The sequence below is a fragment of the Phocoena sinus genome, chromosome 9 (assembly GCF_008692025.1).
Source record: "Phocoena sinus isolate mPhoSin1 chromosome 9, mPhoSin1.pri, whole genome shotgun sequence".
NCBI lineage: Eukaryota > Metazoa > Chordata > Mammalia > Artiodactyla > Phocoenidae > Phocoena > Phocoena sinus.
This window is the reverse complement of record NC_045771.1, coordinates 22,265,825-22,369,796: the sequence shown is the minus strand read 5'-3', so window position 1 is coordinate 22,369,796 and position 103,972 is coordinate 22,265,825. Positions and strand designations below refer to the sequence as shown.

Sequence of the window (103,972 nt, the reverse complement as noted above, 5' to 3'; positions counted from 1 at the left end):
GGCTGTAAATACAGGTGAAGCTTCGCTCGCTCGCCTGCTGCTCACCTCCTGATGTGCGGCCCGGTTTCTAACAGGCCACAGACCAGTACTGGTCCGTGGCCCAGGGGTTGGGGCCACCTGTTCTAAAGTACCCACACCACATGTGAGGTAGTGTTGTTTGAAGGCAGACATAGATTAGTTAAAAGTGTACATTGCAAATTCTAGGGCAACTACTAAAATAATTTTTAAAAGAAGCATACTTGATATGCCAAGGGAGAAGATAAAGTGGAATTCTTTGAAATGTTCAATTAAAACCAGAGAAAGCAGGTAAAGCGGAACAAAAGAAACAAAAACAAGTATAATAAATAGAAAACAGTTACAAACATGGTAGATATTACTCCAACTTTATCAGTAATAAATTTAAATGTGAATGGTCTAATACACCAATTAAAAGACCGAGATTATCAGTCTGGATAAAGAAGACCCAACTATTAAGTCGTCTACAAGAAACCCGCTTTAAATATAAAGGTTCAGATATATTAAAAGTGAAGTGATGGAGAAAGCTATTCCACGCTAACACTAATCAAAAGAAAGTTGTAGTAGCTGTCTTAATTTCAGACAAAGCCGACTTCAGAAAAAGGAAACTTATCAGGGATAAAGAGGGGCATTATATAACAATAAAGGATTTAATTTTCCAAGAATATGTAACAGTTCTTAGCATGTTTGCACCTAACAACAGAAAGTGTTAAAATTCATGAGGCAGGGCTTCCCTGGTGGCGCAGTGGTTGAGAGTCTGCCTGCCGATGCAGGGGACATGGGTTCATGCCCTGGTCCAGGAAGATCCCACATGCCGCGGAGCGGCTGGGCCCGTGAGCCATGGCCGCTGAGCCTGCGCGTCCGGAGACCGTGCTCCGCAACGGGAGAGGCCACAACAGTGAGAGGTCCGCGTACCGCAAAACAAAAAAAAATTCATGAGGCAAAAACTGATAGAACTGCAAGGAGAAATACACAAATCTGCTATCTGGTTGGAAATTTCAGCACCCTTTTTTCAGTAATTTTTAGGTCAACCAGGCAGAAAATCAGAAAGAATATAGTTGACCTGAACAGCACCATCAATTGACTTGATCTAATTGACATTTATGGAACACTCCATCCAACAGCAGTGGCATACACATTCTTCCCAAGCGCTCACGGACTTTCACTAAGATAGACCACATTCTGGGCCATAAAAAATAATCTTGTGAATTCCGTTTCAGTCCAGTGGTTAGGACTCCGCACTCTCACTGCTAAGGGTGTGGGATCGATCCCTGGTTGGAGAACTAAGATCCCGCAAGCCGCGGCATGGCAAAAAAAAAAAAAAAAAAAAAACTTAACAAATTTAAAAGAATAGAAATCATAGATTTAAGGTTCCCTACACTCAGGATTCCTCTCCTATAATTCAACCTACTGCCTGGGCAGGTGTCACCTGACCCTCTTTGTGGAAAATGGAACTCAGAGAACTGGCACAAATGCTGATATTGCCATGAGTAATAAAGTTCTTTGCCTGTGACCCAGGGTTTTGTGTCTTCTGCTGGCATCCAGGAAACGGCGGCCAGCCAACTCATTAACTTGAAGTCAGGGTAAAAATTTTGACCTTTCAGAGTTCTTGACAACATCTTTTATAGTTTTAATCTTTCTTTTCCTGTCCAAATCAATACCTAGTTACCTAGGTTACTCCAGTGAATGTCCGAGTGAGGCTATTTGTTTCCAGAATGTTTATTTTCCATCTTTATCTCAGTTGCATCAAGTTTATCTCAGCGGTTTAAAAATTGGCACTAAAAATTTCAGTTTTCCATTTTCCACTGATTTTTACAAAATCTGGGCAAAATGTGCAAACAACTCTGTTTAGATGAAATCAAGTAAGGTGAGGAGCTAAATTGGCAGGCAGCACCCCATCCCCCCAGTTGCTGTCTTCTGTTGCACAAAAGTCTGCTATTGTACAGAGGCTGAGTTCAGCACATACAAGAAGTGTTACTATGTAATTAAGTCAAGGAGAGCCTGAAGTAAACATGGACCCAGCAGTAGTCTTAAAATTCTTGATCCCAAAGGCGTGTTATGGGGGAAGACTGTTCTGACACCACATGACAAAAAGGAGCAGCAAGGATTCAAAATCTCAATCAGACATCAGATTCTAAAGGCATAACCTTGCTCATAGCAGTGCTCAAATAGTAATCCCCCCATAATACATTGATTTCAAAGATAGGGAAATCCTCCAGTATCTGTCAACGTTGATTTAAATAAGTTTTAATTTTAAAAAATCAGATTTTGCCACCCAATGCTATGTAAGAGAAGAGGTACTTACAGAAACAAAGTCGTGACAGTATGAGACTTTTCAAAATTGGTGCCAGATCATTAGGCCAGCATTCTTCAGATTTTTTTCATCCTGCCCTCCTACAATTAAAAAGTTTTTAGCATGTCATACCCAACATATGTAATTATGTATTTATAAATTCTGTATAAATACCATTGTACTTATATCATGTATTTAGTAAAACACAAACAAAATTGAAATAAAAAAGGATGAGATAAAAATATACACTAGAGGGACTTCCCTGGTGGCACAGTGGTTAAGAATATGCCTGCCAGTGCAGGGGACACGGGTTCGAGCCCTGGTATAGGAAGATCCCACATGCCGCGGAGCAGCTAAGCCCGTGCGCCACAACTACTGAAGCCCACGTGCCTAGAGCCCGTGCTCCGCAACAAGAGAAGCCTCCGCAATGAGAAGCCCGTGCACCGCAATGAAGAGTAGTCCCCTCTCGCTACAACTAGAGAAAGCCTGCACGCAGCAATGAAGACCCAACACAGCCAAAAATAAATAGATTAATTAATTAATTAATTAAAAATATATATACACTAGAAGTCTTATTAATTTCTTCCTTTCTACCCGGTAAGAGCAAATGCCTCACTTTGGAGATCAATGGCTTTGATTGAAGAATGCTTCTAACTCTGGTCTCTGATTTCCCTTGAGCTTTCTAATAGTTTCCAATAGTCTCATAAGTGAATGCCTGCCTCTTCAACTAGGCAGGGGTGGGCAAACTACAGCCTGCAGGCTAAATCTAGATCCACTTATTTTTGTATAGCCCAAAAGCTCTTTATATTTTTAAATATAAGAAAGACTATACAGTGAGAATACTTGCTGTATATTGCCTCATGGGCCCCCCAAAGCCTAAAATATTTTCTATTTAGTCCTTTCCAGAAAGAGTTTGCTGACCCACAGACAGGAAAACTGTCTGGTCACCTTTGCGTTTCCTCCACACAGTAGAGACTTCACCAGCGCCTCATAGGGCTGTATGCATGGCTCCCCAGCACCAGGGGCTGGCCCCTGGCTGCAGCTGCACCCCTTGGCCTGCAGGTGCCCTTCCTCCAAAAAAGTAGGAAGTGGCTTCTTGGTTGGTGGCTGCCAACCCTCTGCCTCACTGGGAGCAGGCTCTTGGCCTGTGGTCTGGGGCACCTGATCGTCATTGGCTGGGTGGTCCTGGTATGGCCAGCCCCTCAGCCACAGTGGGGTGAGAGCTGTGGGCTGAGGGCCAGGGAATGTCACTGGGCAAACCCTCTCCCCTTTAGGGACTGGGTGGAGGTGGACTGGAGCTGGGGTCTCCCGGGTAGGTGGCTGGACCAGTGAGGAAGAGGGTGGGTGTGCTGCAATAGAGAGGAGGCCAGCTGGGTGTCCAAGCAAAGGCATCCATGTGGCAGAGGGTGGCCCAAGAGTCTGTCATCAACTGCTGGGCCTAGGTTTGGGTGTGGATGCCAGTTCTGGGGGAGGGGAAGGAAAGACCCTGGTATTGGAGGGTTGTATTTAAGTATGATACCATGTGAGGTCTCTGACTGTGGGTGGTGAGAAAGGGGTCCAGTAACTAAAAGTGGGAAGCAGGACAGAGCAAAGATTTAGGAGCTCTGAGCTGGTGGATGCAGAGCTGGTGGAACAGGCAAGGGCAAAGGCCTAGGAAGCAAGGTTTGTTCCCCTAGGCTTTGGGCAGTTAGCAGGATGAGTGGATCAACAGATCATCAATAAGTAGGTCCTGGGCAGTGCCTGGGCTGTATGCAGGGTTTCTTGGGTCACACAGATGAATGTGACACAGCCCCAGCCCAGGATGAGCTTGTTTCGTGTTAGACTGATGCTTGTGAAGAATTAGAATTTATATGGTGTGTGATGATAGGGGGAAGCATGAGATGTGATGGAGATATGGTCAGTCAGCTACAGCTTCCCTTGCTGGAATGACCTCAGTGTGGGACTTTTCAATGATAAAGTTGATTTAGAAACTAGTCTAGAGCAGCATTAACCCACCTTTTGGTGCATCATTGTTTTCTTGGATTTTCAGTTCTCAATTTCCTTGAAGGCACCTGTTTGGCATATTTCTGGAAGGTGGGATAAGCCTGTTTTGTGTTAATTGAATCACATTTTGAGTGTCCCCGGGGGAGGAATGTTAAGAAACTGTAGTAAATCCTCTTGTCAGTCAAAGCATCCTTTTGCAGTGTGAATGATGATACTCCTGTTTTTCTGTTTTTTAAGATTACATTTGATATATTCATTTCCATTAAGCACCCAAAGGGGACTTCTGGAAATTAAACATAATTTAGTTTGGGAGTTTTATTTGCAAATATTGGAGCACCTCATGTGATCTCTGGAGACCGTTAGGGAGGTTTCCAACCAGAAGTGGGAATTAATACCTTTAATGAAGAAAGGATTCAGGGCAAGAATCAGACTTCCTGGAACCTCTTCACCCTGCCTCAGATGGTTAACTCCTTCATACTTTCCCTGACTTAGCTCAAATTCCACTCTCTTTTTTTTGAGCTTTAATTTTTTGTGTGTGGTAAAATATACATAACATAAAATTTACCACTTTAGTAATTTTTAAGTGTACAGTTTAGTAGCATTGAGGAAATACACATTGTTGTGCACCCATCAGCACCATCCATTTCCATATCTTTTCGTCTTCCCCAACTGAAACTCTGTACCCATTAAACACTAACCCTTCATGACCCCGTTCCCTCACTAGCCCCCAGAAACCACCACTCTACCTTCTGTCTCCATGCATTTGACTATACTAGGTATCAGACGCCACTTTTTAAACTTCACTTTTATTTAAATTAATTATATAGCACATCGTTTAATGAGTCCAACAGGTCTACAAGACTTGTTATAAAAAGCAGCCGAGTCCTGCTCTCCATTCCTTCTTTCCATGTCTTGCTCTCCAGCAACAACCAAACTGAATTCTTTTAGCCTTGACATTCACATCCATAAACCTAGATACAGTGTTTATATTGCTACCTCTTGCTTTGTTCAGTTTTAGGCATTTTCTATTGATTTCTCACTATGAAAAATAAGAATTTAGCTTTCCCATATTTCCTTTAAAATATATTTTATTGTGAAGTATATCATATGTACAAGAGCCTGTGTAAAGCTTTCATAGCTTGACCCACCATTCAGCTTAACAAGAGCAAACACACCTTAGAAGCCTGCAGGTGCTCCTCATTGCACTCCCTTCCCTTCCCCAGATGAAACCACAAATCCACGCTAAGTTCCTTCCTTTTCCTTGTAATTATCAGCTGTGCACATATTCCTAGACAATATATTGTTCAGTCTTACCTGTTTGTGAATGTATATAAATAGAAACATACAGTGCGTGTTCCAATTTGGCTTCTTTCACGCAACATCATGGTTCTGAGGTTCGTCTGCTGGATGCATGTAGTTGTAGTCGGTTCGTTTCCTCTGCTCTGTTGTATTACAACTGCATCTCCATTTTAGAAACCCAATCTTGGACATATATCTTGCTGCACATGCACATGAGTTTCCTCAGGGCATATAGCTGGGAGTGCAGTTGTTAGGGTGTAGGATGTGCAACTTCACTAGGTAACAAGTGTTTTTTGAAGTGATTTCACCAATTTAAAGCTCTACCAGGAGTGGATGAGAGGTGCTGTTGCCCCCATCCTTGCCAACTCTTGGTATTGACTGACATTTAACTCTTGACATTGGTAGTATGATATGGTAATTTCACTGTGGTTTAATTTTCTTTTCCCTGACTAATTATAATTTTCACATGTTTATGGATCATTTGTGAGTCCTCTTGTGAAATGGACTTTTGTGTTCTTTGTCCATTAAAAAAGTGATTCACAGATGTTCTTTATATATCATGGATATTTTTTTTCCAGTTTTATGTGTTACAAATATGTCCTCTCCAGTTGAGGCTTACTTTCTACTCTCTAGTGAGAAGTTCTTAATTATAATGTAGTTGATTTTATCCATTCTTCCCTTTATGGGAAACTTTATAGCTATTTTTTTTGCTTTTCACATCTTATTTAGAAAAATTATTACCTATCCCAATGTCATAAAATATTCTCTATGTTGTCTTCTGAGGGTGTTATAATTTTGCCTTTTACATTTAAGTATTTTAATCTACCTGGAATTGATTTTTGTATATGGTATGATTGAGATTTAATTCCATTTTCCCCATGTAGATCTACAGTTGTCTCAGCAACGTTTATTGAATAGTCTTTCTGTTCCACAATGATGTGCTGTGCCAAGTCTGCAAAAAATTAAGTTTCCAAATATGTGTGGGTTTATTTCTGTGTTATGTTCTGTTTATCTGTGCCAATACTGTACCATCTCAATTACTATAGTTTTATAATATGTTTCAATGTCTGATACGGAAAGTTCTCCTACTTTATTCTTCAAGATTGTCTTGACTCTTCTTAGGACCTTTATTTTTTCATATACATTTATATAAACATGAAGTTGTGTGCTGTTGGGTTTTTGATTGGCATTATATTGAATCTCTAAATCTATTTGGGGAGAATGGGTAATTCTATGACATTGAATTTTCTTGTCCTAGAATAAAGTATATCTTCAGGTTTATTTAGAATTTTAGCATTTCTCAATAAAGTTTTATAGTTGTCTCCAGGAAGGATTGCACATTATTTGTTAGAATTATTCCTGAATATTTTTATATGTTAAGAATTCTTGGGAAATTGAAAGTAGTATTATTATGTAGTGACCCTCTTATTTCTTATAATGCCTTTTGCCTTGAAGTTTATTTTATCTTATATTAATAAAGCTACAGATATTTTCTTTTGGTTAACATTTACCTAGCATATCTTTCTTCTACCTTTGACTTTTAGTTTCTCTTTGTTCTTATGTTTTAAGCATAACTCTTGTGAATACATATAGCTAGGTTAAAAAAGAATCTATTCTGATAATTTTTGTCTTGTACTGGAGAGTTAAAACTACTTTTAGTATGACTGAAATATATTTAGGTAAGTTTCTTCTTTTTATGTTCTTTCCATTTGTCCTACTTTTAACACCCCCTTTTTTTCCCGCCTTCCTTTCTGTCTTCTTTTGATTTGTTTTTCCCCTGTTTTTCATTTCATCTTTACCCTTTCTACCCGTTTGGAAGTTATTACTCTAGCAATCTGAATATGCATACTTAACCTAAGTCTAGAAAAGTATCACTGTCTAACCTTTGTTACAGCAGAGGACCTTAAAACACTAACTCTGATTACCTGCTTGCAAATAATCTGCTGTTATTGTGCAGGATTTAAAATCCTGATGTTAAGTGATCCAGAGAAAAATATCTCCTGAGACTTCATAACCATAATAAGTAAGCCCCTACATGAGTCTGTGGTCTAAATTTATGCTAACTATGTAGTCCAAAATAATTCAAGCAAATTAATTTAATTTAGAGTGGTCTCAGGTTGGACGTGCCCCCCGGGCAACTCATAAAAGTTAATGCAAATCCTCTCTGGAGGAACTCAACTTCAATCTAGGCCTCAAAGCAATTCCACAGGTAAAGGTCCAAAAAAAATGACTGGCTCACAGATAAATAGCACAGGAAAAAAATGCACCATGAATGAAAACCAGCAGAAATAGTATGCAGTAGAAATAGACTTGCAAAGTCTTCAGATACTGCAGTTATCTGACACAGAATATAAGATTATTAAGTTCTATAAGTTTAAAGATTTAATTTTTTAAAATTTATTTATTTTTGGCTTTGTTGGGTCTTCGTTGCTGCGCACGGGCTTTCTCTAGTTGTGGCGAGCGGGGGCTACTTTTCACTGACGTGCGCAGGCTTCTCCTTGTGGTGGCTTCTCGTGTTGCGGAGCATGGGCTGTAGGTGTGTGGGCTTTTAGTAGTTGCGGTTCATGGCCTCAGTAGTTGTGGATCACAGGCTTAGTTGCTCCACAGCGTGTGGGATCTTCCTGGACCAGGGATCAAACACGTGTCCCCTGCATTGGCAGGCGGATTCTTACCTGCTGTGGCCCCAGGGAAGTCCAAGTTTTATAAGTTAAAAAAAAAAACAAACAAGAAGTTCTAAAATAGGTAAGAAATTCAAGTCATTTGGGCTCAAAAAGAATAAAATAGAACTTCCAAAAAATGAAAAAGGAATACCATACTGTGTTGACTATAAAGTAAGATTGATCATAAGATGAGCCATAATTTTATGTGTCGTCAAAAATACTGACAATTATCATTCAAGATGCCACCAATTATAAGATGCTCCTGGATTTCAGGGCTGTTAAAATCTGGAAAAAAGTTGTTTTAGAATCGATGAACTGTGTAAGTTGAACGTTAAAGCTTAGGAGATTGATTAAAATACATATTAAGCTCAGCTGATGAGAGAATCAGTTAACTGGGCTAAAGAAACAATATTCAATACAAGTAAATTATCCAGATTGTAGCCCAGAGATACAACGAAATAGAAATATAACAGAATGACTAAGAGTCTTGGAGGATAGAATGAGAGCACCTAGCATATACTACATCAAAATTCCAGAAGGTAATAAAGAGACTGGGAAAAAGCCAACATTTAAAAGTATAATGGGGGGCTTCCCTGGTGGCACAGTGGTTGAGAGTCCGCCTGCCGATGCAGGGGACGCGAGTTCCTGTCCCAGTCCGGGAAGATCCCACATGCCACAGAGCAGCTGGGCCTGTGAGCCATGGCCGCTGAGCCTGAGCGTCCGGAGCCTGTGCTCTGCAACGGGAGAGGCCACAACAGTGAGAGGCCTAAGTACCACAGGAAAAAAAAAAAAAAAAACAGTATAATGGGGGCTTCCCTGGTGGCACAGTGGTTAAGAATCCACCTGCCAATGCAGGGGACATGGGTTCAAGCCCTGGTCTGGGAAGATCCCACATGCCACGGAGCAACTAAGCCCTTGTGCCACAACTACTGAGCCTGTGCTCTAGAGCCCATGAGTCACAACTACTGAGCCCGCGTGCCACAACTACTGAAGCCTGCGTGCCTAGAGCCCGTGCTCCGCAACAAGAGAAGCCACCACAAGGAGAAGCCCGTACACGGCAATGAAAAGTAGCCGCCGCTCGCCACAACTGGAGAAAGCCCGCGCGCAGCAACAAAGACCCAACGCAGCCAAAAAAAAAAAAAAAAAAGTATAATGACTGAGAAATTTGTGACAATAGTGGAGAGAGAGCTGTCCCCAGGTACAGTAATCCAATCTTAAGCAGGATAAACCAAAAGAAATTTATACTTAGACACATTATACATGTGTCTAAATGATTACCTTTTAACAGCAAAAGTGATAATGTTTTCGATGTGCTGAGAGAAAAACAATAATCAACCTAGAATTTATAACCAGTGAGACTCTTTCAAGAATGAAAGCAAATAGGGACTTCCCTGATGGTTCAGTGGTTAAGACTCTGTGCTCCCAATGCAGGGGGCCCAGGTTCAATCCCTGGTCAGGGAACTAGATCCCGCAGCTGCAACTAAAATAAAAAGGAAGATCCTGCGTGCTGCAACTAAGACCTGGCGCAGCCAAATAAATAAATAAATATTTAAAAAAAGGAAGCAAATAAAGAATTTTCAAACAAATAAAAACAGAGAGCTTCACTAAAGAAAATTTAAATATATACTTCAAGCAGGAGGAAAATGATCCTAGTTACAAGGTATTTTCTTTTAGGAGGAAGATCAAGAACTCTAGGGTTGAGAGACCTCTATCTACTCTTCAGGGGACATGTTTGCTTACCTCTCAGGTAAGTTTGCTTTTACTTGTTTTACTTCTTTTTGGAATCTGTAGATTCTTACTTTCATGCCAGCCCAGTGAGGTGTTAAGAAAAGTTGTTATTAAAAATATTTTATCTAGCATTTTAGTTATTTCATTTGGGCAGGATTGCCCACTCACCTGTAGGAGATGAAAGTCCTTCTAACAACTTCTTTAGGTTAACTCTCCCTGCCTCTTCAGTCTACATGGAGTCCATGTTACCCATCCTCCTGGCATGTTGTACCTTCCCCTTGTAGCACATACATCAGCTATATTTTCACACTTATTTTTATGCTCTTTAACTTAATTGTCTGCTTACCCCATTAGAAATCTAAGGGCTAGGTCTGTATTGCTCTGTTTTATTCCCACACCTTAACAAGTGCTTGGCCCATAGTAGGTATTCAGTAAACATTTATTGAGTAAATAATGTCTACTTAATTAGATATTTTAATGTCTAAAAGTAAAATTAATTAATGAGTAATTAATTTTGAGTGAGAAGCCAATATTAGGTATTAGATCAAACACAGCTGTGTGTCTCTGCTTCAGATCCAGCCTTGGAGCCGGTACTCAGGGCTGGTGAATTCCCATAGAACTATGCTGTCTAATATGGCAGTCATTAGCCACATGTGGCCATTTAAATTATTAAAATTAATTAAAATTAATTAAATTTTAAAATTCCTCACTCACACTCGCCACTGGTGGCTATCCTATTGGATACTGTAGACATAGAACATTTCCATTATCATAGAAAGTTCTGCTGGAAGTGCTGCCTTAGAATTCTCAAGAATTCTTAACTGCTCCTCTGTCTCTCTTTTGCTCTTGCTCTCAGTCTTTCTCTCTCTCCCCACCTCTAAACCAAGTACAGGGATTGTCTTATTATTAGTGACTTATAATGGTGCTTTTGAACAAGAAGATGCTGGGTACTTTGGGTGACTAGCACCATCTCACTTTTCTTTCTTTTAAATTCCTGAGCTATTGTTTACTAATACATTCTTTTATTCCTATTTCTAACTGAAGCTGAATGTTACTTGGGTAGAAAGCCTAATTGCTTTCTTTTCTAGGTCCTTAAACCCTTTGCTAATGTTTCAGTCTGAGAGTTCCCAAAGCCAGGGTTCTAGGAGAGTTTGGCATGTCTGAACAGCTGAACTACGAGATAATGGAGTAGGTCCAGCGGGGTGTGGGAGCAGGGCATTCTCTCAATAAAAGAGCTCCCCTCTCTGTACACATGGCCGGTTAATTGGCCATTCTGGGAAAGCATGGATGGGGAGGGGGGGCTTCTGAGAATCGCCAGTGACAGTTAAGTGGCCTTTTGTTGATGTCCTCTGCTGAACAACTTTGTTGGATTTAGTCTCTGCCTTTCCTCCACCTCCTGCAGATTTTCTGTTAGATTCATCGTTTACCATTCAGGCATCATCTTTCACTTTCTCCTTCTAATATGACTGCTTTGTGTGCTGGCCTCTGCTTTATTCCTACTGTTCCCACACTGTAAAGGGGGCTGTGTGGGGCTTCAGCAGCACTGAGAAATTGACTCTGCTCTCTGTTGAGAACTATAATAATGACTGCAGTGACCTTCATGTATAGCAGAAAATGCACTACCTATCCTGGCATAATGGTGACCACCTGAAGATAGAGAAAAGGGACTCTTCACTGAATTCCTCCTCATAGAATAGACATTTCCTTTGTTCCCCTCTCCATTTTCTTCTCTCCCCTTCTCTCCACTGCAACTGGAGTCCTGAGCTAAGATGCAGCTGTGACTAAGAGCTAATGCTTTGAGATAATGACATTATATTTTGCAGGCTTTGTCAAGCCAATTCACCCAAGTTGTCTCATCTAATGCCCCCCCAAAATCCTGTGAAGCAGGGAGGAGAGATTTTATTAACCCCGTTTGATTGACTGATGAGTAAACTGAGACTTAGAGAGATTAGGTCAATTGCCCCAGACCTTTTAGACAGGAAATGAGCACCGGCTCTGTGTCTAAACACGGCATTGTTTCAGTGGTGTCCACATCCTTATGGGCAAGGAGGATATGTGTGAGTGGATGGGGAGGGAGAAGGAGCACAGAGAAAGATTATGAAGAGGGAGGAAAGGAGTGGTTTCCTTTGGCCTCTGGCTTCTCTCATCTTTCTCTGGAGATGGAGGATTCGATGTTCACGAGAGGCTGGCCCAGCAAACCTCTGGGGAGGAAAACAGCTAAAGGCCTTGTCTTCCTCTTTTTCCTCTTTCCCTCCCCTCCTCCCCTTCTCAGGAGAAGACTCACCTAGGAGTGGGGAGGGGCGCCCGAGCTCTCCAAGACCTGGCGTGTGGGAATCCCACGCAGGGTCTCCCCAGAGAGAGCCTAACGCACATTCTCGGGTCTGGCCTGTCGGCCTGTAGGTGCTCTGCTGTCCTGAGGCCTGGCCGTGCCCGTGCACGAGGAGAACCCCTGAAGTTCGCCTGGAGGAAGAAGCATGCAGGGCTTCCCCAGAGGAAGTGTGGGCCGAGGGCTGTCCCCTGTGGACAGGCAGACGCTCCTGGTCTGCAGCTTTGTCCTGGCAGCAGCTTTGGGCCAAATGAATTTCACAGGGTGAGTGGCTGCTCCTTAGTGGGAGGGAGGATTGCTGGGAGCCAGGTGACCGGGTGGCCCAGCGGGACCTGATCAAGGTGAAGGGATTCAGGATTTGAGTTCCCATCCTGAACCCACTTCCAACTCCGTCACCTCTCAATTTCATGTGAGAGGGCAGGACACGCAGCTGTATTATTGTCCCTCCTGCAACCTAGAGTTCTTAGTCTGGACTCCAAGGGTAAGCTTTCAGGGCTCCAAGAACCCCCTGAAATCATATGTAAAATTTTTTGTGTATCTACTTTTTTTCTGGAGGAAGTGTTTGTAACTTTTCTCTGATTCTTAAAAAGGTTATAACCCCCCAAAGACTATGTACTCCTAACGTATGGGTGTGGTATTGTCTTCCTTTGAGTAAAAATAAGTATGAGTATTATATACTCTCTACGGACATGATTTCTCAGCTTCCCAAAGATCCCGCAAGGTAACCACTCCATAGTATTTCCATAGTAGAGAAGAGGAGACACAAGCTTAGAGAGGGGGTTCATCATCCAGGGTGTCAGAGCTGGTCAGGGAGGGAGCCATCGCCATCCCAGGCTCAGACCCCAGAGGTCACACTGCAGGCTGCTCAGTTACATGACCTCCCCACCCCTCTGGAGGGACAGGAAGGAGCTCAGCTTCCCCCTGTGGGGTAGTGTGAGATTGATCTCTTCCATGTCCTGCGGCTCTTGGGAGAAGGCAGGAGAGGGCACGGGGCTGGGGGCAGACATGGCCTTGGGCCCTTGTATGAAGAGCACATGGGGCCACCATTGGTGCCCCCGACTCCCTGTGTCTGTTCCTTTCTCTCCTTTATTCCTTTTGTTCTCCCTCCCTCCTCCATCCCCCACATTCCTTTCCCATCCTGTTTCCCCTGTCTTAGCATTGGGTTCATCAGCGGCACTGACAGGCTTTTTTATATTTAGTCCCCTGGGTGGTCTGTCCTTGGGGCTGGAGAGACCACTGGTCCTGGGCTAAAGGGCTTTCCTGCTTCCCAGGGCTACAAGTCCTTCTGCTCAGGGGTCCTCTAGCCTCCCGGCTGTCCTGCCAGGTCCCCACAGTCTGGCCTCTTTTCCACTCTGCCTCTCCCAAGCAGCACAGTCTTCCAGGAATCCCTCTGAACAGCTCCCTCCACCCTCTCTGTGTCTTTCCAGTGACCAGGTTCTTCGAGACCTGGCTAAAAATGAGAAGCAACTTTCACTTCTTAGAGATCTGGAGGGCCTGAAGCCTCAGAAGGTGAGGACTCCACAGGGCTTGGGGACGAGTTCTCTCCTCCCTCACAGCAGCCTGCACCTTTGGCTCCGTGTCCTGCTTCCCCCACCCCAAACCTGCCCTCTGGGTGTGTCTGCCAAAGATCACAACACTGTGGAAAAATCAAATGTGCCTCCTCTTCAAAAGAGGTTGGGAACACTCACCTGGAAGGTTGGGTGGCCCTTCTTGGCTTTCCCCTCTGTCCTGTAGGGGGGCTGCTCTGAAAATGGCTGGAATGTCCTGAAGCCACACGAGAGGTACATGTATCTCTGGGTGGTATGCGATGCAGCATGCAGACTGGACACATCTGTTTCCCAATTGCAATGGCTTAGCTTGGCAAACCTGTGTTTTATTTGGGTTCGTCCCTGTCAGCCTGAGCATTGGTTTCTGAGAACATTTGTCCTCAGCAAGTATTCCACAAAGGAAAACATTTTCTTCAATAATAGAAGGGTTTTGTTTGAGGGCTGTTGAAACAACCGGATATTTCTGGATGTGGCCCAAAGCCCACGTTCCTATTTGTTTGAGTGCCCCTATCAACCGGGACTCAGAAAACTTTATAATAAGTCTCTCCATTTTACAAACTGAAAAATAGACATGGCAGTCGGATGGCACAGGGATCCAGATCAGGCCTCTCCTACCCCTTTGGGGTTTAGGGGCAGTGATGTCTCCCTCTTCTCACCAGGGTTCTTGTCCATGTTAATGTTCCAGATGATGAGCCGTCTCATCTTTAGAAATTATTTTGGGCTCTTTGCATCCAGGTGAAGTTACATTTTGTGAGTGAGGCTGGGAGATGAGGTGCTTAACATCAGGGAAGGAAACTCAGTGACTTAGGGATTTTGTTTGTCCCTGTCTTTCTGCTCGGCCTTAGGGGTTTCATTTTGGAACTGGGGCCCTTTCAACTGTATAAGAGAAGAACATCTGGCCCTCCCGGGTGCCTACAGGATTGTGTGATAAACATGCCCATTTTTTTCTCCTTTGTGATCAAGGTGGACTTCTGGCGTGGCCCAGCCAGGCCCAGCCTTCCTGTGGATATGAGGGTTCCTTTCTCTGAACTGAAGGACATCAAAGCTTACCTGGAGTCTCATGGCCTTGCTTACAGCATCATGATAAAGGACATCCAGGTGAGGTCCTGCCCCAGCGCTGTGGCTGGGGTCTCACCTTCATATCCTGTTTTGGTTTGGGCCCAACATGGAGAAAGAACATCCAGGGCTAAAATGGACGTTTTCTTTCTGGAGTTTCATCTGCATTTTTGTGAACCTACCGTGGAAAGAATGAAACCTCACACTTCTCAAGGAAAATTTAAATCTAAGACAGACTTCATAAGTCATAGTATGGTAATGGCAGGGTAGCTTGTGGAGTCCTCTTTTTTTTTTTTAATTAAACTTTTTAAAAAATTTATACAATTTTAAAGGTTACTTTCCATTTACAGTTATAACAAAATATTGGCTATATTCCCCGTGTTGTACAATACATCCTTGAGCCTGTCTTACACCCAACAATTTGTACCTCCCACTCCCCAACCCCTATACTGCCCCTCCTCCCCCCACTGGTGACCACTAGTTTGTTCTCTATACCTTTGAGTCTGCTTCTCTTTTGTTATATTCACTAGTTTGTTGTGTTTTTAAGATTACTTGTGGTTTCCTCTTATGGAGGAATTTGTAGTTCATGACAAAGGAGGAGACGGGAGAGAAGGGAGACAGGAAGAAATAGCTCAGGTCTTCTCTAGGCACCATGGGGAGGGAGGCACCTCTTCTGGATGGCTCCTTTTGCTTTTCTGACTGCTCCCTCCTGTCCCTGTTGTGCCTCAGCCATTTGATAGCAGGGGATTCCTTCACTCCAGAGAGGCAGGAAGAGGTGAGAGAAGCCAAGTGTGAGCCCTGCTGCGGTTTCCCTCCCCCAACCTCCACTGCGGGGCTCTTAGTACTGGGGGCCTCTCCCAGGCAGGATTCTGCCAGAGGAACAGCTTTGGGAGAAGCAGCTGCAGGCCTGCCCTTGGGGAGGGCGAAGGGAGACTTCATCCCAGGCACCTGCCCTCACTTGTTGCTGCACCTTACAGCGTCTTTTCTGAATGTCGTGAAATTCTATTTTAATTGTCCTGTCTTCAAGGATATCCCAAGGAGTCTCTTTCCTAAATCGATTCTTTCGGGCATCACTGGGTCAGACCCCTCTGGCCGCACCCCTCCGCAGACGCCGTCGTGTACCTGTAGATTTGTATCCACGGAGATTCCTGCGCAGCCACGTTGTGCTGCAGCTAATCTCCTCTAAGGGCTCTGCGTGTGGGAGTACACAGTGCCCAGAGCGCACACACTTGACATCACATACCAGTAGGTGCCTTCCTTCCCCTGTAAGCACGGGCCTGGGGCACTGCGGTCCAAAGACCTTTCTTCCTCCTCAGGCACATCTGTTTCCCGCTTGACATTTCCCTAATTAAACCCCCCACAAACAAAAATGGGGAAACTCCCACAGACAAGAGAGGCTACCACATCAAAAGACTTAGTGCTCAATTCTCATTTTTCACCCGTGCCTGCATTTTGAAGTTTGCATTTCCCTGATTCTGTCCTGCCCTGGAGACCCTGCAGCATTTGGCAAAGAGATAGGAAGAGGTCTCTGACATTTTTCTGTTGATTTCTGCATATCAGGAATGGACCCGGAGGCACCTGTGAGTCTCCCCCGCTTCACCGGCTCCTCTGGAACTGTCCTCTCCTGTCATCCCCGGCCCCTGGATTCCCTTCGCTGGTGGGAAGCGGGGAGCTTTTCATGCCCTCTCAGTAAAATGCCCTCGACTCCGGGCCTTAACCCAGTCTGGCAGGATTTTCACCAACAACTTGCTCTGTCGGCAACGCATCAAGCTCTGATTGTTATACTTGAGATCACATTTTGGCTCCCAGGGAGCTGGGGCCGGGAGGAGGCTGCTGTGTTGAGTTGATTTGTGGTGATGATGGGGGAAGGTGTCTAGGAGGAGGGAAGCTCAGAGGTGCTAACAGGAGGGAAGGGCTTTGCACCACTCAGGTTGTTGGCCTCCAGTCTCATGTTTTAGTTATTGACGCACAGACCTGGTTGCCTTCTGTCTTCTGGATCACCTCACCCCAGTGTCTGGCATAGTGTCTCCTGCATGGTGGACCCTCAACCACTGTGTGCTGAATGAATCGCTCTGTTGGCAGGTCCAGGAGGAGCATGCCCGAAGGGAGACCTGGCTAATATGCTGGTCTTTGTCTCCAGAGCCCCCTCCCCTGAGCCCCTCAAGGTACAGAATCATTTGCCTTATCTATCTTTATATTCCCAGCACCTACCATAGGGCCTGCCACTTAGGCGGGGCTTAGTAAATGTTAGTTGACTTAATGGACATGAGAAGGAGAGGGAAGAGGAGAGAGTAGGCTTGCTTGTTAGTACCAGGCTGAGAGAAAGTGTGAAAAACCTTGGTGCCAGCTTTTACTTTGGCCAGAGGTGCTGGAGATTTTTGAGGAAGGGAAGTGCCCCCTGCCACTCCTGCCTTGTGATCAGAGGGATGCTTGAGATCTGCTTATTCATTCCACCCACAGATGCAGAGATACCTACTGTGTGCCGGGTATTGGGCAAGGCACTGGAAAAACAAAGATAAAAAAATCTAGTCACTGGATCCAGGGGCGCTTGAGTGCTGTGGGGATGGGAGAGTTGAGGGGAGTAAATCAGCGATTACAATGGAGTGGATGATGCGCTGATGGAGTGGAGCAGGTTGCTATGGGAGCGAGTATAAGAGGCACTGCATGTCGCTCCGAGAAGGCGGTAATTACGGTGTGGCTGAAGAGCGGGAGGGGGGGGTGGGGAGGGGAAGGGGCCTATGATTGGCACTGAGGCCAGACCAGAGCACAAAGGGCATCCTCCACCAGGTGAACAAGTCAAGATAAAATCCCGAAAAGCGTGGGGGAGCCATCGGAGGGCTCTGACATGATCAGATTTGCATTTTAAGAAAAATCGCTCTGACAATGTTGACAATGTTGAGGTGGGGACAGGAACAGGGAGAGACTGACAGACAGGAGGGTGGTGAGGAAATTGCAGTGGGCCAGGGAAGAAATTATCTGATTCTGAGTGAGCTGTATTTGCATTTAATTTTTCTTCACCTCCTCATTCTTTTCAGCCCTTTGGTTTTGTTTTTTTTTTTTTTTCCCTGGGATGAGTCACCATGGAAAAGCTTCACTTGAGCAATCAGCTCTGTGGATTTTAATGGCTTTTTTCTGATTACAAAATTAATAAATATTCATGGCAGATAATTTGGAAAATAGGGGAAAGCACAAAGGAGAAAATAAAAATCACCCATTCTCCGAGCACGCTCTAGAGCAAAATACAATTTAGTGTAAATACTGCTTCTCCAATTTTCCCCTTTCTCCTGGATCATTCCCATTAGCATACAAATATAGGGTTATTTCTCTCATCTTAAAAAGGTCCTCTCTTGATCCTTTCCCCCACCTCCAGCTATCACCCCATTTCTCCTCTTCCTCATAGAGCAAAACTCCTGGAAATATTGACTGTACTTACCATCTCCATCCCTCTCCTTGGGTGGACTGTCCACCGCCTTCTTCACCTCAACTGCCCTTGACAATGTCACACACAGCTCCTAGGTCCAACGCAGCAGTCAGCTCTGAGTGCAGTGTCCTGTTCTTTCATCTTTCAGCCTGACTGGTCACTCTCTCCTCTCTGGAACACGTCTCTCCTTCTGGCTTCCACGACACTACACTCTCCTGGTTGTCCCATCTTACTGGCTGCTCCTTTGCATGTTGTTTCCCTGTTTCCCAGCTCAGTCCTTTGACCTCTCCTCTATCCCCTCATCCAGGATCATGGCATTGAATACCTTCAACCTCCTGAATACTCCCATATTTATAGCTCCAGCCAGACTTATATATCCGACCTGAACTCCAGATTGACGTATCTGACCATCTACTTGGCATTTCCACCTAGGTGTCTAATGGGCATAGCAAACTTCACAGGTACAAACCTAGCTCCCCTGGCCACTCCCTGGCCTGCTCCTCCATAGCCTTCCCCAACTCAGGAAATGGCAGTGCCATCCTCCTGTCACTCAGACAAGAAACCTGGAGTCATCCTTGACTCTTTTCTCACATCCCACAGACAGTCCATTAGCAAATCCTACCAGCTCTCCCTTCAAAATATATCTTACCACATCCTGTTCTATCACCACGGGTCGACACCCCATCAGCCTTCACCTGGATTATTCTGGTAGTTTCCTAACGGTTCTCCCCTGATTCCACCCTTGCCTCCTTATTGCCTAGCCTCAAAACAGCAGAGGTGACCTTTAAAAATATGCAAGTCCTATTATGTCACTCCTCTGCTTAAAACCCTCAGTGTCTCCCCACATCATTCAGAGTAAAACCCAAAGTCCTTAAGACTGCTGTAAGGCTCTACACGATGCAAGCCCCACCCCACGTCACTGGCCATTCTCCCCTTGCTCACTCTGCTCCAGGCACTGGAACCTGCTTCATGTTCCTCCAGCTTGCCTGACCTATTCCTGCTTCAGTGCCCTTGACTAGGATCATACCTCAGGGCCTTTGCACTTGCTGGTCCTTGTAGCTGGAATGCTGCTTCTACAGATACCGGCATGGCTTATTCCCGCACTACTTTCAACACTTGATTCACGTATCAACTTTTCACCCTATTTTAAGTTGTACCCTTCTCCTCCCACACTCCCCCAGTTCCCGCCCTCACTTTTCTCCTTGGCAGGTACAGCGTTCTAATATCCTATATGATTTACTTATTTGTCTTGTTTGTTGTCTGTCTCCCCTACTAGACTGTAAGCTCCATGAGGGCAGGCAATTTTGTTTTGTTGGCTGCCATATCTTTAGTGCCCGGTGTGTGCTTCACAAACACTGGTCTGCTGAGTAGAAGAGACTAAAAAGTGGGAAAGGTGTTGGCTGGGTGGCAGCTCTAAAGAGGAGAGGAAGACAGGAATAGGCAAGGAAAGGAAGGAATCATGGGTAAGGCCCTGAGGGAGAGCCAGAGTCTGGCTGCATGGGGATAGGGGGCTGAGGAGGGTTGGGGGTAGGGGTTGGGAGACAGGGTCAGCAGAAGGACTAGGCCCCTCTCTTGGTCCCAGGGAGGGGCAGGGGCTGCCTGACTCACCCAAGTGACCACTAATGGGGGTCACCTGCTGTCCAAGTCCTGCAGACACCACTTCTCCCTGGAGGAACCCAGATTTCCTGGTCATGCCCTGTAATGATTATTCCACCAGAGTCCTGGCGTCACCCAAGAGTCACTGTTGTTGTCCTGTCGTTGTCATCATCATCATAGCTGGCATTTACTGCATGCTAGGCAGCGTTCTAAGCATTTTACATGTATTCACCCTTCTAATCCTCACAAGAACACTTCAAGTATGTGTGAAAGTACATGGTAACATGACCCCCATTTTATGAATGTGCAGAGAATTTCCTAATTTAGGAGACTGAGGCACAGAGAACTTTGCAATTTGCCCAAGTTAGTAACAACGTCAGGATTTAATCTGAGACAGCCTGACTCCAGGCCCTGGACCCTTTACTCTTATGCCGTCTGCCTTCTCAAGCGGTGTCGTTGTTCGTATGGCGTTTTAGCTTTGCCTTTTGGGCAGGGAAGCCCCGGTTTGGTCTTGAATTCTGAGGGATCCATTCCAACAGCCCCAGATCTGTACCCCCTCACCCACCATCCAAACGTAGGCATGGACTGTAACTGCCACCGGCCATGCAGCTGCGACTGCAAATGTTAGGCCTGGAAGAGGAGGCATGGGATGCATGAGAAGAGGTGACTGCCCTCCTCACAGAGCGGACATTAGAACCCATCTCCTGCCCGCCACCACTGTTTCTGTGAACTTCGTCCATTTTACGTCTGTGGTTGGAGTGAGCTGTGAATGCAGATTCCCCTCAGGCGTCATCTTCACCGTTATGATCAGCTTCCCCCAGCCCCCCATCTTGGAGGTGCTGTTCTTAATGTCTCCATCCTTCCTTGCTCCTGTCATAAATTAATTTACACCGAGGTATTACTTTCCCTGTCAGCTTACGGCTTCCAGGGAGGCAAATGGCTTACTTCTGAGTCTTTTTTTTTTTCTCTGAGAAGCCTGACAGGGCTGTAATTAGGCAAGCCTGCGGCAAGTCTGCATTCTTAGTTCTCCCATCCCCTTCCCTCAGCCCTGTGAAGGGAGCAAACATCTGCATATTTTTCAGGCCAGGGTAGATTAATGTTCCTGGAATCAAGGGCCCAGCTGTGAGGGCTGAGCATTCCCAATTTGTAAGCGGGTGTCATATCCATTCACAAGGCTGTGAGCGTGTTTGGAAAGTTATTTGCAGTTTAGTGCCGACTTCCCATTTGCCTCCAAGCTGTTGTGTGGAACAAAGGACAGCCTTACGGGAACTCTCTTCCTGTGGGTGTCCCTGAGCTGTGGGGAAAGAACTGGGTCCTCAGGTCCTATCTTCCCAATTTTTCTTCCCTCTCCTCCACCTTCACTCACCACCTCCATCCCTAGGAAGTTAGATGTATGGGCCCTTTAACTTTACGGCGTTGGGGCCCTGACTCCCTGTGCGTTGGCCTGACCTGCTCTGTGCTCTGCAGCTGCTCACTGCAGCTGGTCATGCCCGGCCCACAGTGAGGGACACACATTGGTCATGGAGGCTGCTGAGATTTCCGTTGATTTTCTGGGAAGAAGACAAATTTCCTTTGTTAGAGCTTCCCAGGCTGGTGCTTGTGCCAGTGAGGATCAGGGCTCCTTCAGCCATCTCTAACTAAACCAGCAATCCCAGCATTGCCCAAGTGGGAACGTCCCCAGCCCAGCGAGTTCAGCTAGAGAACATTGCAATTACAAATGCCTAGCGTGTAGTTGGTGCTCAAAAAGAGAATGAAATGAGCCCCAAACATTGACTTCCACTCCCATTTAAAAATCTGTGAACTTGAGGGTTGTGAGCAAGCTGACAGGGGCGATGGGGTGAGTGTGTCATCTGATAGTGGCCTCGGCTGCAGCGGGGCAGGGCGGGAGTGTTTCTTCTAGCCCTGGGACTGAAGGTGCCATGGCTGCTGCTTTATTTTTAGCCATTTGGGTGTTTTGTCTTTGTTTTAGTATTATTTATTCATTTAGAAGATTTTCCTTATTGAAGTAGTGTGAGCACGTTGCCAAAATGCAAAAATAGAGAAAAGGAAAAATTGCTTGAAATCATAATCTTTCTCTCCTAACAGGCATTTTGGGGTTTTTTTTGACATTTTACTGTGTTGTTTTCCTATGCTTGGGGTATTGCCTTTTCATTATTTTAAAGCATTTTTAAATTACAAGAATAGTATGATGGACTTTTCACCTGTTGTTCATATTTTATATGTGTGCTTACTCTTTCTCTCTCTATGTACACACACACACACACACACACACACACACACACACACATCGACATATGTGTGTGTGTGTGAGAGAGAGAGAGAGAGAGATTCTTATTAGCTTTTAGTTTTGATAGCTAGCTGGCCTTAAGGAACATAATGTTAGAAACTAGGATATCTGGGTTTTTATCTCACCTCTGCCCCTAGTTAGCTTTGCTATTAAGTCTCTTTACCTCTCTAATTTGCTTTTTCTCTAAAACATGAATAGTTAATTCTTGCCCTGTCATCAGGTCATCTGACCAGATCAACCGAGATGATGAGTATACAGATGCTTGGTTAAACTAAAAGACTCTGGCCTGAAGCAAGGCATTATCAGGATTTACTTGTGACCCAGAGCTGCAAACCAGAGTAGACTCTGGGTTGACGGCCTCTGCTTTCCCAGCACCCCTGTGGCAAAGGGGCCCAGGTACCTCCCATGCTGCACAGGCAGGGCTGAGTCCTGGGGTGCTTCGGTCCCTGGGTGACAATGTAAGGGTATGAGCTTAGGGTGAAGGGCACCTGCCCACCTCACTGAGTCCCGAGCTGAGAAAAATGCCCCAGGATGATGTGGGAGGTCAATTCAACCCAGGCACTATACTGCCCTCTCTGTGGGAAGTACCACATGAGGACTGTGTGCCAACTCCAAATTGCCACTCAAGGAAGGACATTACTTTGGCTCATCTGTACTTGTGTTTAAGAGGCAGTTAAGATGGTGAGTGACAGACTGTTGGCACATTAAGTATAATGATTTGGACTGGCTTTTCGAATGGCTTGGACATCAGCTGTCTGGGCTACTTCCTGGGGCAGAGTGCATGCTGTGGGTCAGGGGAGCCCTCTGCTCCCCCAGGGGTCAGTGTACATAGTTCAGCTTGGGCTTTGGCTCAGCAGCGTGTTCACAGAGGACAAAAGCAATGTTGGCAGTAGCTCATGAGCATCTCTTCCAAGACACTTTTATATCTTTTATTACATTTTATCCTTTTGAGATGGGCAAGGCAAGTCCCAATTTTAGAGCTGAGGAAACCAAGATCAAGGTTCCACAGCAAGTTAGTGGCAATGGCACACTTAGAACCAAGTTCTCCAGACTCCTTGTCCTGTGCTCATCTGGGAAATGGCAGCATGAATGCCAGCTTGCCAAGCGGAAGAATCACCCAGCAACCTGGCATCTCCTCCTTTTGTGCAGTTCACACTCACAGCGGCTCATTCTCACGTGTCGATGCTGTGTTTGTGCAGCCAGCTGAGGCAGGGCCTCAGAAGAGACATGCCTGGCCCAGCCTCCTCCTCCCTTCCTAGGTGCTGCTGGACGAGGAGAGAGAAGCCATGGCGAAATCCCGCCGGCTGGAGCGTAGCACCAGTGGCTTCAGTTACTTCTCGTATCACACCCTGGAGGAGGTGGGTCTGCCAGGTCAGACTCTGGGCTCTGTTGTCCTCTTGAGCCCTCAGGATCTCCAGCCTCAGGACTCTGGGGTCTACAGGAGACTGTGAGCTGACGCTTGGGGAGTGCAGAGCACACACTGGGCGACAGGAGGTAGACAGCTCAAGGAGGTCCAGAAGCCAGGATTCAGATAGAGGCGACTGTGGCCTGGTCCAGAGCAGGCGTGGGAGGTGGAACACTAGAGCAGGGATCCAGCACCGGCTAGAACAGAGCAGGTAGAGGCACCTTCCTATCTGACATTCTGGCTAGGGATCCAGGGGTTTTAACCTCTGAACGACCATTCCTATGTTAAGTGACCCCAGCTGTGAGTGCTAGAGCATAGAGGGACAGGAAGCTAGGCATGTTAGAGAGCCATTTTGTAGAATTAAAGAGTTGCGTTCAGCTGGAGAAAATTTATGATTATAGTTACAGCCATCGAGGGCAGGCATGACTGATTGTGACTTGTTTATAAAGGTAGAATATGCAAGAAAAGCATAGAGATGCCCAGTCGAGAAAGAAACTCTAGGCACACATCCTATTTCCATGTGAAGGATGACATTATTGATATTGTCCATCTATTATTATCATTATCACTCTCCCCGTTTCACGAAGTCCGTTAATAGAGGATCCCTTTTCTTTTGTATATTTGTTAATTTAATTACATATTGGAAGAATAAGAGAATGAATTCGTATATTCCATCAGTATTTACTGATGTCAGAGATAAATAATCCTGCCTTCAAGAGGCTTAGAATCTAAAAGGGTCAGGATGACTAAGAACAACACTGCAAGAACTGAGATCTGTCACATGGATTGAATGGGCCAATAATATGGAAGCAAGAGAAACTTCCAACCAGAGAGAGCCGTGCAGGCCGACCCTGGGGACTGAGTAGGTGCAGCACATGCTGCTCTTCCAGGCAAGGCTTAGGAAGAGCCTGGGAATCCAGGCTAGCCACAGCTCCTGCCTTAGACCCAAGGTAGTCTTTGATTTTTGTGATACTTTTAGATCCTCAAGGGAGGTGGGAAAGCATTAAAGAGGGTGGGATGGGACAAGGAGAATACTCAGAGAGATCCTGGGATTTGCCCCCTCCCTGCTTAACTGCCCATCTGAGAAACTTCATTCCTTTCAGATATATACCTGGATCGACAACTTTGTAACTGATCATTCAGATATTCTCTCAAAAATTCAGATTGGCCACAGCTTTGAAAATCGGTCCATTCTTGTTCTGAAGGTAAAAGCTAGCAGTGTTGACCACTAGACTGTACAGTGAGTGCCTCTGGCATAAGTTGAGCTCATATGGGGTTGTGGCTAGGTGGGAGTTTTAGGGAGAGAGATGTGTACACTCTTGTCCCGAGGTGACCCACAAGCTTTGGGATGGTGGTGTTCGGGGACCCACCCTTGTAGGTGTGGACAGGTGGTAGTGCAGTGACCTGGCATGTCTGGGTCAGGAATCTGGTGGGAGGGTTGCTAAGGAGATGGAACTGCAGAGTGGCAGTCATCACCTTGGACTTGGGATGTGAGTGTGAGTGAGTCAGCATTCTTCCTGTTACCTCAGTTGCTTCATCTGTTCAATGGGAAGAGCGGTACCCAGAGGCTTCATTTACAACAACTGAAGTCATCTGGCTCAGGCAGCCCCACAGGCCTGAGTCTATGAGGACACCTTTCAGCCCTTCACAGGGGCCACTGGAAACAGAGCTCTAGCAAACTTGGCAGCAGCAGTGCCCTTGGCCATGAAGGAGGCAGGATGGGTGAGAGTGTGGAGCCTACGGGAAAATGATTCTTTGTGTGTGCCCTAAAGGGCACTCAGGAGCGTGGACCACGCAGGGCATTTGACATCCAGCTCTCAGAGAAGACAGGCACTGCAGTCCTCAACAATGCCCTGGGGGACTCTTCTGAAGGGTCAAGTGGTCTCATCTAGCTCGGGATTTGACTTCTTCGCCTGTGCCTGCTTTGATTTCCCTTAAGGGCTGTCTGTGTTCCCCCTTTAATGCTAAGACCTTGCTACTCAGTCCTTGGACCAGGAGCAGCAGCATTCCTGGGAGCTTGTTAGACGCTCCCAGCCACACACCCCTTTCCAGGTCTACTGAATCAGAATCTGCATTTTACTGAGCCCCCCGGAGGATTCACGTGCCCCTCAAAGTTTGAGAAGCACTAGTCTAAAAGACTTTCAAACTTGGGAAATTCTGTGCCTCTGGCTGGATCACTTTGCTCTCCAAGAGCATCACTATGTCTCCAGGGCACCCCCACACGTGTGCACTTTCTATGGGCTCATGCACAGGTACCTCCACCTACAGCCCCCCTCTCAGGAACATGGGGCCGCTCCAGGCAGTGAGGATACGTCTGGGGCCTCCTTCCAGGCAGTCTAGGGACAGCCCTGTAGCTGTTTTGGTTCAAACTTGTATGGGGTCCGGTGCTTTTCCCCAGTTCAGCACTGGAGGTTCGCAGCGCCCAGCCATCTGGATCAACACTGGAATCCACTCCCGGGAGTGGATCACCCATGCCACCAGCATCTGGACTGCTAGGAAGGTCAGCACAGACCATGGGGGCTGGGCTGGGGGAATGGGGGCTGCTGAACTATTTAAGGGCACCTCCAGTTGAAAACTTAATTCGTGGTTCTCCTAACCCGGGGGGCTGTCTACGCTCCTGCCCTATGGAACAGCTGCCATGTGCTCTGGCCTTTTGCAGCACAGAGCCCCCAGCTGTCCTCTGCCTTCTAGTTGTTTAAAATCCAAGCCTTTGGTTCTGCACAAGGCTGAACCTGATGACTGATGCCACCCCTGCCTGCAGCCACTGGCTGTACAGATGTCCTGCTCTGCTTCGAAGGAGAGCCCAGCAGGGCCTCCTGTCCCTCACCCTGTCCCCACCCTGCCCTTTCTTGCAGATTGTCAATGAATATGGCAAAGACCGCATCGTGACAGACGTACTGAATGCCATGGACATCTTTATGGAGCTTGTCTCCAACCCTGACGGGTTTGCTTATACCCACAGCATGGTGAGAGTACCTGAGAGGGAGGGGGTCAAGGATCAGGGGTCAGCTCTGGGGGAATGGAGGAAAGGTCACTGTGGCTTTGGGATGCTTGGCTGAGGTTCCCTAGGGGCAGGCCCCGCGGGGGCTCCTTGCAGAGCCTCACTGAGGCAGGCGGGCTGCTCAGATACTGTAGCTGCAGCTCTTTCAGCCTCCCTCTTGCTGCCCAGGGAAGGCCACTGTTGATTGACTGTGCTTGGGCCTCTCTCCATACCCATGTTTAACCTCATAATACCCCAGGTTTAGCCACAAAGCATCTGATCTGCAGCCTTGGCCCAGCCCCATGCCAGCCTCATCCTGCCCCAGAGATTCCTTCCTTTTGCCCCTCCCTGGCCCGCCGGACCCCGCTTCCTAGACCAGGATGTCAGAGGCTCCCACCCAGGAATGGGCCCAGTGAATGAGGTCACCTGCCCTGCGCATTTTCAGAACCGCTTGTGGCGGAAGAACAAGTCCAGCAGACCTGGAATCTTCTGCATTGGTGTGGATCTTAACAGGAACTGGTAGTCAGGCTTTGGAGGTACTGCAGTCTGCTGCACCCGGGGGCAGGGCTGGAGAGGACTTGGTTCCTGGCACGTCTCCCACACAGTCAGATTATGTTGACTCATAACTGGGGAGGCAAAGCAGTTGGCTAATGCAAGTGAGTCATGGCCAGGGACAGGCAGGCACATGCCTAGGATTGGCCGTGAGGTATGGGGAGAGGTTGCATATGTCTGTTAAATGTATACATATGCTAAGCCTTCATGGGAAACAGCTCCTTGCCTGGGGACTAACTGCAAGGGTCAGATCCTAAATATGGCAGAGAAAGGCTTAAGGAGGTCCAAAGTAGTCTTGCTCATTGTTCAAAACCCAGAATTTGTGGTGCCCCACCCAAATATCTCTAGCCCTTCCTTGAATGGAGCATGCCACAAGAAAATGCCTCGAAATTCATTCCCTGAGACCTGTGACCCAAATTTTGCCCTCTGGGGAGGCCAGAACAAAGGTTCAAACATAGAATAAGCTAGTTCCTTATCATAAACACTGACTTGAGCCTGGCTTTTATTTTTGGCCCAATTACTTTGTGACCCTGGGCTGTTGGACTGTTGTTTACCTGCAGGGTTGTATCGTTCAAGGGAGGGGGTAGGCAGCTTCCTCCTGAGTTCCCTTGGTGTTCTTCCTGATTATCTCCCTTGCCACACGAGGGGCTTAGGGACTAGATGGGGAAACTGAGGCTTCCAGAAAGCCCAGAGATGAGTATGTGGACCCTGGGAATGCAGCAATTTGATGGTTGGGGTTCTGGGTCTAACCAGGAAAGTCTCCAAAACAGAGGGGTGTATGGGTACAGCCCTCAGCCCCCAGATATTGCTCCCACACTATACTGGGGAATCAGGGTTTGGCTCCACAGGAGACGATGCCATGCTGTTGGCTGCTCCTACCCCCTCGCCATGCTGTTGAAAAGCAAATCTGCAGATGGGAGGTCAAGCCCACGAGATAGAACATTCTAGATCTGGATGCCCATTGCTTTGAAAATCTGATTTGAGTCTGTTCTCATTGAAAAATAAGGACAGCTCTGAAGCATACAGAGCGAGGCCACCAGCCCACAGTGTAGGGGTTGCCTGAGAGTCTGGGGCTGTGTTTTAGCTGCTTGTGTAAGGGAACACAGCCACATAAAATTAGGTTTCCACCTCCAAATAACCAGACATTTGCCCCCAAGAGGGCATCCACGTGGGCCCCTCAGAACTGGCTGAAGGGAGTGCCCACGTACCCTGAGACAGACTGGCTAGAAGAAAGACAAATTACCTCTTAAAGAAAATAACTTTTGTGAGTTTCACCACAGGAAAAAAAAAAATCAGTATATATATATATATACACAATGTAAAAAAAAATATGTGGGAAAAAAGCCCAGAGGGGACAAAAAGCTCCCATAATCCCCCTGCCCAAAGATTACTGCTTTTAATAATTTACCATGTCCTTCCAGTGAGTTCCCCTTGCTACAAATTACATTTTTAGAGAAGGAAAAATAAATAGCTAATGAATCCATTAGCAGGTACTTGTGAAACAGGCAGGCTCAGAGGACTTTGACTGTGAATGTCAGAGGCAGACAGCTAATTCCCATTTGGTCAGGGGAAGATTAGTTTATTCTGCCTAGCTCAAACCAGAACTAACGGCCTGAAGTGTTTCTCCAGATTTGGGCAAAGCCACCTGGTCGTTGGCAGGGGAACCACTTTCCATGCGTGGGCTGCAAACGCAGACAAAGCTTGCAGCCTCCCTTGCTCTGCTCATCTGTTGCTATTTGTCATTCATCAAGTGTAGCAGGTGCAGAGGCTCCCAGCAGACACAACAAACAGGGCCACTGTTAGCTGGGCCAGCTCCAGCCTGTGAGGCTGCTCCTACCCCCTCGTTTCCTGCAGGCACATCCCCTTCTAACCAGGGTCAGTCCTTGCCCTAGGCAAGGACCCGAAGACCAAGAAGAGATGCGCTCCCAGGTGACAGAACTGCCTCTGGGCCTGCCTGTGGCCAGAAATAGTGAGTGTCTGGTTAGTGACTCAGGGGGGAAGATTTTGTTTATGGTTTTATTATTGCCTTAATTTAATTGCTGCATAAAGAGTAATCTGTAGATCATCCCTCCCACCCCGCTGCCCTCACCTGCACCCTTGGGGAGGACCTGTTTGCTGCAGTCCTAGAGCAGCATCTGAACTGGTGGGCAAGCCTCCCAGCTCTCTGGCCAACTCACTGCCCTGAGGGGTGCTCTGGCATCCTCAGGAGGCTTCAGAAGTTGGGGCAATCTCTGGCCTCTGACTGGGCTTCTGTGCAGTCATTTCAGGGAGGAGGAGTGAGAGCAGGACCTGGGATGCTCTTTCCAGTTGTGTTCCTAACCCACAAATCGTGACCAACCCAGCCTAGCCCTCCATGACATGGCCCTTGGGGAGGGGAGGAAAACAGAAGAGGAAGAAAAGAGATGGGGAGCAAAGAGTCTAGTAGGAGATGGGAACAAATTAAATTTGTGAACAAAATAGAAGCACAGCTGCTCTTTGCCCTCTCTCCAACTTAGGTCCCCAAGAAGAATTTTCAAAGACTCTTTGCATCTGTGGTTCCCAGACCAGCCTTGGGCAACTATAGTGATCTAGTCTCTCTTTTTCTCCAAGTTCATGCTGTTCTTGGGCTATGGCTGTGGCAAAGCTTGAGCAGACAATAAGTCTGAGCACTCAACTGACCCAGGCCTTTCCCATGGCAGTGGAGGGTCAGCAGAGAAGGATCAGCTCAAAGGGGTCACTGCTTATAGGGGAGGCCAGGTTGGAGACCTACTGGCAACTGCTGAGGCAGGCCTGCTTTTCTAATGGAACCACAGTCAGGACTTAACCAAAGGACAAGCCAAGGGAGCTCCCTACAGGGCCACAGAGCTGCTGAGTCATGGTGTGGCAACACTCCTCTGATGTACTAGGCTAGGGTATGAAGCAGTAACAAATATCCCTCCAAATCTCAGTGGCTTAACACAATAAAAATTTATTTTTCATGCATACAAAGTCCAATGTGGGTAGGTGACCCTCCTTGACAGCTTTCTTCCACTGGTGACAGAGGGATCCAGGACACTTCTCCATTTAGAGTTTTTTCCTTCAAGCACACAGACAGAAGAGAGTGTCGAGAAGTCGCACTTGCTCTTAGCCTCCAACTAGAAGTGACACATCATCACTGCTCACATTCTCATTGGTCAAAAGTAGTCACATGACCTCAACCAAACTGCAAAAGAGGCTAGGAAATGTAGAGGAGTACAGTATATTTTGTGAGCACTAAGTGTCTTTCCCAAGCCTGGGAATTTGAACACTTTGGGTGCTTTGATTCTACTTCCAGGAAATGGTTCTAACAACAACCCCTGCTCAGAGACTTATCATGGGCCCTCCCCTCAGTCAGAGCCAGAAGTGGCTGCCATTGTGGACTTCATCACGTCCCACGGGAACATCAAGGCTCTGATCTCCATCCACAGCTACTCTCAGATGCTCATGTACCCCTATGGCCACTCTCTGGAGACTGTTTCAAACCAGGAAGAGTTGGTGAGATTGGCTGCTTAGGGCTTGGGGGAGGCATCCAGCAGACTCCCAACAGGCCCCATGGTAGGGAGTGGGGGATGGGGGGACTTGTTCTCACATGTGATCAAGTTCAAAACTGGAGGTGCTGTGCTTCCTTCTCACAAGAGCCATCTACACGTTCAACTTCCAAGACTCTGAAGACCCTGCTTCCCAGCAGCTGGTGAGGGTGTGGGAGTGTGGGGAGCGCCGGCATCTCACTCTCTGGATTTAATCTTGCAGTACAGTCTTGCCAAGGATGCAGTGCAGGCCCTGTATGAGGTTCATGGGATCGAGTACATTTATGGCAGCATCAGCACCACCCTCTGTGAGTGAGCCTTCCCTTGTCTGTTGCTGCTTCAGGCACCACCACATCCACCTAGGGTCGGGCCAGGTGCAAGCTCTGCTGACTGGCAGGCCTGGTTGGCCACAGGGTTGTGCCATAGATCTAGCTGGGCTGGGCCAGAGCTGATTTCCACATTTGAATAGAAGGGTGAATGGCGGTACCCAGACACAGGCACCTGTTTCTTTGCAGCATTAATTAGTGCCTATCTCCCAATGCCTGTGTTACTGCAATGTTCTTTGAGGGTAAATATCCCAAGTCTGGTGGCCTCCAGAAGCTTTCTTTTTGCCAGGGCAGAGATTGGGCTGGGTGAGCAGCATATGGCCCAGGTTGAGGCCTGGGCCAGGAAGCTTGGTGTGGTCTGGAATGGGTGGGAGTTTGGCCCCCAGGGCCCACTGTCCTCTCAGGAGGCCTCTGTACCTTGTGACCACACCCTGTTCTTCCTTTTGGGGGCATTTCTTTGCCCTTTTGTATCCAGATGTGGCCAGTGGGATCACTGTCGACTGGGCCTATGACAGTGGCATCAAGTACTCCTTCACCTTCGAGCTCCGTGACACGGGGCACTATGGCTTCCTGCTGCCAGCCACACAGATTATCCCCACAGCCCAGGAGACGTGGATGGCCATTCGGACCATCATGGAGCACACGCTTAATCACCCCTACTGACAATACTGCTGAGGGCAGAGCCAGAGGGTTTGTCTTCTTTCCCAAGGCCTGGGCTCCTCCTGAAACCCAAGTTATGGATCCCTTCCCCACCCCTGCCCTGACTCCTTAGGAAATAAAAAAAAGTTTGAAGAGGCTTGGTGGCCTCTGGCACTGACTGCCACCCCTTTGGGCTCAGCATTGAGGAGGGGACAGGGGCCTTGGAAATGCCTCTTCATTCCTCAGGTATCCACGCGGACAGGGGGACTAGCAGCCCTTCCCTTTTCTCCTCTTGAAATGTTCTCGGGGCCTAGAACAGATAGCACACCCCCTGGAGCGACTAATACACACACTGTCCCTTTGGTATTTACATTTTAAGTGAGCCTGGAGGGGACAGTATTTGATCTGAGGGAGTGGTGTTTGTGGTGGTGGTGGTGGCACCCGGTGGTGGTGTTTCTGGCACCCGGAGCGAGGGGTGGGTACAGACAGGCAGCCTCCTCCTCTTCCTGCTTCATTTCCCGTGCTGGGTAGGGAGTAGACGCACATTTCAGAGTCCTCCATTCAGAAGATCCCTCTCACCCTGTTAACGAAAGTGAAAATGTTACTGGTTTGTGACCTGCTCTTCCTGGGCACCCTCACAGCATCCCTTGGTCTTGGGAGCAGAGTCGCAGCCAGTCAGAGCCAGCACAGCACAGCACTGCACATCCAGAGAGAAGTCCTCTTTTTCCTCCTCACGATAATCATCGTGGTTGTCGTGCACTGAGGAGTTAGTTTAGGCAAGGCCATTTACTTTATCTCAGAGAGATTCTGAGATACAAATGAGGTCCCTTCCCCCATCCTCAGGCTTCCTTGTACCTTTTGCCTTCCGCCATCACTGGGCAGCCGGGATAGTGGGTGGGTCTGTTTGCCCTGCTTTCAGGGGAAGGCAAGTACCCCCGAGAACAAGAAGTCAACTGGAGAGCTGAATGGGCTTGTGTAAGTCTGAGGCAGGAAGCAAGACTTTCATTTGCAAAAGCCAGACTTTAGCAATTGTTGTTGCTGAAGGAAAGGATTGTGGATACCCATGAACTGGCGCCTGCAGGACACGGGGTGCAGAGTTTTACAGACAGGGAAGAAGGCGGGGGAAAATAGGAACAAGTCCCCCTTTCCACCCAACCTGTAAAAGAAGACAGAAGTTGGACCAGTTAACGGAAAGAGGGGATCAGTGGTGATCAAAACTCTGGGTATGGGCCATGTCCAATATGGCGCCTGAGCCTCAGATTAACAGTGGCTGAGCAAGTGCTCTGGACAGGTGATTAGAGGCAGCCATATGGCTGGGTACACATCAGTAATGCAGCTGTTGAGAGCTCTTAGCAAAGAAATGAGAAGGTTGGCGGGTAAGAAGGCTTAGGGTAGAGGCAAGAAGGCTTAGGGTAGAAGCAAGTAGGCTGAGCCGAGGGGCCATGCAGCCAGCAGCCATGATGGCACAGTGGGCATCAACTGGGCATGCCTGTGCCCAGGACCAGCTGTTCCGTGTGGGAGGCCTGAGAAATCAGGGAAATGAACCCCTGAAGAACCTAGATCATTTCCAGGGGAAGGGCCAGTGACAGAAGATGAAAGAATCCTGACTTGGGCTAGAGTTTCCCAAAAAAGATGAGTTTTTTTAGAGCTGGAAGTGGTCTAGAATTTCCAAGCTGAAGTTTTCTGCTATTAACAGAAACCCGAGGTCATGGGCTAAGTTAGATAAATAAAGCAAGTCATACTTTTGCAAACTGGAGTCTGTGATTATAACTTTTATGCCCTTTGCACAAATATTTTTATTTCATCCTGAGGGGGAGGATATTACCGGTATTGATAAGCTTATTAATAAGCTCAGATAAGGAGAGCGTGATTTGGAGAAGTTTTAAAGGCCACAAAAGGCCATATAGATTGAAAGTTGAGGGAGATTTGAACTTGGGTTTGTCTAACTCCAAACCCACCATGTCACCATTTATCCAAGCGTGGCCTGTGGCAGAATCTATAGGAAGTCATTTAACATAAAGATGTTTGGGTTCCACCCGCAGGCTGAAACAGAATCTCTGGGTGGACCCCCAAATCTGCTTTTTTTTACCATCTTCCCCAGAAATTCCGAGGTCCCTTAAAGGCTGAGAATCTCTGATCCCTGCTTTCCTGCTTCCCAGAAGGAACACGTTCAAGTCTTCTAGGGGGAGTGGGGCTTTGGGCCTCCTACCCTCTGCCATTGTCTATTAGGGCTGAAGGTGACTACAGAAGTGGGAAGCCAGTCATTCTTCCCTAAAATATTCCCAAGGGGCTGCCTTGACCCTAGCCAAATGCAGTGTGGTCTGCAGACCACAGGCATCAGCATGACCTGGAAGCTTTTTGGAAATACAAATTCTCAGGCCACCCCAGCCCTACTGAATCAGAGTCTCTGAGGATGGGACCCAGGTGATGCTAATGCCTAGTTGGAGAAGTATTGCCTTAGAGGCAGGAGTATGTGGACGCTGATGGGCTTCCCAGTAACAGTGAAAATAATAAACTCTTTTCTGGCACATAGTGTGCAGCAGGCATGGTTCCAAGGATTCAACACATTGCCTCCTCACAGCTCTAAGAGGTAGGACTTTTTTTTTTAAAATAAATTTATTTATTTAATTTTTGGCTGCGTTAGGTCTTTGTTGCTGTGCGCAGGCTTTCTCTAGCTGCGGTGAGCGGGGGCCACTCTTTGTTACAGTGTGCAGGCTTCTCATTGCAGTGGCTCCTCTTGTTGCAGAGCATGGGCTCTAGGTGCACGGGCTTCAGTAGTTGTGGCACGTGGGCTCAGTAGTTGTGGCACGCGGGCTCAGTAGTTGTGGCGCACGGGCTTAGTTGCTCCACAGCACGTGAGATCTTCCTGCACCAGGGCTCAAACCCGTGTCCCTTCCATTGGCAGGCAGATTCTTAACCACTGCACCACCAGGGAAATCCCGAGGTAGGGCTATTACTGTCCTTATTTACAGATGAGGAAGCTCAGGCTCAGAGAGGACAGTGGCTTTTAAAAGGCACATAGCTACTGAGTGGCAGGCCTGGGACTGGCCTGCAGGTGACCCTGAGTCATGCCCAAAGCCCTTCAGGACAGGGCCAGGAACTTGTTGCACCAGATCTCTGTGCAGCCAACAGGCCCACAGAAGTTGGGGCTGAAACTGCTTTCCAGATGGGGGTCTTCTTAAAAGGCAATTTTTTCCTTAAAATCCTTCAGTGACTTAAAATAAAACCCGCCCAAGGCGTCGCATGGCTGGCCCTGCTATAGGCCCTACAAGGTGGCTGGCCCTCTCTCACCTTGTTTCAACGCCTCATTAGTCAGCCCCAACCTCACCAGCTTTTTCTCAGTTCCTTCAGCTCCTTCCCAACTAGGGGCCTTTGTATGTGCTGCTCCTCCTTGTCTGGAATATTGTTTCCTCTTACTCTTCCTTCGTGTGGCCCACTCCGTAAAATTTCCCCTTCAATTTCATTGCCTCACTAGTCCTTCTAGGACCACCCACTGGAAGTAGATCTATTATTTTCTTTTCCTGAGCCTTATTTCTTTCTTTGATAGCAGTGATAATAATTAATTGACTTCTTTATTTGTTATTGTCTCTACTGCTAGTTTGAGAGCCTATGAGGGGAACGACCATGTCTGGGTTATTCACTCTCAGTTCCTGTCAGGCCCACAGTAGGTGCTCAATATTCATTGAAGGGGGGGGCGTTTCTTCTCCTCAGCCTAGTGCAAATTACAACTAGGTTTAGCGTATGTGACAGAAACCCACCTTACTGTGGCTTAACCAGATCAAGGTTTTGTTTCTCTTACAGAATAAGTCATCTGCGGTGGGCAGTGCAGGGCTAGTTCAGTGACTCCTTAATGCACTGGGGACCCAGACCCCTCTGGCCTATTCTGTTTTGCCACTTTCCTACCATTTTGACCCCTAGTCTGTTGCCATCATATGACTGAATTCCAGGCAAAAAAAGGGTAAGGGTAAGGGGCAAAATAATGTGAGCCAGCTGAATTGGCCATCCATGGGCTTAAACTTACATCTTATTGGCTGGGACTGTGTCAGGTGACCACGCCCAGCTGCAAGAGAGGCTGGGAAGTTGCTTTATAGCTGGACACATTACTGACCCCCCCAAAAATTGGAGTTCTGCTGGTAAGGAGGAAGGGGAGGATGGATATTGGGAAGGCAGCCAGCAGCGTCTGTTGCAGCTTCTCTGATGGGAGAGAGGATTTGAAGGGGCCTTTGAATCCATTTCTTTGCTCTAGCTCATCAAGTGACTGACTTTATCATAAAGCCATAGAATTTTCCAGATGAAAGGGTCCTTTGAAAGCTTCTAATCCAACCCTTTGCAGTTATAAGGACTGGGGGCCTCCGGATCATCTAACTTACGCAAGGCCCCACATGAACCTAATGGCTGAGAGAAGCCGGGGATCGTCCTCCAAGGACCGAGGGGTCTCCTCAGCAAGCCCAGGGGGGTGATGGCTGGGGATTTAAGCTTATCAAGTAAAAGCTCAAGACTTAGACATGCAAGTTTTGAAGGTATTACAGAATAATCTCTTTTTCATAAAACTTGATTTCCCCCCACCCTCATTTCTTAGGTATATAATGCTAAACAAGAATTTATTTTTCTGCATTCTGCTTGTTTTTTTTTTTTTTCCTCCCAACAAGCTGTCCTTTTTTGGTATGTTTTTTCATCCTTTTCACCAGTAAAATTTATGAGCATTTATTTAAAAGAAAAAAACATTGGAAAAACTGAAGAGAGAAAGAGCGATTATACATATGGAAAGCTATAAAGAACCACAGTGAATGTGCTGTGGTTATTGCTTTCTTAAAAAAACAAACTAGGCAGGCAGTTTGGAATGTGAAAGAGTCCTGTGTGAGGGCAGGGCAGGCGGCAGAGGCCAAGGGTGATGCACTAATGGCTGGGGTCCTGGGAGTCCCGTGAGGTGCTGTCCATTTCCCCTGTCCTCCTCCATCTCCCCTCTGACCACCCCATACAGGGCCAGAGAGAAAATGAATTTACTGAAAAATAAAATTAAAAAGCTTCTTTAGAAAAATAAGAAGGCCCAGGCAGCCACTTAGTACAAACTGAGGGAAAAACCAGTGAACCTAGGGCCTGTCAGTGCTTGACAAACTGGTGAGGACATGTTCCTCTTGCAGGTGATGGTGGCGGGGTGTGTCCTGAAGGACAACTCCAGCCTGTTCGCCTTCAGAGTCTCCTTACCCCAGGATTCGGGACCATCCTTGGGAATGATGATACAAAGCTAATTGTTCGGCTTGTCCCTCACTAACTTCTCCCCAGGGTCTGCACTCGGCCTCTTGCTCTCTCCTAACCAGCTTTACCAACTTCTGTGGCTCTCATCCACCCACCCATCAGCCCACCTCCCTCAATTCCCCAAAGCATAGCCAAGACCACAGGGTAACATCTCACAAAATTTTACTTGGGAATACAGAAGGGAAATGCAATGTAGAAAATAAAGCACTTAGATTGGATGCTGGAGATTGCTGTCGTTGGGGTTCGTTCATGTTCCTTCATGAGGTAACCCCTACAGCCTTCATTCTCCTTGACCCTCTGCCTGCTCCCACATTGCCCCCAAGTGTAGCAATGCACCCTCAAGTGCTCCCCAGCTCCTCTCCCAGGCTCAGGTAGAGGCAAACCTCCCCTTCCCCGTTTTTCCTTCTACACATGGGACATTCCTGCTTGGCTTCTCTCTCTTTTGCATCTCTGTTCTGAGATTTGGGCTCTGACTTGACTTTTTTTTTTGCAGTACGCGGGCCTCTCACTGTTGTGGCCTCTGCCGCTGCGGAGCACAGGCTCCGGACACGCAGGCTCAGCGGCCATGGCTCACGGGCCCAGCCGCTCCGCGGCATGTGGGGTCTTCCCGGAACGGGACACGAACCCGTGTCCCCTGCATCGGCGGGCGGACTCTCAACCCCTGCGCCACCAGGGAAGCCCTGACTTGACTTTTCCTAAAGACCCACTGGAGTGCTGCTCCCTCCAGATGACTCTTCCTCCAAAGAAAAATTCTGCCTCCATTCTGGGGACAAACACTGCTAGCTACTTTAAAACGACAGTTCCACAGCTTCAAAGCAAACAAATAGGCTCTGCTGGACACTCAGTTACGAAAGCAAAACTCAAGGAGGCTGCTGATGGGCCTCCACCATCTTGTCTTCCACGTCACCCCCACCTCCACCCCACAACCCCCTGCTGCAGCTTCAGCAGGATGTGGTCCCTCCCAACCAACACTACCCTGGGAACACTTACCCACTGCAAACCCCAGGGCCCCTGTGGCTCTATTCTGATCTTCCCACAAACCTGGTGAGCCTCTTTCCACCCTGCCCAGACCTGTCACGATGGCTGAGATTTGTTTGGGGGTAAAAATACAAATGTCCCAGAATCATAAAGTGTCACAGCTGGAAGGGACCATGGAGATCATTCTGACCAACTCCCTCCCTTCGTAGATGAGGAAACTGAGGTCCAGGGATGTATAGGGACCTGCCCCAAATCGTATGCTGGGTTTGTGGCAGTCTACTTTTACAAGGCATTCCTCTCCCATTTTGCTCTCTTCTGAAGTTAGACAATGTCTGTGTGAGCTGGGTACTTTTTTCTTTCTTTTTCTTTTTAAAAAAATTTTATTGGAGTATAGTTGATTTACAATGTTGTGTTAGTTTGAGGTGTATAACAAAGTGAATCAGTTATACATATACATATCTCCACTCTTTTTTAGATTCTTTTCCCATATAGGCCATTACAGAGTATTGGGTAGAGTTCCTTGTGTGATACAGTAGGTTCTTGTTAGTTATCTGTTTTATAGCTGGGTATTTTTTTTCAATCACATGTGACAGAAAACCTACTTGAAAAAGCTTGAGGAAAAAAAAGAGAATAGAATTTGTTGGCTCATCCCTAGAGCTGGGGTGGGGGTGGGGTGGCTAGGTCCACCTGAATCACAGGCCTCGGAGTTGGGAAGGATGGACCCTCAGGGAAAAAGGAGATGCTGTTATCAGGAGGAGGAAACTCGGTGGGGCAAATGAGAGATGTCCTTTACAGCCCACCACTTGGCTGCCTCAAATTCCCATATAGACTTCTTTTCCCACATCCACACTTTACCACATACAGCCTTAAACACACTTGCCAAAGGGGGATAGCTGAAGTCTCATCCATCTACTTCTTGCAGCCATTCTGACTGCACCCGTTTGTGCTCTCTTCAAAGTTCTCCCTTGCCCACTGTCCCTCTTTGATCTCTAATATGGACATGGGGGACTGCTTCTCCTTATGCCACTTTAACAACCCATTTTCTAGGTTTTGGTTTGGGGGTCTCTAAGCATTGTCTTAGAGCTTCTGTTGACCATGCCTGGACATTCTCTGGCAACAGGGCTGCCACGGATAGTTGCCCAGTTTGTGCACTGCACAAAGGTATTCTGCTGAGGACAAGGGATGATGTCTGTCCAGAGTGGGAGGGATGCCTTTCTCCATTTCACATAAAGGCTCCCCTGGGCTAAAATTTATTGTCTTCTGACAATACAAGTACTTTAAAAGCTTAGTAAGTCCACCAGTTAAAATGCTTTTTACAGCAACAACAGAAATCCCAATTAATGAAAAGAAAATGAATATTCTTTCATATTATATAGTCCGAAGGTGGGGCAACAGACTTGACAATATTTGAGAAAGGTACCTCCTTCTCAAGAGTGGGGAAATGTTTTCTAGAAGCTTCCTCACTGGCTTCCCCTCACATCTCATTGACAAAACTGTGTCACGTGCCCACCTCTAAACCAATCACTTCACTTGCAAAAGAGAATGAGATTCCTTGAAGATTGTCTTAGACCAATCTTAGAATTTATCCCTAAGCTGGGAATGGGGGTGACTTTCCTGAGGGGTGACACCTGCATTCAATCTGGGTTTGCTCAGCCAGCAGGAAGGAGAAAGGGATGCTGAATGCTTGTCCACGTGGAAACAGCAGGTCTTTCGTCTATTTGCACTCAGGCACTTACCTAGTGACTTGTCCTTGAATCTAGATGCCAGCCTGGTGGTTTCTTTCTCATGCTAATAGGTCTTGGTGCTCTGCCTGTTCCCCCAGCTTTCAGCCCAATGGCCCTCATCCTTTGCCCTTGCTCTGGACCGATGTCAAACATACCCATGGGTAGAGAGGCAGAGTTGTGGCCCTCTGCCCCAGGTTCCAGTCTAGCAAATTGGTCTTTACCAAAAGGCAATTTTCAGCTTACTGAGGTGCTTTGGAGGGACCCCAGGAATTAGGCTTAATTCCCACCTGAGACCCACATTCCTCTGCCACTGTGCTTTCAGCTTCCTGCCAGTGCTGGCCTTAATTTCAACTTGCAACATTGAATTAATCTTTTCCAACCTTGCAAGAAAATAGACTGTATGACTCTTGGACAACTTAGATTTCTGGCTGGAGGCAGCAAGAGGCCCCTTGGCGAGGCAGTGCCTTCCCCCCACCCCTTTTCCAATGGTCTTGTCTTTTCTGGAAGAAATTCACAAAAGGCCAAGAGTTAGCCAACACACCCTTCAACATGTGTAGTGTGCATGAAACATTAAAAATTATAGGACCGCATTTGATTTAGAAATAGAAAAAGAAATATTGTTTTCATAATGCAAACTAAAGAAAGGCTCTACAAAACTTTCTTTCCTAGTGGGGAACAGATTAGAGCAGCTCGAGGGTCTTCCTTGGTGGCGTAGTGGTTAAGAGTCCACCTGCCAATGCAGGAGACACGGGTTCGAGCCCTGGTCTGGGAAGATCCCACATGCCACAGAGCAGCTAGGCCCAGGTGCCACAACTACTGAGCCTGCGCTCTAGAGCCCGCGAGTCACAACTACTGAAGCCCATGCGCCTAGAGCCCGTACTCCGCAAAGAGAAAAGCCACCCCAGTGAGAAGCCCGCGCACCACAACAAAGAGTAGCCCCTGATCCCCACAACTAGAGAAAACCTGTGCGGAGCAATGAAGACCCAACACAGCCATAAATAATAAATAAATAAATAAAATTAAAAAAGAACAGCTCGAGAGCACTGCAGGGCAGTAAGAGATGAGGGGGACTGAGGGATGGGTGAGACCTGGTTCCTGGTCTCAGGAAATGTCTAGTCTCATTGGGGAGACAGAAATAACACTCTAGGAACAATTAAGGAGAAATAAATATCAGTTTGTGCTCAAGAACCAAGCAGTGGTGATAAACACCACTTCCCTTCCATCCCTGGCAAAATCCAGTCATTAAGACCCAGATCAAGTTTCACTTTCTTGGTAAAGTCTTCCCTGGACACTCTTGGATGAGCCCATAGTCTAAGTCCTACCCCTACTGGTACTTTCACTTCATATCACAGGAATGCACTGCTCAGGTCTCCTACAGCAAGGAGAGCAACCCGGTGAGTGTCTTTTATGTTTAATCCTGTCTCGGTGACAGCTTCTTGGAGACATGTTGGAGAACCAACATGTTGGTTGGTTACTTCTTGTCTTCCCGCTAGACTGTGAGCTCTCTCAGCTCCCTGACAAGTCAGTGGGGAGTATCACCGTGGTATGATGTGGCCACACTTCCCACGGGCTGTTCCCAGCTGGTGACTGAGCACAGTGCGGCACTAGGACCAGCATTCCTATAGGACGTAGGGCTCCCTGAACTGCAGTGTTGGCTCCAAGATTCAGAACTGCACTGCTGCCTGAGTTCCTCCTGCCCAATCCTCTCCCAGGTGTCAGACCTGCAAGGAGGTGAGGCTCTTCTCTCTCCCCTTTATCCTTCATGGATGTGTCTCCCCATGAATCTCTTGCATGCTTAATCCTGTCTTGTTGACCCACAGCTTCTTGGAAAGCCTGAGAGGACACAAGTTAGGTGGTTACTTCTGTCTTCTCCACTAGACTGAGTTCTGTGAGATCAGGGACCCACCCATCTGCTTCGGGCATCTCTCAGGGTGGAGCACAGGACCTGACCCAGAGGATGAATGAGCAAAGAGATGAACATTCAGAAAAGGGGCAGGTAGGTGAGAGAGAAAGAAGCCAGAGGAAGCTTCAGGGAGGTGGTAAGCCTTGCCTGGGGTCTGGAGGGCAGGAAAGGCTGCCAGAGTAGAAAGGAACAGTCTTCATGGAGGCTCAATATCTGTTGAGGATGGATTCAGTGTTTCATCATCTTCCCAGAGCTATGCTCAGGAGAGAGTTGTGGGTAAATGTAATGGGGTCACTCTGCCTTGGCATAGGAAGATTGGACCATAGGAGGTGGGCTAGGGAGGCAGAGGGAAGAGATGGAAACCAGAAAGGGCCGCCTTCGTTGTTGGCAGTGCCCAAGCCTGAGGCCCTGACCCAGAGCAGGGCCCCCCAGATGCTGCTGGGGAACCGCTGGGGCCCTGGTGGATTAGGGCGGATTTGTGTTAGATGTCTCTGCAATGAGGTCAGCATCCAGAGCCAGAGCAAATTCCCCGTTGTGAATTCCAGTGTCTCCTTTACAGTGTGCAGTCCCAACAGGGTTCTGGCCCTGGTTCCCACCACCGCACTTTCTACTCAGAGGACATCTGGTTACAGTTCCCATCAAGGGCAACCCTTGATCCCGGAGCCCTAGAGCAGTGGGGGTGGAGGGAAACTTCTGCTTCTGTGCTGTGGCCTGATTCCCACAAGGCCACCGAGACTGGTAAGAGTGGGGCTGGGAAGTTTCCTTCACGGGGTTGTACCCTAAAGGTCAGGCAGCCCTGGACAAAGCCCGTGTGGTGAGGAGCCAGGAAATCTGGGAGCTGGCTGGGGTCCCAGAAGGTCCCATCCTGCTCTCTCATAGGAACAAAAGAGCTGGTGCTCAGGGAAATGGGAGAAGAGGACACCTCACATGAGGCTGCAGCTGGTGTGGCCACTCCAGAGTCCTGGCTCCTTCTCCGTTGCCGGGTCAGTAAACAGGACCATAGGGTCTGTGGGCTGAAGGGCTCTGGGCAATCAGGGCTCCAGCTGGGAGGCCTCAAGCCCTAGCTGACCCTCAGGCCCAGGATGGCCCCTCATGGCCAGGGGTTGAGGCCTGGCTTATCTCTCCAGCTGTCCTGTTCCCTGCCACTTTATCAGGGAGAGTGGGTAGGTGTCAGAGCTTGGAACTCCCACCTCTCCCTCCCCGTGGGATAGAGCCCAGGTGCAAGCGGAAGGACAACTCTTGGGCACAGCCAGGAGACCTCTGTCCTGGGAGAGTTTAAAAGGCCCCAGGACCTTCTCCGCCTCAACTGACCTTCCCAACTGGCTGCAGCATGCAGGGGCTGCTGATTTTGAGCGTGCTGCTGGGGGCTGTCCTTGGCAAAGAGGACTTTGTGGGGTAGGAGCATGGAGAGGAAGGGGTGCTCAGAAGGGAGATAGGGAGGACTTAACCCCCAGCCAGCATCTGGAGGAGAGGGACAGACAGACACATGGGAAGATGGTCAGAGAGGAGCAGACTAGCACATCCTGGAAGGCAGGCTGACCGGGGACCAGGACTGAGAAGGGGTCAGGTCTCTTAGGACAGCCTCTTGAGCCCTGGAGAATATCTGAGCTCTGAGGAGGACTCTTCAGAAGAGGAGGCAGGAGGAGGCCTAGCTAGCTTTAGAGAGAAAGAGTCTAAGCTGGGATAGGGACAGCAGCAGTGTCCAGAAGGTTCCGAGGAGCCCAGGCCTCCCGTCGCTAGGATCCCTCGTGCTTCCCCTGCTCAGCCCAGAGGACTGAGGCCCAGCTGCCCTCCTCCCACCTGGGGAGCACGCATAGCCAGTAGGAGCTGCTCAGGCCCTCAGTCTCCCCTCCCGCTCTGCCCAGGCACCAGGTGCTCCGAATCTCTGCGGCCGATGAAGCCCAGGTACAGATGGTGAAGGAGCTGGAGGACCTGGAGCACCTACAGGTTAGAGGATGTGGGAGCTGCCCTGAGGCCCCAGGGTACGTCTCAGGGCAGATGGGCTCGCCTCAGACCCCCTCCCACCTGGAGCCAAATGGGGCCTGGGCTCTCTCTCCCCAGCCGCCCAGGAGGGAGCCATGGGACTGATCCCTGTTAGGAAGTGACTTAAACTTCCCAGTGCTAGAATCTTGCTGCCTTTGAGCATCTGAGCAAAAGAGCCCCCCACACCGCCCCAACTTCTAATTCTTCTCTCTCCCTTGCTGCCTCAAAGCCTCTCCACTCTGCTTCCTGGGCCATTTCCCTGACCAAACTGGACTTTGTCCAGCACCCAGGGATTCCCTGCATCCTCTTCCCCTAACAGCTGTGCCCCATCCCCAATTATATGGGACATTCTGGTGCCGACACCCCGTCCCAGGCAGACCCTTTCCCAGCCTGCTGTGACAGTGGCTCTTGTCCTCCCCAGCTGGATTTTTGGAGGGGCCCTGCCCAGCCAGGATCCCCCATCGACGTCCGAGTGCCCTTCCCCAGCATCCAGGCTGTCAAAGTCTTCCTGGAGGCCCATGGCCTCAGATACACAATCATGATAGAGGACGTGCAGTCGCTGCTGGACGACGAGCAGGAGCAGATGTTCGCCTCCCGGAGCTGGGCCCGCAGCACTAACACCTTTAACTACGCCACCTACCACACCCTGGAGGAGGTGAGGGACCCCGGGGCCCCCCTCCACAAGCACCAAGCTCTTTGTCAGACTGGCAGAACGTGCCAGGGCCAGCCTGGGTGTGCGTGACATCTGCTCTGTCACCATGTGGCCTCGGGGCTCTGGGTCATGGCTCCTCCGCATTCAGGGCTCACAGCAGGCTCGCTAACAGAGCTGCTAAGGGAGGCATCCAGGTGCCCGGAAGCCATGAAGGCAGCCTTCCTTCCTCTGCCTCCTCAGATCTATGACTTCATGGACTTGCTGGTGGCTGAGCACCCAGAGCTTGTCAGCAAGCTCCAGATCGGCAGCAGCTACGAAGGCCGTCCCATCTACGTGCTGAAGGTAATGGGCACCTGCAAGTGGATGTACGTGAGCACACCTGCAAGACTGGGCACCCACATCTGTGCGTAGGCACCCATGGGTGAGCCCAGGGTTACAGAGAACACACTGTTATATGGACTCCCTGTGTAGCATAGGTGTGTGCATACCAGTACACACACAATTTAAACTTTTAGGTGACGCAAGTGTTTCCAGTCAAGTGTCACATTGTGGAAAGTATCCCAGTGTCTGGTAGTCCAGATAAAATGTTTTGTTTGTGACCTCCGACAGAGAACTATGTATGGGCATTGGAACATGGAGGGGCCCGAAAGTCTGGCTGAGTCATTATTTGTGCCAAGCTTGAGCTGAGGGCAGGAGGCAGAGCTCTGCAGGATCCCGGTCCAGACCCACTCCCACATCCCACCTGAGTGATGGTCCCACAAACAGAGCCTCAACCTGAGATACCAGAGAGCAGACAGCCTCTGGGTGGGGGTGCACTCCCCTTCAAGGAGGTGAGACAGGGCCCCACCTGAACTATTTCCTGCTCTTCTCATCCAGTTCAGCACTGGGGGGAACAACCGTCCAGCCATCTGGATTGACACGGGCATCCATTCTCGGGAGTGGGTCACCCAGGCCAGTGGGGTCTGGTTTGCAAAGAAGGTAAGCCTACGGAGGTAAGGGTGCTCTTGCCTGGTAGGGCATCGGTATCCAAGGCCCATAGAAGCCCTGGCCCCTGCTTCCATCCAGAAGCAATGACCACAGAGGGAGGTCGAGGGCAGGCATCCATTGCTCTAGCATGGCAGATTCCTGGCCTGGCCCGCTCTGCCCCTCTGCTCCCCAACCTCCACCAGATCGCACAAGACTATGGCCAGGACCCAGCTTTCACTGCCATTCTGGACAACATGGACATATTCTTGGAGATCGTCACCAACCCTGATGGTTTTGCCTTCACCCACAGCAAGGTACAGGCCTTCTCCTCTTCTTGGGGAAAGCAGGGTGGGCCTCTGTCCTCTGAGCCCCACAAGCTACTCACCCCTAATCTCAACTCCCAGAAGTTGAGAGAGGGACAAACAGACCTGTCCTCCTAGACTAGGGGTTCTTGACCGTGGCATTCTTGACATTTGGGGCAGATAGTTCTTCATGTGTCGGGGGCTGTCCTGCGCAAGCAGCTTCCTGACTGACTCAAGCCCCCAGATGAGACAACCGAAAACATCTTCAGATATTGCCAAATGTCCAGGTTGTGGGGGACAGAACTTTCCCCAGTGGAGACACACTGCCCAGACCTTCTTCCCTGGTTCTACTTTATGTCTATGGGACAGCATGCTACCAAACAATTTTGTAAGGGGCTGGGGGGGGGGGTGGTTGCCACATGCCTTCCTCTTTCTGCCAGTAGAACCCCCTGGCCAAATGCCATCCATCGTCTCCCCCATTTTCCTTCAGCCAAGAGCCCCCTTTGCAGACCTTCCTCCCTGACAACCAGCTGAAAGTGGCTTCTGATTCCATACTGTGTCCACACCCAGGCTCCAGATTGGGGCTCTGTGTTGATTGTGGCCTCTGTTGGGTGGCTGATCACTTTTCCTTTCTCAGAATCGAATGTGGCGCAAGACTCGATCCCTGACGTCGGGCTCCACCTGCATTGGGGTGGACCCCAACAGGAACTGGGACGCTGGCTTTGGGAGTAAGGCCCAGTGTGGTTTGGGGAGCAGGGATGGGACACCCCAGAATGGCTTCTTACTGTGCTTTGTCCTGTCATCCCCCAACCCTCTCCTGCCCCAGCAGTGGAGGCACATGGGTAATGTTGGCCTCTCCTCCAAGGTGCACAGTGAGGAAGGTGGCCCTCTGAGATCTGCTTGTCCCTTGCCTGTAAAGTCCTTCCCAATGGAACTGAGGTCTGAAACCAATCTATTGGTTGTCTAGCGTAACTTCAGCTCCTTCCCTCTGTGGTCATTTCACTGCAGGAACTGGTGTTGCTTGAGGAGCCCCTCCTACCTCCCTGGGCATGTCCATCAGCTTTGTCCAAGTTTGGCTGGGGAGGGAGGCAGGACCCCCAGCTTATAAAAGGCTTCTGCCCTTTCCTTATCCGGGGTGGGGGTGAGCCCTCCTGCATCTCAACTCACGCAAAGACCAGAAGCCACGGAAGCTACATTGCTTGGGTGTAAGGAATGCCAACTCTCCCCTCCCACAGAGGCGGGATCCAGCAGCAACCCCTGCTCGGAAACTTACCGTGGCAAGTTTGCCAATTCCGAAGTGGAGGTCAAGTCCATCGTGGACTTTGTGAAAGACCACAGGAACATCAAGGCCTTCATCTCCATCCACAGCTACTCCCAGCTCCTCTTGTATCCCTTTGGCTACAAAAGAGAATCACCTGCAGACAAGGATGAGCTGGTACGTGCTGATCCCTGCTTGCCCTCTCATCCCAAAGGCAGCTTTGGGTGGGCCTGGGTTTATCCATCAAACCTGCTTAAGGTACGAGGCCCTACACTGTGCCTAACACCCCTTTCTCCCATGGACCCCTGATGGCTTGAGAAGACCAGCAGGGCAGACTAGCCTTTCTGTCTGGAAAGCTGAGGCACAGAGTGGTTGAGTCACTTCTGTCACATGACAGAGGAAGGGGTAGGGGTGGACTTTGAGCTTGTACCACAAGTTTAAACTTGGAGCTGCAGGGTGACCAAAGGGCAGTGAAGTAGCAGCCAGACATCCCACAAGGTCACATCCTGCTGAGTTCCCGGGTCTGACCCTGCAGGGCCCAACAGGTTCCATGCTCTCTGCTAGGGGCCGGCTTCTGCAGGGTATGTGCTCCTGGGTCATCCTGCCAGTCCCCAGGATACCCTGGCCCTGCGGTTCTGGGGGTCTGGCACTGCTGGCCATGACAAGCAGTCTTGCTTGGCGTTTTCTCCAGGATCAGGTGGCTAAGTCTGCTGTTGAGGCCCTGAGCTCTCTGTATGGGACCAAGTTCAAGTATGGCAGCATCATCACAACAATTTGTAAGTAGGTGCATTGTCTCTGTGGGCGGTCCGGGAGGAAGCTCAGCTGGCTTTCCCCGCTGGAGGAAGTGTCTCTCCTGCGGGAGGTAGCCAAGGGTTCCCCAACCTGGGAGCATGGGTGAGGAGAACAGCCCTGGCCATGCCTGACTACTGCTGGCTTGGTGGGCAGCGGGGCCCTTTCCTCATGTGAACTCTGCCTTCCTCGATACCTTCAGACAAACCCTTCAGTTCCTCTGAGAACTCTTATCTTGGGGTTAAGTTCAGCTTCATGCATGGAGCGGGTAGAGAGTTCTGCTGGCCTTTGTATTGTAGATCCCTAAGAAATTCAACTTAAAAAATACTCTTCCTCCAATGCCCTTCAGTTAGGGAATATATCCTATCTTTCCCCAGCTTACTTATCCATGCACTGCCCCTGAGAGGAGGACTGCTACATCAACATGGAATTAAGTCAACAAATGTTTCTTGAACACCTATGATACACCAGGCCTTGTTTTGTGTGCTTGGGATACAGTTGGGAATAAAAACAAGCCAAGATCAGGAAACCTCCATTCTAGCCAGCCATGACAATAAACGTGAATAAGGAAATGATACCATGTGTTAGGTGATAAGTGCTGGGAGAAAAAGAACTACTAGGACAGGGTGAGGGGACTCAGGAGTACTGGGGGTGGAAGCAGGGCAGGTGGACTGAAGCATAGGCCTCATCGAGAGAGTGAAATTTGGGCAAGTATTGAAGGAAAGGAGGGATGGAGCTAAGAGGCTATTTGAGGAAGAGACTTCCAGGCAGAGGAATCTTCTAGAACAAAGGCCTTCCCGTGTGCCCTGACCTGGCGTGTATGGGAACGGCAGGAAGAGCACAGAGACCCAGTGGCTACAGCAGAGACAGGTGGCGGGGATGGCAGCAGGGGTTGAGGTTGCAGTGTTCGGATCCCATTGAACCCTGAAGAGACACAGCAAGCCTGTGGCTGACAGGAGGTGAGAGTACTGACGAAGCAGGGCGCAGGGACACACCTCAGACTTCCTGCCCCAAGTGTCCAGTTCTGGGGGTGAGTGAGTCACAGTCTCACCTGGGGCTGGCCTTACTTTTGGACTCCAGGCCTTCTTTGGAAACTGTTTTAACCCTGAGTCAAAAGGTTTTTGCTTTGTTCAATATTGTGGAGTTAAATTCTGATATGCAGCCACCTCCCTCTCCCCTGCCCGATTCTGCAGCTGCTTTGATACCTACTGCAAATCTGTCTGCAAAAGACAGACGAGGGGCTTTTGCTTTGACTCTGACCCTTGCACTTTCCCCCTGCAGACCAGCATCCGGGGGACAGTCCTGGTTACCCAAGTGGGCAACTCTGGTATATGTGGGGGCTTGACCCAAGTGGCTGTTAGATAGAGGTGGCTTTCAAAATCATGGGAGCTTCCTTGCATGACCCAGTGAGAGGAGAACCATTGCTGGTCTGCCTCTCTGGGCCTCTTGGACTAAGACCCTTCAGGGGAGCTTCTTGGGAGGAAGCCAGGCTGCTTGGTCAACAGTAGGAACTTAGCAGATGCTGACTCCAGTCAACAGTGCACGAGGCTCTGGGCTTTGGACCATTAGCCCAGCCCATGCAAATGTTTTCAAGCGAGTGACCTTTGTTCTGCCGGTCTGCTCCTGCCCCAGACCAAGCCAGTGGAGGCACCATTGACTGGACCTACAACCAGGGCATCAAGTACTCCTTCACCTTCGAGCTCCGGGACACCGGGCGCTATGGCTTCCTGCTGCCGGCCTCCCAGATCATCCCCACGGCCCAGGAGACATGGCTGGCACTTCTGACCATCATGGAGCACACGCTGAATCACCCCTACTGACCCGGCCCTTCAGCGCTGTCTTCCTCCTCCTCTCCGTCCCCACCCAGGCAGCCAAATAAAGTTTGAGTGTACATGGACCAGAATGGGGCTCATGTGTGGGAATGCATGTGGCATGTCTGCCTTTTCAAGCTGTGGCAGAAGTGATTTAGTTCCTGCAGGTCTCACTGGAAACGTGTGGGTAGTTGGACTAGATGACCCTTAAACTCCCCTGCATTCCAAGGTCCTGTGAAGTTGTATCCAAGTGGCATCTGTTTTAATTAGACCACCCTGAGCTCAGCTCGTCAGTGGGGTGATTTGTTCATACCTTAGGAGCAAGCAGCAGCCACAGCTGCTAACCAAATGCCCGGCACCCCGCAGTGGTGAGGAATTCAGCTTGTACAATAGTGTAGCTGGTTGGATCCATTCATCTACAAAAGCAATAACCCTGAGTACAAACTAGAATAATCCTGGTGGCCAGTGTTGTCCCAAATCAATGTTGCAGCCAGGTAAAGCAAATTTCTATAGAGCAAAGTATGGTCTCCCACTCCTAATTAAGTTGGAAGGACACAATTGGGTTAAATGGAATCATTTACTGAAGATAAAGAACAAACACCAATCCCAGGGCATTTTATTAATTGAAGTGTATCAGGAAGACTTTGCCTTTAGAGACGGAAGTAGTTTACTTCTCACTGCCCCATCCTTTCTAGCATCTCCTGCTACATTGTCTCCTCTTCCACTCACCACCACTCATTATCGTTAGCAAAATTTCTCAAACGTAAGGCTCTCCTCTCCTTCCCCATACCCTCCACAGCTCCTGGAATTTGGCTTCCCTCCCTTGGCTTGGTGATTCTGGTGGCTGTGATATCACACTTAGTGGCTAGCACCACAGCACATAGCATATATCTCAACTTTTTTTCAAAGCAAGAATCTACATTCCGTTTCTTCCAAATCTCTTAAGGTGTGACTGTCAAGCAGGGGGTTCCTCCCACTGAACTTGCTGGGAAGTGGATGGGGGGTGGCTTGGTAGCTTCCCAAATAGGGGGGCTGGGGTAAGGATGGCAGCCTCTCCCTGTATCAGTCAGATGAAGTATCACAATGCAGCCATCTTCCCTGACTTAAAATCTGTGTCTTTTTCACATAAAATAGCCTGAAGATCAAATGATTTTTTTCTTTTTTTTTAAAGGCCCATTGGGGAATTTTCATCTTGGAGGTTTTTTATAATTTTTAATTTTCTAAAATTGAGGTATAGTTGATTTACAGTATATATTAGTTTCACATATACAATAGAGTGATTCAAAATTTTTATAATTATACTCCATTCATTTTTTTATTTTAATTTTTTTTTGCTACCAAACATTCTAAAAAACAAAAAGAATGAGGCTGACTATACATATAGTACACATAAAGTTATACATATATAAGTTTATGAGGCAAGGTTAAATGGTGTTTCAGTCTTTACAGAAGGATGATCTAAAGATTTTATGACACTTCCTTCAAGTTATCTTTTGGGAACCATTTCCCTTCAATTTATGTAGATAAGCTGAAACCCACTGTAATGGCTCAGTTTGGGCAAGTAAAAAAAAACGAAGCTGATCTTACTGTTTAATAAAGACTGATAAGTGAAAAAATATTAAGTTAGCAAGACAATATATCATTTTACGAAATTGGATTACTTAGGCTTCAAGGGTAGAATTGCTTAATTTAAAATAAACTGTACTCCCTGATAGCAGAGACCACTTGATTTGGCATTCAATCTCCAAAACCATCAACAGTACTTGACATACAGATACCCAATAAATATTTGTTGAATGAATGTTCTCCACATATACTAGAGAACTTATAAATTTTATAATCTTTATTTTGTAGGCTTGCAAGTCATTTTGAATTTCCCTGAGTTGTAGTTTAGAAAGTAAGGCTCTGAGCAAGTAAGAGTCTTAAGAAAGCTGAAAAGGCAGGAGTAAAGCACCAGAATGAAAATTCCATGAGGGCAGGGATTGTGCTGTTTTGCTCAACACTCAATTTCTACTGGTTGGCCAAGTACATGACACAGAGTAGGCACTTAATAAATGCTTGTTAAATGGAGACATGGAAGTCATTAACATTTCTTTTTCTATTTTCAACTACAGGAAGAACTTTCCAGTTTGCAGATACATATTTTTACAAATCTATAGGTAAAAACATTTTATTTTATAAATAAAATCATAAAGCTAAAAGAAACAAAAATTTTAGAAAATAATGTGGTGTATATGAAAAAGTATTAATAACCTTGATGGGAAAAAAGCTCTTATAAGTAAAACGGGGTTAAAAAAAAGACTAACATTTCAAAAGAAAAATAGGCAATTCCCAAAAGAAGAAACACAAAAAGCCAATAAATGAAAGATACTGATTCTCTGAGTGACTATTTTTTGTACATTAAAGAAAAATGTATTATTTTTCTCCCATCAGATTGACAAAGAATAAAAAGACTGACAACTCAGTATTATCAAGAGTATGAAGAAATGAGACCTGCCATATACTGCTGGTGGGAGGATAAATTTACACGACCTTCCTGGAGGGGAATTTGGCACTATAAATAAAAAATTTCAACGTATTGACACTTTGACCCAGTAAGTCCACTTGGAGGAATTTATTTTATAAAAATACTTTGAGAAGTTCAAATAAACATATATACAAGGTTGTAATAATAAAAAGTTAAATTAAAAGGAAAAGAACCTAGATAGATACCAGTATTAATACGGGTATTACCCATTTACACAATGGAATATCGGGAAGCCATTGTAGTCTGTGTTGATATGGAAAAATGGTCACAATATACCGGGCAAAAGAAGCTGGTCACATGATGGAAATATTCTAAAACAGGATTGTGGTGGTGCTTTCTCAACTCTGTACATTTACTAAAAATCACTGAATTGTATCCTTAAAATGGGTGAATTTTATGGCATGTAATTTATATTTCCATACAGTTGTTTAAAAAAAAGCAGGCTACAACATAGTATATTGAGTATGAATCTCATTTTTGTTTGAAAAACGCACACCCACTATGCCTGGAAAAAGTTATTCCCCAGTAATAATAATTGTGGTTACCCCAGGCAGCGGTGGTGGTTTTCCTCTTTATACTTTTCTGAATTTCTTGCAATGAGTTTGTATAATCAGGGGGGTTAAAAAAAAGCTATTTCAAACACACCAGATTACCTGTGGGTAAAGTTATCTAAGATCAACTTATTATCAAAATCAAACATCTAAATGGCCATCTTAATTTGTGCCCAGACTCTTTTTCATAATTTGTCTAAACTCATTTCTTCTGCTGTTGCCCAGAACAAGGTCTTATTTTTGGAAAAGTTTGTACTCCAGATAGAGCTGGAAGCAAGTGTTTCTACCAAGGGCAGGGTACTAATGTCTCCTGGTTGGGGGCCATTCCCTAAGCACTCTGTGGTAGCTCAGATGACAACTGCCAAGAGCCCTTGCTGCTCACTTTCAGTTCCCGCAGCAATCTGGGGAATTGATTATGCTAATGCCTATTCTCTAGGACTTTTCAAAAATCTTTATTTTTAAATGAACTCATTTTACTTTGTTCTTAGAGCATTATCTATGGTTCTCAATGTGGCCCGTGGGCCATTCGTGGTCTATAAGAATCCTTTGGGTGGTCTTTTGAATTAACACTAAGATATGCATGTCTAGCTTTCTGGCTTTGGCCTGAAGTTAAAATTGAAATGTCATTGAATACAATCCAGATATGACCTCACTGGTCCCTCATCCAGTACAGGGCTATTAATCATCTCAGCAATTGTTTTGCAAGGGCAAGTGGGACTAGGTGGATTTGAAGATGCAGACGAATTCTTGCTCTAAGGACAGAAACATCATTCTGTGAACACACTACGACCCAGATGCTCCTTACAGGAAACTGATATGACCAACCAAAACATTCAAATTGGCCAGATGAAGGAAGAGCTCTGAGAAAGAAGCACAGAACACCCGTCAAATCTGAAAAACTGTCAAAGGGTAATGAATTCTCCCCAAAGCTTTCAGGATCCACATTAATTTGGCAACTCAAACTGTGAGCATCATCTAACGACCCCAGAGGTGAAGACTGCCAAATGTTTACTGCCCAACTAAAAGAAAATTAGAAGTCTTCTGCTTAACTACCATGGTATGTTCGGCTACATTTTTAGAAGAGTGCGGTGGAATGAGAGCTCTGCTAACATGGACTGAGGCACAGAGGTTTGCCTCTGCTCCCTCCCATGAAGCCCAGGCCTGCGGCCATGAGCCAATTCACACAATTTATGTTTCAGCCTAAATCAGAAACATCACCACAAAGGAAAGAGAAATTCAGACACAAATCATATCAATATGGTTTTATTGGATAGTTCAACCATCAGGAAAACAGCCTTTTTCCCTACAATCTAATGAAAAGTTTGTAACTCCCATTTCTTAAGTGATACCTCATTAAGAAACAAATCTCACAAACCCTGGAGCACCTGTCTTCTAGATAGGTCACCAGACACAGACAGTGGAATGGTCCCAGGAGCAGATGTCTCAGTCCCTGAATTCCTCACCTTTTATGCAGGCAGAGGAGGAAAGCTTTCAGTGGAATCTCAGGTGACAAGGAAGGAAGGGAAGCCAACAGCCAAGGGAAAGTTACTTTTTTTTTTGCGGTACACGGGCCTCTCACTGTTGTGGCCTCTCCCGTTGCGGAGCACAGGCTCCGGACGCGCAGGTTCAGCGGCCATGGCTCACGAGCCCAGCCACTCCGCAGCATGTGGGATCTTCCCGGACCGGGGCACGAACCCGTGTCCCCTGCATCGGCAGGCGGACTCGCAACCACTGCGCCACCAGGGAAGCCCAGAAAGTTACATTTTTGTTAGTGAATTGGAGGTGTAGCCAGGGAGAGAGTGGCTGTACCCACCCAGAGTGGACAAGCACAGAGCAGAATGGTTTCTCAACCTTCCAGCTCAGTGACACAGGGCGAGTTGCTTAATTTCCATTTGACCCTCAGTCTCCTCACCTGAAAATGGGGGTGCCTACCTCGTAGGGATGTTCTGATAGTCAAATGAGTCAAAACATAAAATGAAGAATCTAGGAATACTGCCTAACACATAGTAAGCTCTCCATAAATGTTTGCTAACATTATTACCTGGAAATCTTCAAGATTTGAAACAAAAGAGAAAATAAAACCCACTCTCAGATGGGGATGGTGCAGTTGAATTCTGAAGGCTACTTTGAGCTTGAGGGGACCATGGAAACAGGCAGACTGCAGACAGCCAGGCTAATAATAACGGCCCTAACAGCTTCTTGGGTACCTCCTGCAGAGGGTAATCTAAAAATCTCAGAGTGATGAATGTCTCACATACAAAAGTAGGATGTACAAGAGGACAAGGGATAACAAACTTTCCGGGTCTCCAGAATGGCAGACCAGCGCTGAGTGGCCACCACAATGGGCTTTACATCCCAGACTTCAGTCTTGACAGGTTCAGTTCATTTATTCACACACCCTTATTAAGGGCCACTGTCATGTAGTTGGTGATTTTCACCCTCTGGGAGGTTATAGTCAAAAATAATTTTAAATAATTTTTTTTAAATGTAGTCCATCAGTCAATAGTATTTAATAAGTGACCTCTGTTTGCCACACATTTCACCAGGTGCCTCAGGATGTTATGCAGGTGAAGAGAATCTGCGTCTGCATTTGGAACAAAGAGGATAAGCATCAGAGAGTGAGACCGTAAGGAGATGGGGGAGGAGGGGGGCAATATAGTCTTGTAAACACATAAAATCATGCACTGAATCCTGTCCTGTCAGAATTCACTGCTGACAAATTGCCACCATTACATATTTTATGCTATAACTGACCTGTGTGCCAATAAAGGACGTGGCAATAGCAATTTCAATAATTACTGCAACTTTAGGAACGTATTACTACCCAAATGTCTTCTGAACACTTTGGAAGCACAATGTGTCCTATTTATTGTTTTTTATAGGAAAAATATATTTTAATCAAAAAATTAATTGAACAGTAGATAAGCATATCATCATGCTCACATAAACTGATATAATATCCACATTTCTGATGTTTCTTGAAAAAGGAAAAGGAAAGTATTATGGGAGTTAAAACTTTGAAAGAATTGTGAAAAAATAAACGCACATTAGAGACACTGGGAATATTTTGGAACTGGGGAAAGAAAGGTTCTTAATGATTATCTTCAGAGTAGAGCAGGAAGGGAGTCATGGATTTAAATCCAGGTGGACAGAAATTAATTATCCCCCCTAAAAAAGTCAGATAACATAAAAGACAGAATCTACAACCAATTTATAACATGACAGAAACCAAAACCAACACAAGAAAAATTGGCTACATATTTCTTCCTAGCCTAGGACTCTGATTTCACTTATATTCCACAAGGGAATTAGAGAAAAGAAGGTTTTGTTTTGTTCTGTGTTCTTGGTGAGTAGCCTAAAGTCTTATGAATTTTTGTATAATCTCAGTAGTATCACAGGAAAAATCCCTCAGCAACTAATGAACACTATTTGTTCTCTTTTAATTCTGATTTACACCCCAAGTCCAATCTGACTGTGCTAGTTCTGGTTTTCTGCTAAAGGTAAAAAATAAAATTACGTTTAGGTAATTTGATTCATTCTATGCCTTTCTTTTTACTTTTTTTTATAAAGTTTTTTTTGATGTGGACCCTTTTTAAAGTCTTTTATTGAATTTGTTACAATATTGCTTCTGTTTTATGGGGGGTTTTCGTTTGTTTTTTTGGCTATGAGGCATGTGGGATTCTTAGCTCCCCAACCAGGGATCGAACCCACACCTCCTGCATTGGAAGGCAAAGTCTTAACCACTGGACTGCCAGGGAGGTCCCCATTCTATGCCTTTCAATAGATTAAACCTGACATTGTAACAGCCCGAGATGTTCTTTTTGTACTCAAATGAGTAATGTTGCCTTCCCCTTCCTCCCTCCACACTTCTTGTTTCCTTGCTTCTCTCTTTCCTTCCCTCTTTTCTTTCTTAAATACAGTAGATAAAGTACTGAACTTATTATTTAGACTTTGGCCATCACCATTGCTCACATGGAGCAGCAGTTGTACATTGATAAAGCATTCTCCATCTAGGGGGTCATAAGTTCCCAGGCAAGGGAAGCTCATCAACCCCCAACACTGACAAGAAAGCCCCGCTCTAATGAGTTTAAGGTGGCAATCAGTCCCTGCTGGGCATGAGGAGAAACCCTTCTGACTAGAGAGCTAAAGTCCGCTGCCCTAATTGGAATGATTTCCTGGTTCATTTACACAAAGAAAATATGCATTACTGGGAGATAGAGCAAAAAGAAGTACTCTTTCAGATCACTCCAGTCTCATGTGACTCCCCACAAATCATCTCAACAGAGAGGAAGAGAGAAGCTGGCAGATCTCAGCATATTAACAGCAAACAACAAATTAAGAACTATGTACTTTAATCTTCAACATTCATAATTGCACAGAGTATCACAGATCGCTTAGATAATACATGTCAGTTAATCTAACGAAGAAACTAGCAAAGTAGAACATTCAAAGCAATACCTTGAGCGTGTAAAAACTGCAAGTGACATTTAACACACAAAGTGCAGAACCAGAACAGGTCTTTGAGGAGTAGTTATTTAAAATCCTTACCAACAGGCAAAGCGCTATGGAGAAACACACATAAATATCTGGCAGTCAACCTGCCAGATCTCTCAACTAAATGCACTGCAATTCTAATAGGTTCAGCTATACTGACTTTGCACATATACATAGTAGTTTCTAACACTCTAGTGTTGTGTGGTGATGGGAATGCAGAATAGGAACAAAGGGGGACTACCATTTACTTTCAAAATAGAATTGAGTGGGGAAATCTAAACTCCTGACTAGTCGACTTGAAAATGGCATAACCAGAACTTTGTCACAGAGAAAAAAAATTTTTTTTCTTAAAAATGCATATGTGTCCAAAATGGCTGAAAATCTTGTCCATGCTAGGGGAAAGTTGAGTGTGGAAAAATTTGCATTTTTAAAAACCTATGCTGTAAAGAAAATAAAAAGCCAGAGCATTTTGGCATTAGCAAAAGGCTGAACTTAGTTCTCAGGCAATAAATTTATGGGGAAACATGACAGGCTCCTCTTTAAAGCTATGTGTACGTTGGCTGAATTTTATACAAGATTCTTGAATCTTGTGGAAAATTGGGCACAGCTTGACATCTGAACAATGTCCCTGGTTTGTTTGATTTCTAAAGCATCGGAAAATGTTGCACTTTGGAAATCAAGTAGAGAAGAATAAACACACTAAAACAGAACTGGGCTGAATGTGAAAGTTATTTTTCCATATGTCTCTATAAGATATTTATTACCTTTATTTCTCCTACAAACACAGCCCCCCAAGCTGGAAATACTGTGATACATTTTTTTTTTCGGTGGTGAGAAAAATAGTCCTGTTAAGACAAATCTTACCCAGCAGCAATAATCACCTAAGGAAAGGCAATTTTCAGCTGGCTTTTCAGAAGCTGGTTGCCATGACAAAGAGCACAATTTATTCCTTAGTCCCTTATCACAGCTGCAGATCACAGACCATAAAAATTAACAAGGCTCTTTTTCCTTTGCCTGATGATTTCATAGTTCCTCATCCTTACCTGAGGTCTTTTGTTCCCCCAATTAAATGGAATGAATGTCAGTCATCTAGCAATTCAATTAACGCTGATTCAAAATTCTGGCCCAAACAAGAATCTATATTCAAAACCTCCTAATCACAGCTCAGTCATGAGAATGAGAAGTAAGCAGGGAATTGCACTAATTACTCAATTAGACTAATACTGTATTTTTAAGCAAGGGTTTAAAGGGTTGTCAGCTCTGACAAAGGACTGTGGAGTTGTCCTCACCTTGTGTGCGGGCAGTGGCCCAACCAAAGCCAATGTTTTCAAGTGGCCATAATTTCTACCCATCTAAGATGGATGGGCCTGAGCTGGGTAATGGGAGTTTACAACTAATAAACCAACCGCAAATGAGGGACGGCTCCAGGGGGCTTCAGTGGCTCTCAACCCGGCCCTGAACAGTGGGCAGGACTTGCCCGTGAAGGCAGCTGAGCACACATCATCACCTGTGCTGGTTCCAGGAAAACATCTAGTGAGGAGGAGAAGCGCTGAGCACATGTGAGAGCTACTACTAAATCTTAACTGAGTGACGCTCACAGGTACCGGCTTCCAAACTGAAGACGGAGCCTGCGTCGGGTGCTGGGCGAAGAGCTCCTCAGCCAGCGGGTCCACAGCTGGTGGGGGCTGAAAGCTACGAATCGTCTGCACCCCCGGGGACAGCTTCTCAGGCCGCAAAGCCTACCGAGAGAACCTTCGTGAAACCAAGAAGAGTGAGTGAAAAAGAACTGGCTGGGAAGGACACACCAGATGCGCCTGAAGTATTTACAAAGCAACGCAGGATATAGACCAAAACAAACTGGACCTTATAAAAAAAAAAAGAAAAGCCTAAAAAAATTAGACTTTTTTCCTACTCAGTTTCAGAGACTTAAATATTCTGTACACAACAGGGAGGACACTAGAGCCTGTCATGCCTCTGGTTTTTGTAAAAATCCTTCCCGGGTTGGATGTGGGCGAGGAGCTGGAGACAGGAAGAGGGAAGAGGGCCTGACACACGTTGAGGTCTTTCCTCTGCAGCAGCTTCTTAAAATGACCAACTTGGGAACTGCTCAGGGGTTCCGAAAGGAGAGAAAACATTTATTTGACTAAGACAAAGTCTTTACTTCCAGGGTTTGCCTTGCAGGTGGCCACTGCCCAGCGAGCGGGGGTTCTGGTGGCCGGCAGGGCCCCCGGCAGGCAGGTTCTGACCGCTGCGAGAGCCTGGAACCTTGGAGTCTCTTCCAGAAGCATTACCTTGGCTCAGCCGGCCTGAAGGGAGCAAGAAAGCAGGGAGCAGAGCTGCAAAAATGATTCCAGGGACAACCTGCCAAGTACACTTTTAAACTAATGAAGTCTTATGCTACAAACCACGTTTAAACTAATGAAGTCCTATTCAGCATCTACTTTAGGCTAAAACCTACTCTTCATCCTTGAGATCAATTAGAAGGTGGGGAAGGGGGCAGGGATGAAGGGAAACCCAGATAGCTTTTCTTTCCTTCCTCTCCATTATCCAATCAACCTCATCTGTCCTTCATTCCTTCTCAGTAGAGAAGGGTACAGGAATGGTTAGAGGAAAAAGAGAAAGCAGTGTGCCAAAGGAAAGGCCAGAAGTAGTTTAAAGGTACCCAGAAGCAGCAGAAGGAAGCAAAGCTTTCCGAGAAGGAATCTGAAAGCCTTAGCTTAGCCTCTCAACTCTGCCTGAGATGCACACTTTATTTGACTGATACCCTCTCTTCTCTTTCTATGTCTGTGTGCAATGCCTAATTCTTACCATAATCTCCCCTCCACTCACCTCCCCTCTCCTCACATAGCACCTGCGCCTTCCCCTTCTCCTGCAAATATTTGATCTGAATATAAGAGATCAAGCTTCTCATATGATGAGGTTGATGTTCAAAGCTGCAAATCTCAAGTTCTACAGAAAACATTATTTCTAAAGGTCAAAATATCTTACTAGTACTGTCTGCAGGACCCTGGTCCTCTTCCAGGTAATATTCTATCTTCTTTAGGTCTTCTGGGGTAAATCTCCATTTATTCTCGGCTGCTGGGGGCGGCACTTTCGGGCCGGATCGTTTCCGGGCAGAAGCAGGCGGAAGGGTCTGCTGGCAAGATGCTGGCAGGGAACCCGTAATCAGTCCTTCTGGGAATTTCTGAGCTAAGACTTTTAGACCTAGGTGTGGAAGATCATCAGAAAAAGCCGTGTTAGCACGGTGAGGCCAAGGCAACCTGGAAAGGAGCCCGCATGCCTCCTCAACACAAGGACAGGAAATCTTTCTTAACTGCTTCACCATTAAGTAAATTACACCAGAAAATGTCAGTTGTTATGTGGGATTCTGAGAATTCCACCAGAAATCGTTTAGCTCAAGTCTGCAGCATTAAGGCTTTCTTACAGAGCCATAAAGTAACATCATTATTTCAGGAATTAAAAACATGTGCTGATGGAGCTAACGGAAGTTTCACGTATCCTGACTCCTTTCTGCCAGCATGGTTGTCTCTGTTTCCAGAATACTAAGTTCTGAGCTCCAGGAGGGAAAAGGCGATAGGGGTGGAGTTGAAGGAGTGTGAGCCCAAGTATTCGCCTTTTAAGTCCTAAGCAGAACACAGCCCCTCACCTCCGGAAAGCATGAAGAGGTTCTCAAATCCCCGCTCGCACATGGTGGTAGCTGCCTGGCTGGCCAGCCTCTCATCGTCGTCATACAGAATGATGATCTTGCCATGGGCATTTTTCTAAGAAGCAGATGAGTTAAGGTTCGACCACACTGAGCTAATGCTCCTAGACTATACAGAAACCCCTGAGGAAGAAGAGCTGTCAAGGTTTACCTCTCTGAGTTCAAGGGCATCGGATGACCCCTCTTCAGGGGGTACAGGACTTTTTCCTGTCGTGGAAACCACACAAGCTGGTATCCTTTTCTTCTATGAACTAGTATCACCATGTCCAAGACGGCACTAGTTACACACTGTACACTCTTTGGTTCTTTCATCTGTACAATCCTGGAGAGTAAGTATTACAACCTCCATTTTACAGATGAGGAAACAGAAAAACTTTTATGCCCAACGTGTCCACTGCAGTCTTATTTATAATAGTAAAAAAATGGGAACCACCTAAAAGTCCATTCCTTCAAAGAGGAATGATTTAGTAAATTACAGTAAATCTAAAGATGAGATCTTATACTGCATCAAAAATAGAGTTTATAAAGAGCTTGTGTTAGTGTGGGGAAATACACTGTAATATGAAGTGGGGAAAAGCAACATACTAAATTATATATACAGTATAATTTTTACTTTGTTAAAAAGACAAAGAAGACAGTCTGGAATAAAATACACAAAAAATGTAGTAAGAGTTTGTTGTTCAATTGTGTGGTTATTGGAGATTTCAATTTTCTTTTTTATATTTTTCAGTATTTAAATTATTTTCTATTTGTAAGATTTTTATGAGCAAAAAATTAAAATTTCAAGAAGCAAAAATAATTAAAATAGAAGGAAAAAAATTCACTCCTTACATTTTACTTGGGAAAAATTTCTGGGGAAAACAGTCTTAGGACTGACTCTCAACAGATCATAACCTTTAACCTAATGTTTTTTGTCCTACTGCAGGATGGCTTGGAAGCATTCTCAGCAACAGCTAAGGATCAAAATTCTAAAATATGCTAAGTAAACTAATTAATATCAAAGGTCCTTCATAGGGTTTTCTTACTAGGAGCATGATTCATGATAAGATTGAGTCTTCAGTCTTTACACCATCCAACTCCTTAAAATGCAACAAAGGATACATATTCAAGAATATCATTTGAATAAGGGTTCATTGTTCTAGACAGAGTTGCAATTGGGTAACTGTAAGCTGCAAAGAGAAGAAAAAGCTTAGGAAGTTTGTAGCTCTCAGTACAACCTGGCCCCAATTCTCAGCTGGTTTAAAGTCTAAGAGTTAAAAGAAACATATTTTCAAAATCAACTAGTTATAAACCTAAATACTTTTTGTGAAAGAAAAGAAACAGGACACTATGAACAAATAAGAAGTGTCACTTCACTGTTTCTGACATTTAGCACTGGGCCCCTGAGCCCCCTGAGAGAGTCACCAGCTTCTCTCAGGGCATGTGGTAGAGCCAACTTACAGGTTCCCAGAACACATCTGGCTAACATAGGGTTTCCCCAACTGTTGACCACAGGCTGTGGTTTGAGCCTGCCTGGGCTCAGTACCGGGCTGTGTTCTCAGGAGTGAGACACTGTAAGGCCCTCTCTCTTACCTCCAACAATGTGGCACTGCTGGTAAGAATCTCTATCTCTCACATCTAGCAGCAGGAAGGGGCAGTCGGGATAAGGTTTGTCTTTGGTACTGGGCTCTACTTTCTTCACAAGCCCTTTGTCTAGATCCAGTTCCCCAACGCCACTGATGACGCTGCAAGTGAAAAAGTAGGTCAGTAGACACTAGTCAGGGATTGGTGGCTTAAAGGTCAAATGTGTTTCTTCAGAATGGCGAGAGGGTGCTCAATGTCTCTTTAAAAGACGCTTCAAAGAAAAAGGAAAATGGATGTGGTGTCTCAGTTCTGCCTCTGAATGCAAGATCCTACGGATGGATTCCTGTTCTCTCACCCTGGACCCAAAGGAGGGGATCCACTGTCCATACTAACCTTCAGAGAATGCACGTTAGGTCATTAGCACGCAGAGGGGCAGAAACTGTAAGCGCAAGCTGCCTCCAGAAGCAAGGGCAGCATTCAGAGAAAGAAAGAGGCAAACAGTTACTCCAATGGAATTTTGATGAGTGTCAGAAAGCAGAGCAAAAGAGGAAAGAATACGGTTGACAGGGCAGGAAAACTGAAGGCATTTCTATGTATATCATATGTAACATAAAGTAACAACAGTGTTTTCATATATTTCATATACTTATACAGTGACTCATCCAGTATGGATTTTGAACCTTAATGTTTTCAATAGTTGTCTGTAGTCACTTCCATTTTATAGGTTACAGTGTTGAGGCTGAAGAGGCTTTTAGATTTGGCAGCATTCGTGTAATGAGACAGTGGAAAAGCTAGGATTAAAACGAGGGAGGTCTGTTTCTGACCTGTTTCTGAGGTCATAAAATCACTGCAATTGGTCGCCAGATTAATATAGGCAAAATGTGGCAAAAACATGAATCAGAGAAAAAAGGATAGGTGTTATGACCAAAGTGGCGAGTAGTGAAATATCTGTATTGGGAAAAGAAGATAAACACTCTTCCAGGCAAATATGAAGACACACGTGCCAAACCACAGATTAGTCTAGCGATAGTTCCTCTCCCATCACAGCAAGTCAAATTCTGCCTTTAAATCCAATGATCACTACAACTATATGCCCTATAGTGCATATTTTGTTGAACCAAAGGAGAAGAAACTCTATTTCATGTGAAATTACGTGCTCAGTGGAAGTCTTGTTGGTCTATCTTGTTTTGAATGCAATTTTAGAGTCCTTCCACAGAAGTAGTTATAAAAATAATAATAGTGCAGTCGACAATAGCAATTCTTTCTCTAGTAGAACTAGCTTCTCTAGTAGAACTATTTTACCAGTAGAAGGGATGGATATGTGCAGAAAATCAGCACCGTCTTATAATCAACAGTGAATATCTGTGAGGAAGTGCTGCATCATGAAACTGCCATGTGCATTTGAGAGTTGACACCAAGGCTGCTTTCACTCTCCTTTGCACCTATTTAATATCAGAGCACTATGTGTGGCACTCTATTTTTCTTCTGATTCTAGACAGGGTAATTATAAGCTGCAGCAGACAGAAAAGCGGGGGGGTTGGAAATCATACTCCCTGAGTCAAAAGATAGTGGTTGTAAAGCTAAGTCCTAATAGCAAACTTGCATATAGGAAGACTGAGAAGAATGGGGTTGAAGAGTGAAAATTAATGCTCTCCTATCAATATATTCTTACATTAACTAAGAATGCTGTGACAAGATCCAGGAGGTGGCATTGATATAAAGAGAAAATAGAATGGCTGAGATGAAACTGTGGGACTTCACTACGCCAACCTGTTTCTAAGGTCATTAAATCGTTGACATTGGTATCTAGATTAATGAAGGTAAAATGCAGTGAAAACATGAATCTGATGAGAGCACCTCTGAAGGGTCGAGCGGCTGGAGTCCCCGGCTCCCTCACTGTTTATGAACTGGACGGGGCTTGGCGACTGCTCCCCAGGGCTCCCTTTCCCGTTGGTCTTGGCAGTGATTTCAGCATCAGGGTCTGAGGTTGCAGAATCATTGTCTAAAATTTGCAAGTGAATAAATAAATAAATTTAACCTCAGAATTTGTATTTACTTGTTAGGCAGTTCCACTGAAATTAGGTCAAGAAAAGGAACTCGTATTACCATTATTAAATTGTTCTAAGAGTTCTAACATATAGGCTCTCAAACTGTAGTCTGTGGACCCCAGGAGCCCCCAAGACCCTTTCAGGGGATCTGAAAGGCGAAAACTATTTTCATAATACTAAGATGTTATTTGTCTTTTTTACCATGTTGATATTTGCACTGATGGTGCAAAAGAAGTGGTGGATAAAACTCCTGGCCCCTTAGCAAGAATCAGGGCAGAGGTACAGACCTTTATTAGTAGTCATTGTATTTTTCATCAACATGCACACACTCACAGTTAATAAATATGGCAGTCACATTTTTAAAAGTCCCTGATGAAGCAGTAATAATAATTTTATTAAATCTCACCCTTAAGTACACACTTTTTAAATATTCTGTGTCATGAAATGGGGGAATCCACATACAGCAAGTTTGCTACATACCAACGTCCCATTGTTGTCTCCAGGAAAAGTATGTGTGTGATTTGTGCTGCTTTTGCCTTGAACACCACTTTTACTTGGAAGAAAAACTGACAGGAAAACTATAGTTATTTAGACTTGTGCATTTGGCAGCTATTTTCTCAAAAATGATCTAAAGTGAATTTCTCATTTCAAGGAAAACAACTGATGGTATTTGTTGCAGTGATTAAATTTTGAACAAAAATCAGAATTTTGGAAACTATTTGCCATCAAGAGCTTGACTTCTTTACCATCTTAATGACTTTTCTGATAAGACACGTGTTGTGGTTAATAAATGTGACTTTTTTGATATTGTGTAATGAAATTTGTCAACATTTGGAAGATCTTCATAACTCAGTGAACCAGTATTTTCCAAATGACCAATGAATGATGTTATAAAATTATGTATGAGTAAAAGATACATTCAGAGTGCAAAAGAGACCAATGGGTTTAATGTAACAGGGTATGAAAAGTTCATTGATGTGGTTTCAGATTCCACACTACAACTAACCTTTAAGAAGGTACCAGCTATCAAGTTCTGATGTAGTGTCAAAGAAAAATATCCACAACTATCTGAAAGGGCTATTAAAATATTCTTCCTTTTTTCAATTACAGATCTGTGTGAGGCCAGATTTTCTTCATGTCCTCTAGCCCAAAGAGCAAACTGCAACAGACTGAATGCAGAAGGTATGAGAACCATCTGTCTTCTATTAAATCAGACATTAACAAGACTTACAAAAAAGTGTAAAACAATGTCATTCTCCATATATATTTTTGTTTTGGTAACATAGATATTTTGCATAAAAATATGTTATTTATGCTTGTAATGGGTTTAGTATTGTTTCTTAAGGTAAACAGCAAGTATTTTTAAAATTCTTGGTTTAAAATTTTAATACCCTAAATATTAATAGATATAATTCACAAAAACCAAAACTCTTTGAGGTCCTCAAAAATTAAGTGTGGAGGGAGACTGATACCAAAAGGTTTGAGAATTTGCTGTTCTAACCAATATAATGAGAGAAGACATAGAAATAAGAGGCCTAGTTGTTAAAGAGCATATTAAGTTTTAATTTGCGTATGATATAATACACCTAGAAACTTTAAGAGAATACTATGAGAATAAGGGAAATAAATATGTTAGATTATAAAAATACTCTAGGTTTTAAGGTTAATTATAAAAATAACCTATTTATAAAATAAGTTAGATTAAAGAAAATATGGACAAAGTATTTTTCCTATATACCAATTAGAAAATAACATGAAGAACCTCTCATTTACAGTAACAACTGCAGATACAAAATATACTCTCCTAGAAAATAAACCTATTAAGAAATTTAAAGGCCGTATAAAAACTTATAAGTCCTTTATAGGTCTTATAAAAATTTTACTTAGGTACATTAAAGAAGACCTGAATGAAGAGAGAGTGACATACCTTGCATATTCCTGACTTGGTGATTAAAAGTGAAATGATGTTAATCCCTTCCAAATTTCCAAATTTTTAGCCTTAATACAAATCCCAATGGGCTTAAAAAAAGCTTAAAAGAATTTTAAAGATGAGAAGAAAAAAGATATATGTATATATATATATATATATAGAGAGAGAGAGAGAGAGAGAGAGAGAAAAGTAATTGGGAGAACCTGCTTTTTCAAATAGTAACATATACTGAAAAGGTAAATAATCAAAACAATGCACCAGAACAATGGAAAATAACAAAGAACTCAGAAACAAATCCTAGAATATATACAAAAATCTAATGTATGTTAAAGGTAACATCAAAAATCAGTGGGTAAAGGGAGAACTATTAAATAAATGGTGCTGGGATAATCTGTCAACTATCCAAAAAAATCAAATTTAGATAACCCCTTCATATCATATACCAAAATATATAACAGATGGATTGATGTACGAAAAAACTCAAAGCAACCAAGCAAGCTAACAGATGAAAATATAGGTGAATATCTTATTTTGGATTTTATGAATCTAAAGCATTAAACGAAAACACAATACGAAAGGCTAATAGATTTAATCATGTAAAAACGCAAATCTCATATATGTCAAAAAACAACACAAAGAAAATTAAAAGGTCAATAACAAACTAGGAAAAGTATTCGTGACATATATAAGTGAGAAAAGGTTAATACACTTTATTAGGAGTTTTAAAACTAGTTTGTTAATAGAAAAAAGATCATGTGCACAAGGTAAAAATGCAAACAAGATAAAATTGCTAATATGGAAAGGAAGTCTTCTTTTCACTCCAGACCTGCAGGCCCTCAGGCCTCCACCCCCAAGGGAACTACCTTCAAATATTTGTCTCCTTCCAGAAATGAAACAACTACATATTTTGTATATATTTTATTTCCTCTCCTTTTTACATATCTAGGAGAATGCTATTCATACTGCTCTACACTTTGATTTGTTGTTTATTTTGTTATTTATTTATTTATTTTTTACTTAATAATACCGCTTGGGTATTATTCCAAATCATCAAATAAAGATTTTTCTCATTTATTTTCAAGGCTGTATTGGTTTCCAATGAATAAAGATATCATAATTATATAAAGATTTTACAAATCAATAAGTAAAAGATGAACATTCCATTAGAAAAAAAAATGGGAAAGGACATATAATGTCCTCAAAAGAAGAAATACGTATGACCAACAAACACAGACATATGCAAAGCTCAATCACACTATTAAAGAAATCCAAAATAAAAATATTAGATACCATTTTTCCTCCATCAAATTGGCAAACATTTACAAAAATGAGAATTATTCATCATTGGCTAGGATGGGGAGAAATGGGTCTTCTCATTTGCTTGGTGGGAATGCAAACAAGTGGAACCTTTCTGGAGATAATGTGGAATCAGCACCAAGCATCTTAAAAATGGTTCCACCCTTTGACAATCTGCAGCAATTTATCTTCAGGAAATAAATCAGAACCATACAAACATTTATGGGTTTACACTGCAGCATTATCTTATAAAAATGAAAAATTAGAAAAACGTTAATGGCCAACAATAGGAGAATAATTAAATATGTGGCATACACAAAGGATAGACATTATATGACAACACAACCTTTACAATTAAGCTTTTGAAGTCTATTTAATGACATAGGAAAGTGTGCATGATAAAATGTTAACTGAAAACAGCATAATACAAAACTATATACAAAGAGTATGGATGTGGGTGGGGAAAACAGACCAAAATGTTAATAGGGTTTATTAGTTATTTTAATTTTCTTCTTTATATGTTTTTTACAGTTTTCTAATTTTCTAGAAATATACTTTTAAGTCAGGAAAAAAAATAAACATTATAAAAGGAGTTTTTTTATTCCTTCAAAGTTGGCCAATACGCATACAGATACAATCTGTGCTACAGGCATTCCTGAGTTATTATTCTGTATAGAGCACTAGAAAAACACTAATATTACTCACACATTATGGTGTCCTACTTTACAAAAGAGTGCAAATTTATCTCAGAAGACAAAATTGCATGTGCCCATATGTTCTGGTGTTGTAATCTCAACAATGAATTAAAGGACAAAATCCAGGTACTTATATAACCAGGTTAAAATTGGGAGTACTGGTATGAGGAGACTCAATTATCTCTATTACAAAGAGCCCTTATTTCTCTGCTGTGTTAGAGGCATCTGTCATAGATAAATTCCTGTCTTTTACAGATTCTTTTTATCCTCCCTAACAAAAACAAGCCCAGGGAAATGGCAGTCGAGTTGTACAAACCCAGTGTTCAGACTTCCTGAGAAACTTGTCTTGAAATCAGAAGTCAAATTCCTGGCCTACATCAACCTTAACAAAACACATTCCCCTTCAATAAACAGCCACACATTGACAGCTGAGGACTTCAGGATAAAATAAAGACCTTCACTCTGTGAATTCTTTTCATGACAGAACACCTAAGAGGTTTTCTTTTCAACTTGGTATTTAAGAAAGTAAATCTGGCGCCTATCTATCTTTCTAGCCTTATCTCCTAACCCCGCACCTACCCCTCCCTCAGACCACAGCCAGACTGGATTATGAGATTCCCCAAACACGCTTGGACTTCTTCTCTGTGCCTTTATTCAGGCTGCTCCTCAGCCTGAGACACCCTCACCCTTAACTTGCACCTGTTGAGATTCTACCCCTAAAGGGGGCAGAGACCCAGTTCAAAAGCCTGGAAGAAGCCTACCTCAGTTTCATAGCTGGAAAATACAGAGTTCTCACAGCACCCTGCATCTCTCGAAAGGCACATTCCAAGACCCCATAAGGATGCAATAAAGGCAGTGAGAAGACACTGGCTGCTACCAGAGACATGCAGATTTGTATCCTATGTCCATTCCTTATTGGCTGTTTACTTTGAGCAAGAAGTTTAACCTCTGAGGCTTGGGCTTCTCATCTGTACAGTGTACCTTCCTTCTAGAGTTTTTGAGAAGATTAAATAAGAAAACTCATGTGAAGTACCTAGCAATATATATTCATCAAACGATGGTTTCCTTCTAGTCCTCCATGAATTTCTGTCATATTAGTAATTCTGTGTTTCTGTTATCATTTTCCTCACCCAATACACATACATATGTGCAGTGCACACTCGTAGCTACAAACTCCATGTAAGCAGAGCTGTGTTTTATTCATCTTTGTAGTCTCATAGCACCTAATTCTGTGACCTGTACTTATATAGAAGGCACTAAAAATATTTGTTGAAAAAAAGTAATTAGTATATTAAACACGTTTAAAACATTTAAGACTACAAATGTTACAGCCAGAAAACCAGATGGCATTTTTAAAGAAATAAGAATTAGCAAAGCACCGGATAGCATTTCTCAGAGAGTAACAATCTAATTACATAATAACATAATAACAGATACATCAAAGTCCCTGTGAACACAATAGCACAGTCAAATGGCCAATTTGTTATTTTCCCCATATCCTCACTTCTCATTACCTTCTAGCCTTTTAATCTCCTCAGCTGTCACTTCCAATGTTTGATCAGATAGGGAAGCAACTTGGATGACCTGATAGAAAAAAGAATGAAATGTGTAGAAGTGTGTATGTTTGTTTGTCTTTAAACAGAGGCAATTCTGTTTTTAACAAAAGATGAGGAAATATCAAACATCAAAGATCTCCTGTTTTAAGAAACTGTCAGTGTCCCCAACTGGAGACTAAATCTCAGGTCTTCTTACTTTGGGGGTGGTAATTACACTGCAGATGATCATTCCGGAAGAAAAGATTTCTTTAAAACATTACACAATAAACTTAAAAGACCAAAAGGATAATTTTGGACACGAAACATAAGTAAGAGTTTAAAACTGCATTCATACATATTCTAGTCCCAACATAACATGCTATTTCTTGAAAATGCAATACTTAAAATAACAGCATTATATCAGAAATTCTTCATGCAATGAAGAAATAAATGTAATTATGAATATATTGATTACAATGTTGTATACCCAACATACAGTTTTTAAAGCACTTTTGCCTGGGGGAAGTGATAAATTAGGAGATTGGGAGTAACATATACATACCACTATATATAAAATAGATAACTAACAAGGACCTACTGTATAGCACAGAGGACTCTAGCCAATACTCTGTAATAACCTATAATGGGAAAAGAATCTGAAAAAGAATATATATATATATATATATATATATATATAAAACTGATTCACTGTGCTGTACACCTGAAAGTAACACAACATTGTAAATCAACTATACTCCAATAAAAAATTGTTTTAAATGCTTGGTAGAATTCAAATTAAAAAAATAATAAATCACTTTTCACGACTTAGCTCGTAAGACCCAACATCCACCTTAAGTTACATCACTGTAACCCTTGTTTGGGGGTCAGAGAGACACTTTGTCCATAATTTTCAAATGAAAGAAGAAAGCGACTTTCCTAAAGTAAGAAAATAGACCATGGCAGAAAGACTTGGAAAAAGAACCCAGTCATAGATGGGAGATCACCTGCTTTCCACAGAGAAAAATGTCCAAGCAATAAAGAATCCAGAATTCTAGATTCTCAATATTAAGATAAATGGGCAAGGAAAAATAAAACCTAAACTACAAATTTGATGATTAAAAGGGAGAATGTACATTTTACTTTATAAAATTCTTATCAAAGAAAAAAGAAAATTTCATACCAATTAGTCCTCTCATAGGTGAAATATAAAGAATCAGAAGAAAACCCTCTGCAAACATTACCTAGAGTTGAATTTAGAAATACTCACATAAAGCAGCACAAATTAGAAAGTCTTTACTCCAATGGAAGATCATTAAACTTACCAGCTGGGCAAAAGTTGTAACTTTTAGTCTCTTAAAAAGCTCATCTTTTTTGTATCTATAATCTGAAAAGCAGAACAGGACAAATATTTTTTCCAGGCTTATTTTGCTTTCTTAGAGATATTAATTCTTTCTAGTCATCAAGTTATATGGTATATTTTTCAAGTTATTTACATGTTTTATCTCATTTGATCATCATGATATCCTCAGAATTAAGCATGGCAGGTATTATATCACCTTTTCATTTATTCCTTTGCTTTGGCCAGTAAGAAGCCTGAAGCTGAATTTATAAGCCACCTTTTTGGGTCTAATGATTTTACCCCTCCCCTTTATTTGTGTACCATTTTCCTTACTATGCTGTCTCTACTTTGACCATATTGTATTGCATGCATTTTTGTAAGCCCTTTAAATCCTTTTCAGAATAAGCAGGGAATAAACATCTGCATTTTACAAATGAAAACAGAGACCCAGAGAAGCTGAGTTGCCCTAGGTCAAGAGCTGGTAAGACATTTACTATTCTATCTCTGCCCTGAAAAGAGTACAGTTCTATTCCTGAGGTTACAAACTATGCTAGAGACACAGGCCAACCCTTTTTTTTTTTCCTGGAGTACAATGCTGGGCACAAATTTGTAATTGGTCCTGATAATCTCTTACATCAATTTTCCCTCAACTCCACTTCAATAAAAATCAACCTATTCAGTTTTGAATATGAAAAAGTTCTGGAGATCTATTGTACAACAAAGTAAATATACTTAACACTACTGAACTGTACGCTGAAAAAGGTTATGATGGTAAATTTTGTTATGTGGGGTTTTTTTTAACCACAATTAAAAAAAAAGAAAAATCAACTGAAAACATCAGTATTTACTCAGTGCTATCTTTACAGTTCTGAGACATAACTCAATGGGGGTACTTTTGCATTTGTTTGTGTTAATAATTCTTCATATCATATTAAACAGTTTTAAAAAATTTAGCCAATCTCACTTTATTATTTGTCCCATAGAGGCATATTAAAAATTGGCTTGCCTAAACTTTTCTGAAGATGACTTGCCAATTCTGAAGAGTTTTCAGCGTTGAACTCCTGCCTACTCTTTCCCTTCACTCCTCTTCTAGGTTTATATACTGATGTCCTTGACTCCTTAAATACTGCCTCATTATTTCAGAATTACTGAAGGTTAGCTGGATAATTACTATGGCCTTCACTGTCTCATAAACCAAGACTCCTAGCAACAAAGGAAAGGATTAAAGGTGCTTAAGATTATTTACCTGGTGAAACTAATCATTTCCATGAATTTTCCAAAAAACCAGCACAGACCAAATAGTTACTTTGGAGGATAATGTTAGCTTGGTTTACCAAATAGCTTTCGACTCAGAGTCGGGAAATGATATTACCTTAAAAACAGGCCTTCTGTAAATATATCAAGACTCTTTCTTATGGGAATTAAAGCTTCTCTGTTCCAAAATGCCCTAAAGATAGCAATTTGGCTAAAAATTGACCTTTCTTCCAGAATATTCTTAAAACAGCTTCTTCTAGATACAAGATGCAAAGGAGCTTCTAAAACCCACCAGGATGCAGACCCGAATAAGCTGAGCAGAAGCTTTAAAAAGTGCAAGTGAACGACTATAGTATTTCTCTCAATTGCCACCAACTTGCCCACCAAAAGTCATTTACATAAAGCAAAATTTACGTAAAGCAATAAATTACGTAAAGCAATAAATCAGCCAGTGAAAACAGTCAACAGCTTTCAAAGTAGTTTGCACTGTGGCATTTATCCACTGATATTCTTTTGGTATAGTAACATAGTTTGAAATACTTCTCCAATTCTTCACATTCTAAGTATAAAAGGTACACATTAAAATCCCCTTTAAATAGAAATCACCTTAAACGAGAAAACAGGCGCTGCTATTTTCTAATGATCATAGTTTCTAGCATCCTCTCATAAGCACTAGAAATCCCAATGCACATTTGAGCCTGAACTCTACATACCTGGTTCTGGTTTAGAAGGACAGCCATCATTAGGACTTTCTGACATTATTACTCAGAGATAAAAGATCAAGCTAGACGTTTTACAGTAAGTTTTAAATTTTATAAAAAGGATAACTTGGAAAGCTCTGACAGTCTGTCCTTGCAAGGGCGAACAGAGCTTTAAGAATGGAGCTTCTGCTACTATAGCTTCTCCCAAACTCTGTGATGGAGACAAAAAATCCTAGTTTCAGATACGTTATCAAGTTTTGCTTCTCTGGTAAGTCTGGAATCTAAGTGTGTCTCTCTCGAGTTACTGGAAGGACAGAGACCTAACTATCTAGGATGTTTCACACTGGGCCCAACTAGTGTCATCTAACCACTGGAAGCCAAGAATGGGCTTTGTGAATGGTCAATAGACACAGTGTGTCTATTTTCCCCAGGCAGAGTTGAAAGAATATTCAGATTACAAAGGAATTCTGCGTTTTCAGGGTTCTGTTAAAACACATTATTAGCAAAGGGAAGTTGGGCTCACAGTGGAAGACAAATCAAAGGAAGTAACAGCACAAGGTTTGTGATTTCACAGAAAGACATGGCATCTAAGGTAATCCGAGAAAAGTGACGGGTTTAGGGTGTCATGAAACAAGGCAATATTCTCCTCCCTTCTGACCCAAAAGAACACCTACAACAGAAGATGGGAAAAGAGAAGGAAATATCTTCCAAAATATAGATCCCAAACCAGAATCTGAAGTAATTCTAGTCGGGGAATCAGCACAAAGCGTGTAAAAGGTGAGAGGAACCTGCTGTCTTACTAAAAGGAAGCTCACAACTTCTAAAGAAGGAAGGTGAAGTAAGCATTTTCGAGGACTCTAATCCACAGGTATTTCTTTTGGGAGATAAGCTCCATTTAAAGTTTAGGTATTAAAGAAACCACATTGTGCTTTTAAGAACTGTTTTAAACAGGGTTTCAGCAATCTGGGTGGAATGGGACAATTTTTATGGGACAAATTTTGGTGTGGACAGGTGAGCTCACACTCAGCTACAAATGCTTAGGAGGTGAAAGGGGCTACAAACCAAGACAGAAGCAGGCCAGTTGAATTTTGCTTGCCGTGGATGAATTAAGGACGACAACAGTGAAGTTTAGGTGAGTAAACAAGATTTTTTTCCATAGTTTAAAATTTTAATATACACTTAAAATATATATACTTAAAGTGGAATATTTTACAGATATATAACATTTAAAATATATAGCATAAAATGTTTAAAATATAAAATATATAAGAAGAAAAGGATACTGCGACATCACACATTAAAAAACAAATGTCTATAGCATCAGTCCTTGTAGTTGAATGTGGCAAATAACAAGAGTCAGCAAGAAACTGCTCCTGAGTCCAGATCTATCGTCTGGGGTTTCTCAATACGGCAGCAATTCGAAAGGAACTGGAACATTATCATTTAAATTAAAAGGCCTGCTGTGCAGAAACAGAAGTTCTGGTGAATTTTGGATTTGTAATATTCTCTTCCCAGAAGATATATATTACCAGAGCCAAGTCCTGAACTGCTATCAATCAGAGTACCTCTTCACTGCCATTAGCTCAATATTGCCCTAGCACTGGGTTCTCCTACTGAAGCTATGAACAAATCCATCTTAGAAAATAGATGTTCCTACTTCTCTAATTCTAGACTTGATGTGTACATTTTACATCTGTTTTGGACACAGATTGAAAAATTATGATTTTGTGCGAGGGCAGTGCACTCAATGACTAGAAGCATATCTTTGCCGAAGATTAGTTTTTTAAAAGGATGTGCATGAAATATGATTTTTAATTAAAAGAAAGCCAACTGCAATGAATTTATAATGTATAACACCACTTTCAGAATAAGCTCTTTCTTTCTTACACCACTAAGTCTTTCATGAATACTGTCGAATTTATACTCAAAAGAATGTTATAAGTTATTATTACTCCTATCTCAGGTATAGAGAAAATAATAAAATAGGAAAGATTAAGTACCTTGAATAAAGGTCATAAAGACTACAGTACAATGAAACTAGAAATTTGGGTTCTCTAGAGGTTATTTCACATTCCAACATTAATATCTCCTATGGGATCTAAGTCAGGTAGAACTCAGACTCAAAGGCCACAATCTTAGCAGCTGACCAGAATGGCACACAGTATTTCCCACATCCTTCTAGGCACCTGCCACACTCACCTGACACCCATAGCTCTGTGTGTGTGTCAGCTGTAGAGTGTGGTTAGGCTCGTTAATAACCAACTTGTAGAGCAACTACAGGGTTCCGTTATCCCAAATCATCAGTAGTGTTACTCACTTTTTTTGATCTCTTCTAGCTTCTCAATGTATTTAGTCATACTGTTACCTAAAAAGAGAAGCAGGATTTTAGCTATGCTTTTCATGGAAGAAAACGAGTAACACTGTGAAAACAGAATGGAGTACAAGTATTCCCTAAGCCTTCCCATTCTGCTTTTACAGAATTACAGTAGACAAATGGATCAGACATAGTAAATAGTCTTTTGGATTATACAGCATTATTAAAAGGTAAGGAATCCAGGGAAATGTTCTGGCCAAATGTGTTAAGCTGAGGTGCACACCCAATAAACATTAAGTCCCCCCAGGCAGTACGAATGATCACTTCATGTAATGTTTTTTCTTTCTGAGTTAAGCCTTTCCTCTTCCATTTATCCCCCCATAAACTTTTTGTGGGGAAGATATGCAGAGGAAGAGAAAGAAGCAATGACCTCTGAATGTCTAAAATGTGCCGTTGTGCCTACCCAAGCAACCCTTTCCTCTTCACTTAATCTTTGTGGTTTCCTTCTCTTTCCTGAACTTGGTCTTCCACTATTCATGCTGATGTTGCAGCCTGAACTAGACCACACAGTCTGTTCACCAGTATTCACTGTGGATTTGATTTGCTGAGAAATAACAGCAGATTCCCACCACTGTGGAGAGTCCTCAACCCTCATGTTTTATGGCCTGGTTCTACAACACTAGGCTCTAGCCAAGGTGGTTTGGAGAGTTTTCATGCATTAAAACTGGGCCAGGATCCTTCTGGTTTCCGAATGAACTAAAGTCTGCTTCTCAAGCCAGGGGCTATTATTTTTTACTAGGCATGCTTCAATTTGATTCAATTCAGCACAGCAAGCTCTATCTGGCACCTGAAAGGTATAGCAAAAGAGGAAAACATTCAGAATAATTTCTCATTTCTAAAATTGTGCTCCTAACTTTTAAGCCTTGAGAGGAGCTAGTCAGTTTCAGTCACAACTTCAGGTAAAAGAAATGCTTCCAATTAATGGCATGAACTGATGTTTTCAAGCACTATTCTGAACTTTTCTTCATGTTTAGGTCAGAAGCAGAGAAAGAAAATCCTTGCTCTAAAACCCAAAGAACATTTTCAAAAAACAATTTATATCATTTGTTATTATTAAGTCCTTGTTATGAATTCATTATAGAATAAAATTCTACTGAGTTAAAATTTTTTTTTCGTCTGAAGACACACAGTCCCCAAATCAGAACCAAAAGGCAGGACTCAGTGTAGTCCTGGACCCAGACCGTATCCTTCCAAAAGCTCAGAGAGACATGACAGTAGTCAGGGCTGCTCAGAAGCTGAGGCTCCTCAAGACAGACACTGAGAACATCTCAGAAGAAGTCCAAATAGCACCAAAGAACAAGATTAGAACAAAATATGATCTTTTCTAGGTTCTTCAGGCTATAATGGACCTGAGATGTGACCAGATCTCCACAGTGGAAACCATGAATCCTTCCCAGACTCACATCCTCTTCCCTGCAACTCTGCACTTGGACGGGAACTCGACTGGTCAGTACTGGGGTTAGAAGACAGGGCAAATGGTGCGCTGTTCAGCATCCTACAGTCTTATTCTTAAACTATTTTACGTAGGAGCTTCTGGTTATATGTTCCTGAGTCCCTTACAGTGCCAGGCTGTTGATGTGGCAGTTGGTTTCTTTTGGCTGGAGAAGCTTTACGCCTCCTTCCAGAATCGTCAAAAAACTGAGGTACAAAAAGGATCACTGACTTGTCCAGTGACACAGCAAGTTGGTAACTAAGTCAAGATTAGTACTCCCAACCTCCTGGTTTCTAATATGGCTCACAAAAACATATCATTCTCTGGCTGTGCTGTTTTAAAAACATGATTTCACTGTGAGGTAAATATGTAGGAAGTGTTACTTCCTTTATAGTATTGGGTGGGAACCATTTTATGCTCTAAATTCCCTGAGGCATACTATGAACGGAAAACAATAGCCAACCTTATTATATAGTCTTTATTATTAAAACATTGCATTTCCAATCTATAGCAGTTTCCACTAACAACATGTCTAAAATCCATTTCTCAGTCAGTTATCAACATTTTCGGTGTATTTACACAACACTTCATCTTCATACCAGCAGAGCCTCACAACGACCCTGTGAGGTAGGTTGTCATTCCTACTGATTATTTTTCCCACTAAAGGAGAAGGCAGAGAAACAAAATCTTTTGCAGAGGTGTACAAATACTTGGCTAAATTAAGAATAAATCTAAGAGGGCTATTGATAAGAAGTTCTTTTCATTACAGCCATTCATTCTATCCAAGTAGAGGGGGGTGGAAAGAATATGGAGGATTTCTGCATTGCTTCAATTGGAGAAATGACTAACTGACACAAAAAAATCTCTAAAAATGAGTTTAGAAAGTATGAAAAGTAGTATTTTATCCCACTTCATATACTGCTTATATCTTAACTAAGCAGCTCATCTTACTGGATCTAATTTCATCTGAGAATAGTTTTTTGACTACCTTTTAAAAAGAATACAAATGAATCAATTCTATAATTGACTTATTTATAAACACATTTTTGTTTTACACAAAAGTAAGGCACCCTAAAAGACTATCAACAGACTAATTTTTAAAAATTAAAATTACACATTACTGCCAGATACATTTTCCTAGACAATACTTTGATTAAAAAAAGTCAGCGGCTCCCCATCACTTACTGACTGAAGTTTAAACTCCTTGCTCTACTCGTGAAGGCACCAACATCTTACCTACCTCTTCAATCTTGCCTTAATTACTAAACTTGACAAACTCTCTGTTAGTCTTTGGTTCTCTAACATGTCACCTTGCCCATGTAATCATAATAGCTCACCCAGCTGGAAGTGACCTTTCCCTCCTCTGAACTTCTACAGCACTCGGCTTACCACTCACAAGGCATTTATCATTGTACTGCCTTATTTGTGCGCAAGTCTTATCTATCTTATTATACTGACAGCCCAAAACAACTATTTACACACACACACACACACACACACACAATATCTTTATCCTTTCCATTGTCTAGCATAGGAGGCACTCAAAAATATTTGCTAAATGAAAAATACTGTGAAGATCTACTAGCTGAAGAATCCTTATAATGAATTATATTATAATGTAAATAATCACACCCCAGTTTGGTTTGAGTTTTTGGATACCTGATTTTCTCTAAGCTATGCCCAACCTGATTTATATATAGTACATATATGTTACATACTACTTAAATGACCTATATTGTTTCAGGACTCAGGTAACCTAGAAATGTATAAGATGGTATTTAGCTTCTACTTAGTTTATAATTTAAGTTGCAACAAAAGATATATAAAAAAGTTTTACAACTGGAATCAAGAGAAAGACACAACTCAACTATATCAATAGTGCTAAGCAAAGAGAGCACAATCGATGAACTGAGTGACTCATTCATTAGATTTTTTCCTTTGTTTTCCTATAATTTAATAACATTATTTGAACTGAGCCAGTAAGAAAAGCAAGTGATTTTGAGCAGCAGTAATCTAAAGTGGGTAAGATTTATAAGGCACGAACTCAGTTGCTAAGAGACAATTCCATTGCTTTATTTTTCTTCAATATTTCCCTCCTCTACGGAGAAGTTCTTTTGGCTCAGAAGGAGCAGAAAGCTTGAAAAGAGGCACAGTGGTCCTTTGTTAATCTCAATAAGTTATAGGAGTGCATAGTGCTTTCTGGTTTGTAAAAGGCTTTCACATACATTTCTTCCTTTGACATAAGAAACAGAATTAAATACCAAATAAAAATGAAGAGTACTTAGTCTATAATGAGTTTGAGTGCTTAAGATCAAGGCTATTAGCAGATATTCAGGAAAAGTAAAGACTAAGAAGAAAAAAGGAAATGACTAGTTTGTATGGAGATAAGAAAACTAAGGTGAATTTCTAAAAAATAAAAAAAGGCTAGAAAAGACTGAATGGAGATAGTCTACAGAATTTTAGAAAGCTAAAGAAATTTGAAATTAGATTGAATATAGATTGAAATGAGAGAATAATGCCAGCAATGAAAGAGTGTAGGAGACTAACAAAGGGAGAGCCCTGTGGTTTGGAAAGTTAATCAGCCTGCAGTGCTACAGAGCAGAAACCCAGAGAGGGTGCTTGAGAATACACAAGAACCCTGCGGTGGAGACTGAACAAAACGCCGTCAGGGATTTCATCGGAAGCATAATCCATTCATGGCACAGTCTGGCAATGCTGGGGAGCTGGTAAGATACACTCAGGCACCTATGGAACAAAAGAAATATTTGAAGTTCAAAATAATTCTGATATTTCTAGCCATGGCTATACACTGGTGTTTGAGTTTATATGAGAAGTAGCATCAGAAGGATAGAAATAAAAAATTATCTTTACCCAGGAAGAAGATATCAGTCTTTGAAGAGCTCAGTAGAAGGTGATTTGGGTGAAGACAGGAGATGCCACGAAATTCTTGATTTCTTGTGATTAACTCTGAACTGCTCACTGTTTGGTAAGAAAAGATTAAAGACCCATCTATTTAGCCTAGAAATGAGAAATGCTCACTCATTACCGTGCCTATTTCCACGGCTCTGACTGCAGAGCTTAAAATCATACCACAGACAGGAGTTTCTTACTTGACCTTTAAAGTAACTCTGGTGTTTTCATAACCAGGACTCCTCACACTTTTCACCTCATGGCAGACATATATAAGTGATAATATTTGGACAAAATGCTGAGGTTTGGGCTGTCTCAAGCCCTGATGGCTCTCCAAAGGGTTGAAGGGATCTGTATCCTGGCTCATAACCCATAGGCCACTGTACCGAATACAAAGGGAGGAAAGTCACAAAAATAAATAGAAAAAAAATTAAAATCTTTCCCTTAAACTGACTTTAAAATAATTTCTAAATCTGAAACAAACAAAAAATTGAACACTAGAATTAGATTTCTCACACACTGACTTTAAAATATGTTGAGTTTTAAGCAATGAAGCATACTCTGGCCCTTCCAAAGGCATTATAAAACTAGTTTGGGAGACTTCTGCTTCCAGGAATATGAGGTAGATGTACTTTTCTCTACTCCTCCAGCTAAGTACCACAAAATCCCTGGACAACCCGCAAAATGGGAGAAAATATTTGCAAATTATACTCCTGATAAGTGTCTACTATCCAGAGTACGTAAAAGAACTCCTATAACTCAATAATAAAAAGACAAATAACCCAACTAAAAAACCAATGATATGAATAGCCATTTCTCCACAGGAGATATATAAATGCCAATAAGCACATTAAAAGGTGCTCAACATCATTACTCATTAGGAAAATGCAAATGAAAACCACAATGAGATACCACTTCACACCCACGAAGATGACTATAATCAAAATGATGGACAATAACAAGCATTGTTGAGGATGTGGAGAAAAAAAGAGCGCTCCTACACTGCTGGTGGGAATGTAAAGTGCAGCTACTTTGGAACACACTTTGGCAGTTCCTCAAAAAATTAAACACAGAGTTAATGTCTGACCAACAGTTCAACTCCTAGGTACATCAACAAAGAGAACTGAAAACGTATGTTCACACAGAAACTTGTACACTAATGTTTTAACAGCATTATGGCCAAAAGGCGTAAACAAACCAAACATCTACCAAATGATAAGTAGATAAACAAAATGTGAAATAGCTATATAAAAGAATATTGTTTGGCAATGAAATGGAATAAAGTATTGATACGTGCTACACCAATGATGAGCCTTGAAAACATTATGCTAAGTGAAAGAAGCCAGACACAAAAGGTCACATATTGTATGATTCCATTTATATGAAATGTTCAGAAGAGGCAAACTCATAGATACAAAAGATAGATTAGTGATTACCAGGAACTGGTAAAAGTAAGGAATGGGAAATGATTACTTTGGGTATGGGATTTCTTTATGGGATGACAAAAAAATTCTGCAATTAGATAGTGGTGATGGTTTCACAACCTTGTGTGAATGTACTAAAAATGTCTGAATTGTACATTTTTAAAGGTTGAATTTTATGATATGTAAATTATATCTCAATTTAAGAAAACACACCAATTAGAAAAAAAGATTGAATAAAAAAAAATCCTAGATGGGATAAATTAAGAGTTTGGTATTATCAGATACACACCACTATATATAAAATAGATAAACAACAAGGTCCTACTGTATTGCACAAGGAAGTATATTCAATATCTTGTAATAACCTATAATGGAAAAGAATCTGAAAAAGAATATATAGTATATATATATAAAAAACAGAGTCACTTTGCTGTATACCAGAAACTTAACACAATATTATAAATCAACTATACTTCAATTTAAAAAAATCCTGTACATTATACATAAAACAAACATAAGAAGACTCTAATAGGTAGAGAGAGGAAGGCAGACTGGTTAGGGACCTCAGGACCCAAGGAATGACATAATGGCTGAGTTACCTGGGTGCTGTCTGTTTGTTTTTTGCCTCATATACACTAGACTTGGAGCTGAAGAAGCCAGAAACCCAGAAATACCTACGAATAGACCAAAAATGTCCCTAACAAAAGCCTGCTGTCTCCAGCCAAAGGACAGCAAGACAGAAAACTATTAGATAATAACTGCCTTTTTCCAGCCACATTCCACAGAAAAGCTATGTCCTACCCTTAACTGCCAGCAAAGGCCAGATGGAGAGCCTTGATTTCCATCCTTGCTGGACTGTGATGAGATGCCATCAAAGTACCAGAAAGAGGAGAAAGAGGCTGGGGCTGAAAATGTACTCAAAATATAATTGCTGAAAACATTTCAAATTTGGCAAGTGACATGAACTTCAGATTTATATAGAAGCTGAGTAAACTCCAAACAGGACAGACCCAAAGAAATCCACACCAAGATATATCATAGTTAAACTTCTGAAAACTAAAGAAAAAACAATCTTGAAAGCAGCAAGAGATAAGTGACACCTTACCCATATGGGAAAAACAGTTTGAATAACAGGAGATTTCTCATCAGAACTCAGGTGGCCAGAAGAAAGTGGCACAATATTTTTCAAGTGCTGAAAGAAAAGAACTGCCAACCCGGAAACCTATACCTAGAGAAGATACTCTTCAGGAATGAAAGGAAATCAAAACGTTCTCAGATGAATGAAAACTAAGAGAATTTGTCACCAGCAGACCTATCCTAAAGAATGGCTAAAGGAAGTTCTCTAATTAGAAAGGAAAGGATAAAAGGAGCCTCGGACTATCAGGACAAAACAAAGAACACACTAAGCAAAACTATGCTTCTTTTCAAGTGCCCATGGAACATATACCAAGATAGACCATATCCTGGGCAATAAAATGAACATCAATACATTTTAAAAAGTTAAAATATACAGAGTACATTCTCCAACCACAGTGGAATCAAACTGGAAGTCAATAACAGAAAGATGACAGGAAAACCTCCAAACACTTGTAACTAAACAACACACGGGACTTCCCTGGTGGTGCAATGGTTAAGAATCCACCTACCAATGCAGGGGACACAGGTTCGAGTCCTGGTCCGGGAAGATCCCACATGCCACAGAGCAACTAAGCCCACACGCCACAACTACTGAGCCTGCGCTCTAGAGACCATGAGCCACAACTACTGAGCCCATGCACTGCAACTACTGAAGCCTACGTGCCTAGAGCCCATGCTCCACAACAAGAGAAGCCACCACAATGAGAAGGCTGCACACCACAACAAAGAGTAGCCCCCGCTCACCGCAACTAGAGAAAAGCCAGTGCGCAGCAACGAAGACCCAACGCAGCCAAAAATAAATAAATAAATAATTTATAAAACAACAACAACACATGTCTAAATAATCCATGGATCAAAGAGGAAGTCTTAAGGGAGATAAAAAGATACACTGAACTAAATGAAAATGAAAATTCAACATATCAAAATTTGTGAGACACAGCTAAATCAGTGCTGAGAGAAATTTACAGCACTAACTACATGCATTAAAAAAGAGAACAACTCTTAAATCAATAATCTAAACTCCTACCTCAAGAATCTAGAAACAAGAGCAAAATAAGCAGAAGGAAGGAAATAAAGATAAGAGCAAAACAATAAAATTTAAAACAGAAAAACAAAGAGAAAATTGATGAAACCAAAAGCTGGTTCTTTGAAAGGATCAATAAAATGGACAAACCTGTAGTGAAGAAAGAAAAGAGAAAAGACACAAATTACCAACATCAGGAATGAAACATGAGCTATCACTTCAGATATTACAGACTTTAGAAGGATAATAAGGGAACACTACAAACAACTCTACGCACATAAATTTGAAAACTTGGATGAAATGTACCACTTCCTCTAAAAACACAAAACCACAACTCATCCAATATGAAACAAACAATTTGAATAGCCCCATAACTATCAAAAAATTAAATTCAAAATTTAAAAACTCTCAAAAAAGATATCTCCAGGCTCAGTGGTTTTACTGGACAATTCTACCAAATGTTTAAGAAAGAATTAACACCAATAATATACAATCTCTTCCAGAAAACAGGAGGGAACATTTCCCAACTCATTTTATGAGACCAATATTACAATAATACTAAAACCAGGCAAACACAATTCAAAAAACAAACCAAAAACTACAAACCAATGTCCCTCATGAATATAAACATAAAAATCTGTAATGAAATAATAAATTGAATTCAGCAACATATAATAGGAATTATACACCATGAGTGAGTTTTACTCTATAGATACAAAACTAGTACAATATTTAAAAATCAATCAAAGTAATCTATATTATCAAGCTAAAGAAAAAAACCATATGATTATATCAACTGATGCGGTAAAAGCATTCAATAAAATTCAATAGTCATTCAGGATGGAAACTCTCAGAAAAATAGGAATAGGAGGAAACTTCCTCAACCTGATACAACTAACATTATCCTTAATCATGAAAAACTGAATGCTTTCCCACTAAGTTTGGGGTAAAGACAAGGATGTTCGCTCTAAGCACTCTTACTTCACATAGTTCTGGAGGTTCTAGTCAGTACAGTAAGGCAATAAAAGGAAATAAACAGATACAGTCTGGAAAGGAAGAAATAAAACTGCCTTTTTTAATATGACATGATTGTCTACATAGAAAAGCCCAAGGAATCTACCAAAAAAATTTCTCCTTTACCTAATAAGTGAGTTAGCAAGGTCTCAGGATACAAGATAAATATAAAAAATAAGCTATATTTCTATACGCTAGCAATGAACACATGGACACCAAAATTAAAAATACAATACCATTCACAATTGTTCAAAAAAAGTAAATACTTATGTGTAAATCTAACAAAACATGTATAGGATTTATATGCTGAAAACTATACAATGCTGATGAAAGAAACAACTAGAGAAAGCCCGTGCTCAGCAACAAAGACCCAATGCAGCCAAAAATAAATGATAAATAAAATAAATACAAAAAAAAGTACAGCAATATTTCTTTGTAAATGTAAACAAGTTTATTCTAAAATTTACATGGAAAGGCAAAGGAATTAGAGTAGCTAAAATAATTTTGTAAAGAAAAATAAAGTGGGACTAATCAGTCTAACCAATTTTAAGTATCCAATTTATTATATAGCTACAGTAATCAAGACTGTGGTTTTGGCAGAGGGATAGACACATAAATCAATGGAACAGAATACAGAACCCAGAAATAGATGCACGTAAGTATGCCTAACTTGCTTCTGACAAAGGTGAACACACCAATTCAATGGAGGAAAGATAATCTTTTTAACAAATGGTGCTAGAGCAATTGGACATCCACAATCAAAAAATTAATCTCAATCTAAGTTGCACATCTTATACAGAAATGTATCATGGACTTAAATGTAAAACCTAAACCAAAATGTATCATGGACTTAAATGTAAAACCTAAAATATAAAACTTTTAGAAAAAAGCATATAGAAAATCTTTGATACCTAGGCTAGGCAAAGAGTTCTTAGACTTGACAACAAAAGCATGATACATAAAAGGAAACACTGATATACTGGACTTCACCCAAATTGAAAACTTTTGCTCTTTGAAAGACCCTGTTAGGAGGATGAAAAGACAGGCTACAGACTGGCAGAAACTATTTGCAAACCACGTATCCAACAAAGGACTAGTAGGTAGGATATATAAAGAGCACTCAAAATTCAACAATTAAAAAGCAAACAATCCAATTGGAACACAGGCAAAAAACATGAACAAACATTTCACTGAAGAAGGTATACAGATACACAAATGGCAAATAAGCACAGGAAGAGATATTCAACGTCATAAGTCATTAGGGAAATGCAAATCACAAGGGCAATAATATGCTACTACACACCTATCAGAATGGCTAAAATTAAAAATGGCAACACCACCAAATGCTGGTGAGGATGTGGAGAAACTGGATCACTCATACACTGCTGGTGGGAATGTAAAATGGTCCAGCCACTCTGGAAAACAGTTTGGCAGCTTCTTAAAAAACTACAAATGCAACTGCCATACAATCTAGAAATTGCACTTCTGGGCACTAATCCCAGAGAAATGAAGACTTATTTTCACACAAAAATCTGTACAAAAATGTTTATAGCACCTTTACTTGTGATAATCAAAAAGGGGAAACAATTCAAATGTCCTTCAATAGGAAAATGGTTAAACTGTGGTGCATGTATGGAATGCACCACGGAATACTACTCAGGAATAAAAAGGAATGAACTACTAATACGTGCAACAACCTGGAAGAATCTCCAGAGAATTTGCTGACGGAAAAATCCAATCCAAAAACTTATATATTGTATGATTCCATTTATATAGCATTTGTGAAAGACAAAACTATAGAAATGGAGAACAGATTAGTGGTAGCCACGGGTTAAGGCACAGGTGAGGGTGGAAAGTGGATATGAGGGATCCTTGTGGTCATGGAAATGTTCTGTAGCCAGACTGTATTTATCAAAGTCAATATCATGGTTGGGATAGCACAGCTCAGTTTTGCAAGATGTTACTATAGGAAACTGAGTAAAGGGTACAAGGAATCTGTTTTATTTCTTACAATTCCATGTGAATCTACAATTACCTCAAAATAAAAAGTTTAATTAGAAAAAATACTAGATTAAAAACCTCAAAATATAAAAGGAGATAGGCAATTACTTTGTATTATAAAAAGCAGATAGAAATATCTCAATTTCCAAAAAATTGAAATTAATTTCAGGTACCATTATTGAGTCAAACTTTGGTTATGAACTGAGGAATTGAAGGGAAAGAAATCAGTTTTCATTCACAAAACTCAATTCAACTTCCAGGAGAAAAAAATAACGAAGCTATAGACAAATCTATTTATCTGAAAAAGACTTCAGCTCTTACAAATTTTAATTTTAAGAAGGTTCCAAAAGAAATGCATTAAGCAGTCTTTAAAACGTTGTCCGTACTGCTCAGAGAAAATATGGTATTTTTAATCAAAGTACTTCCCTCTCAGAATAACTTATTCCAGAAAGGTGGGTCACAGTTGCAAATAAAGGGAGATAGACAGAGAGGCAGGAGCTGAAGGCATTTGTGATAGAAGAAATGAGGCTGGAGGAAGCACTGGGACAGTGTGGCCGAAGTGACAGTACCCAGGACTTCACACCAGGTCTCCAACATTGACTTCCTCATCCTGCACACAAATCCTAGTTCTATCTCCTTTACTGAACTTCAGGTAAATCACATAATCTCTGGACTAAAATTTCTTCCTCCTCAAAGACAGAGATAACATTTTTTACCTCCCATCAAACAGGATATTTGCAAGGATAAATATCTGTACAGCACAAAAATGTTTGAAAGTAAGGTCCCAAGAAACAGTATCTGCAAATGTGGTTCATTTAAAACATTTAATTTAAGTATATTTTATTTGGGGAAACATGCATAACAGAAGACAGTAATTCTGAAGGAGACTGGAGAAAGAGAAAGACAAAATGAATGAGATTTAAACAAAGTCAACACCCCAGTTTATTTTCTCCGTTGTCTTGAGGTTACTGGTAGAAAATTCAGTATTGCTAAAGGCATGTGGTACCCCTATCCACTAGCAAAACCATCTTAATAGGATGGATTTTCCACAGCAGACTTTTAAGATGTTGAAAAAAACTGAACAACCAACCAAAATCTCACAAGACTGAAAATCCACCAGGGATTTGGGGAGTGGTTTTCATCATCACACTGAAAAATGTCAACAGCATGGAAATAAGCAGTAATGCACTCTTAAATTTCATTTTACCTGAATTGTAGCACTAATTTAATTTTGCCTGGTATTTTAGTTACTCATTCAAGTCTGTCTGACTCCACTTGAATCTAAGCTCTTTGATTACAAAAATCACAATTCACACTCATCTTTACATGTCCTGTAGCCCATAAGTTTGCATGTAGTTGCACTGTGCAAATATGGAATTGAACAAACATGCACAAGTATAATCTATTGATCCCAGTTTTAAGGAAGATACTTAAGGTGTTCCAAGATAGAGGCTGACATCCTGATATTTATTAGCATCAGTCCTGGAACTTATTAAATACTGTTTTTATCAGTTTCTCAATTTATAGTAAGCTCAGTTATGTGAATGGAGATTTTTAATGATAATCTGAAAAACAGCTTTCAAAGATAAGTCCTGAGCTCAGAAAAACATCAGCCCAGACAGTAAGAAACTTTTAGCTGCAATTCATACCAGGCATGACACGCTGTTTTTTGTCAATAATCGGCTATTAGATTTTTTTTAAGTTTTTATTTTCTAGTCTTTACTTACCAGTGTCTAGTCTTGACTTGACATGCTGATACCTTGGGTTTTGTGGTATCCTCTTGGTCAGATACTAAAAAATAAGAAAATTCACAAATAATTGGGTTAATGTAAGGGTAAGGGTGGCAAAGTTGGGAAAGAGATAAGATACTTTAAAAATTAGAAGAAATGCTGAAATTTCATTGAATTTAAAGATGGAAGGAGCTCTAGAGGGCCAACCGTTCCTTCAAATGGGACATTTCACACTACAGTATCTCCACAGGTGAAGATGGTTATCATGTTTCTGTCAAAACATTTCCATATTTTGTCAAAATAATCTCATAGCGCTATGTAATTAGGAAAAAAGCTCTTAAAAATTATTTCCAACACTGAGTCAAAATTGATCTAATTTCCATCCAGTCCACTGGTACAACCCAGAATAAGCCATTCCATCCTGCTTCAAGCAATCCATTAAAATAACTAAAGGCAGCTCTCTTGTTCTTTTTAATTTTACTCTTTATATGATGGTTTGTATGCCATCTTCTCAGATACCCTCTAGATTTTATCCACACATGCCCTAAAAAGTGGCACGCAGACCTGAGCACAGTGCCCAGATGTTGCCAGGCCAGGACCCGCTGCTTGCCTTGAGTCTGACGCTCCACAGAAGTCACCACGAAGGCATCTGCTCTCGGGGCAGCTGGGGCGTATCATGGGCTCAAGGAAAGTTTATGGTCAGCAAAATGCTACGTCAGGTCTCCTCTGTCCTACGCTCTGGGAGTAAACTCTGAATCCAAGTACCAGGCATTTACCCATATTAAATTTCAGTGGCATTTTCAAAAGGCATTAAGTGAGGGAAGGCTAATGAATAAAAACATTACAAAATAGTTTTATTGCTCAGGCTTTTTTCTGGACTACAAGTATGCAAAGTATATGTTCAGTAACAGGTAGCTGTGGAAAAGGAAATTAAAACTGGGCAATACCCTTCCAGCTTCATCTTCTGCCACTCTCCCACATGTTCCCAAGTTGAAGCTGCCCAAATGTTCCCGAAATTTGCCACACTCACTCAGGTTCCAGTCATAGCAAATGTCTGCCTAGAATGCCTTTCCTCAACTTGTCCGTGGGTAACACTTCACTTCCTCTATAAAGCTGTCCAAGGTGGAATTAGGTACTTTCTGGTTCCTAGAGTACTGACACCTTGTACTATTGTTCACACCTCGACCTTCTTCCCTAGTCTAGAATTTCCTTGAAGGCAGGGACAATAACTTACTCAAATTTGTTTTCACCTAGTACCTAGCACATGGTGGGCACATTTATTGATATTCAACCAATAAATGAATATCTAGAATGAGGATTATATTACAGCAACTACATAGTTCCTTAGAACAGAACATCAAACTTTATAACCTGTGTCACTTGCCCTTGAAAACATAGTTAACTACAGCACGTCCTGTTGGAGGATTGAAAAATAAATTTACATATTAAAATACCTTTTCAAATGACCCACAAAGCATTAAAAAAAAAAAAGGGTACACTTCAATGCCTTACAGAATATCTATTGGTCAGAGTTCTGGACTTCAGAGACCAGGAAGAATTTTTAAAAACTGGGGTACCTACAGAGAATTATCAACATTTAATTTTGACAAGGACATCAAAAACAAAGCAAAACCTCACAACTACCATCTGCTATTTTAATACTTAAAAAGTAAGAAAGAAAAAAGAAAACCCAGAATAAAAAGGTCAGTCCTTTAGTGCTACTAAAAAACTCATTGATATTGTCTGTGTTTTTCATTTCACCCCAGGCAAGTAAAACCTTTGTCATGGACGCTTAGCATTGGTCCTCAGAAGTAGAACCCCTGAGCTACTTTATCCTCAAAGGCTGGAAAGCTCCTTTCTCCTTCTGATCAGTAACCTGCCATCGGTAAGAGAAAGTGACCAATGCCAATTCCAACTCCCTCTTAGATGAAGAAAGAGAAGATTCTTAAGTGAGAAAAGGAAAATACTCAAAGACTGAAAAGGGGGACTGTAGGATGAGTTCTTCAGAGGGAGGCAATATTGTGGCAAAACAAAACAGAAACAAAAAACCCAGGGGAGAACATGTGCCTGGTGAATTTAGGAAAGCTAAAACTAGAACTTAGTTATCTTAAGCTGAGGGATTTTCTTTTTTCTCTGTCATTTTCCTTCCTTCCTTTGTATTTTTATAATTCCTCTCTGTATTTTTATAATTTCTATATGCTGTTTCCTGTTTTTACTTTTGTTTTGTTTTTCCCACTAGTTTCCTAGCAAAGCTCCTTTGAAAGATTCCAGGCTAGTCTCTGCTGAACCAAGGGGATTTGTCCATACCTCAGCCAACATAGCTAAGAAGTGAGGGTGTCTCTGGGGACCAGGTGTGGTGGCAGCAGAATGATGGGGGGAGAGAGTGTGGACAGCTGCAGTCGCTGAGCCCTTCCCACCCCCGGTTTTCCCTTACATAGACTAATGAGAAATCCATATGCTACAGTACAAAAATGTAGTGTTTCTTTCCCATTTTGGTCCAAATTCTTATTCCTGACTTTCTGGTACCAACCATAACGTAGAACTATTTGTGTTCCACTCTACGCAGTGCACCACAGAGTTTATGGAACTGCCAGACTTTTTTCCTTAAAATCCTTGCTTTGGGGGTGACTGTTTCTTGACCTACTGACCAACTAGCTTTTTTTCAATTACATAAACAGGATGGAATGGTGGAAAGTGAAAGAGCTGAGAAAAGCAGCTGTTTCAAGGAGGACTATTCATTCATTCAACAAAGCCTTATTGAGCACCAACAATTCATTCAGTCGACATTTACTGGATGCCTACTAGGAGTAAGCCACCGTGCTAAGGACACAGAGGTAACAAAACACAGTCCTTCCCATCCAGCTCTCGCTGATGCTGGGAAGAGAGACAAGTGAACAGACGTCACACTGCATGATGAACAAGCAGAGGGAAGCAGGGGGTGCAACAGGAGCATGTAAGATTGGCACCTAATCCAGACTAAAAGAGTCAGGAACTATTTCCTGAGGGGTGACTTCTGAGCTGAAATCCAAGGGCTGAGAAAGTTAGTCAAGTTAAAGGAGTGGTGGGTGGGAGCTACAGGGTTCCTGGTAACTGACAGACCTGGAGGATAGTGGGCAATATGGGGTCAAATGAGGCTGAAGAGGCAGGCAGGGGAAGAACACAAAGGGCCTTGTATCCATGCTAAGAAACCTAGATTTTATCCTGTAGATCAAACAGGGGCAATTTTGCTCTCCCAACTCATGGGGTCACCTGTCAATGTCTGGAGACATTTTAGGTTGTCAGAACTGGGTGGTGGGTATGCTACCATCAAGTAAGTAGAGGCCAGGGATGCTGCTAAACATTCTACAATGTCAGGAAGACCCCCAACTCCCAAAAAAGAATTAGCTGGCCCCAAATGTCAATAGTGCTGAAGCTGAGGAACCCTGGTGTAGATGATGGGAGTCACTGAAGAAGGTTAGGGAGAAGGGATGGGATTCTATTTCCATTTTAGGAAGATCACTCTGGCAGCACTCTGGAGAACTAATAGGATCGTAGTAAAGAATGGAGGCACAAAGGTCAGGTAAGAGGTTGTGCTCGGAGGATCTGTGGTCCTAAGAAAGCAGCAGTAGAGGTGAGGGGAGGGAGACAGTTTTAAGAAGTCTTTAAGATATAAAATCTTTAAAACTGACTAGTGTAACAGGGGAAGGACAGTGATACCACTTCCCAAAAAAGGGACTATGGAGGAAGCATATATTGAAAAACACGGTGTGTTCTGTTTGGGGCATTTTGAATATAAGGTATCTGTGGGTTATCCAAAACGGAAGTGGTAAGCTGGCTAACTGGGGTGTCTGGAGATCAGGAGAGATTTCTGGACTAGAAAAAACAAGATTTGGGGGAAGCCATGGGAATGGACACAATCACCACTGGAGAGTGTATAGGCTGAGAAAAAAAAAAAACCAACATTTACGGTCAGGTGGAGAAAAAAACTGTGGGTGAAACTTGCAAGAGGCCAGAAGAAAGTGGGTCATGAGAATTAAAGAAGAAGAGTTTCAGGAAGAAGAAAATGGTCAATAGTGATCAATGCTGTCAAGTCAGAGAACAAGAGGTCAAATATGAACAAGCGAACAAGAATGCAGGTCAGGGAAGAGAAAACAGAAAAGTGAATTTGGATTGAACACACCAGGACACTGCTGATGACCCTGCTGGATGCAGTTACAGTAAATTGACAGGAGCAGAAGCAAAAACAGCAGGTTGAGTGTTATGAGAAGGGAGGATAGTAGCCAGATGGTCTTTTTTTTCCCCTTCAGAGTTGCTAAGGAATAGTTTTTGTTGTTTGAAGAAAGGAGAGATTTGAGGATGTTTATAAGCTAATGGGCTGGATAAGAGGTTGAAAATGAAGCAAGCAGGTATGAAAACAAGGGAGCGGGAAAGGATGAGGCCCAGAGCCCAGGTGGAAGGTGCAGCTTTGGACGTATATTTAAGATAATGAAATAAGATAGGTGGTCATGATGAAGTTCAACAGGAGAAGGGAGAAAGTTGAGAAAGTTGATGTTTGTGGTACTCGTACAGGCTCTTTGAAAGCAACCAAAAACGACAGAAGCCCTTTGGGGGCTTACATCTCTAGGGAGGGTCAAAAGATAATGCCCTCTCTGTTTACCCACCTCATCCCTGCTCCTTAACCTCTGGTTGGCTTTTAAGACCCAGCACAAACACATCTTCCAGGAAGATTCCTCCTCTGGGGGGCCCAGTCAGATAGAAATCTCTTCCCTGTCTGGATTGTCACAGCACTTTGTAACATTAACACTCCTCACTGCCTGCACTTGGGACAGAGGCTCTACCTCTGTACCTGCTACAAGGCCTTGCACCAGTGTGAGAACAATAAGTACACCAAATGGATGGAAATGGTTCTGAGAGCTGAGCAACATGCAGTGTGCATGCTAGTGCCCCGTGGGCAGCACAGACATCGAGGGCTCGAGGAACCTGAAACAAAAAGATAGCTCTCACACTGCGGGTGATAAGGGAGACTGCATGGAAGAAATGGCACTGGAGCTGTGTTTTAAGGGTTGAGCTTCTGTGGATAAAAAGATGGGGAAAAGCGGGCTTCCCTGGTGGCACAGTGGTTGAGAGTTCACCTGCTGATGAAGGGGACACGGGTTCGTGCCCCAGTCCGGGAAGATCCCACATGCCGCAGAGTGGCTAGGCCCATGAGCCATGGCCGCTGAGCCTGCGCGTTGGGAGCCTGTGCTCCACAACAGGAGAGGCCACAACAGTGAGAGGCCTGCGTACCGCACAAAAAAAAAAAAAAAAAAGATGGGGAAAAGGGATGGAAAAAGTATTCTAAGTGGAGGAAATTATAATAGCAAGGCCACTTTAAAAGCATGTTTAAAGAATGACAAATTGTTCTATTTGCTGGAGAAGATATAACAACAACAATAAAGGTAATTGCTGCTAACATTTATTGAGCACTTAACTATGTTGTCAGGCACTCAGCTAAGCATTTCTCTCCATTATCTCATTTAATCCTCACAACCACCAATAAGGTATATACTAGTATTATCCTCATTCTATATATTAGAAAGCAGGCATAGAGAGGTGAAGTGACTTCCTGAGGTTAGCTGGTAAGAGTGGTAGAACCTGGAATTAAACTGGGCGGTCTGGCTCTAGAGCTTGAACTCTTAAACACTTTACTGTGCAGCCTCATTCAGGCAGGGGTTCTGAATACGGGGTCCACTGATGGGCTTTAGGAGGTCCATGAGTCCCATGAAACTATATGTAAAACTTTGAGTATATGTACATTTTTCTAGGGAAAGGGTCCTTGACTTTCACCAAATTTTCAAAGGAGTCTATAACCCCCAAACGTTTAAGAACGGTGGGTATATGGAATCCTGTGCTGTAAGGTTGGACATGGATACGTAGGCACCAGGTGGAGATCCCTGAATTTAGGCTGAGGGTCTGGACTAGGCCCTGAAGACAATGGAAGATATCAGAAACACTGAGATATGAGCCACACAATCAAAGGAGCATTTTGGTAGATTACTAATATATGCAAAGTGAGACCCGGCTTTGTGAATACATGAATGTTGTAGAAAAGGGAGAAGAATGAGAAGTCAACAGTGGGATTTTTCTGAAGGAAAATCACTTAAAAAATGAGGGAGATTGTCTGAATCACAAGTCATTCAAAAATGAATGAGCTTTTCTGACTTCCCACTTCTTTTAAAATGGAACTCACAAGGTTGTTCACATTGAAATTGTAACGTATGTAGTAAGATTTACATTTAAGGACTAAAAAAAATTCCATTATATATTTTGTTCAAAATTTCTGTACTTCTCTCACTTGTATAAAGAGGACGTCAATAAAATAAAGGGACTAGGTGTCAACTTTAAAAGAGATTTTTGTTTATGGGAGTTTTAGTCTGGACCAATCCTACCGATCTCAAACACCAACCTTGACCCATGTTTGCGTGTGCAGCAGCCCCTACTCTGCCAGCAGCTACCACCTGGGGCTGACTGTAGTTTTCAAGACGGCCACAACAGAACTTCCCAACCACTCACACTGTGATGTTGACACTCCTCCCAATGAGGGGTGGGGGCCTATGTTCCCTCCCCTTGAATCTGGACGGGCCTGTGACTGATGGAAGTGATGCCATACGACTTCTGAGTCTAGATCATAAAAGACAATACGGCTTCCACCTGGTTCTTTCGGGACACTTGTTCTTGGAACCCAGCTCAAGCTACAAGGAAGGCCAAGTCACATGGAAAAGGCCATTTGTAGGTGATACGGCTGACAGCACCAGCTGAGTTCCCAGCCAACAGACTATATCTTCCTAGAAACTCTAGACCCAGTTTCTGTCCGCAAAACCACATGAGAGAGCCCAAGTAATTGCCTAGCTGAGCCTAGTCAACCTCCAGAACTGTAAGCGATAATAAATAAATGACTATTGTTGTTTTAAGCCACTAAATGTGGGGGAGACTCATAAGAAACCAATATATAATTGGAACGCCAACCCACCCTTTTTACTTCCTAGCTAAGCTCGTTGGTTTTTTTTTTTTTTTTTGGCCGTGCCACACGACACATGGGATCTTAGTTCCCCCACCAGGGATCGAACCCATGCCCCCTGCAGTGGGAGCATGGAGTCTTAACCACTGGACTGCCAGGGAGGTCCCTCTAGCTAAGCTCCTTGGGAGAAAACAGAAAAACAAAAACTACACTGAGTAACTGCAACTTACTCCTCCATCCATTGCAATGTGGCTACTGTCCCCATCATTCTACTGTGGCTCCTGTAGGAGCTAGCCAATGTCAGAGATCCCCTAATTGCTAAATATAATGGCTGCTTTTCAGTCTCTAACTTACCTGACCTTTCTGTACACTGTTATATAGTCCCACCTTCAGCTTTCACTTGGCTTCAGTAACAGCTCTCTCTAATGCTCCAATCACACACGGATGATTCTTCTGTCAGCCACTTAAACACTGTGTTCCCCAGGATTCCATCTTAATCTACAGGTTCTCTGTTGGCCATTCAGGTTTAATTCCATTTACATGCTTCTAATTTCCAAATAGTGAACTCTAGCCTTGACTTCTCCCTGCTCAGATATATTCATTTACTCAGTTAACAAATATTTAAGGAACAATTATTGTGTGCTAGGCAGTGGCGCAGTACAGACAAGATCCTATCTTATCTTCCTGTAAGTATGCCAAAAATAAACAAGCAAATAAAATAATTACAGGTCATGGCCTACTGGGTGAAGACAGCATATTGAACAAATGCATCTAATTTCACTTCCTTCCAAAACCTCAGTAAAACCTCATTAAAAGGATACTATTTTACAGACACAAAGTCCAAAAAAAAGAGAGTAAGAGTGGGAGAAGTGATAACAAGTGATTTCTGAAGTCTAGAAAACACATCAACAAGTGAAAATGACTTGATGGACTCAAGGAAATCGAAGGGAAAGCCAAGAAAAATTCTTGAAAGGCCCAGGAATTGGCAGCCCCAGGCACCTCCAGAAGTGGGAGTAAAAGGAGTGACTGAAATAAGCAAGATTGCTTGAAGGCTGAATGAGAAGCTACTGGATCTCCAAAACCTTCTCCCTCTGTGCCACTAGGTGATTGCCCTTCCCCCACCATAGCAGGTATCTATAGATTTATTCCCTGGAAAGGGTTTCTGCACTGGGGGGTGTCTCCAGACACAGCGAAAGGATATCATTACTGAAAATAGGGGTAGTAGGTGAATGATGCATACTAATGTTGAAATTTAGCCCCTAACCTTAATTCTTCCAGGAATTCAACTAGGCCTTTACTCTCAGGAGAGGGGAGTTCTCTGGAGAAAATGACCAGCCTGAGAGGAAAGAGCTGAAGATACAGATTTGGGAAAGGGAGTCCCCAAATCATGGCCCACTGAGATCTTCTGGTAATTAAGCTCACATCAGCAAACTCCTCCCAAATATACAGAGACCTCAATCACCTTTTTAAGTCTCCTACTCAAAAACACAGATTAACAATTTTATGTATGGACTGAATTATGTCCCCTCCAAATTTGTATGTTGAAGCTCTAACTCTCAATGTGACTGTATTGAGATAGGACTGCACCTCTTTGGGAGGTAATTAAGGTTAAATGATGTCATAAGGGTGTGGCCCAAATCCCATAGGATTAGTGTCCCTATAAAAATAGACACCAAAGAGCTCATTCTCTTCCCTCAAGTGCACACTGAAAGAAGAGGTCATCCAAACACATAGCGTGAAAATGGCCATCCACAAGCCAGGAGAGAGTTTTCACCAGAAACCAAATCAGCCAGCACCTTGATCTTGGACTTCCCAGCTTCCAAAACTATGAGAAATGAATTTCTGTAGTTTAAGTCACCCATTCTGTGGTATTTTGTAATGGCAGTCCAAAGCTGACTACTAAAAATATCACCAACAAAACAAAACGAAAAATAGCAATATGGAGGAAACTGAGACTATGTAGGGAGAAAACATATTTTAAAAAATTATCACTAGAGAGCATATCCACACAAAAAGTTATACAGGCATATCTCAGATATCGTGGGTTCTGTTCCAGACCACCCCAATAAAGTGATTTTTGTGATAAACTGAGTCACACAAATCTTTTGGTTTCCCAGTGCATATAAAAGTTAAGTTTATACTAAACCGTAGTCTATTGTGTGCAATAGCATTATGTCTAAAAAAAAATATATGTATCTTAATTAAAAAATACTTTCTTACTAAAATATGCTAGCCATCATCTGAGCTTTCAGCAAGTCGTAGTAGTAACATCAAAGATCACTGATCATCATATCAAATATAATAATAATTGAACAGTTTTAAATATTGTGGTAATTACCAAAATGTGACACAGAGACACAAAGTGAGCAAATGCTGTTGGGAAAATGTAAGATGTTCAACCTCAGTATCAACTAGGAAAATGCAAATTAAGACCATGATGAGATGTCGCTACACACCTATTAAAACAACTAAAATAAAAATTATTTACAGTACTAAATGTTGCCAAGAATGTGCAAACACTGGATCTCTCATACACTGGTGCTGGGAATGTAAAATGGTATAGCCACTTCGGAAAATGGTTTGACAGTTTCTTAAAAAATAAATATAAGCTTACCATACAACAGAGCAACTGCACTCCTGGGCATCTATCCCAGAGAAATGAAAATTAATGTCCATACAAAGAACTGTACCCCAAAGTTCAAATCTCTATTTGTAATGCCCCAAAGAGAAAACACCCAAAATATCCTACAATAGTTGAATGGTTAATCAAACTGTTATACATCCATACCACAGAATACTAATCAGCAATAAAAAGGAATGAACTATTGCTACAGGCAACAACTTGGATGCATCTTAAGGACATTATTGGAGTGAAAAAAGCCAGTCTCAGAAGGTTACATACGGTATGATTCCATTTATGTAACATTTTCAAAATGACAAAATTACAGAAATAAGAGGACACATTAATGGTTGCCACGGGTTAGGATGGTGAGGGGGAGGAAAGTGGATGTGACTAGTAGGGGGTAGCCTGAGGAGATATTTGTGGTGAAGGAATAGTTCTCTATCTTGATTGTAAATTGACACACTTGCAAATCTTGATTATATCAAATCTACACATGTGATAAAATAGCCTCAAACTATACACACATTGTACAAATGTCAGATTCCTGGTTTTTATATTGTACTATATTTATATAAAATATAGTCACTGGGTGAAGGGTACATGGGGCCACTTTGTACTATTTTTGCAACTCCCTGTGAATTTATATTTATTTCAAAATAAAGGTTTTTTAAAAGGACGTCAGAGTCCAAAACACAGTTCTTAAGAATTAAAAACGTGATGGCAGAAATTAAAAACTCAATAGAGGGATTGGAAGATAAAGTTAAATCTGTCAAAGAGAACAAAAAGACAAAGATCTGGAAAACAGGAGATAAAATTTAAGAAAATTAGGGAACCGGTCATATAGAAGCAACATCAGAATAATGAATTCAAGAAAGAGAGGATAGAGAAAATTGAGGAAGAAAGTCAACAACAAACGATTTTGAGGAATAGAAAGGACATGAGTTTCTGGCGCCCACAAAGATAAGTGAAAATAGACACATAACAAGGAATTTTTTGTGAAACATCATAACACTGGTGACACAGAAAATTGTACAAGCTTCCAGAAAGGAACAATCAAGTCACATACAATGGAACACAATGGCTTTGAACTTCTCCACAACAAAAACTGAATAGTAGAAGACCACAATGCAATGTTTTCAATATGCTGATGATTTCCAACCAAGAATTCTATACTTAACCAAACTCTCAGGCAAATAAATATGAAGGTAGAATAATAACATTTTTAGACATGCCTAATGTCATGGACATAAATTTAAAATATTTCTTATGCACTTTTTCTCAAGAAACTACCAGTAATTGTGCCCCATTAAAACAAGAGAGTGAGCTGAACATCTTTATCCAGAGCGCAAATGGACAACCGCACAGGGCAACCCAGCTCTTCTACCCCTACACTCCTAAGACTATTCCTCTTTTTTCTCCCATATTTCTGATCTCATTAATGGCATCAGCACCAATGAGTAGCCCAAGCTGGAAACCTAAGTCATCCATCACACTCTCATTTCTCAAAGCTCATTATTAAGTCATGATGATTTTATCCCCTAAGTATTTCTCTCTGTCCCTAGTTCCATGGCCTTACTTTAGGTCCATATCATAATAACCACCTAACCAATCTCCCTATCCCCAGTTCTGGACTCCTCAAATCCATTCTACACAATGTAGCTACAACCACTGCCTAAAATGCACATCTGACCATGCAACTCGGCTACTTAAAACTCCAAAGCTTCTCAAATTCTGACCAGCAGGCAAAATAAATACACAGTGGTCAAACCACTACTCTCCACACATACCTCCCCGACATCCACGGTAGACATTATAATCCATCATGGCACGCCCCTACAGAGCCTAAACTCAGCCTCACAACTTTCTCAGCAAAGCTCACAGGCATCCATCCTGAGATGAGACACGCTGCAACTCCTGTTCACTGTAAAGGCCAAGAATGCTGGCAAGGCACAGAAGGCCCTTCCAGACTTGACTCCTGCCTCTCTACAAGGAACTGTCCACTTTCATGGTTCTCAGCTCCTAAACTTGGCTCAAGATGTTCTCTCTACCTGGGATGCTTCTTCACCTGGTTAGTAACTTGGGATTTCAGACCATCTCCAGGACCCTTCTCTCACTCCCTCGGTTGAGTCCTAGCTTTCTTCTGTGCTCCCCTAACATCCTGTTTCCCAACCACATTGAACTCAAATTTTGTTTATAAGTCTTCCTCACTAGACTGAACTTGTTAAAGGACTAAAAGGCCTTGTCTTATCTTTTTGTATTTCTAGCACTCCCTGCACCTTAGGAATCCAGTAAACATTTGTTGAGATGAAATGACCACATATGCAGTAGGGCACTGGAGGTGAAACAGACAAAAAAGTAAAACGTCTTAATCGAGCAGAGGGTAAAACTAATGTCATATTTTGCGTCCTTTCCAAATGGCTTGGTCTGCTTATTTCTCCTCTTTCTGTACCCCAATAATCAGAAATGATGGCTCCTTTGATTCTGTTCCTTTAGCGTTTTGGGCTTCATCCAGATGTAACTTATATTCTGTAACTGCCACTCCTAGACTGTAAGCCCTTTGAGGGAAGGGACTTGTGTCTTCATGCACTTCGCTCCTTTGAGCAACAAATACAGTAAGCCTGTGCGAGATGGTGGCCAGGCTGCCCGGGCTCGGAGTCCCCCAGGCCCGCCCCGCCTCCCTCCTCCTCCCTCCTCCTCCCTCCCTCTCCCTCCCCCCTCCAGACCCCTCCTCACGCCGCCGCTTCCAGCCTTCCGGAGGGCGGAAGTCCACGTATTCCCTGCCCACGTGGAGCCTTTTCCGGTACGCCCGCCCCCTCCGATTCTCCGATCCGGACCTGGCCCTCACCTCAGGATTCCCAATGTGCCTCCGGACAGACATATTTGCTCCAACCGACCACGCTCGGGGTTCTAGCCTCACCGGTAACCTCTAACCCTAGCTTCCTACTCCCACAATCCAGCTCAGCCGCCTCCCTACAACCTCTTCTCCGATTGGCCTGCCTTCTCCTGCCAGCCAATGGATGCCCTGTTTACTCTCATTGCGGGGTCAAGGGAGAGTGAGACGCCACTCAATGGTTGCCAAGGGCAACGTGGGACGCCAGTTGCCGAGGTCCTTTGGGCTCTCCGCTGGGCCCGCGGACGCCAGCTTCAGCGCGGGTAGAGGGGCGCGGCGGGGGGGGGGGGGGGGGGGGGGGGGGAGGGGCAGGTTGCCGACTGCGCGTGGGCGGCTGCGGCGAGCTCGAGGGGGGCAGGGGCTCGAAAGTGTGGAAAAAAACAAGTGTTTCTGGCTAATGTGGAAGCACAAATACCGCGCAGGGCCATCCCCCTTTAAGGCCATTTTAGCCAAACATCTGGATACTTCTTACACAACAGGGCATAGATATGGGACATGGCTGTTCAGCAGGGATGAGAATCTGTAGTTTATTATTTTCGGGTTACGTTAATATGCAAATTATGCAAAATATCATGTGGAAATACAGTAATTATTGTTGTTTTAAAAGCTTTTAGCTAGCAACAGAACGGCAGCCTTAATTGCAAAGCACACACATCATTCTGTGATTCATCATTCATTTAACAAATATTTAATAAGCACCTTATGAGAAAAGCTGCAGTAGGTTTTGTGGAGGATGGGAGGATGACTAAGACCCAGTCCCGTTGTCATGGAAACCATTGTGACTCCTGCCATCACCCACCACCTGGTCTTATTCCAGATTTGAAAATTAAGTCCTAGCACCTTTACAAAACAATCACACACACAGTTTGACTTGGCTCCAAAATGTCCCGCCAAATCCATCAAAATTATTATTTCCTTTTACATGGGGGGAACAATACAGTAACCCTTTGCCCTTTGCTCTAAGTTGTTTTTCCAGGAATGGAGAAAGGTTACCCTGAGCTGTTCATAGTGGCTGGCTCTCTGCTTGTGAATAATAGCATACATCTGAGCTGCTTCAGGGTCTGTGCAGATGACCCATTCAACAACATGGCCTGACATGCCCTTGTCCTCTCAGACTCCTCAGAAACCCACCCTTCAGGTCAAATCTTGAATCGTGTTGTCACTCAGAGCCGCTCGACCTCAAGGATCACAGCTGTCTCTTGGCAAGTTCACGCCTCCTGATTTTTGTTTTAACTTCCCTGTGTTCTCCAATCCTTCAACTCTCTGAAATTCCCAGTTCCTCTCCCCTCCACTGGGATAAGGAAGAGTTTAGAGACTGCAGAAAATTAGAAGGGGTGGGGTGTGGGGGGGATATTTAGAAGGTTTTGCATAGCAACCAGGGCTTCTAGACACATTACAACTTAGAATGTATGCTCACCTGGTGCAGAGTCGGGGTGGGGTGATGATACAGATTATGGGTAGAATAAACAGGAGAAAGGAAAGCAGAGAGGGAGATAATAGGGACGAAACTAAGCGGTGGTGAGAAACAGGTAAAGAGATTTAAAGACATTTGGAGGTAAAATGAACATTTGTTATATATATGAGAAGAGATAAGGAGTGCAAGGAATAGGAAGACGCCAAGGATGGTTATAATTTTTCTAACTCGGGGACTGAATAGATGAGTGATAATGCATTAATCAAGTTAAAGTACAATGGAGGTCAAGAAATCAAAAGAACAGAAAGTACAAGACCCAACAGCCCAACGAGCTGGCAGCTCAACTTCCATTTATCAATGTTTGGACTCACTTCTCTCTATGGTTGGCTCCCTTTTGTTCCAGAGCCTATGGGAATATCAGGTTTCTTTGCCTCAGTAGTCATTGTGATTGTCAAATTTGGGCTGCATATAAAGCAATCAGAGATATTATAGAAATGTGGCTTCTTGGGTCCAATTGTCAAAGATGCTGACTCTTTGTGTCTGGGGTGGGAATTTAGGAATCTGTAATTTAAATGCATCTTCCCCAGCTGCCACCCTTGATTCTGATGCATGGATCCAAGGGCCACACCTTGAGAGACTAGAAGAGCCTCCCATTTCCTTCATATTTTGCCTCAGTGGAATCCTTGGAAAGCTTAAATCTGTAAGTCAAAAGGCTTTCAACATCATGAGTTTCTCTTCAGGATTCCTTTTGGGTCCTGCTATAGCAAAACTGCATCAAAATTAAAGTAAGGTTCTTATCGCCAATATGAAAAGTGCGTAAATGGTGCAAAATGATAATTCATAGGAGAAAAGCATGTGATAAACTTATGAAGAAATGTCCGACTAATAAGGAAAGAAACACAAAATGAAACAACTAGATCCCATTTTTCAACTAAAGAACAGAAAAAGGTTTTTTGTTTTCTCTTTTTTAATGATAATGCTAAGTGTTGGCTAATGATTCATGAAACAAGCATGGTTATACGTTGTTAGTGTGAAAAGAAGTGAAAAGTAATGCAAGAGTGGACCCTCAAATTTCAATACGCTGAGGATTCTTCCTGAGGAAATAATCAGGGAGATGCACAAAGATTACACACACAGGTATTTATTGGAATCTTATTTAAAATGATGAAAAACTGAAACAATCTGATTGATCATTAGTTTAAAAATGATTAAAATAAATGATGGCATATCCATAATGAGTAATTTTATGGAACCATTAAAAAATATGTTTCAAGGAATAATTAAGGTAATGGAGAACTAACTGTTCCTGATGGAGTGAAAGGAAGAGCTGTAAAGAGTTTTTTATTTAATAGAATCCTGATTTGTGTGGAGAAAAACATAGGTATCCACACACACAAAAAAAAATCGACAAAAAAAATATTTAAAATGTAAACCGTCTCTGTATTATGGAATGGAGATATTTGTTTTATTCTTTACACTTTGTACATTTTGCAAATTTGCTTCAGGGACTATGAATTAATTTTATATCTTAATAAAAAAAAATTCTCCCCCTAAGAAACAAAAAACCTGATTCTGACTTCAGCCTGAAAATTGTCTCTGGTCTTTGTCTGGGCTGATTGAGAGCCAAGCTGAATTCTGTGTAATTCTGCCCTCTGAAGTGCTATAGCTCTCCCATTCTTGACAGTAAAAGACTCTCCAGGCACTTGAGTAAGGTCCTTGCAATCAGAGTTCTGATTGCTAAGAGGTTCAAGCTTTGTTTGTAAGAGAAGAAGTTCTAATTCTTTTCTTTAAAAGTTCCTACTTTCACTGATTAATCTTATTTTTCATGAAGTTAGGAGTGCTCTTGTGAACTTCCATTTGTTGGATGTCTTCTTTTTAACCCTGTGTGGGTTCTAAAAATCTTTTAGTCCCTACAGAGTCAGTGGGAGTCCCAGATAGGTAAGTGTGGCTGGCTTAGGGCTAGTTAGTGTCTTAGGTGCCCGTGTGCTTGGTCAGTCCCCTCCCCCCAGCCTCCCTTCCCCAGCAATTAGATGGGTATTTGGGTATTAAGCAGACTGGCCCTCTCTGAGCTAAAACCCTCTGGACCCTGCCTTCCCCGCTTCATGCTGAATCCATCCTCTCCTTCAGT

At 43.3% G+C, this 103,972-nt stretch overlaps 3 protein-coding genes across 9 annotated transcripts; 2 read left to right on the top strand and 1 right to left on the bottom strand.

Annotated features, from left to right (window-relative positions):
* Positions 1-12,452: 12,452 nt before the first annotated feature.
* Positions 12,453-31,661, top strand: CPA5 (carboxypeptidase A5). The gene is given in 11 exon segments (XM_032643316.1): positions 12,453-12,568; positions 13,732-13,813; positions 14,815-14,949; positions 23,471-23,569; positions 24,720-24,821; positions 26,015-26,116; positions 26,472-26,582; positions 27,042-27,132; positions 30,441-30,640; positions 30,896-30,980; positions 31,474-31,661. Coding segments are annotated over 11 exon segments (1,311 nt in total).
* Positions 31,662-42,810: 11,149 nt separating this feature from the next.
* CPA1 (carboxypeptidase A1) lies at positions 42,811-49,345 on the top strand. The gene is made up of 10 exons (XM_032643111.1): positions 42,811-42,893; positions 43,364-43,445; positions 43,903-44,136; positions 44,374-44,475; positions 45,010-45,111; positions 45,303-45,413; positions 46,039-46,129; positions 46,637-46,836; positions 47,351-47,435; positions 49,081-49,345. Exons 1-10 carry the CDS (start codon positions 42,829-42,831, stop codon positions 49,266-49,268), a joined length of 1,260 nt encoding a protein of 419 aa, XP_032499002.1. The 5' UTR covers positions 42,811-42,828; the 3' UTR covers positions 49,269-49,345.
* A 4,240-nt stretch (positions 49,346-53,585) lies between these two features.
* CEP41 (centrosomal protein 41) lies at positions 53,586-100,514 on the bottom strand. Of its 7 annotated transcripts, XM_032643164.1 has the most exons (13): positions 100,386-100,487; positions 87,939-88,002; positions 79,573-79,680; positions 78,746-79,446; positions 75,213-75,260; positions 70,924-70,985; positions 69,581-69,650; positions 63,955-64,099; positions 62,107-62,258; positions 61,636-61,703; positions 60,478-60,592; positions 59,820-60,035; positions 56,673-59,137 (listed from the first exon to the last, which is right to left on the bottom strand). In XM_032643164.1, the coding sequence occupies exons 5-13, from the start codon at positions 75,250-75,252 to the stop codon at positions 58,989-58,991; spliced, it is 1,017 nt and encodes a 338-aa protein (XP_032499055.1). In that variant the 5' UTR covers positions 75,253-75,260; positions 78,746-79,446; positions 79,573-79,680; positions 87,939-88,002; positions 100,386-100,487; the 3' UTR covers positions 56,673-58,988. The 7 variants fall into 7 exon arrangements, with proteins under 7 accessions (XP_032499059.1, XP_032499054.1, XP_032499055.1 ...); XM_032643168.1 differs by lacking the exon at positions 56,673-59,137 and adding an exon at positions 53,586-54,921 and having other exon boundaries at positions 75,213-79,446; positions 100,386-100,514; XM_032643161.1 differs by having other exon boundaries at positions 75,213-79,446; positions 100,386-100,514.
* Positions 100,515-103,972: the final 3,458 nt, after the last annotated feature.

Excerpts from the sequence above, each read along its gene's own strand:
- CPA1 (XM_032643111.1), top strand. The coding sequence starts at position 42,829 with ATGCAGGGGCTGCTGATTTTGAGCGTGCTGCTGGGGGCTGTCCTTGGC. Across the intron at positions 45,112-45,302 it reads GGGTCTGGTTTGCAAAGAAG|ATCGCACAAGACTATGGCCA; the intron begins GTAAGCCTACGG and ends AACCTCCACCAG. Across the intron at positions 46,130-46,636 it reads CTGGGACGCTGGCTTTGGGA|AGGCGGGATCCAGCAGCAAC; the intron begins GTAAGGCCCAGT and ends CCCCTCCCACAG.
- CEP41 (XM_032643161.1), bottom strand. The coding sequence starts at position 75,360 with ATGGGAAGGCTTAGGGAATACTTGTACTCCATTCTGTTTTCACAGTGT. Across the intron at positions 64,100-69,580 it reads GGAGATTAAAAGGCTAGAAG|ACAATGATTCTGCAACCTCA; the intron begins GTAATGAGAAGT and ends TGCAAATTTTAG. Across the intron at positions 60,036-60,477 it reads CCTCTTCATGCTTTCCGGAG|GTCTAAAAGTCTTAGCTCAG; the intron begins GTGAGGGGCTGT and ends TTCCACACCTAG.